Source organism: Salvelinus sp. IW2-2015, unplaced genomic scaffold, assembly GCF_002910315.2.
Source record: "Salvelinus sp. IW2-2015 unplaced genomic scaffold, ASM291031v2 Un_scaffold563, whole genome shotgun sequence".
NCBI lineage: Eukaryota > Metazoa > Chordata > Actinopteri > Salmoniformes > Salmonidae > Salvelinus > Salvelinus sp. IW2-2015.
The window spans coordinates 162,498-294,041 of NW_019942575.1; the positions used below are offsets into that span (position 1 = coordinate 162,498).

General features: G+C 42.2%; 2 protein-coding genes across 10 annotated transcripts; both read left to right on the forward strand.

Moving 5' to 3' along the window:
- Positions 1-12,166: 12,166 nt before the first annotated feature.
- Positions 12,167-45,958, forward strand: LOC112068551 (arfaptin-1). 9 transcript variants are annotated; one of them, XM_024135705.2, is made up of 10 exons: positions 12,200-12,255; positions 14,731-15,149; positions 19,142-19,240; positions 26,515-26,614; positions 36,872-36,979; positions 37,814-37,926; positions 40,287-40,508; positions 43,280-43,437; positions 43,792-43,966; positions 45,312-45,958. In XM_024135705.2, the coding sequence occupies exons 2-10, from the start codon at positions 14,733-14,735 to the stop codon at positions 45,465-45,467; spliced, it is 1,548 nt and encodes a 515-aa protein (XP_023991473.1). In that variant the 5' UTR covers positions 12,200-12,255; positions 14,731-14,732; the 3' UTR covers positions 45,468-45,958. The 9 variants fall into 9 exon arrangements, with proteins under 9 accessions (XP_023991478.1, XP_023991473.1, XP_070294299.1 ...); XM_024135704.2 differs by having other exon boundaries at positions 12,246-12,335; XM_024135703.2 differs by having other exon boundaries at positions 12,247-12,354.
- An 8,808-nt stretch (positions 45,959-54,766) lies between these two features.
- fhdc1 (FH2 domain containing 1) lies at positions 54,767-108,165 on the forward strand. The gene is made up of 13 exons (XM_070438199.1): positions 54,767-54,916; positions 76,058-76,563; positions 76,853-77,185; positions 82,512-82,573; positions 89,586-89,688; positions 90,135-90,220; positions 91,688-91,788; positions 94,690-94,760; positions 95,046-95,153; positions 99,169-99,239; positions 101,144-101,261; positions 101,693-101,857; positions 102,099-108,165. Exons 2-13 carry the CDS (start codon positions 76,441-76,443, stop codon positions 104,397-104,399), a joined length of 3,642 nt encoding a protein of 1,213 aa, XP_070294300.1. The 5' UTR covers positions 54,767-54,916; positions 76,058-76,440; the 3' UTR covers positions 104,400-108,165.
- Positions 108,166-131,544: the final 23,379 nt, after the last annotated feature.

The following is a 131,544-nucleotide window of genomic DNA, read 5'->3' on the forward strand; positions in this document are numbered from 1 at the left end:
CTTTCCACCTGGCTACCCCTACCCCGGTCAACAGCCCTGCACCCCCACAGCAACTTGCCCAAACCTCCCCCATTTCTCCTTCACCCAAATCCAGATAGCTGATCTGAAAGAGCTGCAACATCTGGATCCTTACAAATCAGCCGGGCTAGACAATCTGGACCCTCTCTTTCTAAAATTATCAGCCAAAATTGTTGCAACCCCTATTACTAGCTTGTTCAACCTCTCTTTCGTATCGTCTAAGATCCCCAAAGATTGGAAGGCTGCCGCGGTCATCCCCGTCTTCAAAGGGGGAGACACTCTAGACCCATTCTGCTACAGACCTATATCTATCCTACCCTGCCTTCATAAGGTCTTCGAAAGCCAAGTTAACAAACATATCACCTACCATTTCGAATCCGACAGTACCTTCTCCCCTATGCAATCTGGTTTCCGAGCTGGTCATGGGTGCACCTCAGCCACGCTCAAGGTCCAAAACGTTATCATAACCGCCATCGATAAGAGAAAATACTGTGCAGCTGTATTCATCGACCTGGCCAAGGCTTTCGACTCTGTCAATCACCACATTCTTATCGGCAGACTCAACAGCCTTGGTTTCTCAAATGACTGCCTTGTCTGGATCACCAACTACTTCTCAGACAGAGTTCAGTGTGTAAAATCGGAGAGCCTGTTGTCCGGACCTCTGGTAGTCTCTATGGGGGTGCCACGGGGTTCAATTCTCGGGCCGACTCTTTTCTCTGTATACATCAATGATGTCGCTCATGCTGCTGGTGATTCTCTGATCCACTTCTACGTAGATGACACCATTCTGTATACTTCTGGCCCTTCTTTGGGCACTGTGTAAACTAACCTCCAGACGAGCTTCAATCGCAATACAACTCTCCTTCCGTGGCCTCCAACTGCTCTTAAATGCAAGTAAAACTAAATGCATGCTCTTCAACCGATCGCTGCCCGCACCTGCCCGCCCGTCCAGCATCACTACTCTGGACGGTTCTGACTTAGAATATTTGGACAACTACAAATACCTAGGTGTCTGGTTAGACTGTAAACTCTCCTTCCAGACTCGCATTAAGCATCTCCAATCCAAAATTAAATCTAGAATCGGCTTCCTATTTCTCAACAAAGCCTCCTTCACTCATGCTGCCAAACATACCCTCGTAAAACTGACTATCCTACCGATCCTTGACATCAGCGATGTAATTTACAAAATAGCCTCCAATACTCTACTCAGCAAATTGGATGCAGTCTATCACAGTGCCATCCGTTTTGTCACCAAAGCCCCATATACTACCCACCACTGCGACCTGTATGCTCTCGTTGGCTGGCACTCGCTTCATATTCGTCACCAAACCCACTGGCTCCAAGTCATCTATAAGTCTTTGCTAGGTAAAGTCCCGCCTTATCTCAGCTCACTGGTCACCATAGCAGCAACCACCCGTAACACGCGCTCCAGCAGGTATATTTCACTGGTCACCCTCAAAGCCAATACCTCCTTTGGCCGCCATCCTTCCAGTTCTCTGCTGCCAATGACTGGAACGAATTACAAAAATCACTGAAGCTGGAGACTCATATCTCCCTCACCAACTTTAAGCACCAGCTGTCAGAGCAGCTCACAGATCACTGCACCTGTACGTAGCCCATCTGTAAATAGCCCATCCAACTATCTCATCCCCATACTGTTATTTTATTTATTTTTTGCCTCTTTGCACCCCAGTATCTCTACTTGCACATTAATCTTCTGCACCTCTATCACTCCAGTGTTTAATTGCTAAATTGTAATTATTTCACCACTACGGCCTATTTATTGCCTTACGTCCCTTATCTTACCTAATTTGCATACACTGTATATAGACTTTTTATATTGTGTTATTCGACTGTACGTTTATCCTACTGTACGACTGTACGTTTATCCTATTTGATCATCGACTGTGTCCTACCTCATTTGCACACATTGTGTATAGACCTTTTCTACTCTATTATTGACTGTATGTTTGTTTATTCCACGTGTAACTCTGTGTTGTTTTTTGTGTCGCACTGCTTTGCTTTATCTTGGCCAGGTCGCAGTTGTAAATGAGAACCTGTTCTCAACTAGCCTAACCTGGTTAAATAATGTTGAAATAAAAAATAAATTAAAACAAACAGAGCAGAAATTATATACAGTTTAAAGTTTTATTTGTCATATGTCCAGTGAAATGCTGGAAATAAATAAGGGATTTCTGTTTTTTTAATTTGTATAAATTAGCAAACATTTCTAAAAACCTGTTTTTGCTTTGCCTTTATGTAATCCATTTTATGTAATCCATTTTAGAATAAGGCTGTAACGTAACAAAATATGGAAAAAGTCAAAGGGTCTGAATACTTTCCGAATGTGTTGGCAGGGATTAGGAGAAAGTGACTGGTAGCAGGATAAATAATAATAATAATAATAATAGTAAACAGTATGGCAGCAGCATAAGTCGTGGGTGTGCGTGGTGGTGAGTTTGTGTATGTGCAAGAGTGTCAGTGTAGGCGTGATAGACAGATATACATGTAAACAGGAGTAATCGTGACCAGTAGCAGGATAAATAGATAAATACTAATGGTAATGGTAATGGCAATCAGTAATCATTGAACAACAGCATAGTGGTAGTAATAAATCAAATAAATAATAATTTTAGCACGAGTGTAGGTGTGAGGGAGTGTGCGATTGTGTGTGTGTGAGTATCTGGGTGTGCGTGTGAGTAAGAATGACAGTAAAGGTGTGTGTGTCTGAGTGGGTAGAGACCTGTGGATGGGCATAGAGTCAGTGTGGATAGTTTTGTGGGAGAGGGAGAGCAGTAGTTGTTCGCCATTTAAGGGGGGATAGAAGCTGTTTAGGAGTCTGTTGGTCTGAGCCATGATGCACTGGTACCGCATGCCGCACAGGATCTTGGAGAACGGTTCGTGGCTCAGGTGGCTAGAGTCTTCTGATGACCAGGTGGCGAATCGCATCTCTGCATGTCTGGCAGACATATCAGTGTGGATGACGGATCACCACCTCAAGCTGAACCTCGGCAAGACGGAGCTGCTCTTCCTCCCGGGGAAGGACTGCCGTTCCATGATCTCGCCATCACGGTTGACAACTCCATTGTGTCCTCCTCCCAGAGCGCTAAGAACTTGGCGTGATCCTGGACAACACCCTGTCGTTCTCAACTAACATCAAGGCGGTGGCCCGTTCCGTAGGTCATGCTCTACAACATCCGCAGAGTACGACCCTGCCTCACACAGGAAGCGGCGCAGGTCCTAATCCAGGCACTTGTCATCTCCCGTCTGGATTACTGCAACTCGCTGTTGGCTGGCTCCCTGCCTGTGCCATTAAACCCCTACAACTCATCCAGAACGCCGCAGCCCGCTTGGTGTTCAACCTTCCCAAGTTCTCTCACGTCACCCCGCTCCTCCGCTCCCTCCACTGGCTTCCAGTTGAAGCTCGCATCCGCTACAAGACCATGGTGCTTGCTACGGAGCTGTGAGGGAACGGCACCTCAGTACCTTCAGGCTCTGATCAGGCCCTACACCAAACTAGGGCACTGCGTTCATCCACCTCTGGCCTGCTCGCCGCCCTACCACTGAGGAAGTACAGTTCCCGCGCTGCCCAGTCAAAACTGTTCGCTGCTCTGGCCCCCAATGGTGGAACAAACTCCCTCACGACGCCAGACAGCGGAGTCAATCACCACCTTCCGGAGACACCTGAAACCCCACCTCTTTAAGGAATACCTAGGATAGGATAAAGTAATCCTTCTGACCCCCCCCCCCCCCCCCCCCCCCCCTTAAAAGATTTAGATGCACTATTGTAAAGTGGCTGTTCCACTGGATGTCATAAGGTGAATGCACCAATTTGTAAGTCGCTCTGGATAAGAGCGTCTGCTAAATGACTTAAATGTAAATGTAAATGTCTTTAGCAATTATTTGGGCCTTTCTCAGACACCGCCTGGCATGTACGTCCTGGATGTCTGGGAGCTTACCCCCAGTGATGCACTGGGCCATCCGCACCACCCTCTGTTGTGCCCTCCGATCAAGGGCCCTAGATAATCAATTTATGTGACGTTGAGTTAGGCACTTAACCCTAGTTACTCTGGATTAGAGCCAAATCTCACTTAGGGCCCCTGAACCTATCTATATGGTCTTTGGAAAATGTAATCAATTAGCTTAGAAAATTGTATATTGGCAACAAAATAATTTTACTGTATCAGCAGGGTGTGTTCTGCAATCCAACAGTAGGAGGAGCCTTGCACAAGTGTAGAGCATGCATGCTCAATAGTATCCAGAGGAAGCCTGTGAATAAAACCAATACTATCGCCATCTACTGGCTGTGGTTAATCCCTACCACATACATGTGAACTCTTCCTTTATTTCCTGTATTCCTTTCTGCGCTCTCTTTCCTTTCCTTCTACCCTAGCTTCATTTTCTTTGCTCCTTTCCTAACTTCCTTTTCTTCTTCATTTCCTTTCCTCTCTCCTGGCTGTGGTTAATCCCTACCACATACATTTTCTCTCCTACATTCTTTTTCTCCTTTCCTCTCTCCCTTTCCTTTCCACCTTTCCTAGATCCCTTTCCTTTTCTCCTTTTCTAGCTTATTTTCCATCTTTTCTAGCTTCCTTAACTCCTTTCCTAGCTTATTTTCCTTCCCTACCTCAATTTATCCTCTTTCACTATCTACCTTTCCTTATCTCCTTAAATTTCCAAGCTCCCTTTTCCTAACTTCCTTTCCTTCTTCCTTTCATTTCCTACTTTTCTTTCCATCCCTATCACCCTTTCCCTAACCCCTTTTCTTTCCTAGCTTTCACCTCCCTTTCTTTGCTTCCTTTCCTTTCTACCTTTCCTAGCTCCCTTTCCTCTATTGGCTTCCTTTCCTCACTTCCTTTCCTCACCTCCTTCCCTAGCTCCTTTCCTTTCTCACTTTTCCTAGGGAAGGGAGCTAAGAAATAGAGAAGGTGGAGAGGAAAGGGAGGAAAATAAGCTAGGCAAGGAGGAAAGGAAAGGGAGCAAGGAAAGGAATCTAGGAAATAAAATGTGTAAAGGAAAGGAAGAAGGAAAGGAAGCTAGGGAAGCGAGCTGGGAAAGGCGGAAAAGAGGTGAGGGTAGGAGGAGAGGAAAGGGAGGTATGAAAGAAAATTAGGATAGTAAAGGAGGAACGGAAAGGAAGCTAGGGTAGTAAGTTAGTGGTAGTAAGTAGTAAATTAGGGGTAAGTTAGTAGTCTGTTGTTATCCCTTTGGCTTGCTGTGCTTTGGCGAAGTGGGTGGGGTTATGTCCTGCCTGGTTGGCCCTATCCAGTGGTAACTTTGGACGGGGCCACAGTGTCCTTTTCTGCATCTGGTTAGAGCTCAAACAGGGATTCCACTAGCTTCTTTAGCCACAAAGTCATAAAACCCGCCCATTTCGACAATTTCTCTTCTTAAAATGTGATTTTAACCCTAATAATAACCACAACCTTAACCACACTGCTAATCTTAAGCCTTAACCATAAAATAAGACCAAAAAGCAAATTTTTATTGCCAATTTTGACATTGTGACTGTGGAATCTGACTTTGTGGCTATATAAAAGCTACTGTAGAAACCCTGAAGCAGGGTTGACACCTGTGTGAAACTAGTAGTGATGGGTCGTTCGAGAACGAGTCGGCTCTAAGAGCCGGCTCTTGTAGGTGAACGTTGGGAGCCGGCTTGCATATCAGAAGAGCTGAATCTATTTATAAAAATTAAGATATGAATAATCAAAGATTTAAATGAATAGAATTAACTAATTCAAAGAACGAAAATAGAATAGATAGAATTAAATAATATAGGCCTAAATGCTCAAGCGCACACCCATTCGTTCTGACTGTCTGCTCAGACTTAACATCCTCACCTGTTCCTGTCAATCAGACACACAGTGTCAACCAATGAACCAAAGATGCGTGAGGGAGGGCCAAGCCAACTCACACAGTCACACACTTGGCAGGCGAGGAGAGAGAGGAAGGACAGCTGTGAAAACAACAGCTGGAAAATGAGTTGGAAGCACAGTAGCATTTGAATGCATTTTAATAATGAGTAAACAATGTTAGAGCACAGTGTAGAATTTTCCAAAACAAAATCTCATATAAAGCCGGTTCTACGAACAACCTACACCGGCATATGCGAACTGTGCACCCAACTGTGAAGCTAGCTGTAGCCGAGCTTCGAGAAACTAGCGGGCCTGCTAGTGATAGTGGTGGAGCCAGCACCTCCACACGTGGAGATGTATCCACACAGTTAAAATAACCACTTCTTACATGTCGGTTACATGTCACTTCATTGTAGATTTTTCGATGTCTAGCTGTCTTCTGGACTGCTTTGAGTTCAGCGACAGACACACCTCAGAGAATTTGGCAGAGGAACTGGCCAGAGAATGGCAAGTAGATGGAAAAGTGGTCTGTTGTGTTAGCGACAATGCAGCTAACATAACCAAAGCCATGAAAATGTTTAAATGGACCCATCATCCATGTCTTGTCCACACAATCAACCTGATTGTAAGAGATGCTCTGAACGTGATGAAGCCCACTGTGGACAAAGTGAAAGCAGTAGGTGCTGAAAAACGGAAGTCTACACAACGCCAGATGGGGATGCCTGAGCTGAGGCCTAAACAAGACTGCACTACAAGGTGGAATTCAACATTTTATATGTTGAAGCGGTTTCTTGAGTCAAAGGATGCCATCATCTCTACCCTGGCCATTGTCACTGCACCTGTTGATGCTCTGACGCTAGAGGAATGGAAGGTGGTGGAGGAGGTGTTCAGAGTCCTGGAACCCTTTGAGCAGGTCACTGTGGAGATCAGTGGAGAAAGGTACAGTAAGCAGTTATTACTACATCATTATTTAATCCAGTATTATATATGTATATGAGCAGTAGATGAGAATGTAGTATCAGTAGACAAAACATGAACCTGAACTAATAAGTTAGTGTTCTCTCTTTTCAGCTATGTGACAGCCTCAAAAATTATACTCCCGTGGGTCTGCAGCGAATCACAGCCAGCCGCCAGAGAGAAGCAAATGTAACCACTGGACATGTGACAGAGAAAGTTCCACAGAATGGAATATAATCACGTGCTATCAGAAACCGCTGCACTTGACCCCAGGTTTAAGAAGTTAGCCTTCAGTGATGCCAGAGCGATTGATGAGGCTCTTCAAAGAACAACCTCAGCAGCAGGAAGGGACATCCCCAGCAGTAAGCTGGCTCAGGCACCAGGGCAACAGGAAGAAGAGGGATCAAATGGAGCAGAAGCACCAGCAGTAGTGCCACAAATGTCTGCTGTTTGGATGCTGTTTGACGAGAGAGCAACTGGGGATGCAGCACGAAGGAATCCCTCAGCAGATGTCATAATGGAGGTCCGATCCTATTTAGAGGAGCCCCTCCTACAAAGATCAGCAGATCCTCTGAGCTGGTGGAAGAACAAGGCCTCTGTCTACCCACGGCTTACTAAAGTCATGACAGGGAGACTCTGCATAGTGGCCACATCTGTTCCCTCTGAGAGGGTCTTCTGGAAAACGGGACAAATAATTACTGAGAGAAGAAACCGCATCAGCCCCTCGAAAGTGAGGCAGCTTGCATTTCTGAATGCAAATCTCTCATAAAAGCAAAATATGGTCAGCATTGCTGTTGGCTATAACATGGCAGTGAAGAAGAGAGGGACCAGTTTAATGTTATAAGTGGGATGAGCAGTTTCCCACATTGTTATTTATTTTGCTAACCATTATTTAACTAGGCAAGTCAGTTAAGAACAAATTCGTATTTTCAATGATGGCCTAGGAACAGTGGGTTAACTGCCTTGTTCAGGGGCAGAACAACAGATTTTTTATCTTGTCTGTTTGGGGATTTGATCTTGCAACCTTTCAGTTACTAGTCTAACACTCTACCCACTAGGCTACCTGCCACCCCAGTGCAATATTCTATTATTATTTTGTTCAGATTGTATTAGTTTTGAATTGTTACATTTATATGCACTTTGTTTATATACATTTAAAAATGTATACTTTAAATGCACATGTGTAATAGCATCCTTCTTTTTTACATTTATTTCAATTTGTGGGATGCTGCAGTTTTTCAAATTGTTATTTATTTTTCTTTGATATGGTGCACTATTCTATTATGCTGTTCAGATTGTATTTGTTTTGAATGGCTAGATTTATATGCACTTTGTTTATATACATTAAAAAGTTCTACTTTAAATGCAAATGTTTAATAGCATTATTTTTCATAACAAACCAATGCATTTTTAAATACATTGTGGTTAAGGTAGGGTATGATTTCATTTAATAATTTAATTAGAATTGTTTTATCACCAATCATAGTCAAACTGTCGCAAACTGTTTGACTTGAAAAAATACAAAACATATCTTTTTTAAAGAGCCGTTTGGGAACTTAAAGAGCCGGCTCTTTTTGTCGAGCTGAGCCGAACGAGCCGGCTCACTGAAAAGAGCCGGAATGCCCATCACTAGAAACTTGCCACAACAAGGATGAGCCACGATATTGGAATTTGCTGTTCAACTTCACAATAAAAGTTGCTCATTGAAACTAATCCAAACGGATACAAAGGGTGGAATAATGCCATATTTGGACTAGATAATGCCAAACAAAATTGGAATGTTGAAATGTAACTTATAAATAAATACAATAATGAATTCACTAAGAATTTTTTTTCAAATTCCAATTCCACTGTGGATGTATTAGACTGCATAATTGCATTGGGAACATAAATATCCAGCGCATTCGGAAAGTATTCAGATCCCTTCACTTTTTCCAAAAACAGGTTTAGACATTTTTGCACAGGTATTTATAAAAAAAAAAATGAAATATCACATAACGATCCTGATTAGTCTCCCAGTCCCTGCCGCTGAAAGCCATCGCCACAGCATAATGCTTCCACCACCATGCTTCACCGTAGGGATGGTATTGGCCAGGTGATGAGCGGTGCCTGGTTTCCTCCAGACGTGAGGCATGGCATTCAGGCCAAAGAGCTCAATCTCTAGACCAGGGAATCTTGTTTCTCATGGTCTGAGAGTCTTTAGGTGCCTTTTGGCAAACACTGTCATGTGCCTTTTACTGAGGAGTGGCTTCCATTTGGCCACTCTACCAATAAATGCCTGATTGATGGAATGCCGCAGAGATGGTTGTCCTTCTGGAAGGTTATCCCATTTCCACAGAGGAACTCTGGAGCTCTTTCAGAGTGACCATTGGGTTCTTGGTCACCTCTCTGACAAAGGCTCTTCTCCCCCGATTGCTCAGTTTGGCCGGGCGGCCAGCTCTAGGAAGAGTCTTGGTGGTTCCAAACTTCTTCCATTTAAGAATGATGGAGGCCACTGTGTTTTTGGGGACTTTCAATGCTGCAGATATGTTTTGGTACCGTTCCCCAGATCTGTGCCTCGACAAAATCCTGTCTCGGAGCTCTACGGACAATTCCTTCAACCTCATGTCTTGGTTTTGGCTCTGACATGCACTGTCAACTGTGGGACCTTATAAAAACAGGTGTGTGCCTTTCCTAATCATGTACAATCAATTGAATTTACCACAGGTGGACTCCAATCAAGTTGTTGAAACATCTCAAGGATGATCAATGGAAACAGGACGCACCTGAGCCCAATTTTGAGTATCATAGCAAAAGGTCTGAATACTTACAGTTGAAGTCGGAAGTTTCCATACACCTTAGCCAAATACATTTAAACTCAGTTTTCCACAATACCTGACATTTAATAAGAGAAAAAATTCCCTGTCTTAAGTCAGTTAGGATCACCACTCTATTTTAAGAATGTGAAATGTCAGAATAATAATAGAGAGAATGATTTATTTCAGATCTTATTTCTTTCATCACATTCCCAGTGGGTCAGAAGTTTACATACAATCAATTAGTATTTGTTAGCATTGCCTTTAAATTGTTTAACTTGGGTCAAACATTTCGGGTAGCCTTCCACAAGCTTCCCACAATAAGTTGGGTGAATTTTGGCCCATTCCTCCTGACAGAGCTGGTGTAACTGAGTCGGGTTTGTAGGCCTCCCTGCTCGCACACACTTTTTCAGTTCTTCCCACAAATGTTCTATAGGATTGAGGTCAGGGCTTTGTGATGGCCACTCCAATAACTTGAGTTTGTTGTCCTTAAGCCCTTTTGCCACAACTTTGGAAGTATGCTTGGGGTCATTGTTCATTTAGAAGACCCATTTGCGACCATGCTTTAACTTCCTGACTGATGTCTTGAGATGTTGCTTCAATATATCCACCTAATTTCCCTTTCTCATGATGCCATCTATTTTGTGAAGTGCACCAGTTCCTCCTGCAGCAAAGCACCCGCACAACATGATGCTGCCACCCCCGTGCTTCACGGTTTGGATGGTGTTCTTTGGCTTGCAAGCTTCCCCCTTTTTCCTCCAAACATAACGATGGTCATTATGGCCAAACAGTTCTCTTTTTGTTTCATCAGACCAGAGGACATTTCTCCAAAAAGTACGATCTTTGTCCCCATGTGCAGTTGCAAACCGTAGTCTGGCTTTTTTAAGGCGATTTTGGAGCAGTGGCTTCTTGCTTGCTGAGCGGCCTTTCGGGTTATGTTGATATAGGACTCGTTTTACTGTGGATATAGATACTTTTGTACCTGTTTCCTCCAGCATCTTCACATGGTCCTTTGCTGTTTTTCTGGGATTGATTTGGACTTTTCACACCAAAGTACATTCATCTCTAGGAGACAGAACGCGTCTCCTTCCTGAGCGGTATGATGGCTGCATGGTCCCATGGTGTTTATACTTGCGTACTATTGTTTGTACAGATAAACATGGTACCTTCAGGCGTTTGGAAATTGCTCCCAGACTTGTGGAGGTCTACAATGTTTTTTCTGAGGTCTTAGCTGATCTCTTTTGATTTTCCCTTGATGTCAAGCAAAGAGGGACTGAGTTTGAAGGTAGACCTTGAAATACATTCACAGGTACACCTCCAATTGACTCAAATTATGTCAATTAACCTGTCAGAAGCATCTAAAGCCATGACATCATTTTCTGGAATTTTCCATGCTGTTTAAAGGCACCTTAGTGTATGTAAACTTCTGACCCACTGGGATTGTAATACAGTGAATTTTAAGTGAAATAATCTGTCTGTAAACAATTGTTGGAAAAATGTCTTGTGTCATGCACAAATGTAGATGTCCTAACCGACTTGCAAAAACTATAGTTTGTTATTAACAAGAAATTTGTGGAGTGGTTGAAAAACGAGTTTTAATGACTCCAACCTAAGTGTATGTAAACTTCCGACTTGAACTGTATGTACTGTAAATAAGGATGGTATGTTTTCTACTTCTAATACATTTGCAAAAATGTCTAAAAACCTGATTTAGCTTTGTCATTATGGGGTATTGTTTCTCGGTTGATTAGGAAAAAAAATATTTAATACATTTTAGAATAAGGCTTTAGTGTAATTTTTTTTGTGGAAAAAGTCAAGGGGTTTGAATACTGTCCGAATGCACTGTATAAGCCTACTCAGTTACACCCACAGATTACATTTCCATAGAATTTACACAAATATTAGCATCATAGCTCTTATTGCAGGACTTTGACTGTGGGAAATCACCTCGCCAGTCATTCTATTGTGTGTTTTGGATAACAATTGAGACATGGATTGTGTATGTGTACCATTCAGAGGGGGGAATGGAAAATACAACATTTTTAAGGGCCTTTGAACGGTGTATGGTAGTAGGTGCCAAGTTCTGCTAGGTTTTTCTGGCTCAACAGTTTCCCGTGTGTTTCAAGAATTGTCTACCACCAAAAGGACACCCAGACAACTTGACACAACTGTGGGAAGCATTGGAATCAACATGGGCCAGCATCCCAATGGAACACCTTTGACACATTGTAGAGTCCATGCCTCGACGAATTGAAGCTGTTCTAAGAGCAAAAGGAGATGCAACTCAATATTAGGAAGGTGTTCCGAATGTTTTGTTTACTCAGTGTATGTATGCCCCTAATGTAAATATGCAGTCTAATACATACACAGTGCTATTTTAATAGTTTGTTTTACTGTTTATTGTCAAATGAATTATGTATTGTATTTATTTTTAAGTTATATAACAACATTCCAACCTTGTTTAGCATTATCTAGTAATATTCCACTATTTGTATCCGTTTGGATCAGTTTCAATGGGGAACTTTTATTTTGAATGCGAACCGCAAATTCCACTGTTGTCCTTATTGTGGGTAGCTTCACACAGGCCAGGGACACCGAGACCCAATGGGCGCTGAATTACATTTTATACTGTGAGTAGCAAGCTGGCTGTATTTTCTTCCCAAATCCCGGGAGTGGAACCTTTTGCACCAAGAAACACAGAGAGATAAAGGTCCGGACAAAAGCTGCAGGTGCATTTTCTGACCATTATTAGTTGCATATATAAGTGTTTCAGCACAACAACAAGCAGTCAAGCTAATAGCTAACTTTAGCTAAATAGCCAAGTTTAGTTAGCTAGCCAGTGACGGTCTATGACAGTGTCTCGTGAATCTGTGGTGCCTTGTGACTTAGCTAGCTGTTTTTTTGTTCTTATGTAACCTTTATTTAATTAGGCAAGTCATTTAAGAGCACATTATTATTTACACTGACGGCCTACCCGGCCAAACTCTCCCCTAAACTGGACGACGCTGGGCCGCCCTATGGGACTCGCGATCTCATTTATATGTAGAAAAAGTTAGCGCTCGTGTCATCGCTGGTTTCCGCGTTTGGTGATTGTACTCAGCTGGACAAATGCAGAAAGTGGCACAGCCAAGGTTAAGCAACATGTTACGACGTTCTTCTGACTGACTGTCGACATTGTCATTCATAGTTAACAGTCACGTTACAGCTAGCAGGCAACTGTTACTGTACCTGCTAGTTAGCCAGCTACGTTTCAATGTTGTCTAAGTTAATGTTTCTAACTAGCTGGTTAACTAAGAAATATTTTAACGTTAGCTAGGTAGCGGTTAGGTACTATTTAAATCAAAAGTTAGTGTTGCTTTGTTAGAGTGGAATGCTAGCAGCGAAGCCATGCAACTTTTTAGGGTTTAGTTACAAACAATTAAAAGTTAGCCAATAGTTTTATTTTCATTCAATAAATGAGAGGAGAACCACATATGAATGGGAACTTTATAAATGGCTACAAATTAGCATGTCCTCTTTTTTAAGATTGCAAACTAGTGAACTCACTACCGTTTACGTGTCCATTATGACATTTAGTCCGGTTGGTGAGTTCGTTTTGCGTTTGGATATATTTATTTATTTATACACTCCATTGGCGATTCCAAATAATATCCACCCGCCCGGGGCACCGTGCCATGCAAAACGATCTTCCCTAGTTTCTTTCATTATTCTCTACTATATAAGTCAGACATTTAGGTCACCAACGCCCTCTGTTATAGAATCAAGTGTTAAACTTTTAAATCTAATTTGCATGCTTAAATTCTGTCACGCTTGAATTGGTTGATAATAACAACCATAGTCAACATTATCAGCTTTCCTTCTGTTTACAACAGTTTCATTAGTCCTCGGATAGATTTTTTATATTTGGTTCAAGACATCATGCCAATCTTGTCCTTAACTGAACAGGATGCATCAGCACCCTCATTTTAAAGTAAAACATGACTTTAATGTTATAATGAGTAAAATGTTGAGGAAGAGTATAATGTTCTCTGTTCAGAGGTCTAAATGGTCATATTTTTTGCCTCCTTACATCTGTTTTTTTAAATTCCTTTTTCCATGACGTATACAGTCTAATATCTGGTAATCTACAGGAAGGACTGTTTTGCAGTTGGAGCCACAGTCTTGTGGTATTACCAGGAGATAAACATGCATAGCACCCTGCATCCCACTGCTGGCTTGCTTCTGAAGCTAAGCAGGGTTGGTTCCTGGATGGGAGACCAGATGCTGCTGGAAGTGGTGTTGGAGGCACCCTTTCCTCTGGTCTTAAAAAAATATCCCAATTCCCCAGGGCAGTGATTGGGGACATTGCCCTGTGTAGGGTGCTGTCTTTTGGATGGGACGTTAAACGGGTGTCCTGACTCTCTGTGGTCACTAAAGATCCCATGGCACTTATTGTAAGAGTAGGGGTGTTAACCCCGGCGTCCTGGCTAAATTCCCAAACTGGCCCTCATACCATCACCGTGACCTAATAATTTTGTATTGACTTATGCCATGTTTTGATATCTGAGTGATAATGACTAACAAAATCAATCGGGGCCCCCTGGCGGCTCGGGGCCCTAAGCGACCACTTATGTCGCTTATGCCTGGAATCGCGTTTGCAGACATGTGTCAAGATCCCTGCACAAACAATGATTGTGTGGTGATGAACTAGCCTATTCAGCAGCATAGCTGTCCAACCTAATTTGTCAGTTCCCATTGTATGCAAGAATGTGCATTGACATTTGTCTCTGGAATAGTGGCCCAGGTGCTTTATGCCACCCCACCCTATGGAGTTGCATTTAAAATACGCCTAGTATTTCTTCTTAACAATATTCAGCATGTGTAATATCATTACACTTTTTTACTCCTTGTTAAGTCTTAGTAAAACAGAATCACCAGACGAACACGCGTGCCATGAGTTTAGGCTACATTCTGTCCCCCCAGCAAATCAATAACTTGAAAGGACTGCTATCTTGTGTCTTGAGGTGTTGACCACCAATGTAGCTGCCTGGATCGATGCCCTCTACGTTATTAAATGTGGTGGCTGGTAGGGACCTATTCATGCCCTCCTATCTGTTTGTTTTCAGGAATGTCCGAAGTTAGTGTTGAGGCTGAGTCCCCAGCCCAGGACCTGCAAATGGATTCAGCTAAGAAGGCTCAGAATACTGAGGACTTTCAAAGAGAGAGCGAGGAGGATGCTCACAGCTTTGATAGTACTGAATATGTACTGAACAATGATGAAGTGCCTCATGGTGACAGAGCTGAAAACGACAGTGATGTTCAAAATGACAACGATAATGCTGAGAACAGCGATGGCGCTCAAATTGATGATGTTCAGAGCGATAATGAGAATACGCAAAACAGTGCGAATGCTGAGCACGATGATGATGTTCCAAGCACTAGTGGCAATGCACATTCCGACAATGCCGGTCATAAAAGGGAAAATTGCCATACAGTGACTACTGATAATGATACACCAAAGAAAAACGAAGATTCTCATACAAAGGTGACATATTTATCTTCAATGCAGACAACAGCTCTGGGAATCATTCATTCCAGCTCTCTGGTTCATGTTGCTATATGTCACAAAAACATGGATAGCGTTACACCATAGTTCAGGATATCGTTATTATTATGATATCCAATGCTGATGCAGTTTATGAACCATTTCTTAATACAACATGAACTTGAGTTAAAGCTCTGAATCAATAATTATACATTTTTGATTTACTTTAATCGTTGAACCCTTTTGGTTGTTGGTGCCTTCCCCTTACGTTTCAAATTTGTCTGCTTGGTGCAACTAGTAGGAGTACGGGCTAGTGCATTTGTGTTGTTGGTGTAACTTTTGCATAACTGTCTTTTACGGGGTGTACTTCCTGATTAGTTGTACTGTGATGTCTGGTAGCGCCAGTGAAAATGCTGGTGATGGCCTATGCTTCCTGTGAATTCCCCTGCATGCATTCTCCGCCTAATGCCAATACAATTGTTTAATTTAATTTGTATTTTTATTGATTAACTTTAATTGAGTTGTGTTTACAGGTACATGCCATGATGTTATGTTTGCCTTTGAGTCTCAGCATACCAGCCTGTAGCCACCTTTGTGCAGTAGTGACACTATTGTCCCCATCCTAGCCATGGTGTGGCCTGTATGTGTGACTGTTCCCTGCAATTATAAGAATCCAACCCAGTGTTTCCTGTGTTGTGTGGATACAGCACCCTGAATTGAATAGGCCTGTCACATGGCTGGGTCATCGCTGTAGGCGGAAGGATTTGGACTGCTTCCTCCGTTTCCAGTCAATGTCAGATCCATTGCTGTTGTGTTCGACCACTCCAAGCTGTTAGTTCGATGCAGATTCCCTTAGGTCGTTCCCAACGTCGAATGAGTAATTGTGCTTCAGGTGGTGATGCTATGTTGGAGTGTTGTTGCTTCATTCCAACTGCCTCTTTTTATTTTATAGAAAGGCTGCATGAAGTAGTCACATACTATGCAATCACTGTACCCGTCTTGCTAGTAAGCCCCGTTTGCTCTTTAAGAAGCGAGACTTGGTTTCCTCCCTCAGCTCAGCTGATCAGGAGGCTGCTGTTGTTATCCTTCCCTCCCCCCACTTGTTAGCTAGTTTCCAGGCTACTGAACTCCAGGGGCCTGAGCTCTGTCTCTCTGTTATGCCAAACATTGCCCCCATGTTCACCCTTTCAGTACCTTAGAACCATTTCTGTGTCTTGTAACCAGTCTGTTTGATCTTCAGGAATTGGTAGTGCTATTGGCTTTTGCCAACAAATGTATTTAATCTAGGTCTAGATATACCGGTAGTTGTTGAGGTTGTCAGGTGTCTATCAATACAGTTGTGTGAACACTGGTATACCCAACAACTCCCCGATGACTTGTTACAACTCATACTCTGGGAGGACAGATAGACGGGAGTCTGTCTTATCTACCTCAACAGTTAGACAAGCCTACCTGTGGATGTCTCTGTTGCCTGCCTGCATGTGGGTGTCTTGTGGCCTTTTTAAATATTCATGTTGTGTGTTATCTGATACCTGGTGCTCTCTGCACCGTTGACACACTCCGCTGCCAAAGCAGTCCAAATAATTTTATGAAGCTTGTTGTTGCTTATGGAGCTGGTTTCTGGGCAATGTTTAAAACAAGTTGAAAATACAGAGAATATCTTCATACACTGAATCCTATTGAACTATTGCAAATGCATTAGGACCTATGCTTTGTCCTAATGCAACGGAATAAGGAGAAAGTATACGGGCCTACTTCTTCCCTGGATGAGCCTCCAAAATATATTGAGGCCAAAACTCCAACACAACAGTCTTTTATTAGGTTTTGTTGTCTGGAGCGGTTCATGTACTCATGCTCATACCAAATGACACACACACATAAACAAAGCGGTGCTGTGTGTTTGCACTTGTTTATAGTGTATTTTCCCATTTGCGTGAAGTGTGAAATAATAGTAATATTTAGGCAGCCACAAATTAATGTGTAGCCTCCAGGTTTGAACAAGCAGATAGCCTACTCTTGGTTCATGAACTTGATCCCACCTGGTTCCCATAAAGCAGACCTGTCCCATTCTCTGGTTGATTTTTGGCTCACTCTGTGATGCCATTTTATAAATCTTAAGGGCGTGGCTCATCCTCTCATTTTGATGTTAGCATTAGCACTGCTTGATCTCGTTAGCATGGTCTGTGAATGGAGCAGTTGAAGCTTACCTGCACCTCATACATGCATTTATGCTAGCGCTAGCCTATCTGCATTATTTAGACATCAGTCCAAGGCCACTGAGGAACGGAGTTCATGCTCGACTTTGGTATTTCCAAATAGTAATAAACCCTTGACAATTGCAGGGGACCACAGTGGTTTTAGAAACACCGATAATATAGCTTCATACGGACTGAGTGCTATAAAAGTGCTAGCCTTTCACCGTAGCTACGCCAAGTTGGGTATCCTGGCCCAGAAAATGCAAAGCTTTTGTCATTCGGGCTTTTGTTTAAGTGTGATGTGTGAACAGCATTCTACTGTGTCCAACTTCCAAGAGGAAGTTATGGTGGTGTTGTAAGCCAATGTGTCGAAGCCTGACTTAATGATGTAATACAGCTTCCTATGTCCATTACATTTTATAGCAGGCATCAAAAGGCAAATTATTAACCACTGTTACAGTAATTCCACATGGGTCTTGTCAATGATAATGTCATGAGGTTTTCTACCGACAGACTATAGCCTAATAATAACTTTTCATTTCCTATAGAGAATTTGGAATTGTTTCACTGAATACTTTTTAAATTAAAATTGTAGCTCTTCTTGACCCATGGTTTAAGCAAAGCCTTTAGACAAAAACAGATTCATGCTTAATTGCCCGACACAATTCATTCTGCATGAACAGGGTTGGTGTTGCTGCTTTAGCAAGTACGTCCATTTGTATTTTTAGCCTCTTCTGACAGTGACTCAGACAGTCAGTGTGGTTCTGTGGGAGAAGGTGTAAATGTGCTCGTCACACTTCTCACAGTCCTACATATTCTCCCTATAGGTGACTGAAGTGTGTAAATGGCTTGAAGGGTTGCCCTTTGACTCTCTTCTTAACAATATCATACCAGACATTTAGCCCTATCTGTTTTGACAACTGGAACTTTTGTTTGGTCTGGTGTGGACAATTTTTTTGTATGTTGACTGACAGCGGCTTCACCCTCGTGTTTGTTGTATTTTCCTTGCCCAGATTCCTTGGAGGAGTCCTAGTTTATAAATATGAAACAGTACAAGAACTCTGCTTGACCCAGATAGTTCTGCTTTGTCTGAGGTAATGAGAGGCAATTTGAAAATCTATGTTACTCCGTCACAGCACAGCATCTCAATCCTAAAGGACTAAAGAGATGGTTGGATTTTTTTGCCCTGATAACTGTGGCAGACCTGGAATGGCCTGGGAGAGGCCCTCATAAAAGCATTGCCATGGAGACCGGGTGGATCTTTGGAACAACCGAAGGACCATGCGTTGATTCCAGTTCTTTTTATGTAGAGTAGAAATTGTTAATTTGGTTGCAAGAAATATTTGATACTGCTCAATCAGGGCAGTGATGGCTAGCTCCAAGGCTCTAAAAACCATTTGAAGATTTCCAATTATTCTTGCTGTGTGAAGAGGTCAGGTGAGCTTGCATGTGAGGTATCTTGTGTAATTCTCTGAAGGTTGACTGATCTCCTTTTATGCAATAACTCAGCTTGAGCTTAATACATTGTTTAAAAACCACCCTTTTACTGCAGGATGTTATCTCAATTAATTGTTCATCACTTCTGGTGGCAGTGACCACAAGATGGCAGCCCATAGTCATCAAATTCTGTTGATAGAGTCCCCTCTGCTTACTCTTCCAGACAAACGTTAGGTTAAAAGCATAGGCCTACAGCTTCACTCTTGCACAGAGCACACTTGGAAGAGGAAATTGAGGTAAGTCTCATGCAATGTATGAAACACTGTGTTAATCTCTTACCGTAGCTGTTTGTGATTGCAGGACAGCACTATGGATGAGGAGGTCCACAGGAGCCCTGCGGCAGAGATATCGGTCACCAGCAATGGAGACCAGGAGGAGAGCCACGAGGATGTATTCAGGGTAAGGGCTGGACAGGGCCGCCTTTTTGGCACTGTATTCACTCACTACATATAATTACATGCACGCACTGCTTCGCAAAACTGAGTTTGCACTTGAATTTTTTACTTGAAAGGGAACCACATTATTGCGACAATAATGAAGACAGAATGAATTGCAATCGGAGCCAGTGGAATAATGCACTGATCGATTGGGCAATTGGATACACAACGGTGCTTGAGCTTACAGCCAAGCTTTACAAAAGGAGTTTATTTTATTTCCGGGAACATGTCGAAATCAGCAGTTTCCCCAAGTCAGATCCACACCAGCCTCCATATAATGAATAGCCCTGCACTGACTGGCATTTCTATGGTCATTCGTAAGGCACAGATGGCTTGGCTTCCATTGCTGTTGTTAAAAATATTTTTTTTAATCACAAATGTGATGATGGATAAATTGGCCAAGAAATACCTTGACACCCAGCGTCATTGTCAACCTGTTTATAATATGGTCATAGTGCATATATTTAGACCTGTTGTGACATACAGTATGTTGCTTTATTTTATGGCTGGTTATGACACCTACATGAGTGTCAAAAGCTACCATACAAGGCAAAATTATTACATTGCACCATAGTGTACTGTCAACAGTATGTTTATGTTATGTTATTTTTTGGGAAATTGACCATATAAAATTATCATTGTTATTGTGCACACATTGATGTCAGACATGCTCCTACCCCAATGTTCAGTTGCTGATGAATACAGGAGCAGATTTCAGGAGCAGGACAAGACACCCTCTTTGTAACTGATGACTGATTTAAGGACATTTACGTGATAGGCCTATCTGGTGTTTATGATTGATGGTCATAATGCTTTTTGACATTGTCAAGTTGTATGTTCTTAGTCCAAGTAAAGTGACACAGGATGGTCATAATGCATTTTGCATTTATAAGTGTATTTTCTACAAGTTCTTTAAAATATGATGAAAAAACATAACTGTAAAGAGTTCATTACAACAACAAAGGATTTAAGAAACAAACATTCAAGCGAAAGGAAACTTCTTGGCTGAAAATTATAATTTAAAAAATAAATGTGGGGTTTGACACATTTATGTAGGTGTCATAACCAGCTGTACAATAACGCAATATATGTCAAAACACTTGTAAATATATGGGTCATGGCCATGTTATGGCAAGTTATGTCAGCTCTTATGACATGGTTATGACCATGTCATAACTTGTTGACACTGAGTGTCAAGTAAAGCGTTACCAAATTATCTCCCCAGCAATGATAGTCTAACCCTATTCCTAGTGCTATACAATTATTCAATAAAGGATTACATTTCATATAGCTTGCCACTGTAGCTACATGGTTGTAGTTGTAATCAGTAGGATCAGGCAGCAGGTATTCTCCTCCACTCTCTGAGGAGGATAATTGGTTGTCAGTGAAATTCCGTTTCAACCTTAGTTTGTCGCAGTGCGATAAGACATCTAGACTGCGATCCTTGGCATGGCTTTTAACAGGCAAGCAGTGTCCGGCTTTGTTTATTGTCGCATCAATTTACGAGACATACAATGACGTTTGGAAAGATATGTCTTTGTAAGGATTACATCGCTGCAAGACATACTATGAATGGACCTAGGCTCCACTACATACTGGTAACTGACAAAATAGGAGGAACTCATTACAGTCGAAGTCCTGTCTAAGCCGGGGAAGGGAGGGGGGGTTCTACTAAGCTATATGGAATTGTTTTAAGAAGGTCATACCAAGGATCATTTTGCTATTTGATTTTGAGACCCCTTGAAGTATATAATAATAAAACAAATAATAAATAAAAATTAAAAAAATAATATATATATATATATATATATATATATAATTTTTTTTTTTTATTATTATTTTTTACCATATATATATATATATATAACAATTATTAGATGAAAATGTGTATTTGGCCTTGCTACGTATTAGCCCATACGAATAAATTGAATAACATGGAACAAATATCAAAATTAAGTTAGTTCTATAGTGTCTCTCCTATATCTGAGAGATATATGTTTTACATGTATTTAACTCCTTATTTTTGGCACTAAATAGTCTCCACATATACACAAAATTATGTGGACACCTCTTCAAATTAGTGGATTTGGCTATTTGAGGCACACCCGTTGATGATAGGTGTATAATATCAAGCACACAGCCAAGCAATCTCCATAGACAAACATTGTCAGTAGAATGGCCTTACTGAAGAGCTCAGTGACTTTCAACTTGGCACCGTCATAGGATGCCACCTTTTCAAAAAGTCAGTTTGTCAAATTTCTGCCCTGCTTGAACTGCCCCGGTCAATTGTAATTGCTGTGTTTGTGAAGTGGAAACGTCTAGTGACAACAACGGCTCAGCCGCGAAATTGCAGGGCACACAAGCTCACAGAAAGGGACAGCTCAGTGGTGAAGCACGTAGTGTGTAAGAAGTCGTCTGTCCTTAGTTGCTACGCTCAGCACTGAGTTCCAAACTGCCTCTGAAAGCAACGTCAGCACGAGCTGTTTCGTCAGAAGCTTCATGAAATGGGTTTCCATGGCCGAACAGCCACACACAAGCCCAAGATCACCATGCGCAATGCCAAGCGTCAGCTGGAGTGATGTAAAGCTTGCCGCCATTGGACTCTGGAGCAGTGGAAACGCTTTTTCTGGAGCGATGAATTACGCTTCACCATCCGGCAGTTCGAAGGACAAATCTGGGTATCTCGGAAGCTAGGAGAACGCTACCTGCCGCAATGCATGGTGCCAACTGTGCAGTTTGGTGGAGGAGGAATAATGGTCTGGGGCTGTTTTCATGGTTCAGGCTAAGCCCCTTGGTTCCAGTGACGGAAAATGCCCCTTGGTTCCAGTGAAGGAAAATCTTAATGCTACAGCGTACAATGACGTTCTTGAAAATTCTGTTCTTCCAAATTTGTGGACTGTTTGGGGAAGCCCCTTTCCTGTTTCAGCATGACAATGCACCCTTGCACAAAGCGAGGTCCATGCAGAAATGGTTTGTCGAGATCGGTGTGGAAGAACTTGACTGGCCTCCACAGAGCCCCATCGAATCCCTTTGGGATGAATTGGAATGCCGTCTGCGAGCCAGGCCTAATCGCTCAACATCAGTGTCCGACCTCACTAATGATCTTGTGGCTGAATGGAAGCAAGTCCCCGCCGCAATGTTCCAACATCTAGTGGAAAGCCTTCCCAGAACAGTGGAGTCTGTTATAGCAGCAAAGGGGGGACCAACTCTATATTAATGCCCATGATTTTGGAATGAGATGTTAAACGAGCAGGTGTCCACATGTCGTGTACTTACATACATTTTTTCAAACTGGTACCAGTTGACCATCAGACAAGTCTTTTGAGGCCTGTGGGCGTCCTAGAGCAAACAACCAACATGTATTTGTTCGTGAGAGTCTCACCGTTTAGTGTGTAGCACAAACTGTTCGGACGCTACAGCTTGTGGAGGCCATAGAGCAAAACGGAGAACACCATTTTGTTCATGAGAGTCATCTTTCCATAGCGGTGTCATAATATTTTGTAGGCAAAAATGTTCGGACTCTACAGATAATTTTGTGAGAAGACCGATTTTTGGGATGTCTCAAAGCTGTGTTTGTCAGACCATAACTCTATCACCTTTCACCGCAGATGCGGAAGTGCTACATAGTTGGATTGAGAAGCATCTAATGCATTTCTATAGGTTAAAAAATATTTTTATTTGGATTTTTATATTATGCTTATTAGATTTCCACAGGTTCGCAGACATTACTCTAGGGGTTAATAGGGTGTTGGGCCACCGCAAGCCGCCAGAACAGCATTAATGCGCCTTGGCATAGATTCTACAAGTGTCTGGAACTTTATTGGATAGATGTGACACCATTTTTCCACAAGAAATGCAATCATTTTGTGTTTTGTTGATGGTGGTGGAAAATGCTTTGTCAGTCGCCATTCCAGAATCTCCCATAAGTGTTCAATTGGGTCAAGATCTGGTGACTGCCATGCATATGGATTACATAGTTTTCAAGCTCGTTAAACCATTCCGTGGCCACTCGTGCCCTGGGGATGTGGGCATTGTCATCCTATGGGGTATAGCCATGGTAGCCAAAACAATGAGCAACTGGGCCTGCCAAGCATTTTTATGACCCTAAGCATTAATTGTTTAGGAATTGCTCAGGAACCACACCTGCTTTCAATATACTTGGTCTCCCTCATTTAAAGTAATTTGATGCCCCAGCTGTGCATTTGAAACAGTAGCAGCAGCTCTTTTTGTGGCTTCACATCATGGGATTTAATTATGTTTTGATAAGATGGATAGGCCTATACTTTACATATGCATAGCCTCTACACTAACTCCCCATAATGACAAAATGAAAACATGTTTTTAGAAATTTTTGCTAATTTTATTGAAAATGAGATACAGAAATGTCTCTTGCATAAGTATTCACACCCATGAGTCAATACTTTGTAGAAACACCTTTGGTGGAAATTACAGCTTTGAGTCATCTTGGCTATGTCAGTATCAGCTTTGCACATCAGGATTTGGGGATTTTCTCCCATTTTTCATTGCAATTTTTCTCATGCTCTGTTAAGTTAGTTTGGGAGCTATGGTGAACAGCAATCTTCATGTCTTTCCACAGATTTCCAATGGGATTCAAGTCTGGACTTTGGCTTGACTGCTGAAGGACTTTCATATTCTTGTTCTGAAGCCATTCCAGCGTGGCTTTGGTTGTATGCTTGGGGTCATTGTCCTGTTGGAATGTAAATCTTTGCCCCAGTCTAAGGTCGTTTGCACTCTGAAGCAGGTTCTCATCAAGGATTTGCCTGCATTTGACTCTATTTCATTATTCCTCTATCCTTACCAGTCTCCCAGTCCCTGCTGCTAAAAAGCATCCCCATAGCATGATGCTGCCACCACCATGCTTCACGGTAGGGATGGTGTTAGACGAGTGATGAGCTGTGCCTGGGTTTCTCCAGACATAGCACTTTGCATTCAGGTCTCATTAAACCACATAATCTTTTGCCTTATGATCTGAGACTTTCACATGCCTTTTTGCAAACTCCAGGCGTGCTGTCATGTTCCTTTTTCTCAGGAGTGGCTTCCGTCTAGCCACTCTCCCATAAAGCCCAGATTGGTGTAGTGCTGTGGAGACTGTTGTCCTTCTGGCAGGTTTTCTGATCTCAGCAGAGGAACTCTAGTTCTGGTCATCAGGTTCATTACAAACAAACATGTTCCGGGGAAATATGGTAATCTATGTAAAATAATGTTCATAGGTGAAAGGAAGAATGCGATATGCTTAATCTCCTAATGTATTGCACATGTTGACTGCAGGTATTTTCTTAAAGTAGCTACAAATATTAAAATGTGTTGTAAAACAAAATTTCAACGGCATTGAATAAGCATCCCGTGGCTAGTTCCTAATACCCCAGTACATACGTTATACCACCTAAGCCTAACCGGTATACATGTAATCCTACGTATGTAATGGATCAAACCATAGGCCTATTCTTGTCCGTTGTCCATGTGGTTTTGTTGCTGCTCTCTATCTATGCCCATGTTTATCATGTATTGATTGATGAATATATCATACTTATCCACGTTAGAAAATGCAGACCGATGGTACATGGTATTAACATGAATGTCAAGACAGACATTGTGAAAATTGGTCGCATGCAGTTCAAATCCTGTCGATCCTCTGTTTATGTCACTGACGGTAAGGCTTTTGTGACCATTGTAAGCACACAGGACATCGCCCCATTGGGGTCTTGCTGTCTAATTTATGTTTAGGGATCGTACCGTGCTTTGTTAGGCTATATGGTGTAATAAGGGGAAAGCAATAATGCTATATTTCCCTTAAGAACAGTTACAAATCTCTGACATATATACCTATTTTATGATGGAATAAATTGTAATACATAGTGCCGGAGTCTGGCGCAGCAGTAACGCTCCCGCCTTGGGACCGTATGCCCCCAAGACAATGTGTCTGTGCTCACCTAACTGTTTGTGCCCTTCCTTATACTGTACCTCCTCCTTGGTTTGAGGTTACTTAGGTGTTTGGGCCACACATTCTGAACATGTGGATCTTACCCCTATCACTTAGTTTTTTTTCTGTTAGCATTGGCTATAGTTAAGTTGGCAGTGGCTTTTGAAACGCATCCGAATCACTCCCGTAAGTGATAAACTAGAGCTAAATATAAATGATGTCCTTTAATGTCATACGAATCATGTTATTTACAGAACATTGTCATGATGTGTCATCTCCCTTTTAAAGTAAATTCCAATGTGTTGCCCGATGGTGGCAACTTGATCTCTTACACTGGACGTCAGCCAATAGCTTTGAGGCCGCTGGTGTGATTCATGGTGATTTGAGAGGAAGCAAGCAGAATGTACTTAAAAGGAAAATCTATTCTCATAAAACCTGTGCAGGACACTTGTTTCTTGAAGTCCTTCAGTTGTCAGAAGTATTATTTTTTTTTATCTTGGTGAAGATTGTAGTTCCATTTCGTGACAGTCTAACGCTTTCGATGTCTGTGTATGGGCACATTTTTGATAATTTAAATTCTGCGATTGTTCAGTTTCTGTAAACCGTGAGAATGCATCAACTTAGGTCAAACTCATTGGTGGTGGTGGAAAAAGTACTCAATGTTCATACTTGAGTAAAAGTAAAGATACCTTAATAGAAAATGACTCGAGTACAAGTGAAAGTTACCCAGTAAAATACTACTTGAGTAAAAGTATTCGTTTTTAAATATACTTAAGTATCAAAAGTACAGGTAGTTGCTAAAATATAATTACGTTTCAAAAGTAAAAGTATGAATAATTAAAAATTCCTTATTAAGCAAACCAGACGGCACAATTGTCTTGTTTTTTTTTTAAATTACGGATAGACAGGGTCACACCAACACTCAGACATCATTTAAAAAACGAAGCATTTGTGTTTTGTGAGTCCGCCAGATCAGAGGCAGTAGGGATGACCAGGAATGTTCTCTTGATAAGTGTGCGAATTGGACCATTTTCTGTCCTGCAAAGCATTCAAAATGTAACGAATACTTTTGAGTGTCAGGGAAAACATATGGAGTAAAAAGTAAAGAATTTTCTTTAGTAATGTATTGAAGTAAATGTTATCATATATAAATAGCAAGGTTAAGTACAGATACACCCAAAAAAGGACTTTAGTACTTTAAAGTATTTTTACTTAAGTACTTTACACCAGTGTCGTATTATTCAATGTGAACCTCTATCCTCTGACCGTTTGCAATTTTTCCTCCCTGACTTTAGGACCCTTCTTACGGTGACCTGAACCTGTCAGAAAGCCACATCAGCTCTGGCAGCTTTGCCTCGATGACTGAGGGCATCATTGCATCAGGACCATACAGAGGTACAGTAACCAGACTATCAAGAAATTGCGTGCAGCAGCAAATTGAATGTAAAGACTGTTTCCAGTGAGTGCAGGTTTTTCCTTTTCTACTGTAACCAGAGTACCAAGTACATTTTCTTTAGATGTTTTTTTTGGAGGGGTGGAGTGTAGGTCAGCTTTAATATTGCAGATTGTGGCTTCCATCAGTGTAATTGTCTGCATCATTTCCAATCCCCCAGATGTATTTTTTTGTATATATATTTATTTATTATTTTCCCCTAACCATATCATCCCTCCCCTAATTGGGGTAAATGTATGGACAACAATATTTAGGCTTCTACTTCCAGTTTATACATACTATATACATTTTACTGACACAGTATATCTTACAATAGTTAACTTTTGGTTTTAATTCCATCTTTCAGCTACCCTCAACCCCTTCTATCTATCTCTGAAGACCATCTAGTTTTGATTTCTATTTGCCATATATTTTTCACCTGTGCTGTTTCACAAAAGTTCTTAACCTACATACAGTTGAAGTCGGAAGTTTACATACACTTAGGTTGGAGTCATTAACTTGTTTTTCAACCACTCCACAAATTTCTTGTGAACAAACTATAGTTTTGGTAAGTCAGTTAGGACATCTACTTTGTATTTGACACAAGTAATTTTTCCAACAATTGTTTACAGACAGATTATTTCACTTATAATTCACTGTATCATAATTCCAGTGGGTCAGAAGTTTACATACAGTAAGTTGACTGTGCCTTTAAACAGCTTGGAAAATTCCAGAAAATTGTGTCATGGCTTTAGCAGCATCTGATAGGCTAATTGACATAATTTGAGTCAATTGGAGGTGTACCTGTGGATGTATTTCAAGGTCTACCTTCAAACTCAGTGCCTCTTTGCTTGACATCATGGGAAAATCAAAAGAAATCAGCCAAGACCTCAGAAAAACAATTGTAGACCTCCACAAGCCTGGTTCATCCTTGGGAGCAATTTCCAAACGCCTGAAGGTACCACGTTAATCTGTACAAACAATAGTACGCAAGTATTAACACCATGGGACCACGCAGCCATCAGATAGAACAGGAATGAGACCCGTTCGATCTCCTAGAGATTAATGTACTTTGTAGCGAAAAGTGCAAACCAATCCCAGAACAACAGCAAAGGACCTTGTGAAGATGCCAGAGGAAACGGGTACAAAAGTATCTATATCCACAGTAAAACGAGTCCTATATTGACATAACCTGAAAGGCCGCTCAGCAAGGAAGAAGCCACTAATCCAAAACCGCCATAAAAAAGCAAGACTATGGTTTGCAACTGCACATGGGGACAAAGATCATACTTTTTGGAGAAATGTCCTCTGGTCTGATGAAACAAAAATAGAACTGTTTGGCCAAAATGACCATCGTTATGTTTGGAGGAAAAAGGGGGAGGCTTGCAAGCCGAAGAACACCATCGCAACCTTGAAGCACGGGGGTGACAGCATCATGTTATGGGGGTGTTAAAGCTCTGTCGTACCTGTCCTGTGTCCCATAATGTGCCTGCAGTCCATACAGAACCAGGCTTATAAGGTCGAGAGTCATATGTCCTCCAAAACACAACCCTGCTTCTTGACACACTGCTCGCTTAATCCAGAAGCCAGCCGTACTTGCTACAACTGGTGACCGTGTCAGCGCGCATGTGCCCGACCTGCCAAAGGAGTCACTAGAACGCGATGGGACAAGCACATCCGGCCAAACCCTCCAGTAACCCGGACGATACTGGGCCGGTTGTACGTCGCCTCATGGGTCTCCCGGTTGTGGCCGGATGCGACACAGCTCGGAATCGAACCCGGATCTGTAGTGCGCCTCTCGGGAGGCCCATCGTCAGCAAACTTAATGATGGTATTGGAGTCGTGCTTGGCCACACAGTCGTGGGTAAACAGGGAGTACAGGAGGCGACTAAGCACGCACCCCTGAGGGGCCCCCGTATTGAGGATCAGCGTGGCAGATGTGGTGTTGCCTACCCTTACCTCCTGGGGGTGGCCCGTCAGGAAGTCCAGGATCCAGTTGCAGAGGGAGGTGTTTAGTCCCAGGGTCCTAAGCTTAGTGTTGAGCTTTGTGGATATTATGGTGTTGAACGCTGAGCTGTAGTCAATGAACAGCGTTCTCACAAAAGTGTTCCTTTTGTCCAGGTGGGAAAGGGCAGTGTGGAGTGCGAATGAGATTGCTTGTGGATCTGTTGGGGCGCTATTCAAATTGGAGTGGGTCTAGGGTATCCTGGAGGATGCTGTTGTGAGCCATGACCAGCCTTTCAAAGCACTTCATGGCTACCGACATGAGTGCTACGGGGCGGTAGTCATTTAGGCAGGTTACCTTCGCTTTCTTGGGCACAGGGACTATGGTGGTCTGCTTGAAACATTGTAGGTATTACGGACTCAGTCAGGGAGAGGTTGAAATGTCAGTGAAGACACTTGCCAGTTGGGCCGCGCATGCTCTGAGTACACGTCCTGGTAATCCGTCTGGCCCTTGACCTGTTTTAAAGGTCTAGCTCACATCGGCTACGGAGAGCGTGATCACACAGTCGTCCGGAACAGCTGGTGCTCTCACGCATGCTTCGGAGTTGCTGGCCTCGGAAGTGAGCATAAAAGGCATTTAGCCCGTCTGGTAGGCTCGCGTCACTGGGCAGCTTCGCAGCTGGGCTTCCCTTTAGTCTGTAATAGTTTGTAAGCTTTTGCACACCTGAAGAGCGTAAGAGCCGGTGTAGTAGGACTCAATCTTAGTCCTGTATTGACGCTTTGCCTGTTTGATCGTTCGTCTGAGGGCATAGCGGGATTTCCTATAAGCGTCCGGATTAGTATCCCGCTCATTGAAAGCGGTAGCTCTAGTCTTTAGCTCAGTGCGAATGTTGCATGTAATCCATGGCTTCTGATTTGGATATGTACAGTTGAAGTCGGAAGTTTACATACACCTTAGCCAAATACATTTAAACTCAGTTTTTCACAATTCCTGACATTTAATCCTAGTAGTAACTTCCCTGTCTTAGGTCTGTTAGGATCACCACTTGATTTTAACAATGTGAAATGTCAGAATAATAGTAGAGAGAATGATTTATTTCAGCTTTTATTTCTTTCACACATTCCCAGTGGGTCAGAAGTTTACATACACTCAATTAGTATTTGGTAGCATTGCCTTTTAAATTGTTTAACTTGGGTCAAGCGGTTTGGGTTGCCTTACACAATAAGTTGGGTGAATTTTGTCCCATTCCTCCTGACAGAGGTGGTGTAATTGAGTCAGGTTTGTAGGCCTCCTTGCTCGCACACGCTTTTTCAGTTCTGCCCACAAATTTTCTATAGGATTGAGGTCAGGGCTTTGTGATGGCCACTCCAATACCTTGACTTTGTTGTCCTTAAGCCATTTTTTCAAAACTTGGAAGTATGCTTGGGGTCATTGTACAATTGGAAGACCGATTTGCGACCAAGCATTAATTTCCTGACTGATGTCTTGAGATGTTGCTTCAATATATCCACAACATTTTCCTCACGATGCCATCTATTTTGTGAAGTGCACCAGTCCCTCCTGCAGCAAATCACCCCCACAACATGATGCTGCCACCCCTGTGCTTCACGGTTTGAATCAGCTTGCAAGCTTCCCCCTTTTTCCTCCAAACATAATGATGATCATTATGGCCAAACAGTTCTATTTTGTTTCATCAGACCAGAGGACATTTCTCCAAAAAGTACGATCTTTGTCCCCATGTGCAGTTGCAAACCGTAGCCTGGCTTTTTTATGGCTTTTTTTGGAGCAGTGGCTTCTTCCTTGCTGAGCGGCCTTTCATGCTGGTAGAAATTAGGTATAACCAATTTAAGTTTGCCTGCATTAAAGCCCCCGGCCACTAGGAGTGCCGCTTCTAGATTAGCATTTTCTTGTTTGCTTATGTCCTTATACAGCTCATTGAGTGCGGTCTTAATGCCAGCATCGGGTTGTGGGGGTAAAAAGACGGCTACAAAAAATATAGATTGAAAATCTCTTGCTAGATAGTGTGGTCTGCAGCTTATCATGAGGTACTCTACTTCAGGCGTGCAATACCTCGAGACTAATATTAGACATCACGCACCAGCTGTTATAGACAAATAGACCCACACCACCACCCCTTGTCTTACCGGACGTAGCTGTTCTGTCCTGCCGATGCACGGAAACCCAAGATATTACCGTTTTTAATGTCCTGTTGGTATGATGGTCTCGAGCGGAGCTCATCCAGTTTATTCTCCAGTGATTGCACGTTGGCCAATAGAACGGATGGTCGAAGCGGGTTACCAACTCGACGACAAATTATCACAAGGCACCTGGATCTGCGCCCCCAGACATTTGCACATTACTGTTTTGAATAAATCATGATGATAAAACATAAAATCTGCTTGTGAACTTGAAACAAAAAATCAACATTTTTCACTGACAATATGTTGCACTGCCAAGTCAGACTGTCACAAATTCAACTTTTTTGGATGCACTATCGAATCCTGGTATTGTTGTCTTTGTGACTGAATTGGAGAGTCTAGTTTTTAATTTATTAGACTTTTTAATTCAAATGTATCCTGTCTATTGTGGATTTTTTGGTAGTTTGCGTTACAATTGGGTGGTATCCAGATTTTGTAATATACAGTACCAGTCAAAAGTTTGGACACCTACTCATTCAAGGGTTTTTCTTTATTTTAACTATTATCTACATTGTAGAATAAAAGTGAAGACATCAAAACTATGAAATAACACACATGGTATCATGTACCAAAAAAGTGTTAAACACATCAAAATCTATTTTATATTTGAGGTTCTTCAAAGTATCCACCCTTTGCCTTGATGACAACTTCGCACATGCTTGGCGTTCTCTCAACCAGCTTCACCTGGAATGCTTCTCCAACAGTCTTGAAGGAGTTCCCACACATGCTGAGCACTTGTTGGCTGCTTTTCCTTTACTTTGTGGTCCAACTCATCCCAAACCATCTGAATTGGGTTGAGGTTGGGTGATTGTGGAGGCCAAGTCATCTGATGCAGCACTCCATCACTCTCCTTCTTGGTCAAATAACTCTTACACAGCCTGGAGGTGTGTTGGGTCATTGTCCTGTTGAAAAACAAATGATAGTCCCACTAAGCGCAAACCAGATGGTGTATCGCTGCAAAATGCTGTGGTAGCCATGCTGGTTAAGTGTGCCTTGAATTCTAAATAAATCACGGACAGTGTCAACAGCAAAGCACCCCCACACAATCACACCTCCTCCTCCATGCTTCACGGTGGGAACCACACATGTGGAGATCATCCGTTCACCTATTCTGTGTATCACAAATTTGGACTCATCAGACCAAAGGACAGATTTCCCCCGGTCTATTGTCCATTGCTCATGTTTCTTGGCCCAAGCAAGTCTCTTTTTCTTATTGGTGTCCTTTAGTAGTGGTTTCTTTGCAGCAATATGACCAAGAAGGCCTGATTTCAAGCAGTCTCCTCTGAACAGTTGATTTTGAGATGTGTCTGTTACTTGAACTCTGAAACATTTATTTGGGTTGCAATTTCTGAGGCTGGTACTCCGATGAATTTATCCACTGCAGCAGAGGTAACTCTGGGTCTTCCTTTCCTGTGGTGGGCCTCATGAGAGGCAGTTTCATCATGGCCGTTGATGGTTTTTGCGACTGCGCTTGAAGAAACTTTCTAAGTTCTTGAAAAGTTACGTATTGACTGACCTTGTCTTAAAACCTCTTATGGATTGGACCCTTTTTTTCAATTTCTGCCTAAAATGACATACTCATATCTAACTTCCTGTAGCTCAGGACATTAAGCAAGGATATGCATATTTTTGATACCATTTGAAAGGAAACACTTTGAAGTTTGTGGAAATGTAGAATAAAACACATTAGATCTAGAAAAAGATAATACAAACCAAAAAACATGTTTTAATTGTTGTTGCATCTTTGAAATGCAAGACAGTGATGTAGAATTCTAGGTGTAATTTAGATCTTGTCCAGATGGCAGCAGTGTGTGCAAGGTTTCCTACTGATTCAGTGAAGAATTACATCACAACACTATATTTTGTATTAAGTCTGCCAGGAGTTTGCCCAAATGTGCCGAATTGGTCCATTTATACTTTCCAAGTATAGAGAACATACAAAAATGCTATGGTAATAAAACAAATAAAAACCCTGGAATGCGTAGGTGTCCAAACTTTTGACTGGTACTGTGTGTGATTGTGAGTATTGATTAAATTAAATAAAAATGTATATTTTTTGGACTGTATTGAAAATCATACCGTCAGTATTTCAAAATATCCCAGTATGATATACTGCCCAAGCCTAGTTTGCGTTATTCCCATATTTCGACCCGCCACACTCGCCCTCCTCATTCAACCCCGGTGTTCAGGTTGCAAAATGCAAGGTACTTTGTTTGTCGCCCTAACAAGCTGCCCCTCTGTCCAGCGCCAGAGATATGGATAGATGAGGACGACATTTGAATTTATAAAGGAGGAGTCCAATTGAGTTTTAATGAATTGCCTCTGATCTCCGTTTGTTTTCCTCCTGGCTCCCCTTTCTTTCATTATCACATCCTCGTTACACATGCAAATAAATTAACTCTCTCCCCCTTGGCAACGGATTGGAGGCGCTGGCGTCCGGAGGTTGCTGCGGACTCTGAGTGTCCGCCGTCCCCTCTCAAGTCATGTAGATATCGTTTATCATTCGGAATTTATCAAGACCTATTGGAAAGTTATTAACACAAGCTGTATAGATTTCAGGCTGTGGTGGGAACTGAAAAATTCATACCTTTTGCATGCCCATTCAAGGGAGGGAGGTGAAGTCACTGAACACAGAGACTTGACGTTTGTATCAATTGACTCTTGTGACTGTAATTAATGGAACCAAAGTTTCACTTCAATGATACCGTATTTATGCAACAATATTCAACACGACTGCCCTTTTTTCAGAAGTTGTCTAGGTCCACATAATGTCTTTATATAAGTAATACATTTCTCTTTTCTTTTCAGTGTAAATTATTATGTAACATTCTTACAACCTGTTGTCTTACGTATGTATGTATGTGTGTGTGTATGGGATACAACCATCCCAGCTCTGCAGATTTTGCTGTGCAGAGTCAATCATTTGATCACTTGTTTTGGTACTGCCCATTTGTAGCTTGTTTTAGGTCGCAGGTTCAGGAATGGCAGAAGAATCACAACATTTACTTGGAGCTAACTCTGCAAATAGCACTGCTGGAGGATTTGAAAAGTCATAGTAAATCGATCAATAATAATTTTAACAAAACATTTTCTTTAATTACAATCTGTAGAAACTATGAGAAAGGTTCAGGACTTTTGTGAAACATCACAGTACGGTTGAAAAATATGGTTAATTGAAACCAAATCTGGTTGGGGGGAGCTGAAGGGTGTAACACAAAAATTACACAAAAAACAAGGTGACTAATATACTGTGTCTGTAATATGTATCTTGTATGTATAAGCAGGAAGTAGAAGCCTAAGTATTGTTGTCCATTAGGTTACTCCAATTAGAGGAGGGATGATTGGGTTCGGGGGGAAATAATAAAGGAAAATATACACTACCATTCAAAAGTTTGGGGTCACTTAGAAATGTCCTTGTTTTTGAAAGAAAAGCAACACTTTTTTTGTCCATTTTAAAATAACATCAAATCAGAAATAGTGTAGACATGGTTTACGTTGTAAATGACTATTGTAGCTGGAAACGGATGATTTTGAATAGAATATCTACATACAGTGGGGCAAAAAAGTATTTTAGTCAGTCACCAATTGTGCAAGTTCTCCCACTTAAAAAGATGAGAGAGGCCTGTAATTTTCATCATAGGTACACTTCAACTATGACAGACACAATTAGAAAAAAAATCCAGAAAATCACATTGTAGGATTTTTAATGAATTTATTTACAAATTATGGTGGAAAATAAGTATTTGGTCAATAACAAAAGTTTATCTCAATACTTTGTTATATACCCTTTGTTGGCAATGAGAGAGGTCAAACGTTTTCTGTAAGTCTTCACAAGGTTTTCACACACTGTTGCTGGTATTTTGGCCCATTCCTCCATGCAGATTTCCTCTAGAGCAGTGATGTTTTGGGGCTGTTGCTGGGCAACACGGACTTTCAACTCCCTCCAAAGATTTTCTATGGGGTTGAGATCTGGAGACTGGCTAGGCCACTCCAGGACCTTGAAACTTACGAAGCCACTCCTTCGTTGCCCGGGCGGTGTGTTTGGGATCATTGTCATGCGGAAAGACCCAGCCACGTTTCATCTTCAATGCCCTTGCTGATGGAAGGAGGTTTTCACGCAAAATCTCACGATACATGGCCCCATTCATTCTTTCCTTTACACGGCTCAGTCGTCCTGGTCCCTTTGCAGAAAAACAGCCCCAAAGCATGATGTTTCCACCCCCATGCTTCACAGTAGGTATGGTGTTCTTTGGATGCAACTCAGCATTCTTTGTCCTCCAAACACGACGAGTTGAGTTTTTACCAAAAAGTTCTATTTTGGTTTCAACTGACCATATGACATTCTCCCAATCTTCTTCTGGATCATCCAAATGCTCTCTAGCAAACTTCAGACGGGCCTGGACATGTACTGGCTTAAGCAGGGGGACACATCTGGCACTGCAGGATTTGAGTCCCTGGTGGCGTAGTGTGTTACTGATGGTAGGCTTTGTTACTTTGGTCCCAGCTCTCTGCAGGTCATTCACTAGGTCCCCCCCCGTGCGGTTCTGGGATTTTTGCTCACCGTTCTTGTGATCATTTTGACCCCACGGGGTGAGATCTTGCGTGGAGCCCCAGATCGAGGGAGATTATCAGTGGTCTTGTATGTCTTCCATTTCCTAATAATTGCTCCCACAGTTGATTTCTTAATCCAAGTTGATCATTTTAAAAGGCTAATTGATTTAGTTTGGGAAACGGAAACCTCAAGTCCTCAACTGGCAGCTTCATTAAATAGTACCAGCAAAACACCAGTCTCAACGTCAACAGTGAAAAGGCGACTGGGATGCTGGCCTTCTATGCAGAGTTAATTTGTCCAGTGTCTGTTCTTTTGCTCATCTTAATCTTTTCTTTTTATTGGCCAGTCTGATATATGGCTTTTTCTTTGTAACTCTGCCATTGGAACACAGGAGTGATGGTTGCTGATAATGGTCCCCTGTACGCCTATGTAGATATTCTATTCAAAATCTGCCGTTTGCAGCTACAATCGTCATTAACAATGTCTACACTATCTTTCTGATCAGTTTGATGTTATTTTAATGTACAGAAAATGTGCTTTTTCAAAAACAAGGACATTTCTAAGTGACCACAAACTTTTGAACAAAATATACATGGGCATTAATGATAATGAAGTGGGTACACTTTGAAAGTTGTAGTCCTTTACGACATAGCTAGCATACAGTAGTATTGGTTGATAGTAGCCAAGTAGCATCAGAGGCTTTGCGTAATGTGCTGAAATGCCCAGTCATCACCAGCAAGGCGGCGGTGGGTCGAACCGTGTCCCAGGCAACAACTTTGAACTCTGTTTGTTGTGTATCTTCCTGTCTGTGTGTTTGTGGGTATGTGGTGTTTATAAGAACACATCAACACACTGAGAAGGTTCCTGACCTGACCAGGGCCAGTATTCATAAAGCGTCTGATCTAGGAGTGCTGATCTAGGATCTGTTCATATGATATTTCATAAAAGTCTCAACTTATCTTAGATCAGCACTCCTACTCTGAGACACTTTATGAATACAGACTCAGACCTGATATGTCACTTCTCAACTGGCTAACCCATAAAAGCATCAAGGCAAGTCTACAAAGACAGTAAGGCCGTAATGATAGAACCCTGTCATTTTACAGCGACATCTGTGCTTTTCATTAAAGGTCGAGCTAGGCTTAAATGGCAAGTACAAAAAGGTTATCCCATGGAGGTTTCACTGAGAAGTAACATCAAACCAAAAGCAAGGTGCAGGCACAGTACATTGTGTCTAATGTGGTGTCAGGTAGTCCAATTGCTGTAGGAGTTTTTACTTGATACAATATGAAACTAGTTGTGCCACTGATCCCATTTTAGTCCAGTGGTACTGTTCTGTGCCTGTCATCTCAAGATTACACCTCTTATTCGGTCTTAGTGGTGGGCCGCCCCATCTATAGTGCCATTTAGACCCAAAGGAACACCCAAGGAGGACCTGTGGGATATTCCATTTGACAGCGCTAGATAGGGGGGTGTTGTTGAATTGACTCACTAATCAATCGCCACTGTTGCCTGCTGTTTCCAGTGTCAGCAAGCCAGCCCACGTCTCCCGTGGCACCTGTAGCTCCCAGCTCAGCCGCGGCTAGCCGTCTGGCGCGACCCATCAGCGATAGTCAGACTGAGATACAGAAAGGTACCTGCAGCAACAGAGACGATATATATATATATACGGACTTGCTTTCTGCTCCCTCTCTTATTTCTGGTTGGGCTTCTCTCCCTTGCACCCTCCTTTGTATCAAGGCTCTGTGTCATTCCTTCAAAATCCATCGTCCACGTCCTACATCGACTACTACTGCCGTTTCTCTTCTGTCTTCGCGTCCTTCCCCTCTCTCTCTTCGTTCAATTTCACCTTTGGCTTTTAGCTGCGATGGATGCAATTACCTGAAAGCTTGACGATGGTCTCTGGTTTGTAACAGCTGAGGTTAGGCTACTGGAAACTAATTCTGTCGGTTGTCTGCATTTCTCCCATAGCTGGTAATAGGGGTCCTCATCTTGTTTCAACATTTCACAAACACACACTTGCTACGACCAACCAAGCCTTACACAGCTTCACCTGAGTTTTAATCAGCATCCCTGCTTAACTCCTGTATCCCTCTTGCATCACTGGGCTCCCATAGTTCCTTGCAGGTTGTCTCTCCCTCAAACAGAAAAACCTCCCTTCTACTCTAAATGAAACTCCTTGCTGTTGCTTGTTACTAATTTATTTTCCCTGCAGGTAAATGTATATACTTTGTAGTATTTCACCTGTAGATGATAATCGTCAAAGTATCATAGTCAGCATCTAACTTTTACTCAGTGTTTCCATGTTCCAGTCTGACACGACTGGAAATTATATATCAATCCTATGATTGATTCACCATAGTCTCACATCTACATTTTATATTCTCTAACACTTTATCTTACCAGAGCCCCAAGCTAACAGATACAGCCTCTCTCGACCATTCATGACAGTCGCCTTTCTCTTCAGGCACTATGCAAGGGCAGCCACAGAGCGGGCCGGTGGTTCTGGCAGACGACCTGAAGAACCCGGCCATGGAAAAACTGGACCTAGTGAGGAAGTGGAGCATCAACACGTACAAAGTAATATTTGCCACCAGCACTTACTGCCTCTCTTTTTTTCTCTAACTCCCACTCAAACATTCTCAACCTTGCTTTTTCACACCTCTATCTCCTTAGTACCTCTCTCCTCTCACAATCCGGTTCCCACTTAGCAGGTAGACTACCGCTTTTTTCCTGGCATCGTAACACACACACACACACACACACAGCTTTTCATAGCCAGAGTTGGATTGGTGAGCTACCTATGATCTCATCTGTCCATAATTCCCCGGTGTGCTGTGAAGGTTTACTTATGGCTCCCCTGCTTTATTGTACAGTCGTGGCCAAAAGTTTTGAGAATGATACAAATATAAATTATCGCAGTTTGCTGCTTCAGTGTCTTCAGATATTTTTGCCAGATGTTACAATGGAATACTGAAGTATAATTACAAGCATTTCATAAGTGTCAAAGGCTTTTATTGACAATTACATGAAGTTGATGCAAAGAGTCAATATTTGCAGYATTGACCCTTCTTTTTCAAGACCTCTGCAATCCGCCCTGGCATGCTGTCAATTAACTTCTGGGCCACATCCTGACTGATGGCAGCCCATTCTTGCATAATCAATGCTTGGAGTTTGTCAGAAATTGAGTTTTTGTTTGTCCACCCGCCTCTTTTTGAGGATTGACCACAAGTTCTCAATGGGATTAAGGTCTGGGGATGTTCCTGGCCATGGACCCAAAATATTGATGTTTTGTTCCCCGAGCTACTTAGCTATCACTTTTGCCTAATGGCAAGGTGCTCCATCATGCTGGAAAAAGCATTGTTTGTCACCAAACTGTTCCTGGATGGTTGGGAGAAGTTGCTATCAGAGGATGTGTTGGTACCATTCTTTATTCATGGTTGTGTTCTTAGGCAAAATTGTGAGTGAGCCCACGCAACCACACACATGAATGGTACCAGGATGCTTTACAGTTGGCATGACACAAGACTGATGGTAGCGCTCACCTTGTCTTCTCCGGACAAGCTTTTTTCCAGATGCCCCAAACAATCGGAAAGGGGATTCATCAGAGAAAATGACTTTACCCCAGTCCTCAGCAGTCCAATCCCTGTACCTTTTGCAGAATATCAGTCTGTCCCTGATGTTTTTCCTGGAGAGAAGTGGCTTCTTTGCTGCCCTTCTTGACACCAGGCCATCCTCAAAGTCTTCGCCTCACTGTGCGTGCAGATGCACTCACACCTGCCTGCTGCCATACCTGAGCAAGCTCTGTAATGGTGGTGCCCCGATCCCGCAGCTGATTCAACTTTAGGAGACGGTTCTGGTGCCTGCTGAACTTTCTTGGGTGCGCTGAAGCCTTCTTCACAACAATTGAACCACTCTCCTTGAAGTTCTTGATGATCCGATAAATGGTTGGCCAACCATAAATGGCCATTTTTGTGCAAAGCAATGATGACGGCACGCGTTTCCTTGCAGGTAACCATGGCTGACAGAGGAAGAACAATGATTCCAAGCACCACCCTCCTTTTGAAGCTTCCAGTCTGTTATTTGAACTCAATCAGCGTGATCTCCAGCCTTGTCCTCGTCAACACTCACACCTGTGTTAACGAGAGAATCACTGACATGTCAGCTGGTCCTTTTGTGGCAGGGCTGAAATGCAGTGGAAATGTTTTTTGAGGTTTCAGTTCATTTGCATGGCAAAGAGGGACTTTTCAATTAACTGCAATTCATCTGATCACTCTTCATAACATTCTGGAGTATATGCAAATTGCCATCATACAAACTGAGGCAGCAGACTTTGAAAATGTATATTTGTGTCATTCTCAAAACTTTTGGCCACGACTGTACACTCACAAAAGAACGAGACAAAAGGGTTGCTGTAGAACATCTGATTTTAGCCAAACTTCTCAGTGATAATACACGACACTACATACTTTTAATATCCATTAAAGATATTGCTTTGAATGTGATCACAGCTTTAGATAAACTTTAAATAAAATCTGTCTGTTCCCATAGCCAACGTACAGCCTTTAGCTTGGAGGGTTAACATGGTATTGAGACATGTCGATGACCTGGGTTTGATACCTGGGGATGGTTACACTAGGATCCTAACTATGTATCTGATATAGTTAGGATCTGTTAAGAACCAAACATCAGATTCATTAGAATGCTAATGATGTTGGCGCTATCTCATTTGAAACCATGGTCAGCTACACTCGGATGCTAACTATGCTAACACTAAGTTGTTTGAAACCCCAGGTCAGTTACACTGGGATAATATATGTTAACGCTAACTTGTTTGAAACGCAAGGACTGTTATTCTCGAATGCTAACAATGCTAATGCTAAATCGTTCCATTTCTTTGGTCAGTTACACTAGGAATGCTAACACTTCTCTCCCCGCAGTGCACCAGGCAGATCTTGTCGGAGAAGCTGGGCCGCGGCTCACGGACGGTGGACCTGGAGCTGGAGGGGCAGATCGAAGTGCTGCGCGACAACAAGCGCAAGTACGAGCACGTGGTCAAGCTGACCCAGACTCTGGCCAACCAGCTCACCCAGATGATGCAGACTCAGCGGCAGCTTGGCGACGCCTTCGCTGACCTCGGCCTCAAGTCGCCAGAGCTCCATGTGAGTCAGTCACTCTTTTTTAACTTTGACCTAAACGAGCAACCTGAAGCTGGAGTAGGTTGAAGAAGTTGAAAACGAACCACTGATACAGGATCAGTTTTTTTCTTCGTGCCTGTAATGTTAATGTTAGGATTGGGTGTAAAGTAACCTCATCCTAGATCTCTGGTTTGGGACATACCTTTTAATAATGCCCATTTCTGGCTCTGGTTTGTTATCAGTACTCTGAAATTACTTCTTACTCATTACATATAGTTTTTCTTAACCACTGATAGCTAGGTGAAAGGACTGGGTAGGTTAACACTATTCTGCTTTCACCTGTCAGATCAGTCAGTGATTTTCTCCCTTTTTTTACTTGAGCTGCTTCAGGTTGCCTCAGTGCGGATGATGCTGAGTGGGTTCACGTGTGTTGAATTCTCAAACGCACTAAAAGCCTTTGATAAATTGGTTTCATTTTTCTCTATATAAAATGGATTTAAAAGACAGACCGCTTAATGCTAAGCCGGACCTATTTTATGTGTCTTAGCTGTTTCATACATGATGCATCATTTATTATTTGTAGTAAATGCATTATTGATGTACCCTGAAATAATAAACAAGTGTCCCACGCACTGACTCTCTTGCACTGGCTCTATGCACACTCACACATACTACACTGGCTCTCCAACACACACACACACACTGCATACGCTCACACACACAAAACACGCCTACATGCATATTGACGCTAAACACACACACACAGACACACTTTCACGATCTTCACATATGCTGCTGCCACTCTGTTTCCTGACAAGGGGTTGGAACAAGTGATTTCCCAATCGTTTCGTTTTGAACAGAACCGTAATTTTTTCCCCCACTGTTCCAACCATCAAAATGAAGTTCTGAACCGGTTCGAACCCCCAAAAAGTAATGGTTTATATAGTTTCTTTCTGTTACTTTTTAAACCTCAAATCATTTTATAATAATTTTTTTACATTTAGCTCTACATTTAAATTACTTCACCAATGGATAGAGCAGCTTGCTATGGAGTGGGCAAGATATGTGCATGCATTGGACAGACAAGTGTAGGGTGCGGCAGAAATTTTCCGGGTGAGGAGAGCGCTGGGAATGAAGGCATGGGCATGTTGTTGTTATGACATGCATGATCTGAATTAGGCACACATAATTATATCTATGAAGGAGCGGCTTCGATGAAGACACTTTTGAATGTCTTTGAACTTCGGAGTTTGCTTAACTAACATTGGACCAGGGATAGCCCTTGATCATGACTCTGTTCCATTACATTACACATAATGAGGCCTATAGTTTTAAGAGCTAGACCAGAGCTAGCTAGTATCTGTAGAGCGACACCAGAATTAAAATAAAGACTTTTGTAGTTAATAAATCCAATGTGAAACGTGATATCGATAGTATCCTTAACCAGAATTGAACAAGTTCATCCATTGTTCTCTAATTAAAAAAATCCCTCTTGCTAATTTTAAATCACGCTTGTAACATCAGTAGTTACAGTAGTCTGCATGCTTTGGAGGGAGGGGAAGGTAGCCTACATACACACTGGCAAAGATTTTCAGTTGGTGGGCAGCCAGACACTGGAAGTTTGAGTGACAGTGAGGGCTTTGCATAGGCGCTTTTGACTTTTTTTGTGGGACTGGAACAAATAATGTTATTAACCGGTTCCTATGCTTTTAAAATAACGGCTCTGTTCCTCTCAAAAATGTTATTTTCCGGTTTTGTTATTTTCGCTGAACCGGTTCCAACCCCTGATCCTGATTGCCTAGTCCCTTTTTATCCCTACCTACATGTACATATTACCTACCTTGCACCCCTGCAAATTGACTCGGTACCTGTACTCTTTGTATATAGCCTCGTTATTTTGTGTTACTATTTCCTTATTTTTGGGGGGCACATTTTTCTTTTTAACTCTGTATGGTTGGGAAAGGGCTCATTAGTAAGCATTTCACGGTGAAGTCTACACCTGTTTTTATTCTGCGCATTTATTTGAAATACATGTTTTTAAGTATTTGCTTATGCGTAAATGATAGCTAGTATTTATAGCCACCTAAAACCCATGTCAGATCTAAAGGCAATTATGAACAGTAAACTGGGTGGGACCCGTACTTCATGTTCTTTCTTTATTGTAATGGGATTTATGCACATCCCCACCTGCTGCCTAATGAAAGGGTTGTGTGTGTACATGTTTGTGTTTCAATGTTCTGTTTATAAGATGGTAGCACTGCCATGTTTCATGTTAGATTCTTTTTTTTTTTTTTACAGCCTTCTGTTGTATGATGAATAAGCCCGTACAATATTGTTTGTTTTCTGTGACATTTAGGCCTAGACGTTCATGGTTAAGACTTCCATTTTGTATAAAAGGTTTAAATAAACATGTATCTAGATTTAAGAAAGCACAACTCATGGTTGGAAGTTAAATGTGACTGTCTGAATTGTCATTGGATTACCATGGATTCAAGTGGTTATGTCAAAATGATCTATGAGCTCTCAATTGGAAACCCTTTAAGGGAATTCTATAATGATTCAATATATGTAATTAAGTCCTCACTCTAAAAGCAATTTTCCCATGACATTGATGGGTCATTCAATATCCATTATTCTCTTTAGGAAATAAAGACCTTTTGCCTCATATTTTAGGGAAGTAGTATTTTGATCATATTCAACGATACTATGCTTGCTCAGATAATACAATTGTTCTATGGTAGTCGTTTATCTTATTGAATTGTACCAAAAAATTGTGATGCAATCTTGTCTTTCAGGAGGAGTTTGGCTACAATGCTGACACTCAAAAACTTTTGTCCAAAAATGGGGAGACCCTGCTGGGAGCAATCAACTTCTTCATTGCCAGTGTGAACACACTGGTGGACAAAACAATTGAGGACACTATGATTAACATCAAACAGTATGAAACTGCCAGGTAATATGAGAATATCAGTTTAAATTGGTTCACTGTTACTTGTTGACTGACTTGCATCCTCTTATTTAACATTTTGAGGGCATACGTTATTCCTAGTCATTTTCTGAAATAGACTAAGTTTAGGAAATTGCCATGGCCAATTAAGTGTTTTGTAGGATTTTGTTTGACTCTTGGTCGTGTTACTACCCCTAGCTTGGTCCCAGATCTGTTTGTGCTGTATAACCAACTCCTCTGGTCGTTTACTGGCAAGACGATGACCGTTGGAGTTGTCAAGACGGCTATAGTACCCGAAAAATGTAAGTGAAAAAAATAGTATGTATTTGACCTCCGTCTGCTTTTTGACACCCCCTGTAGGGTTGAGTTCGACGCGTACCGCACAGACCTGGAGGAATTGAACCTGGGGCCGCGGGATACCACCACTCTGCCCAAGATAGAATACTCCCAGCAGGAGTTCCAGATCCACCGCGAGAAGTACGAGAAGATGCGCAACGACGTCTCCATCAAGCTCAAATTCCTGGAAGAGAACAAGGTACTTCAGAAGCTAGTTTTAGGCTACTCCTGATATGGCAGCTAAGTCTTTTTTTCAGCATCAAGGGCTAGTACAGAATACATGTGACCAGATTTTGCGTCTAACCAGCAAGACTGTCCCGGGAACACTTCACATTTCCTGAAATAATAACCTGGGAAATTACAAAAAATGTCCCCAATGTTGCACTAATGCAATTCCAAAAATACACAACATGCGCAGCGGCAGATTAGCCAAAAATAAAATAGCACATTATCCAAACAGGTTGTCACATGGAAGCCTTCTTTAGCCTAGCGTATTTACTTCACACAAAGTAGCCATAAATTCAAAGCACACGCCTAATTGACACTGCCGGACTGCACATGCGACCCGAATGCAGTTAAACACTACACCAGGGGTGGGCAATTCCAGTCCTCGAGGGCCTGATTGGTGTCACAGTTTTGCCCCAGCTAACACACCTGACTCCAATAATCACCTAATCATGATCTTCAGTTTAGAATGCAATTTGATTAATCAGCTGTGTTTGCTAGGGATGGAGAAAAAGTGTGACACCAATCAGGCCCCAGAGGACTGGAGTTGCCCACCCCTGCCGTACACTATAGCCTATAAAATGTGTGCTTCTTTGAGCTGTCATTGTGACTCTTCAGACAGTCACAAATTGTATAGGCCTATACCCAATTCACTGTTCAGGAGTCTTATGGATTGGGGGTAGAAGCTGTTGAGAAGCCTTTTGGACCTACACATGGCGCTCCGGTACCGCTTGCCATGGTAGCAGAGAGAACAGTCTATTACTAGTGTAGCTGGAGTCTTTGACAATTTTTTGTGCCTTCCTCTGACACCGCCTGGTATGGAGGTCCTGGATGGCAGGAAGCTTGGTCCCCGTGATGTACTGGGCCGTACGCACTACCATCTGTAGTGCCTTGCGGTCGGAGCCCGAGCAGTTGCCATACCAGGCAGTGATGCAACCAGTCAGGATGCTCTCGATGGTGCAGCTGTAGAACTTTTTGAGGATCTGAGTACCCATGCCAAATCTTTTCAGTCTCCTGAGGGAGAATAGGTTTTGACGTGCCCTCTTCACGACTGTCTTGGTGTGCTTGTATATGGACTTGGTCTTTTACCCAAATAGGGCTATCTTCTGTATACTAAAATGCTCTGAGACCAGATTGGCCAAATCTAAGACTGACCAGTGTTGCTGTTTGGAAAGTCTGCTGGGATATTTGCAAAAAAAAAAAAAAAAAAAAAAGTATTTTACACAGTTCTTCAAAAGGCATTAAATGCAAGTATGTGTTTGTTGACTCTGGTGTGAGTGCTTATGTCTTTCTGTTCTTTCTCCTCCTTCCTCTCCCAGGTGAAAGTGTTGCACAACCAGCTGATCCTCTTCCACAATGCCATCGCTGCATACTATGCAGGAAACCAGCAGCAGCTGGATCAGACGCTCAAGCAGTTCCACATCAAGTTGAAAATGCCCGGCGGGGATACGCCATCTTGGCTGGAGGAGCACTAATCAACCGATCCACCCCTCCCAAAAAATCCAGTGGTTTGGTCTGGAGAGGCACCAGGAAACGCTCTCCCCTCCCTGTCTGCCTCTGTTCCTCCCACTTTTCTTCAGGATTGTGAAAGTTGTTAGGCAAAGCAACACTAAGACAAATAAATAATAAAAAACAAATATTTATCAATCTCTTGGTTGAAGAACTGTACGTTCTGTTTTCTACTATGCTCTTGTTCTTCCTGTACAAGGAAATCCATTGATCGTTCTAATCGTGAAGTGGCCATCTCTCTTTTTCTCTCGTTCTCTTATTTTTTACATGGAACTGATGCAGTTCTTTTCGAATCATGGGAAATTCACTTTTTGGGGTTGATTTGACAAATCTAGTGAGAAGCACAGAGATGCTAAATACATTTTGGAAAGTGTAAACGGACTTTTTACTCCAGTTAATGAATGTTGTATCTCGACACTGCAGAGACGTTTTGGAACAAAATGGCCGTCGTCTTCTTGGCTCTGCATCCACTTGGTTAACTTATCTCCACTTTTTTGTAAAAGTCTGGCCACTTATTGATGAAGTAAAACTAATGATAGGCATCATTAAATTTACATGATGCATCATAAGCTTGATGTGACACCTGTTATACCCAGTGTATGACTGTAGGAAATGGATTACCATCTTCTTGGAATTGAATACAGTAGATTAGATGGTTGGTTTTCACTGTTTGGGTCATTGCATTGTACTGTAATGAATAACCATTTTATAACAAGTGTCAATGTCATGTTTAAGGTGCTATTATGTTGCAATAATGATGTTCATTAGTGTTAACCATTTGTGTTTGTCTTTGACTTTAATCATGGGCATATGATGGACAATATTAATTATTGAATTGAACATTTTGTAATTCCAGAGAAATTGAAGGACCAGCCTTACCACGTGAACTTGATGTGCCTTGTTTTATGTCTGTACAAATCTCTCGCTCTGTCTGATGTTTCAACTGAACACAGACCCCTCACACTGCCAGCTTCAGGACCACATAGCGGTAGATGGATAGATAAAGAATGGACCAAACATACCTACATCACATACACTCCATACCAACATAAACCACTCAATTATCCTATTTCACGATTACCTCTCCGTGTGAATATAATCCTTTTTGCTGCATTTGAGGGGTAAATACGAGTTAACAGCGATTTAGCTGCTAATTAGAGATATTTATCTGCTTTAAAACTAACCTATATGCTAAACGTGAACGTAAATGTTTGCATTTTAGAATCAGAGCAACAAAAGTTCAGTCTTAGCATTGGATAAAGACAATCTCTATGCTAGTTAATGGCACAAAAAGCATGTTGATTCCCTTGACTTTCCAATTGCAGTCAATTTTTAAAATGTTATCTTCCTCTCAAATATATATAATACTGCACATTTATGTACTATGAGACAAAAAAAACACTTGTAAGAACTGTGTATATGAGATGAAACTTAAATGAAAGTGGACTTGAAAAGCTTTTGTACATAGGAAAGACCAGCATCCTCTGCCTGAGCTTATTTTCTGAATACTATGGTTATTTCCTTCGATAGGACCACAGGTATTCTAGCCAGCTGTCTCATCCCACGGGCAAAATATGGCATGGGATGTCATAATGATGTTATATTCTGGTTGTTGAAATGTTATCCAGATGACAACAAGGTGAAGAAATCTTTTTCATGACGCCATATTTTGGATATCTGGTAAAATGACATCTAAACACCTTCCCTCTAGAACCTGACCATAATGTTCACAAAATAATGATGTCATTGCAACTTTTGCCCACGGGCTCCTCTGTCTTCTATTTGTACCTACAGTACCATTCCTGCTGTACAACAGCGTGTGTGTATTGTACATCAATCTGTTGTTCAATGAAATGATGTAAGCATAGATAAATATATATATTTGTAATTTCCTCTATTTTACCTTAGATATTTTATAGGGTATATGAATGAAGCGATGGGGCATTTTTCTCATGCTGATTAACAGATGTTGAGTTCAAAAACAGGTTTCTGAATGATGTGTAATGTCTTTTGGGGGGAAATAAAGTGTTTTCTTCATGAATGGTTCATTTGGTGTTTGGGTATGTTTCCAATAATTGAGTGAAGGCGTTTTTATATTTTCACAATTTCTTTGCATTTGCTGCTTTTGTTGTATGATTTGTGTGTGTACATTTGGATGATTTAGCCTAATTTTGTGCTGCCACCAGGGCCTGGTATGCGAAGGCTTAGCTACAGTATATAAATAAAGATATTTTCTGGTGTCCCCTTTTTTTAGAAAACCTAAAATGCACATTGATGTAGCCTGTTTTCTATTTATAAAGAGGTTAATTCATTATGGAATCCTATTTTATATGACTAAAGCACATCCTAAAACTGAGTGGAATATATATATATATTTTTTTTAAACAATTCTAGTGCATCATCCATCTCCTTTGATTTGAGGCTTTTCCAAGTATTTTATAGTCACCTACCTGCAACATCCAAAAGTCTTAAGCGTCACAGGATCTAGCGGATTAGTTAAAAACCAGAATGGATGTGAAGTTTAATGTCGGTCTTCTCAAAGCCATAACAACATAAAAGCAAGTGTTTGTGGAACTGATTTGTCAGTGCTTAATAAATTGTTGTCGCTCTGAAATTGGTCAACAATTCAACTTTGCCTGCTCCTGGTCAGTTTTCAACTATTTAAGTCCTCAGATTCTTTTGTTTGTCATTTTTCTGATTGTACAATTTCAGAACGTCAAAGCCTATCAGTTTTAACAGTCCATTTGTGGTCATCAGACATTAACAGTGTAAGTGCTCACTCACGGGATATATTATTCATAAGCATAGACTCTGTATGGATTATGTTATTTATGTTTGCCTGGATCGCTGTTACTGTAATATAGAATGTTTTGTGTACATGTTTGGCATGGAAAACACCTGCATAAAGTCATGTGTGCCTCGAGGTGTGACACATAAAACATGTAACTGTATCCTAGCTCATCCCAGGCCTAAACACACTAATAACAACAGTAACCATAAAATCTAGGCATCATAAAACAAACCTTGACACCAACAAATCTGTCACCATAGTGAGGGTGACAAAGTGGCGCCCCCACCCTTTCCCTCTCTGTCACCCCAGACCACACTCACGGCCCTCCGTTGAGCGAGTGTTGAATTCTGGAAGAGCTCTAAGTTGTTTATGTGCCCCACTCCTCCCACCACCCTTGGGAAGTAAAAGAAGCTTGTAGAAACCGATTGGATTAGCCATTTACACAACAGCCACCGTCCTCAGAGCATGCGCAGACCAGCTGGCTGGTGTGTTTACGGACATGTTCAATTGCTCCCTATCCCAGTCTGCTGTCAACACATGCTTCAAGATGGCCACCATTGTTCCTGTACCCAAGAAGGTAAAGATAACTGAACTAAATGACTATCGCCCCTGTAGCATTCATTTCTGTCATGTAGTCGTGAAGTGAAGTGAGAGACTAGTCAAGGATCATATCACCAGCTTACCTTCCACCCTAGACCCACTTCAGTTTGCATACAGGCCCACAGACAATGTCATCGCCATCATGAATGGCTAATTTGCCCTATCCTATCTGGACAAGAGGAATACCTATGTAAGAATGCTGTTCATTGACTTCAGCTCAGCATTCAACACCATAGTACCCTCCAAGCTCATCATTAAGCTTTCAACCCCGCCCTGTGCAATTGAGTCCTGGACGGGCCGCCCCCAGGTCGTGAAGGTAGGAAACAACATCTCCACTTCGCTGATCCTCAACACTGGGGCCCACAAGGGTGCATGCTCAGCCCCCTCCTGTACTCCCTGGTCACCCATGACTACGTGGCCATGCACGCCTCCACCTCAATCATCAAGTTTGCAGAAGACACAACAGTAGTGGGCTTGATTACCAACAACGACGAGACAGCCTACAGGGAGGAGGTAAGGGCACTCGGAGTGTGGTGTCAGGAAAACAACCTCTCACTCAACGTCAACAAAACAAAGGAGATGATCGTGGACTTCAGGAAAGGGAGCACCCCCCTATCCACATCGACGGAAGAGTAGTGGAGAAGGTGGAAAGTTCCTTGTTCCTTGGCATACACATCACGGTCAAACTGAAATGGTCCACCCACACAGACAGTGTGGTGAAGAAGGCGCAACAACGCCTCTTCAACCTCAGGAGGCTGAAGAAATTTGGTGGTGACCTAAAACACTCAAAAACTTTTACAGATGCACAGTTGAGAGCATCTTGTCGGGCTGTATCACAGCCTGGTACGGCAACTGCACCGCCATCAACCGCAAGGCTCTCCAGAGGGTGGTGCGGTCTACACAACGCATCACCAGGGACAAACTACCTGCCCTCCAGGACAACTACAGCACCCGATGTCACAGGAAGGCCAAAAAGATCATCAAGAACAACAACCACCCGAGCCACTGCCTGTTCACCCAGCTACCATCCAGAAGGCAATGTCAGTACAGGTGCATCAAAGCTGGGACCGAGAAACTGAAAAACAGCTTCTATCTCAAGGCCATCAGACTGTTATACAGCCATCACTAACTCAGTGAGGCTGCTGCCTATATACAGACTCAAATCGTTGGCCTCTTTAATAAATGGATCACTAGTCACTTTAAACAATGCCACTTTAATAATGTTTACATATCTTACATTACTCATCTCATGTGTACAGTATATACTGTATTTTATACCATCTATTGCATCTTGCCTATGCTGCTCGGCCATCGCTCATCCATATGTTTACATGTACATATTCCTATTCCATCCCTTTACATTTGTGTGTATTAGGTAGTTGTTGTGGAACTGTTAGATTACTTGTTAGATATTACTGCATTGTCGGAACTAGAAGATCAAGCATTTCGCTACACTCGCATTAACATCTGCTAACCATGTGTATGTAACCAATAACATGTCATTTTATTTGATCATCAGCTAGCCTAGCCAGGCACATTAATGAATTAGCATAGAGTCCAGTACCGCATTGGCATGATGGCTAGGCTAAGTATCCCCAAGTCTATATTGGGGGACTTACGTGAACGGTAGGCTCAAAATAGGATTTTGCATGAATGTAATCATGAGTCTGAGGTGGGTAGTATGGAGAGGAACCTGAAGGTATAGGCCCTGAGAGAGATGCCTGCTTGTGCTTGAGAGGATGTGGCTGTCAATGTCACTTATGTACAGGCGGTTGACTGAGCATATGTTTTAGCATACACACACACACACACACTTCAGGTGCTTCTACACCTGCATTGCTTGCTGTTTGGGGTTTTAGACTGGGTTTCTGTACAGCACTTTGTGACATCAGCTGATGTAAGAAGGGCTTTATAAATACATTTGATTGATTGATTTGATTGACTTCAGGGAAAGGTGTGTGTGTATGTGATCTTAAACTTGTTAAATCGACATTACGTGTGTGTGTGTGTATGTGTTCACATTTTGTGCTGCTATAACACATGGGTCCAAGGCCCATGTAGCAAAGGACTCACTTAACAATTACACAGCACACTCACAATACATCTGCCTCCCAGAGGGTGTCATAGAAATTGATTGATATTTGTCATTAAGACTAACCAGCAGCTGATGTGCATCTGGTGTTTTTGGTCACCTTTGATTTGTTATGTTTGCTAAGTCTAGATTTTAAAAAAATGAGCACTGAGTAAAGGTGAAATGGTGTCACTGTGACATGTATAAGCCTACTGCATAACAGTTTAGTTTCATTGTTATTATATTACATTTATGGCCGGTTTCCCAGATACATTTAAAGCCTATTTCAGGACTAAATGCACTTTCAATGGGGATTCTCCACTGAGCAAGGTTTCTAGTCCAAGACTGGGCTTAATCAGTGTATGGGAAACCGGCCCTTAGTGCCATGCTATGACACCCCTGACATAGCACGGCTGGAAAGCAACCTCCCTATGTCAGTACAGTCATCATAATGCAAACTGCTACTACATCTGTCAAGACAATTGAAATTATCATGACAGATGTAGTAGCAGTTGGCATTATGATGACTGCATTGTAGTAGCAGTTGGCATTATGATGACTGTATTGTAGTAGCAGTTGGCATTATGGTGACTGTATTGTAGTAGCAGTTGGCATTATGATGACTGCATTTGTAAGTAGAGCAGATGGCATTATGATGACTGTATGTAGTTGCAGTTTGCATTATGATGACTGTATTGTAGTAGCAGTTGGCATTATGATGACTGTATTGTAGTAGGCAGTTTGCATTATGATGACTGTATTGTAGTAGCAGTTGGCATTATGATGACTGTATTGTAGTTGCAGTTTGCATTATGATGACTGTATTGTAGTAGCAGTTGGAATTATGATGACTGTATTGTAGTAGCAGTTGGAATTATGATGACTGTATTGTAGTAGCAGTTTGTAACGAACGTTGTTTGAAGGATTGGACCAAGGTGCAGCGTGGAAGGCGTTCATAATTTTTATTAATGTGAACCAGCAGCAAAACGAAACGTAAAGCTTTGTAGGGCTAACAAGCAACAATACAAAATCAAGATCCCACAAACAACAAGTGGGAAAAGGCTGCCTAAATATGATCCCAAATCAGAGACAACGATAGAAAGCTGCCTCTGATTGGGAACCATACCAGGCCAACATAGAAATATACAAACTAGAGTACCCACCCTGACCTAACCAAAATAGAGAATAAAAAGGCTCTCTAAGGTCAGGGCATGATACAGTTTGCTTTATGATGACTGTATTGTAATAGCAGTTGGTGTTATGATGACTGTATTGTAGTAGCAGTTTGCATTATGATAGCTGTAGTGACTTAGCACACTGCCCACCAATGAGAAGTCTTATAACACCATGTCCCTGTCATAGTGACAATGTCAAATAGAATGTAACCACACAAAAAACATAAATCAGTGAGGTTTTTGATTACTTTTGTACCAAGTATACTGTAGATCCCTGTGTATACTTGTTGCAAATCACAGCTTCAACACGTGTGCCCAATTTCTAAGGGTAATTGAATTAAGAAATCCGCAACAGGTAGACTTTTCATCAACTAATGCCTGTATCAATGTCATCCAGTTCTGTCACAGGACAATTCAAGTTTATGCTCCGCTTTGCATAATTGGTCCAAATCTCTAGTTGAGTAAAATTATTATATGCTCAACCTCAAACTAGTTGAGACGCCCTCAGCAAGAGACATTTAGCTCGAGAAAAGAGGGAGAAGAGAGTGGAAGTATTTCATTGGGTCCTTGTATGGAAGGACTGTGGACTAATTCATGTGTTTATTAATTAATCCCCTTGACTGTAGGTTTTCATTTATTCATCAACCTCTGTCTAGGCTATGAGATTTCGATAATTGTCTGTCACTGCGGGAAAAATGTAATAGCCATATGATTTCAAATATGGCAGATATGAAGATTTGAGCCAGTTTGCTACAGCTGGAAAATAATCTTGGAGCAACAGGACATGGTAATTATTATGTGGATTATAATTCATGGACATTTTTGTAAGTGTTGATACATTTTTCATTAGGGAAAATCAAGTCTGAAATTTTAGCACCTTATACTGTAGTAGCAGTTAACTTGATCAAAGATGGTTACAGTATAAGCAGACAGCTTACTATCACATCAATAATTCAGCATTAATGGCTTTCAAACTGATGGCTGGTCAGTGCCGTTAGATATGGGATCAGTAGCGTTGCATGGCATTCATCTTGAAGTAGCAAATAAGTGTAAATGTTCACCATCGCATAGCAGCTCCTTTGCAGCAAAGGCTGTGGCACTTTAATAATACATGTAAGGCTGGTTTCCCGGACACAGATTAAGTCCTGGACTATTAAACTCTCTCAAAACTCTCTCAAGTCCTGGACTAGGCTTAATCTGTCTGAGAAACCGGTCCATACAGCATAACAACCTATTACCTACCTTCCTATCAGTTGGAATCTCTTTTCTTCACACACACACGCACCCACCCACGCACGCATGCACACACACACACGCACACGCACACGCACACGCACACGCACACGCACACACACACACACACACACACACACACACACACACACACACACACACACTCTCTCTCTCTCTCTCTATAATTGGATGTAAGATGTATGGTGTAGCCTACCTTCTGCCTGTGAATTTAAATTGGGGGTTCAGCCTTCAAGGTGGGTTACATTTAGGGACCAAACAGAGGTCCAGTGACAGCCCATTGTTATTGAGAAGAATAAAAAAAACAGGAGATATATTAGAGGAGATAGGGTTAATCTTCGAGTCAAAGGTGAGGGATCTAATGGGAATTTCCAGGTGAACAAAAAGGAGAGCTGTCAAATCAATCAGAATCATCTCGGTTTAATTACAAGTTGCAACAGGGAGACACCCCCAGCACAGAAGCAGAGAACATGTCTAACTTGACCTTAGCAGAGAAGGCCCTTATATCCTAATTACACAGCACCAAATGTTCTGCAAACAACAGCCTGGGAGGCTTGTAGGAAGTCAAAACAACTTTGTCAGCTGCTACAGAAACACACAGTGTTTCACAGAATACAACAACAATCAGTATCCTTGGTCCTTGGAACTCCAGTCTGGCGTCAATCACTATCAACAGATACAGTTTAATCCATAACATACAGCATGGAGTCCATCAACCTACGTGTATTATAGAAAGGGAAAACATATAAATAAATATTCATGTTAAATATTCCCCATTACAAGGGGTCAGGGTCAGAATTTAACTATTAATAGTTATATAAATGTTGTACTCCCAACCTTAAATGCTACCAAGCATCTATCACCTTTCGTTATTATTCAATACCATTTTACTCACCATCATCTTTCTCTTCAGGTCCTCTCTCTTTCTCTCTATATCCGATGCACTCCCTTCATCTTCGTGGCCTCCACCAAAATAGTCACCTTCAAAGACATCAGTAGCTAGCCTATAATATGTTTGCCCTACAGGTGGTGATTTTCTACTTCTTCAAGAAATGCTGACTAATACTATTGCAGAGGCCTATTTGCGAACTACATATACGTAGTTTGCAAAACGAAAGCGTATAGCTAACAAACATGGTGTTAAAATGTTGACATTCATAATAAGACATCAATAACCGCAACAAGACGCGTTGCACCAAATTGTAACAACATTTGACACCGGCTGTGTCGCGCGCCTCAGCGCAAGATATGGGTGGACACACCGCGTTCACCTGAGCCAATCACGTTTGAGATTGTGCACGCGATCGCTTTGCTGCCTGGCGGCTGCTGCTGCTGCTGTCGCCTCTGCCGCCCTTCAATCGATTCTCGTCCCTCAAAGCAGCCGCAACGAACAGAGGACACCGTCGCTGCTCTAACAACCAAATAATAACAATATACACCTTTTCTTTCTCTGAAAAGTACACCTACTAACTAAAACGTTATCCGTGCGGATTACCTAGTATGTATTTTACCATCCTATCTCTCTCGGTAAGTGATTCATCAGTCTATTATTTGCTTATTTAGAATCTGCAATTAAGTGTAGTAGCTAACTCATTGCAACTGTGAAGATGTGTGAAATGACATCATGCAATTCAGTGCTTCTAAACAGTTATTCTTATATGAAGTTGATTTGTTCTTTGTATGGATGTCTGTGCATAAGGTTGTTTTAACCTTCATGTATTTGCCAGCCTGAATTCCTTCGTTTTTAGGGTTGTTTTACAAAATGTTGTAGCCTACTATGGGAATGGTACAGTATAGGACATTACATCCAACAATGATTCCTAATTCTATTGATAGGACAATGTCACAGGAGAGAGATATTGTAGCTTAGTATCTTTGATAACAACACACATGTCATGTCATGTGTGAGCATACCATATTGTATGTTAATCTATTCTGGCTTTACAAATATGTTATATATTTGTAGTCAGAAAATGTACAAGTGGTCACAGTTTTGCCAAATATCTATCTGTTAAAATAATCAATATGCTTGTATTTGGCTTTAACATTTTAACATGACAGAATTCATTCACACGTCCTTAATTGAATACAATTAACAGTGATTATTAAATGTTTTATTTAACTAGGCAAGTCAGTTAAGAACAAACTCTTATTTACAATGATAGTCTAGGAACAGTGGGTTAATTGCCTTGTTCTGGGGCAGAACGGCAGATTTTTACCATCAGCTCAGGGATTTGATCAAGCAACCTTTTGGTTACTGGCTCAACGCTCTAACCGCTAGGCTACCTGCCGCCCCAATTCTAATTGATTCAGCTTTGCCACCAATTGATAATGTAAGTTTGCCAATTGCCATCAATTGATTTTGTTGGCTTGCTTTGAATTTATTGCAAACTGTGTAAAGTCTACTAAACTGCATTAGCCCATCTAAGATTGATGATATTGTTTTGTGTGAAAATAGTGTTACCATACAAAAACAACTATTTCTTCCACCAAAACACCTGCCCCATCTCTCTGAAAACGCATTCATTCATTGCTGTGTACATGTACAGTATGTTTGCATTTGGCAACAGTGTTGAATGTTGCAGTTCACCAATCGTCTCAAAACAAGAGTGAAAATGACAACTTCTTCAAAAGCAATTCCAATGTTATTGTGGATGTTCTCAAGTCAATTAGTAGCTCTGTGACCCTTCAACCCGCGAGGCTACATGTAAGGCTTTGCAACTCTGCCTGCGTTGGTCTAATCCCAAAACCCTCGCTCTTCCTTGGCCTTTGTATGCCATTTCTCATGCTGAGATGAATTAGAGGCAATCCATTCAAGTGAGGGGAACAATGCCCAAGAAAAAAAAAGTTGCTCCCTTCCCCGGGTCTGGTCAAGGGGGTGGGTTGGTATCACCCCCCCGTTACCGTGGATACCGGGACCAACGGGGAAAACTACATTTTGTGACGCCATCGGCCATCTTATGGGGCCTTGGAGGAGGCTTGATTGATTTGTGTGGGAGCGGTACAATAAAAAAGGGTGGGAAGCTGGGGTCTACTTTAAGTTCTACAATTCTGTTTTCTTAAATCGTGTCTATAAAAGTGTTACAGCTTAGATTGTTGTAAAAGGTTGGGTTTCCCCGTGCTTATTGCACACACAAAAAAAGACTTAATCTGATTTGAATTGGAATGTGATTCTGATTCTGATGTTATTCCGAAAGGAAGTCACTGAAACATTTTCACTTTGTGACATTAGCTTTTCGTCTCCCTTTATTTTAACGGTGGAAATTGCATTTAACTGCTGCTGTGCTGCACTGTCATGGAAATAGAAAAGGTCAGAGCGCTGTAAAGTTCAGGAGTGGAAAATGCGATGTCTTCATCTAAAACAATGACGGATTAGAAGCCACAATATGCATCGGAAAGAGAACAACGAGACTTTAAAAAGTCTATATAACTCGCTATGATAATATACTTCCAACACAAACCTTATCAGGTTTGAGGTTTTAATAAAGTACATCTTCAGGATTCATATTACATATTTACTTCGTGAGTTAGATGAACGTTAATATGTTTTAACTGTTTAGGATTGGAAAACGACTTTATTATTAATGGGGTGCGCAGTATCATTAAGCACTCTTGTAATTTAAACCACACATATGGGTCACCTATAATCAGTCTTTCTCAGGGTACAAGGGTCTGGGGTATTTGTCTTGCTCTGAGCTAATGCCCAGGGCACCTTGTTTTTCCCCTCTCGAAGTAAACATCAGGTGTTTTCAGTTCCTCCCTGCTTCCCCCTCCTATTATCTCTATGGTAACATCAACAGCATCCCTTCCTCATCTGCCCAAGGCCTAGGCCAATCACCGCATTCTGTGTCAGGGTTGAATATGTTGATCAAACTGAAGAAGCCATTTTGAAATGTCATTTCATTTCAAATGTTATTTTGAATAAAGACAGATACAACGACACCGTTGACACATTGAATACACAACAGTCACACACTTTAACCCACACTAATTTCCAGTGCTTGTCCCTAGATGAGCGTTAAAGTATATTTAAAAGTAAAATCTGGTTGTACGGTACCATAAAAGGTGTTATTCTAGACAAAATTCTAAATAGCAATATTAGAGGCTCAGTTAGTAGAACTCAGTGTTCCATCATCTCCGGGCTAGACATTCACCACCTGTTAACAATGGAACAAAGGGGACGGATTCATACCTTTGTTTTGATGCCTATCTCAATTCACTGTGTTTCCCTGTTCTGTGTGCTCTCATTCCCCTCTGTCAATGGATATGATTTGTCTTTCCCAATGAATATCCCCGCTTTTCTTAACTCTCGATAGGCTTGGTGATTTTGAGCCAGTTTCTTTGTGATATGATGTTTTTCAATTGTGCTCTCAGAATGGCTTTCAACACGCAGTAATTAGCCTCCACCTCTCTCGGGGCTCTCATTCTATACTGAACGAAAATATAAAGGCAACATGTAAAGTGTTGGTCCCATGTTTCACAAGCTGAAATATAAGATCCCAGAATACCTAATTTCTACCAACATGCTGATGCTACTCTGTTTATTGTCTATCCTGATTGCCTAGTCACTTTTACCCCTACCTACATGTAGAGTACCTCAACTACCTCATACCCCTGCACATTGTCTCGGTACCGGTACTCCTTTTATATAGCCTCGTTATTGTCATTTTATTGTGTGACTATTAGCTTTTCTTTCTTTTTTTTTTACTCTGCGTTATTGGGTAAAGACTCGTAAGTAAGCATTTCACAGTAAAGTCTACACCTGTTGTGACAAATAAAAATGTATTTGATTTATTGTAGTATACTGTAGAGTACTGTAGTATTCACATTTAACTCTAGTATAAATACTGTAGTAAAAGAAAACTGTAGTATATACTGTAGTGTTTTTGCAAGCTGTAGTATTCTGTAGTATTTACTGTAGTGTTTCTGCAGACATTACTGTAGTATTTACTATAATGTTTTTGTTTTATTATATTTGACATAGAAGTGGAGGATTTCTCTTTCAGGAGGTAGGCAGGAATGAGGTCTGAACGGATAGTTCAGAGCTTCTGCTCTTTTCTATAACCTGTAGGGTCTATACTTGGCATGTAGGTTTTCAGTTATGGGTGGCACAAATTGTGATATGGGTCAGGAGGATGTGAAGGTGTATATGCTAATTAAATGCTGTAGTGTTAAAAAAGGGTCTTGTTTTTGCGGACTGTAGTGTTTTTGCGGATATTACTGTAGTATTTATGACAGTGTCATTTTTGCAGATAATACTGTAGTATTTACTATAGTATACTACAGCATTCTAAGTACTACACATGATCAAGGGATAGTACAGCGTGTAGTATAGTATACTACAACTACTATAGAATTCTATGTGGGACTTGCGAGCTGTGTAGTAGTTACATTAGACTAGGTCTTATGACTACAGTGCCTTCAGAAAGTATTCATACTCCTTGAATTTTGTTGTATTACAGCCTGAATTCAACATTGATTAAATCTTTTTTTTTCTCACCCATTTACACACAATACCACATAATGACAAAGTGAAAACATGGTTTTAGATATTTTGCAAATTGATTGAAAATGAAATACGGAAATATCTAATTTCCGTGAATACAAAAGTATTCACACTCCTGAGTCAATAATTTGTAGACGCACCGTTGGCAGCGATTACAGCTGTGAGTCTTTCTTGGTAAGTCTCTAAGAGCTTTCCACACCTAGATTGTGAAACCCCCGTTATTCTTTTCAAAATTCTTCAACCTCTGTCAAATTGGTTTTTGATCATTGCTAGGCAACCATTTTCAGGTCTTTCCATAGATTTTCAAGTAGATATTAGTCAAAACGGTAACTCGGCCACTCAGGAACATTCACCGTCTTCTTGGTAAACAACTCCAATGTAGATTTGGTCTTATGTTTTAGGTTATTGTCTTGCTGAAAGTTGAATTCATCTCCCAGTGTCTGGTGGAAAGCAGACTAAACCAAGTTTTCCTCTAGGTTTTTGCTTGTGGTTAGCTCCATTCCATTTATTTTTTATCCTGAAGAACTCACCAGTCCTTAACGATTACAAGCATACCCATAACATGATGCAGCCACCACTATCCTTGAAAATATGGAGAGTGGCACTCAGTGATGTGTTGTATTAGACTTTCCCCAAACATAACACTTTGTAGTCAGGACAAAAAGTGAATTGCTTTGCAATTTTTTTTGCAGTATTACTTTAGTGCCTTGTTGCAAACAGGATTCATGTTTTGGAATAATTATTCTGTACAGGCTTTCTTCTTTTCACTCTGTCATTTAGGTTAGTGTTGTAGAGTAACTAAAATGTTATTGATCCATCCTCAGTTTTCTCCTATCACAGCCATTAAACTCTATAACTGTTTAAAAGTCACCATTGGCCTCATGGTGAAATCCCTGAGTGATTTCCTTCCTCTCTGGCAACTGAGTTAGGAAGGACGCCTGCATCTTTGTAGTGACTAGGTGTATTGATACACCATCCAAAGTGTAATAAAGAACTTTACCACACACAAAGAAATATTCAATATCTGCTTTTCTTTTTACACATTGACCAATAGGTCCCCTTCTTTAGAGGCATTGGAAAACCTCCCTGGTCTTTGTGGTTGAATCTATGTTTGAAATTCCCTGCTCGACTGAGGGACCTTAAAGATAATTATATGTGTGGGGTACAGAGATGAGGTAGTTATTAAAAAAACATGTTAAACACTATTATTGCACACAGAGTAAGTCCATGCAACTTATTATATGACTTGTTAAGCAAATATTTATGCCTGAAATGATTTAGGCTTGTCTTAACAAATACTTGTTGACTCAAGACATTTCAGCTTTTCAATTTGAATTAGTTTGTTAAAAAATCGAAATTCATGATGCGTCTTTGACATTGTGGGCTATTGTGTGTAGGCCAGTGACAAAAAATCTAAATTTAATACATTTGAAATTCAGGCTGTAACACAACAAAATGTGGAAAAATGTAGAGGGGTGTGAATACTTTCTGAATGTACTGAATGTCCCAAATGGCACCCTATTGCCTATATAGGTCCCTATAAAATTCCCTATAGCCCCTTTTGGCCCTGATTAAACGTAAGGAATAGGATGCCATTTGGGATGCAGTTTATACGTTTTAGCTTCTATATAAATGTCTGCTGTATATTAGGCCTTTTGAACGCAAAATGACAGAGCAAAACTTCCAGACTTGAATCTCTCCATTCTGAAACCCTTTGTCTCAGACTCCCAGGCTGTGATTAATGGATTGATCCTAAGCTCTGGGATTTGTTATGTGCTGCCGTGTTGGAAGTCTATAGCACGAAAAGCCTGGAAGAAAAATGAGATTGCAGGTGTTTGTGCTGCTATTGGGGCTATGGGCTAGAGGACATTGGTACAGTACTGCAGGTTCCATAGAGAGATATGTGATTCAACTATTCGCACTGAGATCTGGAGTCCTATTTCATTGGCAATGCCTTGTGTCTTTCTATCTACATTTCCATGACAGCATTTATGTATGCTGTCCATCTGTATGATTTGTGAACGAGTTAGGCAATCAATCCTTCCTCGTGTATAATTACAGTATGTTCTAGGGACCCTCAATAAATTATCCTATTTCATTAATAACTTATTCATACTGTCAGGTTGTCCACTCTACAGGAAAGTACATGAATGACCAAGTTGCATAAAGGAGAACTCAGATTCTGTCTGCCTCAGGATCATTTGCAAGATACAGTATGTCTTTGAGCTCCATAGTTAATAGATTTTCTGGGTTTTATATATGTTTTGATAGACTTAACATGATGAGAAGACACTAATGACACTTTCATGAAGTGGATTTAAAAGTGACACTCTTACTGATTGTGAGATCAGAGAGATGCTTTCATGTACCTCACTAGTTATTGTATTATATGCACTATAGTAGTAGTACTTGAGACTGGACTCAGTCAAAAATCCGGTCTTGAGACTGCTTTTTTATATTTTCGTTCTTGGACTTGGATAACGTTGTACTCGGTCTTCACTCGGTCTCGGAGCAAAAACACAAATTACTTGATATTACTGTTGAGCCCCAGACCAGCCTTTATTGCTACATTTTCATATCAACATTTTCAATAGTGACTATAGTACACAAAGTACAGTATAGCAACGTGTTCAAAGTGGATGCTGAAGATTTTGGACAAGACAGGTGACAAGATGCTGCCTAAAGTTACATATCCGACAACAGAGAAAGACTTCTACTTTGTAGTTCGAAGAGTTTCATACGTAATCCTTTTTCATCTGAATTGTAGTCTAAGACAACGCCCCAAATAGACAGAGGATTGGTTTTACAACGTGGACTACCTAACCCAGAAACCCACTTTCTGTGCCTTATGGGTTTAATCATCTGTCCAGCCACTCCTGGGAATGGATGGCCAACTGTAGGCCTCCCTTTTAACGTGTTTGAAGAGATCAGTTTGATCTTGATCACATAATGAGTAGTTCCTTGAGATGCAATGTGATTTGTAGATCCCGTGATTCTGGGCACTGCATGCGCAGTCGGGCTGCAATATAAATCTCAAACACACACTTTGTTTCCCTAGATGTACCTTCTCTAATGACCCAGAGGATCAATGGTGAAAACCAGACAGAAAATATGGGGTAGTGATTAGCTCCCACACACTCACTGGCTGGTTTCCACTGAAGTCCAATGGTCTGGGTCTGGCATTAGAGGTGTTTTTCCACTACATCATATAAGCAACAGATGGATGAGAAGAAGTTAGCAAAATTGTTAGCAAAATGTAGAAAAGCTATAGTAGAAATTGAGGCCCTTTTTGTTTTGGAGGGTTTGTTGTTGTAGTGATGCCATTATGTGTGTGTCTGTGTGGGTATGTGTGTGTGCCTCTGTTTAAAAAAAGAGAGTGAAAGGATAGAAGCTGGTTTGGGCAGATTTGTGGAATTGTTTATTTCTGTAAGAAATAAGCATGCTCCAAAAAAATAGAATTAAAATGTTCATTGTGGAGTGGGTCAAGGGGTAGAACCTATTGGCCAGTCTTAGTTTTTGCCATGATGCTCCTATACTGACAAAAACTGTAAGACTGGATGTTGTACAGATAAATGAGGGCTATCAGTCATGAATTCTGAAGGCATGTCAAAGTTGGAGAGACATTTGCATGGTTGAAACATGAAATTGAATGGCCAGTGGCCTTCTCTTACTTATCTCTCCTTACAGTTGAAGTCGGAAGTTTACATACACTTAGGTTGGAGTCATTAAAACTCGTTTTTCAACCACTCCACAAATTTCTTGTTAACAAACAAAAGTTTTGGAAAGTCGGTTAGGACATCTACTTTGTGTTTGACACAAGTAATTTTTCCAACAATTGTTTACAAACAGATTATTTCACTCCTAATTCACTGTATCACAAATCCAGTGGGTCAGAGGTTTACATACACTAAGTTGACTGTGCCTTTAAACAGCTTGGAAAATTCCAGAAAATGATGTCATGGCTTTAGCAGCATCTGATAGGCTAATTGACATCATTTGAGTCAATTGGAGGTGTACCTGTGGATGTATTTCAAGGCCTACCTTCAAACTCAGTGCCTCTTTGCTTGACATCATGGGAAAATCAAAATAAATCAGCCAAGACCTCAGAAAAAAAATTGTAGCTCTCCACAAGTCTGGTTCATCCTTGGGAGCAATTTCCAAACACCTGAAGGTACCACGTTCATCTGTACAAACAATAGTACGCAAGTATTAACACCATGGGACCACGCAGCCGTCATACCGCTCAGGAAGGAGACGCATTCTGTCTCCTAGAGTTGAACGTACTTTGGAGCGAAAAGGGCAAATCAATCCCAGAATAACAGCAAAAGACCTTGTGAAGATGCTGGAGGAAACAGGTACAAAAGTATCTATATCCACAGTAAAACGAGTCCTATATCGACATAACCTGAGAGGAAACTCAGCAAGGAAGAAGCCACTGCTCCAAAACCGCCATGAAAAAGCCAGACTACGGTGTGCAACTGCACATGGGGACACAGATCGTACTTTTTAGAGAAATGTCCTCTGGTCTGATGAAACAAAAATATAACTGTTTGGCCATAATGACCATCGTTATGTTTGGAGGAAAAAGGGGGAGGCTTGCAAGCCAAAGAACACCATCCCAACCGTGAAGTACGGGGGTGACAGCAGCATGTTGTGGGGGTGCTTTGCTGCAGGAGGGACAGGTGCACTTCACAAACTAGATAGCATCATGAGCGAGGAAAATTATGTGGATATATTGAAGCAACATCTCAAGACATCAGTCAGGAAGTAAAAGCTTGGTCGCAAATGGGTCTTCCAAATGGACAATGACCCCAAGCATACTTCCAAAGTTGTGGCAAAAGGGCTTAAGGACAACAAAGTCAAGGTATTGGAGTGGCCATCACAAAGCCCTGACCTCAATCCTATAGAACATTTGTGGGCAGAACTGAAAAAGTGTGTGCGAGCAAGGAGGCCTACAAACCTGACTCAGTTACACCAGCTCTGTCAGGAGGGATGGGCCAAAATTCACCCAACTTATTGTGGGAAGCTTGTGGAAGGCTCCCCAATGCGTTTGACACAAGTGAAAACATTTAAAGGCAATGCTACCAAATACTAATTGAGTGTATGTCAACTTCTGACCCACTGGGAATGTGATGAAAGAAATAAAAGCTGAAATAAATCATTCTCTCAACTATTATTCTCACATTTCACATTCTTAAAATTAAGTGGTGATCCTAACTGACCTAAGACAGGGAATTTTTACGAGGATTAAATGTCAGGTATTGTGAAAAACTGAGTTTAAATGTATTTGGCTAAGGTGTATGTAAACTTCCAACTTCAACTGTATATATCTTACTAATGTTTACAGTAAGATTGTGTAGGTTTACTTTTTATTGATGAATCTGTCTGTATGTTTGACTTCCATCACACCACAAATCATTTGAATAATTCCACAGTGTGACAAATATGCGGCCATCCGTGTCATCCGTGCCCCTAATGTCCTTTACTCAATTGCAAAACAACTGGAGGAGGAATAAATAATTGGAGCCGCAGAGAAAATTGAATAGAGATATGAATTAAGTGTACAGTGGCAAGAAAAAGTATTGTGAACCCTTTGGAATTATCTGGATTTCTCCATAAATTGGTCATACAATTAGATCTGATTTTCATCTAAGTCACAACAACAGACAAACACAGTCTGCTTAAACTAGTAACACACACATTATTGTGTTTTTCTTGTCTATATTGAATACATAATTTAAACATTCACAGTGTAGTTTGGAAAAAGTATGTGAACCTCTAATGACTTCTCCAAAAGCTAATTGGAGTCAGGAGTCAGCTAACCTGGAGTACAATCATTGAGACGAGATTGGAGATGTTGGTTAGAGCTGCCCTGCCCTATAAAAAACACTCACAAAATTTTAGTTTGCTATTCACAAGAAGCATTTCCTGATGTGAACCATGCCCTCGAACAAAAGAGATCTCAGAAGACCCAAGATTAAGAATTGTTGACTTGCATAAAATGCTCATTAAGAAGAATCTTACAGTGTCAGCTAAAGACTTAAAGACATCTCTGGAACATGCTAACATCTCTATTGACGAGTCTACAATACGTGAAACACTAAACAAGAATGGTGTTCATGGGAGGCCACTACGGAAGAAGCCACTGCTGTCCAAAAAAAACATTGCTGCACGTCTGAAGTTTGCAAAAGTGCACATTGAAGCTCAACAGAAGTTGGGTGATGCAACAGGACAACGACCCAAAACACAGAAGTTAAATCAACAACACAATGGCTTCAACAGAAGAAAATATGCCTTCTGGAGTGGCCCAGTCAGAGTCCTGACCTTAATCCGATTGAGATGCTGTGGCATGACCTCAAGAGAGCGGTTCACACCAGACATCCCAAGAATATTGCTGAACTGAAAGTGTTTTGTAAAGGGGAATGGTCCAAAATTCCTCCTGGCCGTTGTGCAGTTCTGATCCGTAACTACAGAACACGTTTGGTTGAGGTTATTACTGCCAAAGTACGGTTAACCAGTTATTAGAACCAAGGGTTCACATACTTTTCCCACCCTGCACTGTGAATGTTTACACTGTGTGTTCAATAAAGACATGAAAACGTATAATTGTTTGTGTGTTATTAGTTTAAGCAGACTGTGTTTGTCTATTGTTGTGACAGATGGAGATCAGATCCAATTTTATGATCAATTTAGGCAGATTTCCAGGTAATTCCAAATGGTTCACATACTTTTTCTTGCCACTGTAATTACTGTCACCTTCACCCGGCCCCTCTCGCACCGGGAACGAGTTTATGATGCGGAGAAAATGAATAGAAGTGTATTAGTAGCAACGTTTTGAGAAAAAAATGTAGTCTGTAGGCCACTGTTGAGTCAGAGCAGGGAGGCAGAGGGGGACAGTTTGGAGGAAGAATGATGATCATTTTGGTGATCCCAGATCGACTCTAAAAACCAAGGAGATTTGAAAATAACTTTATTTTCATGTTTTTGATTGCCATTTGTTATGACTGCTTTCCAAACCATAAAGTGTATCCGTTGCACATCTAAAATTGTTATGTAGCTTAATTGATTACAACATAATATTTAGTCTGGATAAATGTTTTGTCTGAATATTGTGAGGTGAACCTCTATATTATTCACAAATAATGTGTTTGATTAGTATAACTACTTCCCTCATTGCAAAGTTCACTGTGGCCTTATCATCCGTGTCCATTATTTCAGTGTCCATAATTACTAGTAGACCAACAACAAACTGATAATTTGCTGAAAGCTCATTAACAGCCGGGAGATTTGTAATGAGCTATTGAGTTCTGTTACACCCTTACACCCAGTATAATGACCTGTCCCATACACAGCTTTGGTTGTTTGTTTGTATCCTTGATCCTGCAGAATATGCTTAACCAGCCAGCCTTGTCTCATACGTAACATAATAACCGTAAATCCGGGATACTCAAATTAGTAGGATATGTTACGTTTGGTATGGTTACATAAGATAGAAGGTTACTTTAGGCAAAAATAGAAGTAGGGTGGCTGGTCGGGCGTATGACACAAACGTCTAGCAACCCAAAGGTTGCGTGTTCGAATCTCATCATGGACAACTTTAGCGTTTTTGCTAATTAGCAACTTAGCAACTATTACTATGTTTTAGCTACTTTGCAATTACTTAGCATGTTAGCTAATCCTTCCCCTAACGTTAACCCTTTAACCTAACTCCTAGCCCTAACCTTAACCCTAACCTTAACCGCTAACCATAGCCCCTAGCCTAGCTAACGTTAGCCACCGAGCTAACGTTAGAGTTAGCTTCCTAGACAAATTGTAATTTGTAACATATCATATGTTTTGCAAATTTCGTAACATGTACGAATTTCAATTCGTAACATACCATACGAAATGGATGATAGACATCCACAAATTGATACATACCATATGAAACGTAACATATCATTTTAATTGGAGTGTCCCAGATTTACATTTACTATATTATGTCTACCCCTGAGTCCAGCTTGAACCAGCAGCAGATCCTATCGTCTGATAATGTACTGGTTGCATTTGATTATTTGGGATGCTATGAAATAGAGGTCAAGCAGTAGTTCTCCCTTATCTTAAAATTTAGACGCTAGTATCCTTCATTGGATATATTTTATTGGCCCTAAATTATCACAGCCATCCCAATAGGGAGGGACATACTCGTACCATAAAACAATGTAGTGTTTGAACACCTCAGTCAAGAGATGAGATAGGGGGAAGGAGGGAAAGTGGGAGGGAAAGTATGTGTGTGTTTAGGGAGAGGGCTTTCACTTTATAAGGAGCTCATTTGACAGATGGTAGGGACGCATTAGATAAAATGTTTGCTCAGCAAGAGTCTAAATGGTGAGTTATTTGTCTCTAGGGATGATGTTCTAAACTGGGAGCATTTAACCCAGGGAAAGGATTTGGTTAGATGTGTACAGTTCTTTCATGTTTTAACATTAGTAGAAAGTCTAAAGACAATAGGGAATCAACTTCCCCTCCTTCAAGGTCCATTAACATGTCAAGTTTGCATGTTTGATTCCCAGTGCATCTAGGCCTATCTGTGTGTAGCATAATCCAACTGGATTTCTATAATGATTTATTTGTTTTAATTCATTTGATTCATAATAGAAGATTTATGATAGAAGATGCCCCATGAAATGCGCAGTGACTTCTTATGAAGTATCTTGGTAGAAATGGCTCAAACTTTCAAAGGAAGAGCTCCTTTGAGAATCATGAATTCATAATATATTTGCATAGGAGCAAGTACATGTTGCTTTCGCTGTGTTGAATATTGCATCAACTTAGAAGCTTATGTAAGCTGTCTGTCTGGTTGTGTCCCAAATGGCACCATATTCCCTGTATAGTGCATTACTTTTGACCAGGGTCTATAGTTCTCTGGTCAAAAGCTCTGGTCAAAAGTAGTGCACTATAGAGAAGAGGGTGCCAGGGAACCTAGAGGTCAGTACCTGTTTAAGACTGCAACTTTGATTTTTCTGTCGTTCATTCTGGAAGAGAGATTCATTTTCATAAGGGACATGTGCATTTTCAGTTACTAGAGCTACTTACACTGGCCTATAATGTTCAATCAGAAAATACAGGCTCCATCCGAGCACTAATCTCAGTCTTAATCTCAATCTTTCAAAGTATTTGATTAATCCCTTTTCTTTCCTGAATCCGATCAGGATTTGTCTAATAAAAGCCCCCGTTGTTCACACCGTTGCCTAACATCCCCTCCAGACAGTGAATGGCAGATTTATTCATCTGTTGTTTGTGCTAGTTGTTGTCAAAATTCATAACAGTAGATGGATGAGGTTTTGGTCTACACTCAAAACATTTCAATCCTCGACTCGTCAGGTACAGTGACACATTTTGCTCTGAGTAACACATATTGCACGACAGGAGTTGCGGTGGTTTCAGTGACGTATGAAAGTGGATAGACCAGAGTAGACAAGACCACGAGCAGATAAGACTGAAAGCAGTATTGTGATCACCCTAGGCTACATTATTGCTGCAATCTGTCATCTCCTGCCCTGGCTGAATGACAGTCAGTTGTACAACTGAAATGTGTGTTCCACATTTAACCCACTAAATCAGAGAGGTGTGGGGGGCTGCCATAATTGACATCCACATCTTCGGCGCCTGGGGAACAGTGGGTTAACTGCCTTGCTCAGGGGCAGAACGACAGCTTTTTATCAGCTCTGGGATTCAATCCTGCAACCTTTAAGTTACTGGCCCAACGCTCTAACCACTAGGCTACCTGCCGCCCTGGGTGTCTCTGCTGCTGTTGCCAGTGACTGTTGTACAGCGTGTACTGGAAGCATCTGTCCCTGTTTGCCACACGCACCCATAAGGCGTCATTTCATATCCTTTTTATTAAAGGAGATTGTTTGGCTGAGAGGCTCTTTTGTCTGGGTATCTGGGTAACTGTGTTTATGTATGTCTGTGTAAATGCCTGCGTGTGTTTAATCTCACACAGTTGATATATCCACCTGCTCGCCCCATCGTTTGCTCTGCCTCACTCACACTCCGCCTCCCCTTACTGTTTCTATGTGCGTGTGTGTGTGTGCTTGAGTGTGTCACTCACCTCCCCATCTGATGTGTCAGAGAAGGGGGAAGTGAGGAAGCCGGTATGCTGTACTAAACTGAACAAAGCCTAAGCTGCCTTGTTTTCCTAGCAAGTTTGGTTTGAAAGATAATATAAATATACAGTGTAGATACGACTAGACAGCCCAGGCAGAGGACTGTTTCTATGACATAGTGTGCTGATTTTACTATAGTATCTTGAAAAGGAGCCTGAACAGAAAACACTGATCCCGGTATGACACATTCATTCCATGATGGTGAACAGTGAAAAGAGACAGATGTGGACAAGATTCACTGTTACAAGGTCAACAAGCAGTCCTACTGAGGTAAACACTAGTAAAATAGGGCAAAGAGATATGACGAAGACACGAAAGAAGGCCATAGGCAATTTGACTACCTTACACACGTAGACAAGTCCAGATCAAGAACCTTTTGAGGGATCTAAAACAGAGAAGTTCTAAAGCACGGGAGCCATTCCCCACTGAGCTCTCCGCAAAGCTGCTCTCCTCTAATAAGCGTTTCCGCTGCGATGATGGCGGATGCAGGATTGGCTTAATCCCAGAGAGGCGGACCCTCTCTGCCCCGACTGTGCCAGTGAAAAGCCCCGGCGCTGCGGGGGTTAACGAGCACTCAGACTGTGTGTGCGCGTGTGTGTGTGTGTGTGTGACTGTGTGTTTGTGCTGGGGTTAACAAAAGCTCAAACAGCCACAGGAAGTAACCTCTCTTGGGGACGCCGGATTACAACTCACCCTCTGATCTGGAGGAGGATTTGTCTCCTTAGCCACCAATATTGGAGTAGTGAATGAGAAGATGGTGGTGGGCTAGGGGGAAAGTAATATGCCACATGGTCTAGGTAAAGAATGTCACCCGAGAGTTGGGGAACCACATACACACACACATCCAATATCATGTCTCTGCCACACCCCTTTCCCCCTATTGTGTAGAATCTGGCCACACTGTCCTCAGGGCTTAAAAGCCAGCTTCAACAATCCACACTACCTCTCCTTTAAAGATAAACTTTAAAGGAGCCTTTGTGCGTCCATCTTAACCCTTTCTCTCTGTGGCGGGGGACACATCGTGCCCAGTGGTTAATGAGGCTGGGTGGGGTATCCCTGTCACTGATAAAGACTGATGGGAGTGGGAACGCTGCAGGGCTGACAACAGGTGGACTACCACAATGAGATCCTCAACAGTCTGTCTGGGCTGACTCACTCTCAGTACAGCAGGTGGATGTATTGTAGCTAGACACTCATTCCAACTCTGTCTGTTGCCTTCAGGGCATTTTACAGAGTTACAAATAGTTTACTGTCTCTTTAGAAGGGAGCAGACACTCTTGTTGTTGTCTTCTTGGGGTCCTGTCTTCTCTTTTGTCTCAAGATGCCCCAAACTAGCACTGCTGTTTTAAGCTGTCGTTGACAGTTAGCATTATTTGAACATCTGTGGGAATGCTCTGACTTTAAAATTATATACACTGAGTGTACAAAACATTAAGTACAACTTTTTTTTATTTTATTTATATATATTTTTTAAATTTTATCCCCTTTTCTCCCCAATTTTCGTGGTATCCAATCGCTAGTAATTACTATCTTGTCTCATCGCTACAACTCCCGTACCCGGGCTCGGGAGAGACGAAGCTCGAAAGTCATGCGTCCTCCGAAGCACAACCCAACCAAGCCGCACTGCTTCTTAACACAGCGCGCCTCCAACCCGGAAGCCAGCCGCACCAATGTGTCGGAGGAAACACCGTGCACCCGCCCCCCTCGGTTAGCGCGCACTGCGCCCGGCCCGCCACAGGAGTCGCTGGAGCGTGATGAGACAAGGATATCCCTACCGACCAAACCCTCCCTAACCCGGACGACGCTAAGCCAATTGTGCGTCGCCCCACGGACCTCCCGGTCGCGGCCGGCTGCGACAGAGCCTGGGCGCGAACCCAGACTCTGGTGGCACAGCATAGCACTGTGATGCAGTGCTCTAGACCACTGCGCCACCCGGGAGGCCCTAAGTACAACTTCTTAATGTTGAGTTGCACCCCCCATCCCCCTCCCTTTTGCCCTCAAACAGCCTCAAAGGATTCTACAAGGTGTCGAAAGCGTTTCACAGGTATGCTGGCCCATGTTGACTCCAATGCGTATCGCAGTTGTGTCAAGTTGACTGGATGTCCTTTGGGTGGTTGACCATTTTTGATACACACGGGAAACTGTTGAGCGTGAAAAACCCAGCAGAGTTGCAGTTCTTGACACAAACCGGTGCACCTGGCACATACTACCATACCCCGTTCAAAGGTACTTAAATCTTTTGTCTTTCCTATTCACCCCTCTGAATGGCATACATACACAATCCATGTCTCAATTGTCTTAAGGCTTAAAAACCCTTCTTTAACCTGTTTCTTCCCCTTCATCTACATTGATTGAAGTGGATTTAACAAGTGAGCGATCATAGCTTTCATCTGTATTCACCTGGTCAGTATATGTCATGGAAAGAGCAGGTGTTCTTAATGTTTTCAAATCAAATCAAATTTTATTTGTCAAAGGCGCTGAATACAACCAAAAACGTCTTCATCTTCTTTCACTTCATCCTCCACTCCAAAAACGGCATCTTCCACCACCACTTACAGTGAAATGCTTACTTACAAGCCCTTAACCAACAATGCAGTTAAGAAAAATAAGTAAAAAAATACAAATAAAAGTAACAAATAATTTAACAGCAGCAGTAAAATAACAATAGCGAGGCTATATACAGGGGGCACCGTTACAGAATCAATGTGCTGGGACACCGGTTAGTCGAGGTAATTGAGGTAATATGTACATGTAGGTGGAGTTAAAGGGACTATGCATAGATAATAAACAGAGAGTAGCAGCAGTGTAAAAGAGTGGTCTGGGTAGCCCTTTGATTAACTGTTCAGGAGTCTTATGCCTTTTGGACCTAGACTTAGCGTTCTGGTACCGCTTGCCATGCGGTAGCAGAGAGAACAGTCTATGACTTGGGTGACTGGAGTCTTTGAAAATTCTTAGGGCCTTCCTCTGACACCTCCTGGTATGGAGGTCCTGGATGGCAGTTAGCTTGGCCCCCGTGATGTATTGGGCCGTACGCACTACCCTCTGTAGTGCAACCAGTCAGGATGCTCTCGATGGTGCGGCTGTAGAACCTTTTGAGGATCTGAGGACCCATGCCATATCTTTTCAGTCTCCTGAGGGGGAATAGGCTTTGTCGTGCCCTCTTCACAACTGTCTTGGTGTGTTTGGACCATGATAGTTTGTTGGTGATGGTGTTGGAGTCGTGCCTGGCCATGCAGTCATGAGTGAACAGGGAGCACAGGAGGGTACTGAGCATGCACCCCTGAGGGGCCCCTGTGTTGACGATCAGCGTGGCAGATGTGTTACCTGCCCTTACCACCTGGGGGCGGCCCGTCAAGGAAGACCAGGATCCAGTTGCAGAGGGAGGTGTTTAGTCCCAGGGTCCTTAGCTTCGTGATGAGCATTGAGGGCACTATGGTGTTGAACGCTGAGCTGTAGTCAATTCTCACATAGGTGCTCCTTTTGTCCAGGTGGGAAAGGGCAGTGTGGAGTGCAATAGAGATTGCATCATCTGTGGATCTGTTGGGGCGGTATGCAAATTGGGGTGGGTCTAGGGTTTCTGGGATAATGGTGTTGATGTGAGCCATGACCAACCTTTCAAAGCACTTCATGGCTACAGACGTGAGTGCTACGGGTCGGTAGTCATTTAGTTAGGTTACCTTAGTGTTCTTGAGCACAGGGAATATGGTGGTCTGCATGAAACATGTTGGTATTACAGACTTAGTCAGGGACAGGTTGAAAATGTCAGTGAAGACACTTGCCAGTTGGTCAGCGCATGCTCGGAGTACACGTCCTGGCAATCCGTCTGGCCCTGCGGCCTTGTGAATGTTGACCTGTTCAAAGGTCTTACTCACATCAGCTACGGAGAGCGTGATCACATAGTCGTCCAAAACTCTAGAGCTCATCCGGTTTATTCTCCAGTGATTGCATGTTCGCCAATAGAACGGAGGGTAGAGGCGATTTGTCCACTCTCCGTTGTAGTCTCGTCCGGTATCCCACACGCCGGCCTCTACAGCGCCGTCCCCTCCTTCTTCGATTGTTCGTGATCTGGGCCTGATCTGACATAATCAATATATATTTCACTTCCGACTCGTTGAAGTAGAAGTCCTCGTCCAAGTCGAGGTTAGTGATAGCTGTGTTTATGCCCAGAAGCTCTTATCTGCCATAGGAAACGATTGCGAAAACATTATGTACAAAAAAAGCTTAAAAAAATACACAAAATAGCACAATTGGTCAGGAACCCGTAAAACTGCCTCTATTCCCCCTAGCCCTATTCCCTCCAGTGTGTGTGTGTGTGTGTGTGTGTGTGTGTGTGTGTGTGTGTGTGTGTGTGTGTGTGTGTGTGTGTGTGTGTGTGTGTGTGTGCGTGCGTGTGTACACCATGCGACTCCGGAGCAGCTGACTTCGCAGCAAATACATTATGACAACAACCAGATAGTCGAGTGAGCCAGAGAAGGCGGCTATAGCAGCTTTAACCCCCTCCCTCCAACTGCCTGTTTTCCCAATAGCATCTCCTACCATAGCATAGCCTAGCCTAGCCTAGCCTACCTAATCACCACATATCTAGCAGCATCCTTTTAGAAGATGATTCACCATGGGGTCAACTGCTCCTCACAGGCCCCATGAATAAGGCATGAGCGACGGGCGAGGACAGGACAGCTGAAGTTGCACTACGAGCAGGCAACACGAGGCCGGCCGTGACGTCAGCCGTATGAATTAGTAAAAGACCCCTGGGATCCGGTGGACAGGGCGCTAACGGATGTAGTGCCGTTGCCATGACATGGAAAGATCCAGAAAACAGCAGGCCTTTCTTTGGTTAAAATAGACTAAAGGGTTACCATAAATGTCTTAAATCCCTGACCCAGGGTCAGTTTGATTTTGTTTTGGCTCAAATGGTTAATGATAGGCTGATCTTAAGTCAGTCCCTAGGGGCATACTGGAGCACTGATATTTCCTGACTGATGTTTCCACTGTACCATTATTATGCCTCATATCCAGTTCCTTGTTTTGTCAGGTCAGCTATCCCTTTCCTTGTTTGGAAATGAGTGGCTATCACATGACCAAGGCAATGTCAGCTTGGGTTGTGAGTGATGTGTTGTTCTGAAAGAGAGTTAGTCACCATCACAGAACTATGGGGGTTGATTTGAAAAGGGAGGAAGACCCTATTTGCCTTCCTTATGGTCGTGGTCTTTTATCAAACAGACAAAGGGACTAGGATGAGAGAAATGTGATCGAGTCTTCTGTCTTCATATCCGTTTTCCAGAGGCTACTCCTTTCATTCTTATTATCAGACAAAACCTGAAAGTACTGTACAACAGAAGGTATTGTTAAAGCGGACCTTAAAGAGATGGCTCACCCAAATTACAAAATTATATATTGGTTTCCTTACCCTGTAAGCAGAAAAGATAGCAACCCATGCTTTGGTTTACTTTACCTTGCCACTTTCTCCAAACTTTTTATAATTTTTCTCCAAAAACCAATGCAAGTCAATATCCCCGATATTAACCTGCTTTGCATTCAATGTACAAATCATCCTGAATTGAAATTGACTGTGTAGCTCAATAAAGTAACTTTAAGATGATTTTGGCATGTAACACAAAACAACATTTAAGCAATCAGGCTTTGCATGAAATATCAATCAAATGTATTTATAAAGCCCTTTTTACATCAGCTGATGTCACAAAGTGCTGTACAGAAACCCAGCCTAAAACCCCAAACAGCAAGCAATGCAGGTGTAGAAGCACGGTGGCTAGGAAAAACTCCCTAGAAAGGCCAAAACCTAGGAAGAAACCTAGAGAGGACCAGGCTATGAGGGGTGGCCAGTCCTCTTCTGGCTGTGCCGGGTGGAGATTATAACAGAACATGGCCAAGATGTTCAAATGTTTATAGATGACCAGCAGGTTCAAATAATAATAATCACAGTGGTTGTCGAGGGTGCAACAGGTCAGCACCTCAGGAGTAAATGTCAGTTGGCAATATGATCATTGTGCCAGGACTGGTTCAAATGCTTCCTTACAAGAATAATGCATCATATTCAGTAGAAACTAAGGTCCTTTATTTATTTAACTAGGCAAGTCAATTAAGAACAAATTCTTATTTACAATGACGGCCTACCCCAGCAACGCTGGGCCAATTGTGCACCGCCCTATAAGACTCCTAATCATGGCCGTATGTGATGCAGCCTGGATTCAAACCAGAGACTGGAGTGACGCCTCTTGCACTGAGACACAGTGCCTCAGGCCGCTGCGCCACTCGGGAGTGCAGCAGTTGTTTTGGTTGTTTAAGGTGGTTCGTTATGGTTTGAGGTACTTTTCTCTCAAAGTTGACCTTTATGTTTTGTGCCGCTCCTGTGGCAACAGCTGTCTTTGTGATATCAGGTGCTTTGCATATTGAAATGTGGGTTATTGTGCGAACGTCGATGGAGTATTACTCATTTTATGCAAAGGTCTAAGATGATGTCACTCATGTAGTAGATTGGTCAGTCCACTCCCAGTCATAAAGGTAGGTCAGTAGAACAACCTATCATCCAATTTATGATATTTAACTCCTACATGAGAAAAGTTCCACAGAGAAGTGGACTGGGAACTTTAGTACAAATGTAAATCAATCCAATTCAATGGTTTAATACTCTAAAACTATATTAAAATCCACAAAGGGAAAAAGAAATGGCATGTTCGCTAACCTGTGGAAAACTAAATACGCTCCTGGCAAATCCATGTTGTGCTTTGGATACCTTCCAGTAACCCTGGGCGTAAGTATGTGTAGACTAGTGTCACCGGACATTTTACACCCAGCAGGTTGACTTCAAGGACTTCAAAAGAATAATGGAGTCTGTCATATCCCTATTGTGGTTTCCCCTCGACCGGGGTGGTTCCCCCTTCTCTCTTTTGATGTGTCGCACCCCTCAATTTCCCCTAATTTAGATTATCCTGGGGACAACATGCATGGCTGCCCCCAAATAATCCTTTCTTGTGTTGTTTTTGTACCTCCTTATAGGTCCATGGTGGTTCCCCCAACGACGACCTCCACAGAACGCGCCAGAACCCTACCAAGGCCCAGTTTGAAGTGATGGTATACGGGCAGCAAGATGGAGACAGACGGAATCAGAGAGCATGTTAACCTCGCCGTGACTAGACAGAACGTCTATTGTGCTCGAGCTATTTTGACATTTAACCCTTGACCCGTGATTTTATTAGTTTTTAAAACCACAGACAGTTTATGATTTCTTCGACATACCTGAATAACTTGAGTTTAAGTTGTGTGAAAGGTTGTTAGTTGATTGGGCTACTCCAAACTCTCGAGAGCGAAATTGAGGGCAGAGAGAATCTGACGCAGTGGACTCTCAGAACTAGGCCCCACCCCAATGGTGCACTAGTGTGATGCATGTTATGAGCAGCCCGTCGCTGGCTAATGAGACAGAGAGCTGCAGCAGTGAGTGCAGCAGCGCCGCCACCACAGCCAGCACCACCAGCACTACCAGCACCACCTCCGACCTCTCCCCAATGTCGGGCCACACCCCCTCACCTTCTAATCTCCCCTCTCTCTTCCCCAACGAACCCCCCCTGCACCCTACCACACCTGTCTCTTATACACATCTAGATGTGTATAAGAGACAGCCCCCTCACCTTCTAATCTCCCCTCTCTCTTCCCCAACGAACCCCCCCTGCACCCTACCACACCTGTCTCTTATACACATCTAGATGTGTATAAGAGACAGCCCCCTCACCTTCTAATCTCCCCTCTCTCTTCCCCAACGAACCCCCCCTGCACCCTACCACACTACCCCACCACTACGCCCCACCGTCACCACCACCCCTGCCCCCGAACGCCCCTCCTCCCCCTCCCCCACCACCAACCTCCCTCTCCAGCCATGGTGTGCGGAAGAAGCGGAGGGTGCGTAGCTTTTTCTGGAAGCCCATCCCGGAGGAGAAGGTGCGGGGCCAGCCCAACATCTGGACCATGGCCGTGCGCTGCCAGCAGCAGTACCAGATCGACGTGCGCTCCGTGGAGGAGCTGTTCGGCCAGCAGGAGGAGGCGCAGGGCCGGGAGGGTGTGCCCGCCACCGGTGGGTTCTCGTCAGCCCGCATCACCCGGTCCAGGTCCTTCAAGGAGAACAAGGACGAGGTGAGTCTGACTGGGTAGATTGTGAATGGTGGATGGGGATACGCCCTGACCTGTTTATGTTTTACTGGTGGAATTACAGGACATAAGAGTGCTGGTAGGTCCACTTCACTAGAAAAAGACGTTAGCAGTATAATGTGCTTAACAATGAGTTTTGGGTTTGCGCTAACATGACTAAGATTGACTGGTTGGTATGGCAGTTTGCTCTGTAGTAAAAACAATATAACAAAACATAAATTGACAACAACAAGAGCAGTATAGACAGACAGTATACTGAACCTGAACCTGAACTCAAAGGTTATTCTTGGAAGTCACTGTACTTATCACAGAACACAAGCTTACACAACTACTTAACAGCACAGCACAATCAGCTTTGTCTCGAGGGATGGAAATAATACTAACCGATACAAAAGCCAATTTTACGGCATGCGTGTCTCGAAACAGGAAACGTGTCAATGGCGAGTGTAGTGTAAATCATTGTATACCCCTGAAAAAGGCTTTGAGCGAACTGTAAAGCTATGCCCGCGTGAGGCTTAGTGAAGCTAATGTCACAGTCTGAGCAACCTGGAGGGAATATAGGCTGTTATTTCACAACCCCTATTCCTCAAGGGACTCCAAATATAGCAACATGCTGCGCACTACTCCCGAGAACCCTTTGATTGTACGTAGGACATACAGTGCCTTCAGAAAGTATTCACACCCCTTGACTTTTTCAACATTTTGTTCTGTTATGGCCAGCATTTAAAATGGATTAAATTGATGTTGTCACTGGCCTACACACAATACTCCATAATATCCAAGTGGAATTACTTTTTTAGAAATGTTTACAAATTAATTAAAAATGAAAAGCTGAAATGTCTTGAGTCAGTAAGTATTCAACCCAATTTGTTTTGGCAAGCCTAAATAAGTTCAGGAGTACTTAACAAGTCACATAATAAGTTGCATGGACTCACTCTGTGTGCAATATTAGTTGAATGACTACCTCATCTCTGTACCCCATACAATTATCTGTAAGGTACCGCAGTCAAGCAGTGAATTTCAAACGCAGATTCAACAACAAAGACCATGGAGGGTTTCCAGTGCCTCACAAAGAAGGGCACCTATTAGTAGATGGATAAAAAAGCAGACATTGAATATCCTTTTGAGCATTGTGAAGTTATTTATTATACTTTGGATGGTGTATCAATACACTCAGTCACTACAAAGATACAGGCGTCCTTCCTGACTCCCTGACTTCTCAGGGATTTCACCACGAGGCCAATGGTTTGATTTTATTTTATCAGGATCTCTTTTAGTCCTCATTTGGACAAAACTTCCAAGAGTCCTTAAGCATTAAAATACAATTTATAATACGATCACATTTTCACATACAAACAGACATAATACACTGACATATTGACCAGATAAATACTCTAGCAGTCTTTTCTGTCTGGATAACACATAGATGGTGGACAATCTATTCCTAGTATTTACTGAATGTCTGTCTCTTACCAACTGAATACTGTTGTGAATAGAGTTTGGCCGATTTAAATGGTGTATATTATGAAATAAAAGAAATCCTTGCTGCTTTCTTCTGTGCAATCTGCAGCCTCCTAACTTAACTTGATGATGCATTTTCCCAGACCACAGAACACTAATTCACCTGATTCCCAATTAATGCTTGGGTTATTTGCTTAAGAATCTTTCCTAGGAAATATTTAGCTATCCTTCTGATCATGCATGCAGTTATATAATATATTTTTTTACATGCACTCCTAGTAGTTTGGTTTCTGCCACTTCCTCAATTTGTACTCCCCCCATACTTAATTGTATCCCATGCTGTGTTGACCTTTTCCTGGTGGAACAGACAAACATAACTTTGGTTTTCTTGGTGTTTAAGACAAGTTTGTTCCGGCAAACCCACTCCTGATATTTTCCAGATCAACTTGTAGAGCTTGCTGTACCTGTTGAACCGATTGTCTTGCTGTAGAAATGATAGTATCATCAGCAAATATAGCAGCTTGAGTTTCAGATAAGACATGAGGAAGGTCATTGGTATATATTAAGTAAAGAAGTGGCTCAAGGCAACTGCCCTGCGGTATTCCACAGTTTAAAGCTTTTTTTATTTTTTTATTTCACCTTTATTTAACCAGGTAGGCCAGTTGAGAACAAGTTCTAATTTACAACTGCGACCTGGCCAAGATAAAGCAAAGCAGTGCGACAAAAAACAACACAGGTCATCCATGGAATAAACAAACATGCAGTCAATAATACAATAGAAAAAGTCTATATACAGTGTGTGCAAATGAAGTAGGATACAGTCGATGATCAAATAGGAAAACGTACAGTCGAATAACACAATAGAAAAATCTATGTACAGTGTGTGTAAATGTAGAAGAGTAGGGAGGTAAGCAATAAATAGGCCATAGAGGCAAAATAATTACAATGTTGCATTAACACTGGAGTGATAGATGTGCAGATGATGATGTGCAAGTAGAGATACTGGGGTGCAAAAGAGCAAGAGGGTAAGTAATGATGTGGGGTTGAGGTAGTTGGGTGTGCTATTTAGAGAGGGAGATATGACTCCAGCTTCAGTGATTTTTGCAATTCGTTCCAGTCATTGGCAGCAGAGAACTGGAAGGAAAGGCGGCCAAAGAAGGTGTTGGCTTTGGGGATGACCAGTGAAATATACCTGCTGGAATGCGTGCTACCTGTGGATGTTGCTATAGTGACCAGTGAGCTGAGATAAGGTGGGGCTTTACCTAGCAAAGACTTATAGATGACCTGGAGCCAGTGGGTTTGGTGACGAATATGTAGTGAGGGCCAGCCAATGAGAGCATACAGGTTGCAGTGGTGGGTGGTATATGGGGCATTGGTGACAAAACGGATGGCACTGTGATAGACTACATCCAGTTTGCTGAGTAGAGTGTTGGAGGCTATTTTGTAGATGACGTCGCCGAAGTCAAGGATCGGCAGGATAGTCAGTTTTACGAGGGTATGTTTGGCAGCATGAGTGAAGGAGGCTTTGTTGCGAAATAGGAAGCCGATTTCTAGATTTAATTTTGGATTGGAGATGCTTAATGTGAGTCTGGAAGGAGAGTTTACAGTCTAACCAGACACCTAGGTATTTGTCGTTGTCCACATATTCTAGGTCAGAACCGTCCAGCGGAGTGATGCTAGTCGGGTGGGAGGGTGCGGGCAGCAATCGGTTGAAGAGCATTCATTTAGTTTTACTAGCATTTAAAAGCAGTTGGAGGCCACGGAAGGAATGTTGTATGTCATTGAAGTTCGTTTGAAGGTTTGTTAGCACAGTGTCCAAAGAAGGGCCAGATGTATACCGAATGGTGTCGTCTGCGTAGAGGTGGATCAGAGCATCACCAGCAGCAGGAGCGACATCATTGATATATACAGAGAAAAGAGTCGCCCCGAGAATTGAACCCTGTGGCACCCCCATAGAGACTGCCAGAGGTCCGGACTACAGGCCCTCCGATTTGACACACTGAACTCTATCTGAGAAGTAGTTGGTGAATCATCAATCCATGGAGATGGACAAGCCCCAACTGTACTCTTTCTTACTGGAGCATGATGGTCCATTACATCAGTGAGCAAATCAATAAAACATTCTGTAGTGTGATTCAAATCATCCTCTAGACAAATCAACTCACAGGGTGCAGCAGCCAAATCATTTTGAAATAGCTCATGATTAAATGTTTAAAAATGTATCTTGACCACAATCCTTGGGGGTTTCTTTGGAACCTTGGTGTTCATGGTTATGGTCACAATATTATGGTCTGTCATTGGCATTGATCTGGCTTTTAAGCATTGCAATGGTATATTACAGAAGATCAGATCAATGCACGTGTCTGAACGGTGACCCAACTTATTTGATGGTCTATTAGTATCATTAACCATTTGTTTCAAACCACAGTTCTCGGCATATCTCATCAATTTAGTTCTATTTGAATTATTATGATCCTTCCCATTCATATTAAAATCACCCAAGATAAATACATCTCTTTTTTACTATCTGTGGCCTGGTCAAACCCAGTACATAAATCATCCAGATAGGACACCTTAGAGCTAGTAGGTCTATACACACATCCCACCAATATGGGTGCCTGGTGAGGCAGATAGATGTACTTGAGGCCATAGTGCCTCTATTTGACATACATTAAGGTCATCCCTCCTCTTAAAAGGTATATGATTCTGAATGTACAGTGCTACATCCCCACCATGTCTATTCCTGTCCCTTCTAAGAAGACTATATCCATGAATGTTCATTTGTCCATCATTTCCAGATGCATCTAAATGTGTTTCGGTCAGCTAAAATATTAATATTATTTACATACAACACACAAACTCAGATTTGAACATTGAATGGTTACTTTAAAACAGTTACAGAGTTCAATGGCTGTGATAGAAGAAAACTGAGGATGGCTCAACAACATTGTAGTTACTCTACAAAACTAAATCAAATCAAATCAAGCTTTATTTATACAACACATTTCAGACGTGGAATGCAACGCAATGTGCTTTACAGGGGAAAAACGAATAAAAAACGATGAAAATAAAAGCTGAAATATTTACTACACATATGATAAAAAACAAAAGAATTACGCAAACTGAACAACTAAAAAGCACCCTAAGGAAAAGCAAAGCTAAAAATATGTGTTTTAAGATCTTTGTTTTAATTATGTCCACAGTTTCAGCCCCCCTCAGTTTCTCTGGAAGGCTATTCCAGAGGCTGGGGGCATAATAACTAGAGGCTGCCTCTCCATGCTTCTTGGTCCTAGGCTTTGGGATAGTTTAAAGGCCAGTTCCAAGAGGACCTGAGGAACCTACTTGGTACATAACTTAAAAGCATGGCTGACATGTATTGAGGGGGCACAATCATGGATTGATTTAAAAATGAACCTAATTGACAAAGTGAAAAGAAGGAGACCTCTACATAATACAAAATATTCTAAAACATGCATCCTGTTTGCAACAAGGCACTAAAGTGATGCTGCAAAACATGTGGCAAAGTAAATAACTTTTTGTCCTGAATAAAAAGTGTTATGTTTGTAGAAAATCTAATACAACACTTTACTGAGTACTGCTCTTCATTATTTTCAAGCATAGTGGTGGCTGCATCATGTAATGGGTATGTTTGTAATCGTTAAGCGCTAGAGCATGTGTTCTTAATGTTTTGTATAGTCATTTATTTACCTTGTTATTTACCACAATTATTGAAGATCCCGGTAACTTTAGTAAATTACCGGTAGCTTTGCAACCCTAATCTAGCATCACCATCATTCCCACATATATCCTCCTGTACTGAATCATGTTCCTCTCTTTCTACTGTTCTCAGATCAGCATTCTGGACTCCAAGCGGGGCATGAACGTGGGCATTTTCCTCAAGCAATTCAAGAAGTAAGTCTTCCTCCAGTTCTGTTAGATTAGTTTACATAAAGCGTGCATGAAATTCCACCGATCGGCCTGAGGGAGAGAAACGAGGCGTCTTGTGTGAAACACAACGCCGTTGTGTAACTGGTGGCGTCCTTAGTCCGGCACGCTAGGTTGACCACTTGGTGATAAGGTCACGTGTGTGTGCATGTATGCCTGTAATTATGGAGTTCTTTGTATTTAGATTTGAGTCATTTAGCAGACGTTCTTATCCAGAGCGACTTACCTGAGTAATTAGGGTTATGTGCCTTGCTGTTTTTGCCTTCGCACTACACACCTGATTCAAATCATCAAAGCTTGATGATGATTTGATTTTGCTTGGGCAAAAAAACAAAATTTGCACCCCTTTGGGTCTCCAGGACCAGGTTTGAGGACCACTGGGTTAGGGTATTTCCATAGAGGGGCGAGGCCAATTATAGTACAACTAGTTTGAACTATCTGTGCCTGTTGCACTTGTTGTTCAAAGCATCACCTATGAATGACCTTTATTTGTGTTTACCGAACTCGTGTCCTGTGTTTGTATGTGCATGCGTGTTTGTGCAGGTGTTTGTGTGTCTGTGTGTTTTTGAGTATATCTCTGTGCAGGTGTGTGTGCGTGCATGTGCATGCATGCATGCTCCCACACGCTCGTGTGTGCATATTTGCGCCATTTGTCTGTTTCTCTGTACCTGTCTCCATAGCAGCCAGGTGCTTAGTGGACAGTCCAGCTCTCCTCCCACTGGTCCCCAGAGTAATCAGACACAGCTTTAGCCCTTATTTTATCTGGCTGACTTTTCCATCGCGAAACAACGTAGCTCAAATGCTAAATGGTCCCAACTCCCAATGTGACCTACCATGCGCTCAGACTGAAGTGCTCACTGATGCCTACTACTCTATATAGGAAGATATTTTATTGTAATACAACTTGCTATGACAGTATAGTGTTTAAATCAAAATGCTATTGAAATCCTTTGGGTAAATTCCAGCTTTTTTGCCAATCTTTTTATGCTTGTCATTGTCTTATTTGGCAAGACGACACTGCTGCACAGTTGGATGCAGAAACAGTGTCTGCAGGCTACAATTTCCCTAAATGCCAAGAAAAGCTAGATGATAAAGGTTTCCGATTCTGTATTAAACTTCGTCATAACCGGGCTGACCACGAAGGACATAGCGGTATCGTAATGAAGTTTCTTGTCTAAGACTTTTGAAAACTCACATAAGGATCAGAGTCCCTTGTCTGAAAGTCCCCAAGCTCCAAGCTTTCTGTCCTATTTGAGTGTCTTAGATCTAATTTATGTCTTACGTGTACACAACGAAAATACAGAATTAGCTACACAAATTGGAGGTCCTATGTTCTTGCAAAGCAAAAATATGCAAACGTGTGCATTTTGTAACTTAACGCAACTACGCAGGATTGCCATTTTGCATATTTCATTGCGTTATTGCGTTGCGTACATACGTAAAGTATAAATAAGGCTTAGACTCATTTTAGATATTTTTACGTTTCTGTCTAGGGATATTGAAGTCCCTCACCCTAAAATCTCCATGTTTTATACAGCAGTAGTATTAATGAAAAACCCCTGGAGTTGGTTTTTTAATCAAAGTATTTCTTTGCCCAGCCTGACTGGGCATATACTGTATTATTCAGTGTGTGTGTTACTGGCAGTGCTCTCCTCAGCTCAGACACACAGTTAATAAGTATGGCGTGGGGACATGATGGCCTGCAGAAGAAGTATAGTCTGGCCTTACCACATCACTGTCTGTGCATGTGTCCTTCAAAGGCCCCCGCAAAGTTGTTTTATGTAAAAAATTATAATTTCTTTGGACCATTTCCTACATTTACTGAGGAATATAGCAGTATTGACCCTGACTATATCAACTCAGGAAGAGCAATGCATCGCATACAATACACATTCACACACACACGCACACGCACACGCACACACACACAAAATACAGTCACAGAGAAGGTTTTAGTAATATCACAAAACGGACCCTCAGATTATCTGGGTTGATAATCCAGGAGAAAAGGTCCACATTGTTTCATTCATGTTTAATTGGTGGCAATAGCTTTGGCTTGCAATAAGTCCTATGTATTACATAAGCAGTCTGGAGTGGCTAATGCTAACTCACTGTGGTGTGGTAGACTGGGAGAGAGTTGTAGCTTGGGATTTGCATGCCAGCACAGAGCATGTGCTGTATACACTCAGCTTGTACAACTGATGTACAACACATTTGACACAATGGGTGTGATTCAACTGATATTTTTGTGATACTAATTGTTGTTTACACAACCATTGTGCGGTGTCTCCACAATGCTTGTGTAATTATTTTTGTGCAGAATCTCCCTTGTATCACAATGGTTGTGCCAAGTTTTTCATCAATAAGTGCATCAATGACGTCGTCCCCACAGTGACCATACGTACTTACACCAACCAGAAGTCATGGATTACAGGCAACATCCGCACTGAGCTAAAGGTTAGAGCTGCCGCTTTCAAGGAGCGGGACTCTCACCCGGATCGTGAGAGTCGTACTGCACCGGTTCCGGTGTAGTACACCGTGAATCGTACTACACCGGTTCCAATGCTCGTCGCATGTGGCACGCTCGCAAACTATTACAGACTACAAAGGGAAGCACAACCGCGAGCTGCCCAGTGACACAAGCCTACCAGGTGAGCTAAATTACTTCTATGCTCACTTCAAGGCAAGTAACAGTGAAGCATGCATGAGAGCATCAGCTGTTCCGGATGACTGTGTGATCACGCTCTCCGTAGCTGATGTGAGTAAGACCTTTAAACAGGTCAATATTCACAAGGCCGCAGGGCCAGACGGATTACCAGGACGTGTACCCCGAGCATACGCTGACCAACTGGCAAGCGTTTTCACTGACATTTTCAACCTGTCCCCGACTGAGACTGTAATACCAACATGTTTCAAACAGACCACCATAGTCCCTGTCCCTAAGGTAACCTGCCTCAATGACTACCATAGCCATGAAGTGCTTTGAAAGGCTGGTCATGGCTCACATCAGCACCATTATCCCAGAAACCCTAGGCCCACTCCAATTTGCATACCGCCTCAACAGATCCACAGATGATGCAATCTCTATTGCACGCAACACTGCCCTTTCCCACCTGGACAAAAGGAGCACCTATGTGAGAATGCTATTCATTGACTACAGCTCAGCGTTCAACACCATAGTGCCCTCAAAGCTCATCACGAAGCTAAGGACCCTGGGACTAAACACCTCCCTCTGCAACTGGATCCTGGACTTCCAGACGGGCCGCCCCCAGGTGGTAAGGGTAGGTAACAACACATCCGCCACGCAGATCCTCAACACAGGGGCCCCTCAGGGGTGCATCCTCAGTCCCCTCCTGTACTCCCTGTTCACTCATGACTGCATGGCCAGGCACGACTCCAACACCATCATCAAGTTTGCCGAACAGTGGTAGGCATGATCACCAACAACGATGAGACAGCCTATAGGCAGGAGGTCAGAGACCTGGCCATGTGGTACCAGGACAACAACCTCTCCCTCAACGTGATCAAGACAAAGAAGATGATTGTGGACTATAGGAAAAGGAGGACCGAGCATGCCCCCATTCTCATTGATGGGGCTGCAGTGGAGCAGGTTGAGAACTTCAAGTTCCTTGGTGTCCACATCACCAACAAACTATCATAGTCCAAACACACCAAGACAGTCGTGAAGAGGGCACCACAAAGCCTATTCACCCTCAGGAAACTGAAAAGGTTTGGCATGGGTCCTCAGATCCTCAAAAGCTGAACCATTGAGAGCATCCTGACTGGTTGCATCACTGCCTGGTATGGCAACTGCTCGGCCTCCTACCGCAAGGCACTACAGAGGGTAGTGCATACGGCCCAGTACATCACTGGGGCCAAGATTCCCGCCATCCAGGACCTCTATTCCAGGCAGTGTCAGAGGAAGCCCCTAAAAATTTACCCCAGCCACCCTAGTCATAGACATTTCTCTCTGCCACCGCACGGCAAGTGTACCGGAGTGCCAAGTCGAGGTCCATAAGGCTTCTTAACAGCTTCTACCCCAAGCCATAAGACTCCTAAACAGTTAATCAAAGGGCTACCCAGACCCCTCTTTTATGCTGCTGATACTCTCTGTTTGTTATCTATGCATGGTCACTTTAACTCTACCTACATGTACATATTACCTCAATTACCTCGACTAACCGGTGCCCCCACACATTGACTCTGTACCGGTACCCTCTGTATATAGCCTCACTATTGTTATTTTACTGCTGCTGTTTAATTATTTTTTACTCTTATTTATTTATTTTTACATTGTTGGTTAAGGGCTTGTAAGTAAGTATTTCACTGTAAGGTTGTATTCGTTGCATGTGACAAATACAATTTGATATGATTTGATTTGAAATGCGTTTTACATCAGTTGTACTTGAGTGTGTACAGGGCCAGAGGGCTGATCTCATAGGACGTTTTGCATGGCTCTCCCTGGTATTTTCATAGTATTTGACTCTTATCACAAGAGCACCTATCAACACTGCCTCGTCCACACTGGACTTGGACACTTTCGTTTGTGTAACACAGTCGCTAGTGCAGTACAGTATATTGTCACTCACAGACAAATTTGTTGCTAACAGTAACTCAAACTACTTACAGTATGTTATTTGTTATTCATATCGATGGGAATCTTGAATGCAGAAAAGAGGCAGGTTGATAATGCTAACAAGGCTAATTAGACATTTGAAACATACAGTTGAAGTAGGAAGTTTACATACACCTTAGCCAAATACATTTAAACTCCGTTTTTCACAATTCCTGACATTTAATCTTAGTAAAAATTCCCTGTCTTAGGTCAGTTAGGATCACCACTTTATTTAAAAAATGTGAAATGTCAGAATAATAGTAGAGAGAATTATTTATTTCAGTTTTTATTTCTTTCATCACAGTCCCAGTGGGTCAGAAGTTTACATACACTCAATTAGTATTTGGTAGCATTGCCTTTAAATTGTTTAACTTGGGTCAAACGTTTCGAGTAGCCTTCCACAAGCTTCCCACAAATAAGTTTTGGCCCATTCCTCCTGACAGAGCTGGTGTAACTGAGTCAGGTTTGTAGGCCTCTTTGCTCGCACACACTTTTTCAGTTCTGCCCACAAATTTTCTATAGGATTGAGGTCAGGGCTTTGTGATGGCCACTCCAATACCTTGACTTTGTTGTCCTTAAGCCATTTTGCCACAACTTTGGAAGTATGCTTGGGGTAATTGTTCATTTGGAAGACCCATTCGAGCAAGCTTTAACATCCTGACTGATGTCTTGAGATGTTGCTTCAATATATCCACATAATTTTCCTCGCTCATGATGCCATCTATTTTGTGAAGTGCACCAGTCCCTCCTGCAGCAAAGCACCCCCACAGAATGATGCTGCCACCCCCGTGCTTCACGGTTTGGATGGTGTACTTCGGCTTGCAAGCCTACCCTTTTTCCTCCAAACATAACGATGGTCATTATGCAAATAGTTATATTTTTGTTTCATCAGACAGAGGATGATCTTTGTCTCCATGTGCAGTTGCAAATCATAGTCTGGCTTTTTTATTGCGGTTTGGAGCAGTGGCTTCTTCCTTGCTGAGCGGCCTTTCAGGTTATGTCGATATAGGACTCATTTTTACTGCGGATATAGATACTTTTGTACCTGTTTCCTCCAGCATCTTCACAAGGTCCTTTGCTGTTGTTCTGGGATGATTTGCACTTTTCGCCACAAAGTACGTTCATCTCTAGGAGACAGAACGCGTCTCCTTCCTGAGCGGTATGACGGCTGCGTGGTCCCATGGTGTTTATACTTGCGTACTATTGTTGTACAGCTGAGGGTGGTACCTTCAGGCGTTTGGAAATTGTCCCAAGGATGAACCAGACTTTGGGTCTACAATTTTTTTTCTGAGGTCTTGGCTAATTTGCTTTTTGATTTTCCCATGATGTCAAGCAAAGAGGCACTGAGTTTGAAGGTAGGCCTTGAAATACATCCACAGGTGCACCTCCAATTGACTCAAATTATGTCAATTAGCCTATCAGATGCTTCTAAAGCCATGACATCATTTTCTGCAATTTTGTGAGCTGTTTAAAGGCACAGTCAACTTAGTGTATGTAAACTTCTGACCGACTGGAATTACAATGAATTATAAGTGAAATAATCTCTGTAAACAATTGTTGGAAAAAGTTACTTGTGTCATGCACAAAGTAGATGACCTATCTGACTTGCCATTAACAAGACATTTGTGGAGTGGTTGAAAAACGAGTTTTAATGACTCCAACCTAAGTGCATGTAAACTTCTGCCTTCAACTGTACATTCTCCCCCTTACAGTTGACCACCAATGAGAATATCATATGTTAAGTGATTCCCCCCGATTTGATATGACACAACCCAATTTCCAGAGTATGCATTCTTACTGAATTAGCAGCATGTTGTTGCAGTTGCACGTGCTCCCACCGCGTCTCCCCGAATCCCTTTCAATTCATGGATTCTCCAGTCCCATGGCTCATAAATCCACATTAGGCCTGGGCATCGGGCTCACATATCAAGGTGCCTGTGTGAGGATTGGCTGGATTTACTGCTCTGTGCAGACATAGAGTGAGAGCCTGTGCTGTTTACCAATGAACTGATCTGACTGTCTCATTTCAGTACCATTTCAGGCAATGGGTATAAGGCTTTATAACTTGTTTTGTATGAGCCTTTAAGATGTTCCATTATAAGGTGTATAATATGTTGTGTTTCTTTAATGTACGGGTATCATGCTTATAACTTGTTATGAGCATGTAAGAGCCTCTTATAACAAGGCTTATAGTATGTTAAGTGTCTCTGCAGCAAATTGTCAACCGACTCAAAATGGCTTTTATTCAGATGATAATAAGATATTATAATGGGGTCATACTGTACATGCTTGTAACATCTTGCCATGCATTATAACCGCATCATAATGCACTATAAGGTTTATCACTGTGTTCATCTTATCCAGGTCCAATCTGTCCATCGTGGAGGACATTCGCCAGGGAGACGGCAAGCTGTACAGAGCTGATCTCCTCAAAGACCTGCTCAAACTCCTGCCCGAGTCTGAAGAGGTGTGTGTGTGTGTGAGAGAGAACACAATGTACCAGCCAAGCAATGCACCACAGTTTTTGAATAGGATACTAGCACATCCCAGCTAGCATAGGTTTCCTCCATGTCTATGATATAAAAACCAGTAAATCATTCTGAAATGGATGGAGCACAATAATTTAATGACAGACATTGTCTAAGTTACTGTGTACATAAACAATGTTTAAGGTACATTTGTGTTGTTGAGGTTTGGTTCTTATGGATTGCACATATTGCAGCACAATATAATATGAATGGCATTTAGCAGACGCTTTCATAAAAAGCGGCTTAAAGTCAGTCATGTGTGCATACATTTTCATATGGGTGGCTCCAGTGGGAATCAAAACCATGATCCCAACTTTGCAAGTACAATGCTCTACCAACTGAGCCACATAGGAACACGTTCATATGTTTATTGTCACATCCACAGGTAAAGAAACTGAGGGAGTTCAAAGGGGACTCCAGCAAACTGACCCTGGCAGACTCCTTCATGTACCTGTTGATCCAGGTGCCTCGGTAAGCTGTACTCATTTAGCCTAATGACGACCGGTCTAAATCGTTTTTTTTTTTGTGCAGAAGGATCATTATTTTCCTAATAATGAGGGCCTCAACAAAATAAATGGGCTGGTGTTCGGGCCTCGAGGAAAAACATGGGCCGGTGTGTTTTTAAATGCCTGAGACGATTTCTGGACCCAGTCCGTCCCTGTTACTACATGAATCAATCACGTCTTGATTCACTTATCAGCCATTTTAAGCATATCTTCATGAGTCTACCTTGCTAGTATTTTTCCAGTACCCACAACTGTTCATTCTGCAATTAAATTTGCTCCAAAGGAAAATGCATGGTTACATACTAAAGCATAAACTGTGCAGGTTTGAGAAATTTACTGAGTACTTCTTTCAATTAAATAAACGGGTGTGCAGTATCTGGTGCTGTACCTCAGGTCAATTCTACTGCCCTTCGAGGGCTAAGCTACTACTGTTTTTCGCCCCTGGTAGTTAATTGATCAAGGCCAAGTGTAAGTCATACTTTACTTTACTGACTTTATTGACCCCATGGGGAAATTTTGTAGCAGTGTCATGTACACATTTAAAGTGGTGTTTAAATACAAAACAAATTGACAATACAACTTCCATAACAGTTACATACCAATAAAAAGAGACTAGCCTGCTGGCCTTACTGGGTCGTTAGGAACATTAGCCCGAGCTATTTAGGAGGGATTTCACAACTAGCGCAAATTATTGTCTAGTTCTGTTTTTCATCCCGGGGGGTGCCGTATACCTGCACCCAGAGGGAAGTAGTTCAAAGTCCGATTACAGGTGGTGGCTTGGGTCTAAAATGATTTTGTGAGCCTTGCGGAGGGCCCTGATGTTGAAGATCTCATCCAGGCCTGTCTGTTTGACTCCAAGTACCTTGCTTGCTGTGGTGATAATCCTTCTCAGTATATTTCTCTGGCTGACAGTGGCATTACCAAACCAACAAACAATACAAAAAGTTCAAATACTCTCAATGAAAGATTTGTAAAACAGAGTCAGTATAGAACAGTCGACATTAAAATTGAGAAAGTACAGTCTCTGTTGACTCTTTTTTAAGATCAGGTCTGTACATTTACTCCACTGAAGCTTATTGTCCAAGAGGACACCCATATATTTGTATTCTTCTACAATCTCTATGTTCTGACCTCTGATAGATGTTGCAGAGGTAAGTGTTGTATGCTTCCTGAAGTCTATGCAAATCTCTTTGGTCTTGTTGATATTTAGGACCAGGTGTGATTCGTCACACAAAGTCATTTAGGACCGGGCCATGGGTTTCCTCGTCATCATGCAACAGGCTGATCAAGGCAGTACCTGATTAGGAGAGAATAAAAACCAGCAGTGCTTTGGCCCTCGAAACTGAGGGCCTGGAGTTGTATAGTAAATTGTACTATTTTGTTCCCTGTGCCAGTGAATCTGACACCCCCTGTTCTCTGTCGCCCCTGCCAGGTTTGAGTTGCGCATCGAGGCCATGGTCCTGCGTGACGAGTTCTTTCCATCCTGCGCTGTGATGAGCCGTGAGATCGATGTAATCCGCGTGGCCACCAAAGGTAATGATGTTGTCACACCACTGCCCCGCTAGCGGCCACCGCCGCCCGCTGGTGCTGCCACACACCATCGACCGGAGACCTAGATATCTGAGTCGCAGCACTGAGGTGTAACGAGGACCCAGTGTGTGCGCGGGTGTGTGCGTGTCATCTGAGCTGGCGCTGTATTCGGACCAATATATAAAGTAGATGAGTGGTAGATGCAGGTAAGGGTTGGAACCGGTTCAGAGAACAGAACAGAAAACCGGAAAATAACTAAATTATTTGAGGAACAGAACCCGAACCGAAAACAAAAGTGATCTATATTGTTCCGGAGCAAAACCATTATTTTAAAAGCATGGGAACCGCTTAATAAGTTATTTTATGTTCCGGGCATTTTCTTCCTGTCCGACAAAAATCACAACCAAGCGTATGCTTGCCAGCTGGAAATCTTTGCCAGTGTGTGTGTAGGCTACCTGCCCCTCCCCTCTGAAGCATAGGTTACTGTAGCCTACTGACGACATTACAAGCATAATTCAGAAATTAGGGAGAGATGTTTAATTAGAGAAAAATTGATTAACTTTTTCAATGCTAGTTAAGGATACTATAGTTTTCATGTTTTGCATTGGATTGATTAGCTATAAAAAGGTAAGACATGTTTTTAATTCTAGCTAAAGATATTCAAAGCTCCTCCATAGAAGCCGCTCTTCCGTAGGTATAATTGTGTTGGTCTAATTCAGATAATGCATATCATAACAAGATGCTTAGTGCTTCAAATGCTTCCGCCATCCTCTCTCGCTCTCTCCTCACCCTCAAAATGTCAGTTGCATCTTGCGCCTCACACTGTGACTGGCAGCACAGTTTGTCTTTCATTATGATTAAACTATGCTCTTACGGCAAAATACAATTTGCTCTTAACTACGTTCCTATACACATTAAATTGCTTACCTGCTCCACTGCAAGTTGCTCTATTTGCACTGATTGGTGAAGTAAATTAATGTTGAGCTAAATGTAAAAAAAAATAAGTTATTTTAGAGGTTTAAAAAGGAACAGACCAGTTCTTTTTTTTGGTTCGAAGCATTTCAGAACTTTATTTTCCTGGTTAGAAAAGTGGAACGGAACCAAAAAATTTATATTTCTGTTCAGAACTAAATGATTGAAAAATAATTTTGCTTCCAACCCCTGGATGCAGGGTTCATGCAGAGGAGGTTTTCAGGTTAATGACAGAAATTGAGGTTCATGCAATGAAGAGACATTTAAATACAGAGATAGAAAGTTACTGAGATACATACTGTTTTTACAGATATATAGAGACGTGGATGGATGCACCTAGAGAGTTTTTCGGGGGTAGGGACAGTAGACCTCATTTGGTTAACCATTTGTTTAATGGTTAATAATTTCAAAGGACAAAATAGGCCGTGATGACAAACAGTTGAAACCTGCGGATGGCCGCAGTGTGTCAGTGTTATTATACTGTAGGGTGCCTAGTAAGCACTGCGTCTGAAACCAATCATATGATCCGCAGTCGACTTGTTTTTGTCATTTGGGCTCTGAAATATGCAACACGTTGACATTTATTGTAGTACAGTGGGCCTATGCATGATTTGTTGGTATGCAGCTACTGTAGCTAATACATTCAAATGAGCTTAGTAGTGCCTAAAGAGCAGCACCAATGTAGCAAATTAATTGCCCTGATACATTTAGTAAGCTAAACATGTCTTGAGAGTGCAGGCTGCTGTAAAATCTGCATTGTGAGGCCTTTTAGGGCATAGCGCAGGGTTTTTGAATGAGTCGTAAAACGTCCTTACATGGAGTTTCACCTCTCAGCGAATTTGGGGCTTTTACAAAGCGTCCAATAAATGGTGAGACATATTTGACACACCAACCCCCCCCTTGCTCTAAGCTGAACGCGGCTCAATGTCATTTTAGCTGAGTCACAGCTTCTCACCCCTCAGCCACACTTGATTGGCTTCCCTCTCAGGAAGCTCATGCACCGCGTCCTCTTCGCGGCAGTGCTGAATTGAGATGTCAGCTCGGCAGGGCACTTGGCCAAAATGAAGAATCGTTTCATCAACATTAGGCCTCTGGGCGGCGTTATGTTACATAAAAGAGGTTATAGCTGCAAGGTTTTTTGGCGTGCTTTATTAGACAGGTGTAGATGGATGGAAGACAGTGAGACACAGAAAGAAGGCATTGAACCCTGATCTCCACTACAGGGCCTTATCTGGCATGTGCCAGGAGTGTTATCCACTTGACCACATTGCTGCAACGTTGGATAAGTTGGTTTGAGCCGTTGTTATTTTGTGGGTGTTTTTTGTGTTTACTCCATCTCATCATGAATAGCATTTGATCTAGGATGTGCATGTACATATATGATGCATTTTGTTACGCTGTTGTCCATTTTCTATTTAAACAAAGTGCAAGTCATAGACAAGCTACTTCCTGATTGTGATTACTAGTGAAACCAGACTCTTGATGGGGGCCGACATTACTTCTAATGAGTAGCTAGCTGTATTGTACAGTATTTGAAATATCAATAGGCCTACAGTCATGCTAAAACTATGACATCATCTCTATACAGCTGTATATCTCAGTTGAAAGCTAGCTTGAGTTATAGTGGAAGTGTATGGTGGAAGTTAATTCCAACCAGTGATGGTGTTTGATGGGGGGGCAGACCTGGGTTGAAATACTTGAAAATTATTTTCAAATACTTTGAGCGTTTGCTTGAGTCTGCCTGGAGTGCCAGGTGGGCGTGGTTTGCAGTTTTGGGACTTTTCTATTCGTTTATTAAGCCAGGCAAGCTCAGCTAGGCACAGATAAAGTATTTTAATAAACATTTTTGAAGCCCAGATCTGATGGAGGTTACTGCTGAATGCTCTGCGTGCTATGGGTTTGTATTGACCCCTCACTCCTCTCTCTCTGTAGAGCTGATGACCTGTGAGGAACTACACGCCATCCTCCACCTGGTTCTGCAGGCTGGAAACATCATGAACGCTGTAAGCCAACGTTGCCATTATCTCTCACTTTCCTCTTTCTTTTTATCTATCCTCACTCTCTCTTCCTCTCTTTCTCTCTCCTCAATCACTCTCTCGCTCTCTCACGCACTCACTCACTCGCTCACTTGGTCTCTCTCTCTCTCAATCAATCTGTAACATCTGTCTAGTCCCCCCCCCCTCTCTCCTCTCTCCTTATCTGTCTGATATGACGATGGCTGAGGTGGGATAATGGCTTTTATGTCACCACTATGACACTGCTCGTATATCCTCCTCCCTGTCCCGCAGGGTGGCTACGCGGGCAACGCCGTGGGCTTCAAGCTGTCATCGCTCCTCTCGCTGGCTGACACCAAGGCCAACAAACCGGGCATGAACCTGCTGCATTTTGTGGCTTTGGTGAGTCTGACAGAGAGAAATGGGAGGAGACACTGAAGGAGACAGACACACTGGAGGAGATAGACACACTGGAGGAGATAGACACACTGGAGTAGACAGACACACTGGAGGAGACAGACACACTGGAGGAGACACATAATGGAGGAACAAACAGACATGCACAACACACACAGGAGAAGACACACATACACACTGGAGGAGACACACAGAGAGACAGATTAGTGGAGAATCACATTGTAATCAAGCAGTGTGCAGGAATATCTTCAGGTTTCTTCTTTCTGGTCATGCTCACTTTAAAATGAAATGTCACCATTTGGGTGTATGAGTCAGTGTGCTGACCTGTGGATCCTTTGGGCATTCAACCAGAGTACAGACACTCCCCACTGGGAACAAACTGGTTGTATCAACGTTGTTTTAATGTTATTTGTCAATGTATTGAGACATGGAATCTAGGTGGAAAATACATTGTATTTGCAAAAAGTCATCAACTGTTGTTTTGAGGGTAAAGTTTCAACCACAGGATTATGTCATCATGGTAACCAATTTTCAACATAGACATACCTTGTTGAATTTGTACATTTGAAGCTACTTCAGATCTTCAACGTTATATCCACTATCAGAAAAAAGCTATAAGCTGGGCAGCACCTCCTACTGGAGAGTTGATCTATCTACAGCCATCCATTTGCTGCATTCAAAGATAACCAACCATTAATAACTTGCACTATGTACTTCCAGGATTTTAACTAAGCCCAGCTCTGCTTAGCTTTAATATTTGTCACTGACTACTACCAATTTGTTATAGTGAGAATGATTTTTGAGAGATCTCTTGATAACTAAATAGATTAACTGTTGTTATCGAAGTATTTTCAAGGGGTGGGTTTAACAGAACAAATGTTAAGTCATATATCATCAATGATACTATTTAGAACTATATTAGGCCTTTTATTATTATTATTATTATAGAATTTGCAAAGTCATCAACAGATATTGTCTCAAGTCAACCCAGGGTTCAACTAAAAATAGACAATGCATATGGGCCTAGGATTTCAAGCTTTGGTTGATTTGAAATGTAATATTAAAGTTAATAATTAATATGTTGGACTCACATCTCCATCTCACATCTCCATCTCTAAGTAAAATAATAGGACTAAATCAAATCAAACTTTATTTAAAGTGTGTTTAAAGTTTGATATGATTTAGTCATATTCTTTAACTTAGATTTTTGGTTGAGATGGAGATGGTTATTTCAACATATCAATGATTAATTTGTAGACAAACTGGAATTAAAGTCAGACTAAGTCAGTGGTACAAAAGATATAATTCCTTCAAATGTTGATTTTTGTTTGTGTGGACAACTAAACACTATTCAATATCACTTTTGCAATTAACTTTTTCCTATTAACTTGTCCACAAGTTAACAAATGATATTTTGGATTCACCTCTCCAACTAAACCAAAAATATAATTTAAAGAATAGGATTAAGCCAGTGGCTCAGATTAAACTATCCAAGCATTAGATTCGTTCCCTTTAAATGTTGATGATTGTATTACAAATATAACTTTTGTAACACAGTTAATAGCCTAAAGTTAGGCTATTTTACAAACTAATGTAACAGTATTTATTAAATTTTAAAATGAGTAACACATCCAGAGCCACGTTTTGACGTTACACTAACTATAAATGTCTTCTTATGTAATCATAGAAAGCATGCATGTTCAAAATAGCATGCAAAGGTCGCAGGTCTGTGGAAATCTTCACAGTTGCTATAATAATCTGTGCAGAATATTGAACAGCATTGATAGCACTATGTACTTTTAATGTCATCTCAACTACAATCCAGGTAATTCAGAGTTCAGAGCGAAGCACACAGAAACTAGAGGCCATGAGTAACTTCAAAAAGAATGGCTGAGCTGTTGATAAATCAGATTTTACGTGTCCATTTAAATCCTTTGTAAATCCACTCCACAATGGCCTAACAACTTGAAACCGTTTAGGTTCATCAGAGACATTACCATGATGAACCATGTTAAGTTTGTCATTCATATCCTAAAACATAAGGAAACTATTAACAATTCACTTTTTTGACAAAGTTACGCTAATGCTTAAAATATTCATAAAGAAACTTGTCATGGAATAAAAGTCAGATTCACTCCAAATTTGGTCTTTGGTCACAATAGTCCCTACGTTGATGCATTCAAAGATGGCCACACTATACCAGTAGGTGGATATTAGCACATACACTAATATGTTAAAATATGCTGAAAGTACACACAAAATGTAGAATGTAGGCCTACGGTACATGTCTTAACTTAGTTGAAAAGCTAAGGGATTGGCCAAAAGATGGCGAATTTATTGACAAACCAAAACTCAGATTTTCCTTGTCCATATAAACCAATGTAAATTGACACCACAGTGGCCTGTCAACTTCAAACTTATCATCGATATCATGGCCGTCTCTAAAATGAACCATACTGAATTTGGTATTTATATTTCAAAAAACAAGGAAACTATTAACAACTCATTCTTTGCATGTGTAACGCTAATGCTCAAAATCATCTGCATTCATCTTATCCTCGTGAACCATACGTCAGATTCACTTCAGATTTTGTATTTAGACACATTACATCAGTCTTTAATGGTTTTTGAGAAAAGATTGTTGCTGCATTCAAATATGGCCATTCTGTAATTATAGATGCATGTTAGCACATATGCTAATGCTACAAATACTTTTGAAAAATTATATTTTACACCTATAGGTAAAGTGTGGCCATATTTGAATGAAGCAACAAGTTTTTAAGTTAGATTGACTCGAGATTTGGTATATAGACTCTAATACATTTTTGAATTATAAGGTGCTGCATTCAAAGTCGGCCCAGAATTGAAAGATGACCACAATATATCAATTAACACAAATCTTAACATAAACCATTAGTCAAATTTCCCCCAGAATTGGAATGTAAACTCAAAGCATGAAGTAATAACTTTAAGAATGATTACCTGCTGCATTCAAAGATAACCAACCTACAGCACTAGACTAAACTTCACTTGAGTCATCCTTGTGGTATTGAGAGATAAACATAGTAATGCTATCACTGATTGCGCATAAAGGAATATAGTTACATGATAGAGTGCTTGCTTTGCTATCCAACTGATCTCGTGTCCTTTCTGTCATCCTGTGAACCCCGTTCATTGCTGCTCACAGCTATATATTGGTTTTGCTATTAGAATGAAGCACAGTGAGAACACATGAAGTTGTTGTACACTGAGTATATAAAACATTAAGGACACCTGCTCTTTCCATTACATAGATTGACCAGGTGAATCCAGGTGAAAGCTATGATCCCTTGTTGAAGGTATTCCTAATGTTTGGTATACTCAGTGTATGGATACAAAATATCTGACATTGCATTCCCATTTGAATTTTGTTGTGCTTCTATATGATGGAACGTGCAGTGATAACACGTTTAGATGACAACTAAACCAAACATCAGACATTGTTTTTTCATTGGAATTTGGTTGTGCTTTTAGAAGGTAGTGACACATTGGGAATTCAACAAACTTCAGGCTGTCTTTTTGAGTGGGTGAATAAAGGTTGAAATCTTACTGATCAATATCTCATCCAAATATTACCAACATTTCCACGTTTAAATGACGTGGTGTGCCCAGTGGGTCAGAATTCAGTAATTAGTTTGTTAGAATTTGAGATGTGTGAACATGTATTTTTTGACACAGAATAAGGAGAGGCTTTCCACAGATGCCCTTTCAACAGCAGAGAAGTTGTCACTAGTAAATATTCCATGACATTGATGTTTGAGTAAACAGAGGCCAAATGAGAGGAATTTTGAATATTCCAGGAAGGATAGCAGATGTTTGTGTGTTTTTCTTTTTTAAGGAGTCCTTATGTATTTTCAAGCTTTATTAAACAGATTGGAAATTACAAGGGGGATATGGGTGTACATAACATGTAATAAAGCATTATACAAGGCTAATAATAATTCCTTTCCTATCTACTCAGGAGGCACAGAAGAAGGACGAGAAGCTGCTGAAGTTCCCTGAGAAACTTCAGGACATCCAGAGCGCTTCCAGGTAAAAAGTCCTTGCGGTCTTCATGATGTCGGAAACTTGCAAACTGGGAAAAAGCCATTTGAACAGCCCTCCAACTCATAATTTCTGTAAAGTAGGACACTCGGGTGTCAACTATGTGCCGCAACTTCTTCGACATGCTGAACTATGACGTCACCTATTGAGGAAATGACTTAGAGAACAGCATTCTCAGCAGTTAAATGCAACAACAGTCCATTATTTATCAAAAGCAATCTATTGATTCTGTGAGCATAATAACTGTAGTTTATGGTTGACGTACCTAGTTAGCCGTTAGCCAATGGGCAATTTCAACGACTTCAAAGCACGTGAATAGATACAACTTAATGCTCAGAGTTTGCACGTTTTATTTCCGTAACACTCTGACATGTCAAGAACGCAGCATTTGCACTGCTTTCCTTTGACAAGAGCCTTACAACTAGTTCACCTAGAAGACTCCCAGTCAATTTCATACCCGTTATCTATGGATGCCCTATACCGTATAAGGACTTTTATGGGTCTCTTTTCACAATCAAGATCACTAACTCAGTTCCTGGAATGCTATGTGTAGCTTTTAGGTTCTTGCTTCAGCCACTGCCCTTAGAGAGCATTAGCAGGATTATTTCCCTCCATTGGCCATATCTGTATATGTTGCCTTTATATGACTACTACTGGATGATGATTTGTGCTTAATGCTGCTGTCTAGTAACATTTCTGCAGCCCCACCCCAATCGCTTAGCCGTTTACCTAAACAAGTGGTGGGGTGTCCTGTTTGTTGTTTTCTGAACTGCAGACTGCTGCTTTAATAAGACTGCAGCTTTAAGTCTGGTTACATTTCTCCAGCCGCATACCTCAGCTGTTTACCAAGTGGCGAGGTGACCACTTTGTTGTTTTATGAATCACAGACTGCAGCTTTAACGCCATAGAAAAAATATATGGTACAAGACATACTCATAGTATAAATGCAATCAAATGAAGAGGTTGATTATTGGCTAGAATAACAGCAGCACTGAATTAAATCACAGATCCCTACTAACGCCTTGAGTTAAATTTCAAATTAATTTAAACTCCCAATGGCTCTGGCAGTATATTGCACTGTTTAGGATGCATTATCTTCCCTGTGGCTGTCAAGCTCTTTTACAAGGTCACCTCTGCATGCTACAGTTCAGCTCTCCCTCTCTCCTGGTGTGCCAACAGTTAATGCTAACACATCATCCTTACTTCCAGCCTCTCTAACTGTCGTGCCTTCACCATTATCGAATGCACTGTAGATAGGCCTTTGAATTCAATGGTCAAATATAGACAAGTGCCATACAGTGTAACATGGTCCACTTCTGCCACAGTGAACCACAACATAGCAATATCTAAAGCAACATCAATACCACTGACCGATACAAGCCAAGGCATTTCTGTTTTCAGGGTCAGCAGTACTTCAAGTCTCAGGAATACAAAGTCACATTTTACAATGCTGACATAGCCATCTGCTACAGCAGTCCACAAAGTTTCAGAATCTTAAACTATTCACATTTATTATAATATATATATAATATACGCCATTTAAAATATGCTTTTATCTAAAGCGCATAATATTTTCTTCTTCTTTCTAACCAGACAAGTCAGTTAAGAACAAGTTATTATTTACAATGATGGCCTACACCGGCCAAACACGGACGATGCTGGGCCAATTGTGCACCTCCCTATGGGACTCCAGATCACACTCGGTTGTGATACAGCCTGGATTCGAACCAGGGTGTCTGTAGTGACGCCTTTAGCACTGAGATGCAGTGCCTTAGACCGCTGTGCCACTCGGGAGCCCATTTTCTGGGTGGCGCCACGTGAGCGCAACGCTCTACCAACTGAGCCACACAATGTATTTTAACAGGCTTTGGATGATTTGCATATCCCCGCAGAATATCAGTGGAAAACATCGAGTTGGAGTTCTCGTCTCTCTACGTCAGGACCAGATCCCTGGAGGAGAAGGTCCAGAGTGACCCGGAGCTCCTGGAACAGCTGGACCCCTTCCTGCAGGTGGGAGCACATTCAGTCAGAATCTAATTTGGGAATTCTACTCTGTGCTGATTACGGCCCATGAGGGCGGCACACAGTGAAGGCATCCTTAGCCAGTTGTGATACCAAAACGGATCCTAGGGTGACTGTAACATTGTAACATGGCTTCAATGTCATGTGAGGTGTGTCTGTACATATAATAGACCAATAAATGTATATCAGATAACTTACCACCATGATCTCAATTGGAAGAACACCCCATAAGCATAACAAATATGGGCCAATATGAGTCAATATGTATTTTGCATGTTGATAAGTGCTTACCATTCATACTATCCTATATCCTTGATATACAGTATCACAAAGCCCCCTGTTTTTGGTATATTTTGGTAATAATATGTTCAAATTTGTCATCTATGTGTCTGTCATCCATTGTCTGTCATCCCCAACAGAGCTCCACAAGGACCCTACAAGACCTGAAGAGGCGCAGGCTGGACCTGCGGAAGGAGGGAAATGCGCTTATTGACTTCTTCTGTGAGGACAAGGACACCTTCATGCTGGACGAGTGCTTCCGCATCTTCCAGGACTTCTGTCTCAAGTTCAAAAAGGCTGTCAAGGTGAGGTGTTTATTCTTTAAATATTTCAATTCAAATCTTTTAAGTCTCTACTATGTAGTTTCAGATAAGTAACTCACGTTAACATGCATTGCATTTCCTGAAGTAACAAAAAATTATAAACTCTTTAATATGTAAACATATAACAAAATGTGGAAAAAGTCAAGGGGTCTGAATACTTTCCTGAAGGCACTGTATACACAAAATGTTATTAATTAGCCCGTCCTTTCGCTGTCTCTGTCAGGATAACCTGGAGCGGGAGCTGAAGGAGACGGCCAGGCAGCGGCGTCTCAGAGAGCTGGAGGAGAAGCGCTTTGCCTGGAATGCTGACCAGCAGCAGGCTGCCGGCGCTGGTAACGGCGGCTTTGGCCGCAGCAGCAGCGAGAACGACGTGGACATGCTCACCAAGGAGGGCCTACTAGACTTCCTCCAGCAGCGTCCCGCCAGCCCCCACAGCCCCCTGGGTCGTTCAGCCAGCGCCCGTCGCCACCGCCACACTGTGGCTGCCATGGCCGACCGCGAGCTTCACGGCTATCTGGAGCTGTTCGGCAGTGGCGCGGCGTTGCCATCAGACTATGCCAACAAGTTCAACAGCCTGCCGCGCTCCGGCCGCACCCTCCAACGGAGAACCGCCCCCTGGCTTGTGTCCCAGGACGATAACCGCGAGCTGGGGAACGGGCGGCAGGTGCTGGCCACGTCACACCGGGCCGAGACAGAGCCCATCAGCCCCTTGGCCATGTACTCTTCCACAGGCTTTAATGTCAATGAGGAACCGTATAACAATAATAACAACTACACGACCGTGTCCGAGGGGAGCTATCTGCCTCGCTCATGTCACAACCGTAACGTCTTTCAGAAGACTCCCAACCCCGGAGCGAGCGTCACGGCACACATGAATGTCAGCGTGGAGAGGCACACGCTAGTCCCGGGAATTCAACCGTTTGAATCCCCCAGTCCGAACAATAACACAAATCACATGCACTTTGTCGACCACGAAGACGTGGTGGTGACGGACTTGGAAAGGGAGAGGGAATCTCCAAAGACACTCATTTTGGATACTCCTCCTCCTTGTCCAAAGAGTTTGGAAAGAGGGCCAGAGCCCGCGGCGTGGGAAGGTAAAATGACGTCTTCTCAGTTTGTGGTGGGCCCGCTTCAGAAGGAGGAAGAGGAGGACAGCAGCACCATCTCCTCAACCACATGCGACACAACCCTCCCTCTTGACCCCTCCGTATCCAATAAGAAACCGGTTTTCTACATCTTAGACTGCACAGAAACGGACTGCTCCGTAGCGCTTGACTACTCTGAGATTGAAAGCTCGCCTCTAATGAGGGAAGGATTGGTCCCCGACGTAAAAAACACTGACTGCAATAACGTCCAGGGGAACCTTCAAGACCCCAGCTCGCTATCCTCCATCTCCAACTTTGATTCCACATCCACAAACGATCAGTCCGTCTCCGCCTCCACAAATGAGATGTCGGCGTCAAAGTCCAGAGACGAACGTGCCCCATCTGTCGGCTCCTTCGTCACCACGGAAGAGGGGGACACAGATAGCTGGGACACGGCGGAGGGTAGGCAGGTGGGCGAGAAAGCTGTAGAGACGTATAGCCCTAAACCAACACACGCCAAGACCAAGAATGTGTCAAAAGTCTCCAAAAACAGCGGAGTGGGTCGTGGTGTCAGGATGTTGACCACCACTGAGAACCAGGGCATGCGGAAGGTGGTGCCCATCACCAAGCTCAGCCGGACTGGCAGCAACGCCAGGCGGGTGGAGAGACCCGCCGGGAGCTATGAGGGTGCAGTACCCAGGCAGCCGCTCCGTGACAAGAGCACCCCAGCCAGGGGGCGGGGCGAGAAGATCGGTAGGCCCCCCCGCCACTCCAGCTTGCCCCCAGAGGAGACCAAATCCCAGGGGAGCGCCGGCCTCTCAGGCTGGGCATTTGACCTCAACCCACGAAAGCCCTCCTTCCGAAAGCCCAGCGCCAAGCCGCTGAGGAACCTGCCCAAGCCACCGCCGGAGGCAAAGATGTGCCGCTCCACCATGAGAGCCCTGGCTGCCCAGGCCCAAGGTCAGGTTGGGGCACTCTCTGAGGCTAGTAATCCCGAAACACCTACCCACAGCTCCAAAACCCCATCAGCCACCCTGCCTGGCTGGGCCCGCAACACTGTGGCCTCCTCCTCTAGGACCACCAAGAAGGAACTAGCTCCCGCCCTCTCCAACCCCCCGACCCCCTCCAGGAGCCCCTCTCTCCTGTCCCGGAGCAGCTCCCAGAGTCAAGCACCCGCTCGGCCTCCAGCCGCCGCCACAACTACACCTCCTGCCAAAGGGGGGCAGCATTCACCCCGGGGGGAGGAGAAGGAGAAGGCCCAAGGGGGTGGTCTGCAGAGGGTGCAGAGCGTCAGGGCGTCAAGCCGGGCGAGCACCCAGCGTAGCGACACCCCCCCACCGCCGCCCACCCGCGAGCGCTCACGCAAGAGCAGCAGTTTCTCCGAGAAATCTGTACAATCCATTATGTCATGTAGGACCCTCAAGCCCACCTGGAAGTAGAACTCAAATATGGTGGAGCTCGATTGGAGCCAGAGAGGAAGAAAAGTACTATGGTTTTCCCCACGTACTGTAGATGGACATTTTGTGTCCTCTTTCATTAGCTACTCTAAGACATCCCACCTCATCCATATCAAGTCAATGTACAGGGCTCTGTCAAAACGTATTATATGAACTGCAAAATATATAATGCACTCTATGTAACCTCTCTGTAGATAAGATTATTTTTTCGTGAGCCTCCGTTTGTTTTTGAGCATTCTTCACGGGGAGACAGAACTGACAAATGGCAAAATCCCCCTTTTTTCCTAGGAGCCTTCTTTGCCTGCTTTGTGGTCTTGAACTGTATGTAATACTGTATAATGACATGTCAAAAAAGAAGAAAAATTAGAATGCTTTTTTTTACAGACCGTTTTAAGATGGTGTTTACATGGTATTTACTTAAAAACTATGTGGTAGTAATATTTTCTGGTACTCACCTCAAAGAATTCAACACTATTGGTAATTTACTGTTACCAAATGCTACATAGAGACACGTGTGTCAATGAATCTCGTAGAAACTGAAGTGTGATTACTATGCAATTATTAGATAATTACCATTTTAACAAGTACTTTCTAGTTAACTACCTGGTAAACAGTGACTGTAAAACGAAGTGTTACTGAAACCACTACTGAACATGTTTGAATGCTGCTAATTAGCTTTGACAATTTGGGGACTGTGTTAGTGTCTTCATTCAGGGTATGAGCTTTGTGAGACGCTGCCTTGCTGCTGTTGTGATTGTATCTTTGAGTTCTGTGGTTCTCTACTTTCCTTTGCACAGCTATACTATACAGTAGCCTGGAGTCCACACTGAATATCGCTCTGTTTTTCTATTGCTTCACTTCACTGATTTAGTGTGAGTCTGATCCATTAGGGTTCACTTGGAATTGGCAAAAAAGAGCTGGTCCAATCAGTGTCCTCTCAGATACTATGGGCGGGACAATAGTGAAAATAACTATTCAGGGCCTTATTCACTAGAAACCAATAAGAAATAACCATTTTCGTTTTCCGTTTGTACTAATGAATACGACCCTGCTCACAGTGTCATTGTACTCCTCAGCAGTTGGCCACTGAGTTCCTTTCCTGCTCCACTGAAGTTATACCTCAGTTATACTTGACATTGCAGAAATAGTATATAGTAAAAGAAATTAAAAAAGGGCACAAAAGAAATGCCCATAGGCCCTATTCAATCCAACCGGGTATCCAGGTTTCCGAGGTTAAGTTAAATAGACATTATTGCTGATGTGCTGCATTGTCTTGGACAAAATAATATGTGCAGTCAGACATTAGGAAACTGAACGAAATTTGAATTGTCAATAAAGAATGTTGTTTTTCACTTGTTTTGGAAACCTGGTTGTCAGGGTTTGATTGAATCGGGTATCCTATTGTGTACTGTATCAAGTACATTAACTGTTACTATTAGCAAGTACAGAAAGTTATTGAGCATTTATCCTCTGTTTATGATACTCCAGTTAGTCCTTTGGTATGATTCCACTGTAAAGTTTTACCTTTACCTCTTAGAATACAGTACATGTACTTTGTCATGCAATGTATTTTCATGTACTTGTGGTACTTTTGACATTTGTATTTATGTATCAATAACAAGCAATGTTTCTAAATGCTCTCGATAAAATGCCTCCATTCTAGCATTGAGTAGAAGTGCACACAAAGGAAATATTTTTCCTGCTATATGCTATACCTAGACCAACGCTAATGCTATGAAAAACAGCATTGAACATGTAGCTCTTCCGACTGAAGTAACACCCAACATGGTGTTGTTTGTCTCTGTGTTTTGTCACAATAATCGTCTTTGTAATCCTTGACTTTTCTACTGTGAATGTTGTCATCTGATTTTTGTACTACATGACATTGTGTAATTGTATTCCTTGACCGCCAATGGTTGTGATTCAAGTAATACTGTAGATTCTTCAGCCCTGCAATTGCTCCTCACTAGACTGATCCGTTTGTGCTGTCTTGCCCACAAGCCAGCACAAACAGATCTGGAATTAGGCCAGCTTGTCACACCACTTGCCTTTGAAACAGCATTGTGCCATTGACTTAAATAACAGCAACTAGAGTGCATTAACTTGAAGCTTGATGTAGCCGTCCCATCATCAGTAGTGTCTCCTGAATTGTAAATAAGAGTAGAAATCCTCCCTACATTCCATTGCGCTGACCGAAATAGCTATTAGAATGGATACTACAAATCACGGGCTTAGCCGATTAGCCGTCCACTCTGTGTACATAGTGTAAAGACATACTATTTTTTATTATACGTAGAGCTTGCAATATGTTTACATGTAGCAAACTGTATATGGAGGCTTGGAAGTAGTGAAGGTGAAGGTGAGAGGAAATGCTTAACCAGACTTTTTCCTTTCTTGAAATTGCCACAATGAACAGCATCGTTGTTCACAGACCATACACTGAGGCGCTCAATTCAACTGGTCTTGATTCAGCAAGTTCAATCTACTGTACTCTCTATACAGCTGTTGTACCATTTCTGTCTGTAACTCTCAGAGAAAGCCTAAATCAATCCTACAGGCCACATCCCTGCAGTAGGCCATTATATTTTTATCTCCCTGCTCTCTGCAATGCAAATGAAGTGAGGCAGTGAATGTCACAAAAGACCCAAAGGCCATACGTCAGCCCAGACGGGCTGCGTCTCAAATGGCACCCTATAGGGCTCTGATCAAAAGTAGTGCATTATATAGGAATAGGGTGCCATTTAGAACGCTGGCCTATGACATGTCTAATGACTAAAGAGCGAGACACAATGCTCCTCTCTCTCCCTCTCTTTTCCCATCTACAGTCACAGTCAGAGTGTATGACAGATCTCCTCTCAGCCAGACTTAACACAATGTCCAGTCTTTTACAAGGATGGCCCTTTACAAGAGCGGCCTCCCACATCTTATCGCACAATGCCTCCTGCTGCCGGGCTCATTTAATAGGGGCATGTCGACAATGGGTGGTCTTGCGTCAGAGCCACTAAAGACGGTGGGACTTCAGTACAGAATGTCTCCCCTTGCATCCCCCCACCACTCTGCTGCCACTTCCTTGTTATGGGGTGGTATCCATGACAACCCAGTCCAGCAGATCAGTCATGACGCTGTGGGACTGAACACTAGCAGTGGTCTGTCTGACTAATAGCCTTAGCCTTTCTAAACTTAGGCCCGACTCCTAATCATGACAGAGCAGGCGCCTGGCAACCCAAAACGGTGTTGAAACATTTGTCCAATGTTGCCCAACCCAAACCAAATGGTGGCGATTAAGATTTTCCCTTTGATTGATTGATGTTGGTGGTTTTTCAAGCCAACTCGAGAAGTTGCACGCACACAATACAGTGACTTCATCCACAGTAGGCTACAGTTCATGTTCACTTTCAAATGTTGACCTTAAATTACAGTGTGAGCTATTGGCATGGATTCCTTAGGACCTAGGTGATGGTGGAACTGAAAGCAAGGAGGAATGTTTTCTTGCCTGTTCCCAGATCTGTTTGTGCTCTATAGCCAACAATATGGTTGTTGTTATGGCCTGACAGCACAAACAGATCCAGGACCAGGCTTGGTGTTTTTTACTGTTTTAATGTGATTCTTTATGGGGATCAGACTACGCATGTCTTAGCTGGAATTCCCACCGCTCTATATAGCTGCTCCACTTAATTGCCTTGGTTCTGCTTTGCTGCCTTCTTCTCTAAGTCACTGTCTTTGATGTTAATAAACTCAAACTTCTACATGGAGAAAATTACTGTAATCACTAAACTACACAGGACTTAATATTAGAATGTTATTCTACAGCACTGATCATTTAAAAAAAGGATGATGTTAAACAAAATCAATAAAATCATCCGATGCTGTGTCACTTTGAAGCCGTGAAGCTTTTTTCTCTGTCCTTCTCAGCCTTTTTCCGGCTCATATTGGTTTTTGTGTGCATTCTACAGGGGGCTGTTCTAAGCAGACGCACTAAGGGCTGCGCTACAGCGCGCTAGACATTTAACACCCTTTCATGCTGACCAGACCGGACACGTCGCGTGCGTGAGCGTCGCAAAATAAATTTAGAAATCCATGTTATTAAATTATTGCACCCACACTGCTTGCGCGCAATAGATGTCTAAAATAGATGTCGTTCCTATTTCTGACGCTGAACGCGCTGCAAGTCCTGCCTCTCCCATCTCCTCATTGGTTTATAGAAGCAGGTACCCACGTGCATTCTCCTCATTGGTTATACCCACGTGGGTGATAGAAAGACGAACTGTTTTGCCGGTAGTCGTGGTAATACAATGAAAGTTTAGATGCGATCACCATATAATTTAAACGATGAAAAAGCCTGGAAGGAGGAGAGATGACTAGAAACGATTCGGTTGGCTGTGTTATGTGTGGATTAATTGTCGGAGTAGAGATCCTTGTGCATTTCAGGTAAAATAACAACTCAATGTTTATATCCCAGGACAAATTAGCTAGCAACAGCAAGCTAGCTAAATAGGACAAATTAATGTTAGCTAGCAAGTGCAAGCTAACTAGCTAAATTACCATAAATTTTTTATGCTTTTCGACCTGTCCCCAAATTAATGTCATTGGTTCAGAGTTTGTTTTGATATTTTAACCTGCGTGTAGTGATCGCGTTTGGTGTGGGGGGGCAAAATACATTTATGCACGATAGCGCCTGATGGCGCACGCGCGCAGCCGGTTTGGGCAAGGTGTTACTCTCATCTGTTGTATTAATTAAAGGGAGAGGAACCAATCATGACGTGGAATATGGCCAGCTGGGCAATGTTCAGTTGCCAATCGATCTCGAACGTTGAAGATAGAAATTCCATGAATAGAGACGATGTGATACCGTATTCTACATGTTAGAGAGGCATGTTTGTTCTACATAGCCTATTTCTATCTGAATGTTCCAAAAACGTTGCATACTGTAAAGACCGCGCCCCTGGTCTTTACAACATGAAAATGTTGGCAAACGTTTTGGGAGAACTATCCCTTTAAGTAGTCTATTAGCACCTCCTGAATTCACAGCTCTGTCACATATCAGTGGTAAAATCTTTTACCGTTTCTGGAAAAATTATTATGGAGGGGCCTCCCGAGTTGCACGGTGGTCATGGGGTGGCACACAATTGGCCCAGCGTCGTCCAGGTTAGCTACTAAAAAAATGATATATAAGGGTACGGTTAGGGTGCAAATTGTTCCCTGGGGTAAAAAAAGATAAAAATACACATAATATACCTTCAGAGGTACACATAATAATCTGACATGGTACTGTTCAGTACCTTTTAGGGTACATGTGCAGATAACCTAGCATAATGGTACATTTTTGTACCCTATATTTTGAATATAAAATATGCAATCATCCCACTCTACTGTGAAGCTACTTTTCTGTTTTTTTCAAGGATACAAACGTACTGTGATTTGTGTACCCTCAATACCCACCATAGGGTACAATGATGTATTTTTGCCACTCAAAAGGAACTAATGGCTTTGTCAATGTGGTAGTACCCTAAAATACAAATTTGTACTATAACCATTATAATACAATTATTTTCCAGCATGCTCTAATGCAGATTGATTTTTCATTAATGTAGATTGATTGAGTAATCTTATGCTACACAAAGATAAATAACATATTCTTCTAAACTAATGTAATCAGTTAGATTTTTTGCACCCGTTACTGAAATAGTTGTTCCAGTTTCAATGGTTTAGGTAGTCTCCTCATAATGTTTTCATTCTGAATGCAGGTTGTGGGTGAATAAAAAATTGCTGGATATCCTAACTTGGCTGGATTCTGATAGGAATTACACATCACTTTCCAAACCAGCATAATGTGACTTGCAGGTAGAGTTGCAAAATTCTAGTGACTTTCCCAAAATTCCCAGGTTTTTGAGGAATCCCGATTGGAAGATTCTTGGAAATGGGAGGGAATAAGCAGGAAATCTGTAAAGTTACCAGAATTTTGCAGGCCTGGAAAATAAGGCCTTATGAGATATGTAATTTATTGTCATAAAGAGTTACATTTTAATGATAACATTAGCCTAGGAACTCACTTGGTGAAGGCCGCAGGACTGAAAATGAACAAATTCACTCGAAAAGGCAAGGCACACTGTGAAATTATATTGGAGGCGTGGCTTTGAGTTCATTTCTTTGGGCCAGCAGTGAGTGGAAGTGTTGTGCCATGTACCTTATCTAAAGTCAGCTTTGTACCTATTGACTACACAGTGCATTCAGAAAGTATTCAGATCCCTTGACTTTTTCCACATCTTGTTACGTTACAGCCTTATTCTCAAATGGATTAAATTAAACATTTTCCTCATCAATCTACACACAATACCCCATAATGACAAAGCAAAAACAGGTTTTTAGAAATGTTTGCAAATGTATTATAAATAAAAATCAAAAATAATGTATTTACATAAGTATTCAGACCCTTTGCTATGAGGCTCAAAATTGAGCTCAGGTGCATCCTGTTTCCATTGATCATCCTTGAGATGTTTCTACAACTTGATTGGAGTCCACCTGTGGTAAATTCAATTGATTGGACATGATTTGGAAAGGCACGCACCTGTCTATATAAGGTCCCACAGTTGACAGTGCATGTCAGAGCAAAACCAAGCCATGAGGTTGAAGGAATTGTCCACAGTGCTCTGAAACAGGATTGTGTCGAGGCACAGATCTGGGGTACGTACCAAAACATTTCTGCAGCATTGAAGGTCCCCAAGAACACAGTGGCCTCCATCATTCTTAAATGGAAGAAGTTTGTAACCACCAAGACTCTGCCTAGAGCTGGCTGCCCAGCCCAACTGCGCAATCGGGGGAGAAGGGCCTTGGTCAGGGAGGTGACCAAGAACCCGATGGTCACTCTGATAGTGCTCCAGAGTTCCTCTGTGGAGATGGGATAACCTTCCAGAAAGACAACCATCTCTGCAGCACACCACCAATCAGGCCTTTATGGTAGAGCGGCCAGACGGAAGCCACTCCTTAGTAAAAGGCACATGACAGCCCACTTGGAGTTTACCAAAAGGCACCTAAAGACTCTCAGACCATGAGAAACAAGATTCTCTGATTTGAAGAAAACAAGATTGAACGCTTTGGCCTGAATGTCAAGTCTGGAGGAAACCTGGCACCATCCCTACGGTGAAGCATGGTGCTGACAGCATCATGCTGTGGGGATGTTTTTCAGCGGCAGGGACGGGGAGACTAGCCAGGATCGATGGAGAGATTAACGGAGAAAAGTACAGAGAAATCTTTCATGAAAACCTGCTCCAGAGCGCTTAGGACCTCCAAACGGGGGTTAAGGTTCACCTTCCAACAACAACCCTAACCACACAGCCAAGACAACCTAGGAGTGGCTTTGGGTCAAGTCTCTACATGTCCTTGAGTGGCCCAGCCAGAGCTCGGACTTGAACGTGATTGAACATCTCTGGAGAGAACTGAAAATAGCTGTGCAATGACGCGCCCCATCCAACTTGACAGAGCTGAAGAGGATCTGCAGAGAATAATGGGAGAAACTCCCCAAATACAGGTGTGCCAAGCTTGTATTTGTATTCATTAGGGATCCCCATTAGCTGCTTCCTTGGCAGCAGCCACTCCTCCTGGGGTCCAAACATATTAAAGTATCATACCCAAGAAGACTCGAGGCTGTAATTATCATGTGCTTCAACAAAGTACTGAGTAAAGTGTCTGAATACTTATGTAAATGTGATATTTCTCTTTTTTTAAATTTATTCTGAAAACTCTTTTTGCTTTGTCATTATGGGGTATTGTATGTAGATTGATAAGGGGGGAAATGATTTAATCCATTTAAGAATAAGGCTGTAACATAACAAAATGCGGAAAAATATGCGTTCTAATCACTTTCCGAATGCATTGTATGTAAGAAAGTTACTATCTGAGGTATGAACTGGGGTACAATTATGTACCTCTAACTAAAAAGGTACAAAATACACATTTAAGAACAAATCTAGAGCTTTGTTTCTAGGAGTGTAGATCAGTCAACTCCAGACAGGGATTGTGTCTATAGATCACTTTTACTACCTTGAGGTGTATGACTGTGTATTCTGTTGATATCTAATGGTTGTCTGGCAATCTTTAGAGCTACCCAATGACCATGGTGGTGTTCAGTAGGGAAAACCTTTTGAAACCGCGAGGTACTACCTACATTTGTCCAATAAGTAAGTCATACATATATATTTTTTCATTTTGATATAGTTTACCCTATTGAAATCAACCCAGGGTTCAAACGCGAGATTGATGGTGTGTGGGATTGATTGATGATATTACAAAATATTGTTGTCTACTATCACTGGCGATGAGAGAAACAGCCTTGAGAATTCTGTGAAATAATTGATTTTCTCAGAGGGAGTTTAGGATAAACCACTAGATGGCAAAAGAGTACCGTGTGTAATTCTTCTCAAAACCCTTTACTGCAGGGTTCTCTAACTCCGGTCCCAGAGAGCTACTGCGTGTGTGTGTGCAGGCTTTTGTTCCTGTTCTTCGGTAATCAAAGTTGTTCTAAAGATGATACATTGTCTACCATTTCACATAGGCTTTAAAGTGAATGAAATGTCCAGAACACTGTTGGTACTGTTATCAAATTTAAAGGGTTCTTGGAAAGGCCATTACCATTGTGTGTGTGTGAACTGTCTTGATGATCTTGAATTATCATGTGCTTCTTTTAACTGCCTTCCTACGGCAGCTTAGGTCAGTGTGGTCTGGTGAAGGGTTGCTGTGCAGATCTGGCCAAATGTTCTATGTCAAACGGTTTTGTTATATTTCAGTCTTCTGTGATGTATATGAAGTGTAATATCGGGATGCAAACTAAAAATGTAATACATTTCAACTCTGACATGGTACATGTCTTCTGTTTTTAAGCCCATAACCATGTGTGTAGCTACTTAGCTACCACTAACCTGTAGCTGACTCTGCTGCTGGTGCACTTTGACTTTCTGGCTGTTCTGCTCTCACGACAGGCACCGCGTCACTCCAGGGGCTTCTTGCAGTCTTAATTTTTATTTTATTTTTAATACTGAATAGCGCAAGTGATGTGTGGTTATGGTTACCGTTTTGGGGGGGGGATGGATCAAAATCATCTGGGGAAGACACCGTATAAGGTGGAGGATCATGGCAGAAGTGGATGTCGTGAGCGAAACGAGAAGTCAGTTGAGTGGAGTTGGAGAAGAAGATTGGAGAACAGTAGTCTAAAATCAAGGAATGGAGCAATAATAAATTGTTCAAATGAAGGGGGTGATAAGTGTACGTTTTTAACGATGTGTGTCTGGGAGATCTGTTTGGGGTCTCAAAGAAGGTGAATCGTGTGCTGGTAAAAGTGGGATCAATCTGAGTGACCAGGAGTGGGCGTGTCCTGATGAATTATGTGTCTGAGGAACAGAGGAAGAAGGCAGTGGACATCACAAGAGTTGTGACATTCGTGTCTTGCTTCGACTTCCCGAGTAGAGCACCTGTTTAAGGGAGTCATTTCAGGTGTGTCAGTGGAAATAAAGGAGGAAATCCTTGCGATTAGAATCCCAAGTGTCGTTAGGGCCCGTTGCCTCACCCGCATGGTGAATGGAGGAAAGGAAGAAAGTTTGTCAGTGCTGTTTTTTGATAGTCAATACCTCCCTATGCATGTAAAACTAGGATACAGTATATGAGTTACAGAGTAAGTGCTTTTGTCCCAAAACCACTACAATGCAAAAACTGGATTTGGTGAAATGTGTGTGGATGGAAGGAGTATGCAAACGATCGGAGTGAAGAACGGCCATGTTACAATTGTGGTGTGGATCATGACCCAGAGTTCCTGGAGTGCCCTGTAAGGGTGAAGGAGGTTGAGGTGGCTAAAGTGGCTAAAGGCCCCACCAAAATGAAATATATATACAGTGTGTATATACTATATCATAGGCTACAGCAGGCTACTAAATACAATTTCCAGTGGCACACTGACACTCACCTAATGATGAAGATGAAGCCATAGGCTACACAAGGGGATGGTTGATGCGCTCATCATGGCAATAGCCTATCTCAAGATGAGATACTTTGAAAAACAGTGCTGCTGTTAGCTAAGAATTGGGAGAATTGGGAGTCAGATTGGTTCCACAGACAGATTAGTCTTCTGTTTTCCAAACTGTACGTTTTTCCCACGATTGTATTTTGAAATCTTCAAAAGGCAAACAGACAGCCATAGACCATAGAAAGATAATCGATAGATGGCAGTTCCCATTCAAGTCAGGACTGGCATCCATTGCTAGAGTACCCATGAGTTAAACAGTCAAATTTCCAGAGTAAGAGATAAAAAATGTGTCTATGGACACAACAAGCTGTATATTTGGTGCCTATGCTGCCCAAACTGCGGCCTTCCCAACTGTAGGAATACCGGTAACTGCCAAAATTGAAAACACTATTGCACTAGGTGGTTACCTTAAAGGGACACTGTGGCATTTAGGCAATTACCTAGTCAGATGAACTCATGGATACCATTTTATGTCTCTGCTTGCAGTTGGTAGGTAGTTGAAGGTATTTATCAGAGCCATTGTTAATAGCGTTAGCGCAATGACAGGAAGTCTATAGGAACCCTATTAGCAATGGCTCTAGAAATGACCTTCCACTACCTTCAAACGCAAAGACATAAAAATGCCCCGTGGAGAGAATTTTTTATACTTCCTGCAATTCTACACATTTTGCCATGGGGCAGAGAGAACATTTAGCAATATTATAACACATTTCATGCAATTCTACTCATTTTGTCATGTTAATGATATCTGAGTGAGAGTGACTAACAAAATCAATGGGGGGCCGCTGGAGGTCAGGGCCCTTCGGCATGTGCCCTGCATGCCCGGTCGGTTTTCAGCCATGATTACTATAAATTCAGATAACTGTTTAGATTAATTTCACGTTTGCCTGGAGCCAGCCATGCTTACCCTGAAATGAACCCCAAACCTAATTGTGGCAGGAACAGCTTTGTGCTATGTGTGAGTTAGGCAACATAGACAGCTGTTTTGTGTGTCTCTCTCTGTAGGCTGTCAGCCTGTGGAGTCACAAAGGATGGCTGTGTTGCTTTGGCTTAAGCTTTGAGGTCAAATCCCTCCTACCTGAGAGAGTTGGAGTCGAGGTGGAATCACCCAGGAGTCTCTGCAGTGGGACTGCTCTAAGCCGGTCTCATGGTTCTCAGATATTATCTTAAGTTGCTGAAGTAAGTGAACGATTATATTAGACCTGATAGTATGTGGAATACGTTTGGCACAGTGTGTTTACACTGTGTGTTCAATAACTGTTGTTTCTCGTACAGAGTGGATCATCAAATCAAAGTTTATTTGTCACGTGCGCCAAATACAACAGGCCCTAACCAACAGTGCAATTTTTAAGTAAACAATAGGTATTAGGTGAACAATAGATAGATAGATAGATAAAAATTAAAAACAACAGTAAAAAGACAGTGAAAAATAACAGTAGCGAGGCTATAACAGTAACGAGGCTATATACAGGCACCGGTTAGTCGGGCTGATTGAAGTAGTATGTACATGTAGGTATGGTTCAAGTGACTATCCATATATGATAAACAGAGAGTAGCAGTAGTGTAAAAGAGGGGTTGGTGGGACACAATGCAGATAGTCCAGGTAGTCAATGTGCGTTGGCACCAGTTAGTCAGGCTAATTGAGGTAGTATGTAATTTTTTTTTAAACCTTTATTTAACTAGGCAAGTCAGTTAAGAACAAATTCTTATTTACAATGACAGCCTAGGAACAGTGGGTTAACTGCCTTGTTCAGGGGCAGAACGACGGATTTTTACCTTGTCAGCTCAGGGATTTGATCTAGCAACATTTCAGTTACTGGCTCAACGCTCTAATCACTAGGCTACCTGCCGCCCCATGAATGTATAGTTAAAGTGACTATGCATATATGATAAACAGAGAGTAACAGCAGCGTAAAAGAGGGGTTGGGGGAGGGACACAATGCAGATAGTCCGGGTAGCCAAGGTAGATTTCTTCATGGTGGAGAGTGCAGGCTGAAATCAGGACAGAGAAAATGTAAGTTCTTCAAATTATTGTGCCTTAAGAGCTATGCATATTGCATATTGCATATCTAATGCAATTATCAGTCCTTCCTGTATTTCGCAGTATTTTCTGTGATAGTTGCGCAAGATAATGCTTCATTTTTATAATAAGATTTTTTTCTCTCCAATTTGTCACGAAACTCGCTGATGGCGCCTGGCTTGATTGAACCATTTTATGACATAAAAGCAGGGGCGCAACTTTCACTAGGGACGGGGGGGGTCATGTCCCGCCCACATTCTGAAAATGCACTTTTGTCCCCCCCAGTTTTAACATTGCAATGTTATACAAAAAGCGGCAAGGGTGTGCTTTATGACCATGCGGACGCCTCAGAGTGGTCAGGTACGCTGTTTGGACTTTTCAACTGGCTGGATTTAGGACCATGCGGACACCACAGAGCGGGCAGACGGGCTGTGTGAAAGGCAACGTTTCTGGAAGGCTGGCTGGACCGGGTAGGTGGAGAAAATGACGGAAGTGGATGCTGAGTTTGAATCAAGCAGCGCATCGAGCAAAGTTGGTGAAGATGTTCGGCGGTCGACGTCACCGGTCTTCTAGCCATCATCGATCCATTTTTCATTTTCCATTGGTTTTGTCTTGTCTTCCCACACACCTGTTTTCAATCCCATCCATTACCTCTTGTGTATTTAACCCTCTGTTTCCCCTCATGTCTTTGTCAGAGATTGTTTTATGTCAAGTGTTGTTTCTTGGTGTAYAGGTGCGCRACGGGTCCTCGTACCCATGTTTATTTTATGTATGTACATTTTCGTGTTTGGAGCATGTTAAGTGGACATTTATTAAAAGTCTCCATTTAAACTCCGTTTAACTCTCCTGCGCCTGACTTCCCTGCCACCTATACACACGACTCTGACACTGTGTAACCAACCGTTACACTAAGAAATGCATTGCCATTAATTGGAAGGTTGGTTGTCCTCCCACAATGTCACAATGGATGACAGAAATGTCAAGTTATGTATCACTAGATTTGATTTATTACAAGATTAAAGGCATACTGTGCAACTTTCATAATGTCTGGATGCCTTATATGGAATAAAGAATGACTAAAGGAGCCTGTAATGAAAACATGCTCACATCAGGGGAAATATCTATTTAGGCAGTCCCTAGCTGCTGGGCTATTCAGTCCTGGCCCTGGGGATCTGCCGTTCTGTGAGTTGTCACTCTGGCCTAGCACACCCAAAACCAATAATAAATGTTTCACTAAGATCCTAAAGAAGAGTGTGTTTTAGTCAAACATTATATCTGTTTGGGCTTCTTGCGGTCAATTTGCAGTCTACTAATTATGTTCTAGCCCAAAAGGTTAAGTAAAAAATAGATAAGTAAAAAAAATAACAAATAAATAACAAATAGTTAAAGAGCAGCAGTAAAATAACAGTAGCGAGGCTATATACAGGGGGTACCAGAACAGAGTCAATGTGCGGAGGCACAGGTTAGTCGAGGTAATTGAGGTAATATGTACATGTAGGTAGAGTTGTGCGGGGGCACCGGTTAGTCGAGGTAATTGTGGTAATATGTACATGTAGGTAGAGTTAAAAGGACTATGCATAGATAATAACCAGAGAGAAGCAGCAGCATAAAAGAGGGTCTGTCTCATCTGTTTAGGCCCTGAGTTTTTCCCCTCATGTGACGCATGTGAAAACTCTGGGTCCTCGTTGAAAAAAACTCTGGTTTCTAGTAACAAACAATAGCAGTATACTGGTACAATTATTGAGGATGAGAAAAAAAAAAGTCCATTGCTTCTTTGCACTGTGGCCTTCTATATATCCTTTGAGGTTCTCATTGGAGATGAATGCCTGCAGATTTCTCCTAATGCATGTCTGTAAGGTGAACCTCAAGTCCTTCAACCTGGAAACTCCAGTTAGGGGTCTTCACTCACCATCTTTTATCCTACTGTGCAGTGAGTGCATTATTGAGAACAGATGGTAATGACGTTTTAATGCTGAATGTAAGGTGCTTTTCCTTCTTGTGACTTTGACTCCATATCATTCATAAGGTATATGAGCTAATCTGTAAGCAGTTCAAAAAAAGAGTGTATGAATTCTGCCAGGGTTAAATGTTGTTGTAGCAATTGAGGAGGAATAGCTGAGGCAGTGCTTGAACCAGCAACTCCGGGGTTTCAGGGCACGTGCTCAACCTCCTGTGCCGTTAGGTCCAGATTGCATGGACAAGTAATTTGGACCTAATACACTTCAAGCCAGCAAGTGAAGGAACAAGGGGCAAGCAATCATTTAAATACATCACAAGATATATGACCCCATGGGTGGGAAGAGAGCAATGTGATTTTTGCACAGGTATGCCCATGGGTTATTTAGCAAGCATGGTGACGTTACATTATTCTGCTGTGCTCATTGGCTGGAGGATAATAGGTGACTGACATTCTGCACATGGCTAATTGATAGTAGAGGAGTGGCATGACGCTGTGCTGTTGAGAACATTTGTACAGCCCACAGATAGAAATTCCAGCTGTGCCCATGATAGAGGATGCTGAATCAAAGTTTAATGTGAGGAGATGCATTCAGACCATCTTTACAACCAGTTTAGCTCAATCTATACTACATATGAGGCCCACTAAATGTGTTTTTAATCTGCAAAGTGACTCTTAAACACCCTGTGATCCTCAAGTTTACTCCATGTTTCCTCCGTTCTTAAATCTGAGACACTGAGCCAATTACAATGGCGAGAGAGGTGAAATGTAAGGCAGTAACATTATCTGAAGAGTTGCATTAGCTCCACCGGCTAATGCCAAGGCTTTAGCTCAGCAGGCTAACACAGAGACCCAGATTCGATCCCAGTCAGTTACAGACAAACTGTTTTAGTGACGGGCCCCCAGTTTGACAGACTCCCGTGGCCGTTGACTTGGCACGTTTATCTGTAGATCAACCCACGCGTTTAGGATTACCTCCCTCCCAGTCCGTCCCAATCCCTCTTTATCCCCCGGCTCACACCTGCGGAGTGACGTCTTTACTTTCACTCTGTGTCGCCGAGGGACTATCTTCTCACAAATGAAGTGGGGAGCGGTTGTAAACACCAAGAATACGTATTTGGTTGTAGCCACCAAGAATGCCAAGAATAGTTCATGAAATTATTCATTCTATCCATTCTCTTCTGTGAGTTCTTTTGAAATGAGACGATGAAGGAACAGTTGGACTAAGAGTCAGACTATTTCAAATGGTGAGTGGGCTAGAAATAGGACATTGTTTCTTAACCAAGTCCGAAAGAGAGATGACGCCATAACACAACGGTGGCGGCAAAGCTGGATGCCTATCAGACGGAGCACTTACCCAACTCTAATGCCGAACTGCAAGTGAGTTCCATTGGGTATCCTATCAAGGCCTCTCAGAATGGGTGTCTCAGCATCTGTGCAGCCTACTTGGCGGGGTGCCTGCTACTCTCTGATGTCTGGTCACATTAGGTAGGTTCTTGTCTTCATTGCCATGGTTGGAGTGAGGAGGACATTGTTTTACAGGGTGATAGGCAGTGACATTTAAGACACTCTGTGAGGATGCACTGTGATATGAATTAGTGATAGGGCTCAAAGTGAGATTGAGTAATTCCAAGATATCCTGTGATGAAACAGACAAAAACCTATGTATTGCCTCTGTCATCATGATTATTATTGTCCCCCATGATGAAATCGGGGAGGGGTCTGTGGATCTGTCTCCGTCCGTTAGTACGTTCGTTCGTATGTTAGTGATAAACTTGGGTGAGTGATGAGTCTTGCCATAGAGATCCGACATTTACGAAATATAACAAGCCATTGAAAATACAAACTTTGAAAAGTCATGCCCCTCTTCCCGTTTAACCTAAAGTCATGACATTAAGTATACAGGTCCCTCTCCTCAAAATAAACACATTTGCCTCAGGGACCCATAAGGTCCGTCATGATGGATTTTCTGCCACTTGGAATTTTGGGAAGAACACTTAAAACAATAGTCTTCAGGTACCGAAAGACAAATCTGCATGAAACTTGATATGTGGCATCTATGGACAAAGTAGTCTCAACGCAATATTTTCCAGAATGGTACCTAAACTACACGGCTGCTATTGACCAATAAACATTCACGTGGGTGTGGTCTGGCACATAAATGCATATAAATCAGTCTAGTATATATTGTAACAATATTTGGTACACATGTTGCAAACACTTTCAAGACTCAACATATGCAAGAACATATCAACCTCATGGTGGTGCTATAACAGGCACATGTTTATATCTCTTGATCTGTTTCACTGAAATTTGGCACACATGCTCAGGGATTTGAGTCTAGCCAACACATGCAATATCTCAGACACCACTGAACCGATTTTGATGAAACTTGAGTGAATGATAAGTCTTGCCATAGAGATCCATCATTTACAAAATAACAGTGATTGTTCTTAGACTCAAAAACCTGACTCTGAATTAAGACACAATGACAAGTAAGGCTTGGGCAAAGAAACACGAGGTGATGTCATCACATACGTCATCAGAGAGCGCAACAGAATATTGTACTGTCTACACTTGGTTTGTTGTTAATATTAAATATTTTTCATTCAATCGATTTTAATCAGAACTAAAGTTTTGTTGCTAAGGATTCCACGATGCGGTCAGCCTTTACGGTTGGGACTGCAAGTTGGTGTTCCTTTTTTTTGCGTGGATTCAGCGAGTGCTACCTGGCTGTACTACAGTCACCTGTCATCGTCGTGGGAATGACTCATTGTTATCTTTTCATAAAACAACTGGTTGCAGTAAAAAGCCAACCTGGATACCAAGGAGATCCCGTGGGAAATCGATGAGTACCAACAGCTTTGCGCCATGGAGGAATGACATACTCCATCATGGAAAGATCCAACTATCTCACAAAATAACTTTAACCTGACAAAAAAAGAAAAGCAGATTAATCTACAGACACGGACGATTTACTTACCTTTGAGGTAGAGGCTAGTGCTCTGGCTGGAATCCATGCAACACTGGAAAAGTTGTGTGAGGAGGCAGCAGGGCTGAGGGGGAGTTTGGAGTTTAGCCAGAGTTAAATTCTCACGCTCTAAGGAGAGAATAAGCCAAAGTAAAAATCCACGATACCACCTTGGATTGTCTACTCAGAGAAAACAGGGTGATGAAGGAGTCTCTACCAGACATACAAAGTCATAGCATGCGTGAAAATAATTTTTTCTTCTTCTGGGATTCCTGAGGACGCATCCAATTATCCAGAGGGCGCGATCAGAGAATTTATGCAATCTGCCTTGAAACCTGTAAACAAGGTGGCTTTCCACCGAGTACACAGACTTGGAGCTCGGAGCGACAAGACGAAGGGTCCCCGACCAATCATCGCAAAATTTGAACACTACCAATTAAAGGAGCAGATCAAAAGCAGGGGAAGGGAGCTTAAAGGGACCAAATTCGGTCTCAATGACCAATTTCCAAGGGAGATAAATTAATGTCGTAAGAGACTATATCCGGTACAAAGACAACAAAGGGAGAAGGGTAAGCGTGCCTTTCTCATTGTGGACAAACTCTTCATAGATGGACAGCTATTCCGAGACAGCTCCATAACACCATGGCTGTACGAAATTCTACAGGGACTTCAGGTTACGAAAAAAAATAAGTATGGGAACGGTAAAAATATCTGAACACTATGAAGTGGATATGAACGCTTACACATACGGACTTATACATACGGAATCCAAGAGTTCAACCAATTTATTACAGCATCACCCCAAAAATGGAGTAGGCAGGTGGCAGCGGGAGGAGGTAGGAAACTGGTCTGTCTGCCCAATATAAAGGATCAAAACGTGCGGAGGAATAAAAATAGCATAAATAGGAAAGCATACCAGTTTCATTTGAGGACCAGGATGTTGACATCTGTGCCATACAGATTGCCAAATAGTTGGTAAGAGATTTTTTATGTACCGATTCCATGGTACAGGGTGTATGAGTTGATATATAAAACAACGCAGATTCAAGACTTCATGCTTTTCAGCTAAAATTATTATATAGAATTCTTGCCACCAACAAAATGTTGAATATTTGGGGCATAAAATCATCGAAGCTCTGCAGATTATGCTCTGCATAGCATTGATCTAAAATTGACCCTAGAAATAGTACTGTTAGGAGATCTGGAGAGACCGGGTCAGTCAATTACTAATATACTAATACTCTTAGTAAAAGTATTTGTCTTCAACTCGCAATCTGTGGATTCTATTCGATTAGATAGATTGAAATTGTACGTTAAACTTCACAGCATAGTTGAAAGATATATGTTGCGTAGAAATCCGAAGACGGGGGCCAGCAGAGATAGGTGGGATGGGCTGAGGGAAGCTGAGGGTTGGGATGTGGAATTGGAGACAAGTGGAAGTGAAGTTGCTGTGCGGGAGATAGTATGATGTTCAAAGATAAAAGTCAAAAATAAAGTCAAAATAAAACATAATAAAAAGTATGTTTGAATGGGGGCTGTGTTTTTACAGCTAATGCCGGTTTGCCTGAGGCTGATGCCGTGCAGGTGTTTGTACACATGCATATACACACACTCAAATAAACGCATTCAAGAACACACACATACAGTGGGGAGAACAAGTATTTGATACACTGCCAATTTTGCAGGTTTTCCTACTTACAAAACATGTAGAGGTCTGTAATTTTTATCATAGGTACACTTCAACTGTGAGAGACGGAATCTAAAACAAAAATCCAGAAAATCACATTGTATGATTTTTAAGTATTAATTTGCATTTTATTGCATGACATAAGTATTTGATCACCTACCAACCAGTAAGAATTCGCTCTCACAGACCTGTTAGTTTTTCGTTAAGAAGCCCTCCTGTTCTCCACTCATTACCTGTATTAACTGCACCTGTTTGAACTCGTTACCTGTAAAAAAGACACCTGTCCACACACTCAATCAAACAGACTCCAACCTCTCCACAATGGCCAAGACCAGAGAGCTGTGTAAGGACATCAGGGATAAAATTGTAGACCTGCACAAGGCTGGATGGGCTACAGGACAATAGGCAAGCAGCTTGGTGAGAAGGCAACAACTGTTGGCGCAATTATTAGAAAATGGAAGAAGTTCAAGATGACGGTCAATCACCCTCGGTCTGGGCTCCATGCAAGATCTCACCTCGTGGGGCATCAATGATCATGAGGAAGGTGAGGATTAGCCCAGAACTACACGGCAGGACCTGGTCAATGACCTGAAGAGAGCTGGGACACAGTCTCAAAGTAAACCATTAGTAACACACTACGCCGTCATGGATTAAAATCCTGCAGTGCACGCAAGGTCCCCCTGCTCAAGCCAGCGCATGTCCAGGCCCGTCTGAAAATTGCCAATGACCATCTGGATGATCCAGAGGAGGAATGGGAGAAGGTCATGTGGTCTGATGAGACAAAAATAGAGCTTTTTGGTCTAAACTCCACCGCCGTGTTTGGAGGAAGAAGAAGGATGAGTACAACCCCAAGAACACCATCCCAACCGTGAAGCCTGGACGTGGAAACATCATTCTTTGGGGATGCTTTTCTGCAAAGGGGACAGGACGACTGCACCGTATTGAGGGGAGATGGATGGGGCCATGTATCGCGAGATCTTGGCCAACAACCTCCTTCCCTCAGTAAAAGCATTGAAGATGGGTCGTGGCTGGGTCTTCCAGCATGACAACAACCCGAAACACACAGCCAGGGCAACTAAGGAGTGGCTCCGTAAGAAGCATCTCAAGGTCCTGGAGTGGCCTAGCCAGTCTCCAGACCTGAACCCAATAGAAAATCTTTGAGGGAGCTGAAAGTCCGTATTGCCCAGCGACAGCCCGAAACCTGAAGGATCTGGAAGAAGATCTGTATGGAGGAGTGGGCCAAAATCCCTGCTGCAGTGTGTGCAACTGGGTCAAGAACTACAGGAAACGTATGATCTCTGTAATTGCAAACAAAGGCTTCTGTACCAAATATTAAGTTCTGCTTTTCGGATGTATCAAATACTTATGTCATGCAATAAAATGCAAATTAATTACTTAAAAATCATACAATGTGATTTTCTGGATTTTTGTTTAAGATTCCGCCTCTCACAGTTGAAGTGTACCTATGATAAAAATTACAGACCTCTACATGCTTTGTAAGTAGGAAAACCTGCAAAATTGGCAGTGTATCAAATACTTGTTCTCCCCACTGTACATGTAATAGTGCCAGACATGTACACAAACATATACAGTTGGCATTGCTGTTATGATTTTGGTTGTCCTTGATGTCCTTTGTTGTTTTTTTTCATTGTTGTTTGCTGTTATCTTCTGTCTTTTTCTTTTTTCTCTTTAGTTCATTCTCTTGGTTGTTGGTGCATTGGGGGGTTCTTGGGGGTAGGGAATGGAATTAATTGTATTTTGTATTGGGGGGACTGTGGGAGGGGTCTCGAATGGTTGTGGCACAGCTATTGGGGAACTGTGGGGGGGATCTTTGAGGGTTCGGGTTCACGTTTTTTGTCCTGGTGGGAGATCTGTCAACGTGCCCTTGAGCAGGTCATTGACCCTGGATGCTTCTGTGTCGCTCTGAATGGGAGTCTGTTGGATGACTGGTATGGTGTAGTTGTTGAGCGGCTTCACTGCAAGTATATTGTATGTTTCGTATATTCAATAAAATAAAAGATTTAAATAAATAAATGTTAAAAAAAAAAATTACAAAAAAAAAGAGACAATAACAAAACATAAATGCAGCATCTAGTACAAAAACGACATTTACCGGTTACATTTAGACATTCACTACATGATCAAACCTATGTGGACATCTGCTCGTCGAACATCTCATTCCAACATCATGGGCATTAATATGGAGTTGGTCCCCACTTTGCTGCTATAACAGCCTCCACTCTTCTAGGAAGGCTTTCTATTAGATGTTGGAACATTGCTGTGGGGACTTGCTTCTAGTCAGCCACAAGAGCATTAGTGAGTTTGGGCATTGACTTTGGGCGATTAGGCCTGGCTCACAGTCGGCGTTCCAATTAATCCCAAAGGTGTTCAATGGGGGTGAGGACAGGGCTCTGTGCAGGCCAGTCAAGTTCTTCTACACAGATCTCGACAAATCATTTCTATATACATATGTACACAAATTTCTAGCAGGGCAGAAATTTGACGAACTGACTTGTTGGAAAGGTGGCATCCTTTGGCGGTGCCACGTTAAAACTCACTGAGATCTTTAGTGTGGGCCATTCTACTGCCAATGTTTGTCTATGGAGAATGCAAGGCTGTGTTCTCGATTTTATACACTTGTCAGGAACGGGTCTGGCTGAAATAGCCAAATCCACTCATTTGAAGGGGTGTCCACATACTGTTTGCAATGTACAGTGGGGTGAACAAGTATTTGATACACTGCCGATTTTGCAGGTTTTCCTACTTACAAAGCATGTAGAGGTCTGTAATTTTTATCATAGGTACAGAAAAGCTAGAACTTAATATTGGTACGAAAAAGCTTTGTTTTTCGCACATTTTACAGAGATCATTACGTTTCCTGGATTCTTGACAGGTTTGCACACTTGCAAGCAGGGATTTTGTCACTTACCTCCATAAGACTTTCCAGATCCTTTCAGGTTTCGGGGCTGTCGCTGGGCAATACGGACTTTCCAGCGCCCTCTCAAAGATTGTGTCTATTGGGTCAGGTTCTGGAGACTGGCTAGGCATCCAGAACCTTGAGATTGCTTTTTACGGAGCACTCCTTAGTTCCTGGATGTGTGTTTCGGGTCGTTGTCATGCTGGAAGACCCAGGCCCACGACCATCTTCAATGGCTCTTACTGAGGGAAGGAGGTTGTTGCCAGATCTCGATAATGGCCATCCATCCTCCCTCAATACGGTGCAGTAGTCCTGTCCTTTGCAGAAAAGCATCCCAAAGAATGGGTTTCACCGTCTGCTTCAACGGTTGGGATCGTGTTCTTGGGTTGTACTCATCCTTTTCTTTCTCCAACACGTCGGAGTGGAGTTTAGACAAAAAAGCTCAATTTTTGTCTCATCAGAACACATGACTTCTCCCATTCTTCCTCTGGATCATCCAGATGGTCGATTGGCACTTCAGACGGGCCTGGACATGCCTGGTTGAGCAGCGGGACTTGCGTGCGCTGCAGTATTTTAATCCATGACGATAGTGTGTTCTAATGGTTTTCTTTGAGACTGTGGTCCAGCTCTCTTCAAGGTCATTGACCAGTTCTGCGTGTAGTTCTGGGCTGATCTCACTTCCTCATGTATCTGATGCCCCACGAGGTGAGATCTTGCATGGAGCCGAACGCGAGGATGATGACCGTCATCTTGAAACTTCTTCCATTTTCTAATAATTGCGCCATACAGTTGTTGCTTTCACCAAGCTGCTTGCCTATTGTCCTGTAGCCATCCAGCCTTGGTGCAGGTCTACATTTTATCCCTGATGTCCTTACACAGCTCTCTGGTCTTGGCCATTGTGAGACGGTTGGCAGTCCTGTTTTGATGAGTGTGTGGCAGGTGGTCTTTTTATACAGGTAACGAGTTCAAACAGGTGCAGTTATACAGGTAATGAGTGGAGAACAGGAGGGTTCTTAAAGAAAAACTAACAGGTTGTGAGAGCCGGAATTCTTATGGTTGGAAGGTGATCAAATACTTATGTCTTGCAATAAAATGCAAATTAATACTTAAAAACATACAATGTGATTTCTGGATTTTTGTTTTAGATTCGTCTCTCATAGTTGAAAAGTGTACCTATGATAAAAATTACAGACTCTACATGCTTTGTAAGTAGGAAAACCTGCAAAATCGCAGTGGTATCAAATACTTGTTTCACCCCATGTACACATTGCAAACAGTATGTGGACACCCTTCAAATGAGTGGATTTGGCTATTTCAGCCAGACCCGTTCCTGACAAGTGTATAAAATCGAGAACACAGCCTTGCATTCTCCATAGCAAACATTGGCAGTAGAATGGCCCAACTAAAGATCTCAGTGAGGTTTTAACGTGGCACGCAAAGGATGCACTTTCCAACAAGTCAGTTCGTCAAATTTCTGCCCTGCTAGAAATTTTGTGTTACATATGTATATAGAAATGATATTGGGTCGGAGTCTGTGTAGAAGAACTTGATGGCTGCACAGAGCCCTGTCCTCACCCCTTGAACACTTTGGGATTAATTGGAACGCCGACTGTGAGCCAGGCCTAATCGTCCAAAGTCAATGCCAAACTCACTAATGCTCTTGTGGCTGACTAGGAAGCAGTCCACAGCAATGTTCCAACATCTAATAGAAAGCTTCCTAGAAGAGTGGAAGGCTGTTATAGAGCAAAAGTGGGGACCAACTCCATATTAATGCCATGATGTTGGAATGGAGATGTTCGACGAGCAGATTGTCCACATAGGTTTGATCATGTAGTGAATGTCTAAATGTAACCGGTAAATGTCGTTTTTGTACTAGATGCTGCATTTATGTTTTTGTTATTGTCTCTTTTTTTTTGTAATTTTTTTTTTTACATTTATTTATTTAAATTTTTATTTTATTGAATATCGAAACATACAATATATCTGCAGTGAAGCGTCAACAACTACACATACCAGTCATCCACAGACTCCCATTCAGAGCGACACAGAAGCATCCAGGGCTCAATGACCTGCTCAAGGGACGTTGACAGATTCCCCAGGACAGAAAAACGTTGAACCCGAACCTCAAAGATGCCCCCCGCCCCACAGTTCCCAATGCTGTGGCACAAACTTCGAGACCCTCCCACAGTCCCAATACAAAATACAAATTAATTCCATTCCCTACCCCAAGACCCCCAACTGCAACAACAACCAAGAGAATGAACTAAAGAGAAAAAAGAAAAAGACAGAAGATAACAGACACACATGAAAAAAAACCAAGGACATCAAGGACAACCAAAATCATAACAGCAATGCCAATCTGTATATGTTTGTGTACATGTCTGGCACTATTACATGTAAGGGGAGAACAAGTATTTGATACACTGCCAATTTTGCAGGTTTTCCTACTTACAAAGCATGTAGAGGTCTGTAATTTATTATCATAGGTACACTTCAACTGTGAGAGCGGAAATCTTAAACAAAAATCCAGAAAATACATTGTAGGATTTTTAAGTAATTAATTTTGCATTTTATTGCATGACATAAGTATTTGATACATCGAAAAGCAGAACTTAATATTTGGTACAGAACCTTTGTTTGCAATTACAGAGATCATACGTTTCCTGTGTTCTTGACAGGTTTTGCACACACTGCAGCAGGGATTTTGGCCCACTCCTCCATACAGACTCTTTCCAGATCCTTCAGGTTTCGGCTGTCGCTGGGCAATACGGACTTTCAGCTCCCTCCAAGATTTTCTATTGGGTTCAGGTCTGGAGACTGGCTAGGCCACTCCAGACTTGAGATGCTTCTTACGGAGCCACTCCTTAGTTGCCCTGGCTGTGTGTTTCGGGTTGTGTCATGCTGGAAGACCCAGCCACGACCATCTTCAATGCTTTTACTGAGGGAAGGAGGTTGTTGGCCAAGATCTCGCGATACATGGCCCCATCCATCTCCCCTCAATAGGTGCAGTCGTCCTGTCCCCTTGTGAGAAAAGCATCCCCAAGAATGATGTTTCCACTCAGGCTTCACGGTTGGGATGGTGTTCTTGGGGTTGTACTCATCCTTCTTCTTCCTCCAAAACACGGCGAGTGGAGTTTAGACCAAAAAGCTTATTTTTGTCTCATCAGACCACCATGACCTTCTCCCATTCCTCTCTGGATCATCCAGATGGTCATTGGCATTTTAGACGGGCCTGGACATGCGCTGGCTTGAGCAGCGGGGACCTTGCGTGCCTGCAGTATTTTATCCATGACGGCGTGTGTGTTACTAATGGTTTACTTTGAGACTGTGGCCCAGCTCTCTTCAGGTCATTGACCAGTCCTGCCGTGTAGTTTCTGGGCTGACTCCTCACCTTCCTCATGATCATTGATGCCCCACGAGGTGAGATCTTGCATGGAGCCCCAGACCGAGGTGATGATATATTGAACTTCTTCATTTTCTAATAATTGCGCCAACAGTTGTTGCCTTCTACCAAGCCTGCTTGCCTATTGTCCTGTAGCCCATCCCAGCTTGTGCAGGTCTACAATTTTATCCTGATGTCCTTACACAGCTCTCTGGTCTTGGCCATTGTGGAGAGGTTGGAGTCTGTTTGATTGAGTGTGTGGACAGGTGTCTTTTTACAGGTAACGAGTTAAAACAGGTGCAGTTAAATACAGGTAATGAGTGGAGAAACAGGAGGCTTCTTAAGAAAAACTAACAGGTCTGTGAGAGCCGGAATTCTTACTGGTTGGTAGGTGATCAAATACTTATGTCTGCAATTAAATGCAAATTAATTCTTAAAAATCATACAATGTGATTTTCTGGATTTTTTGTTTTAGATTCCGTCTCTCAAGTTGAAGTGTACCTAATGATAAAAATTACAGACCTCTACATGTTTTGTAAGTAGGAAAACCTGCAAAATGCAAGGTATCAAATACTTGTTCTCACTTTGTGGTCTGTATGTTTGATTGGATTCCTAAAATTACTCAAACGATTAGCTGTAACCGCGTACTCCCTGACCGACATGGCGCCGCGTCCCCTCATCCCCACCATGTAGATAAGAGTTCTCCGAACCCTAGCGGGTTGATTGTGTTGATGCGATGTCGAAAACATGAGGCATTGCCAGGCACGCTTATTGCTGTAAACAGCCTCCATTAACATACTTTTTATTATGTTTTTATTTTGACTTTATTTTTGACTTTTATCTTTGAACATCATTACTAATCTCCGACGGCAACTTTCCCACTTCCATTGTCTCCAATTCCACATTCCGACCCAATCATCCCGCTCTAGCTTCCCTCAGGCCATCCCACCTATTCTGCTGGCCCCCTCTTCGGATTTCTACGCAACATACTATATCTTTCACTATGCTGTGAAGTTTAACGTACAATTTCAATCTATCTAATCGAATAGAATCCAAGATTGCGAGTTGAAAGCAAATACTTTTACTAAGAGTATTAGTATATCTAGTAATTGACTGACCCGGCTCTCCAGATCCCTAACAGTTACCTATTTCTTAGGTCAATTTTAAGGTCAATGCTAGGCAGAGCAAATCTTGCAGAGCTTTCGATGATTTTATGCCCCCAAATTTCAACTTTTGTTGGTGGCAAGAGATTCTATATAATAATTTTTATGCTGAAAAAGCATGAAAGTCTTGATCTGGCGTTTGTTTTATATATAATCATAACTTACCTGAAGTACTAATCTCTTGTACCATATTCGGCATAATCTCTTCAAGCAGTATCACCATCTGTATGCAAGAGGATTGTAACTCCTGGTCCTCTAAATTGTTAATAATGGTATGGCTTTCCTATTTATGCTATTTTTATTTTTATCCCTCCGACGTTTTGAATCCTTTATATTTGGGCAGAAGCAGACCAGTTTCCTTACCTCCATCCCTTGCCACCTGCTACTCCAATTTTTGGGGTGATGCTGTAATAAATTGGTTGAACTCTTGGATTCCGTATTGTATAGAGTCCGTATGGTAAGCGTTCATATCCTTCATAGTGTTCAATATTTTTACCGTTCCCATACTTATTTTTTTTCGTAACCTGAAGTCCCTGTAGAAATTCGTACAGCATGGTGTTATGAGCTGTCTCGGATAGCTGTCCATTCTATGAGAGTTTGTCCACAATGAGAAAGGCCACGCTTACCCTTCTCCCTTTGTTGTCTTTGTCCGGATATAGTCTCTTACGAATTAATTTATCGTACCCTTGGAAATTGGTCATTGAGACGAATTTGGTCCCTTTAAGTCCCTCCCTGCTTTTGATCGTGCCCCCCTTTAATTTGGTAGTGTTCAAATTTGCGATGATTTGGTCGGGGACCCTTCGTCTTGTGCTCCGAGCTCCAAGTCTGTGTACTCGGGTGGAAAGCCACCTGTTTACAGGTTTCAGGCAGATGGCATAAATTCCTCTAGATGCGGCCTTCTGGATAATTGATGCGTCTCAGGAATCCCAGAAAAGAAAAATTATTTTCACGCATGCTATGACTTTGTATGCTGTAGAGACTCCCTTCATCACCCTGTTTTTCTGATAGACAACCAAGGTGG

What these genes read in the sequence shown, in the direction of transcription:
- LOC112068551 (XM_024135705.2), top strand. Translation starts at nt 14,733, where the DNA reads ATGTCCGAAGTTAGTGTTGAGGCTGAGTCCCCAGCCCAGGACCTGCAA. An exon ending in GCCACGAGGATGTATTCAGG is followed by an intron (nt 19,241 to 26,514) that starts GTAAGGGCTGGA and finishes CCCTGACTTTAG; the next exon opens with GACCCTTCTTACGGTGACCT. An exon ending in TGCATCAGGACCATACAGAG is followed by an intron (nt 26,615 to 36,871) that starts GTACAGTAACCA and finishes TGCTGTTTCCAG; the next exon opens with TGTCAGCAAGCCAGCCCACG.
- fhdc1 (XM_070438199.1), top strand. Translation starts at nt 76,441, where the DNA reads ATGCATGTTATGAGCAGCCCGTCGCTGGCTAATGAGACAGAGAGCTGC. An exon ending in TGCTGCATTTTGTGGCTTTG is followed by an intron (nt 95,154 to 99,168) that starts GTGAGTCTGACA and finishes CTATCTACTCAG; the next exon opens with GAGGCACAGAAGAAGGACGA. An exon ending in AGCTGGACCCCTTCCTGCAG is followed by an intron (nt 101,262 to 101,692) that starts GTGGGAGCACAT and finishes CATCCCCAACAG; the next exon opens with AGCTCCACAAGGACCCTACA.